Raw genomic sequence first — 144,179 nt, forward strand, 5'->3', positions numbered from 1 at the left:
AACATCCAACAGCACAAAGCCTCATGTTAAAAACAACCACAAGTTAAAACTGCAAGTGCATCAATCTACAAACTGAGCAGTGTGATGTCCTCTGGACTGAAAGCAAACTTCATTCTGTTTGTTTTACATACAGCTGATCTGAAACAGCAGCTAACACTATGGACAGATGACAGATCCCATGTCCTGTCCTTGTGCTCAGACCTGCTGTTTGGTACGTTTGATGTATTTATTGATATTTCATGAAATGGGGTTGTATCTTTTTACTAACTTGTAACTGCATGTTTAACATTTTATTATGATTATTGTGTTTTATTTATGTCTCACTGCTGCTCTGCATGTGTCACAGAGCAGATCAGCTGTGTTTTGTTGCTTGGACAGTGGTAATTGTTACTCTGTCTGTATAAACATGTTAAAATTGTTGACAGTGAAGTTTCTCCTGGAGGGGACAATGAAAATATTTTGATATTAGTAATAATCAGTGTTATTGATTTCCAGTCTGTGAGTTCAGTTGATTAATCTGTGATTCTGAGCTGTGGAGATAAAACTGACACAACTTCATCCTCATCGTCATCTTTGTCTTCTCCGGATGCTAATAAACAACACATTAGCCGGTTGCCATGGTAACACATTAACAGCAGGCAGCCGTCACTAAGGAGCTGCTGGTATGAACACACACACACACACACTCAAGGGCGTGATGGGAAAGTGATGACATCACTTTCCCCCCTGTGATGAGTACAGTTTTTCTTTGCACACTGAGTCACTGAGTGAAGTCACAACATGAAAATGACTGGAAAATGAAATTAAATGTAATTAACAATCACGATCAAAGACAAATGACACCCTGACTGATGAGGTTCATTAACTTTAGAGTTTAGTTTACCTGTGAAGAGAAGATGGATCTTTAACTTTCATTTCACAAGTAAAAATATTATGATTGTATTGTGGTTTCTCCCATTGAGGAACATTAACTACAAACATTATTCTATATATACTCTTTTAGTGTTTTATTTACTAATGTGTATATATAGCCCAAGGGGATAAATAAAGTATCTATCTATCTATCTATCTATCTATCTATCTATCTATCTATCTATCTATACATTAGTATATAAAACACATATATGTATGTGTTTGTGTGTGTGTGTGGGTGTGTCTGTATACACACACACATATATATATATATACACATATATCAGTGGCTGCTGCTGGTCTTATAATGAGGGGAAGCTCATTTTCGGCCTACATCATAAAATGTGTCCGTTTATTTAAATGTAAATTCGCAGAGTGACAGAAGAGAGTCGCCAAACACAAAGCTAGTCGTTTTTAACAAAGACAAAGTCGCTGAGGATCAGTAACGTCTCCAGATCAACTCCAAACAACGGAATGAAAAACTTGAAAATGATGAGATGTCAATCAAAAAGGGACTCAGCCTCAGACAGATCATCCAATCATCATGCAGAAGCCGAGCGTCCGGGCCAGCCAACTGTCCCATAGACCCCCAGAGACGCTGAGCGTCCGATGGGCGGGACAAAGCCCAGCATTTATCCAATGACCGTCTAGTTTCGCTGCAGTGGAACAACCCACTCTCTGCTTCCCCATTGAAGTCAGGAGACGCTCGGCGTCTACACTGTGTAAAGCTCTGTGGCGCTGCGGGATGAATGAGGAGGAAGTCGTGTCGGTTACCTGTGATAAGTAGCTGATTCTGAACAAAAGATGAACGTGTTCTAGCGCATATTTAGTCAATGAAATGTTCACACAACAGAACATATTTGACCACTTATTTTGTTGACATTTTAGGGGAAGCTGAGCTTCCCTTGCAGTCTTAGAGCAATCGCCACTGATACATACATCCCAAGGGGATAAATAAAGCGTATATCTATCTATCTATCTATCTATCTATCTATCTATCTATCTATCTATCTATCTGTCAATCCAAAATGTTAATAAACTTCAAATCTGAATATTTAAGACAGTAAAAGCGAGTTTTTGGCTTTCTTTGGGGAATATCCATTTGTGCACAATTATTGGGCAGCTATTAGTCTGCAGAATTATTATGCAACTAAATGAAAAACAAAAATTTTCCCATCTCACTTGTTTATTTTCATCTGTTAAAGTGAGAATAACAAACAAACAACTCCAAATTTACAAATAAACATTTCTGACATTTCCAAAAAAGAATTCAGTGAGCAATATAGCCACCCTTCTTTTCAATAACAGTCATAAGCCTTCCCTCCATGGAGTCTGTCAGTTTCTTGATCTGTTGACGATCAATTTTTTGTGCAGCAGCAGCCACAGCCTCCAGACGCTGTTCAGAGAAGTGTTTTGTCTTTCCTCACTGTAAATCTCCCGTTTAAGAAGGGCCCACAAGTTCTCAATAGGGTTTAGGTCAGGGGAGGAAGGGAGCCTTGTCATTATGCTTTCATCTTTAAGGCCTTTGCTGGGTGGCCACGCAGTGGAGTATTTGGATGCATGCGATGGAGCATTGTCCTGCATATAAATCATGGCCAAGACGCAGACCTTTTCCTGTACCACTGCTTGCAGAAAGTGTCTTCTAAAAACTGGCAGTAGGTTTGGGAGTTGATTTTAGGTCCATCTTCAACCCGAAAAGGTCCAACTAGCTCATCCTTAATAATACCAGCCCGTACCAGTACCAGACCTCCACCTTGCTGGCGTCTGATTGGAAGTGGAGCTCTGTGCTGTTACTGATCCAGCCACGGGCCCCGTCCATCTGGTCCCTCAAGAGTCGCTCTCATCTCATCAGTCCATAAAACCTTTGAAAAATCTGTCTTCAGATATTCCTTGGCCCAGTCTTGACGTTTCAACTTATGTGTCTTGCTTAATGGTGGTCGGATTTCAGCCGTCCTTATCTTGGCCATGTCTCTGAGCACTGAACACCTTGTACTTTGGGACACTCCAGGTAGGTTGCAGTCCTGGAATATGACAGCATTGGAGGATAATGGGTTCCTGGCGGCTTCACGATTGATTCTTCTCAGATCTTGAGCAGTTAATTTGCGTCTTTTTTTCTCAACACGTTTTTTGCGACCTGATTGACTATTTGCAACAAAACGTTTGATGGTTTGGTGATCACGCAAAATACTCACGAGTATAGCTGCCACTTCTGATGTTGACGCTCATGATGCTCGCACATCAGAAGATGTTGGCCTTGCTGTTTGCAAACCAGTAAAAAACATCAGAAAAAGAACTATGCAAAGTAGAATCACAACACATCTTTCAGTTAGCAACTGTAACGAAACCAGAGGTGGAGCTTGAACCATTGTTTAAATTGTAAAATATTTACTCAAATTGAAAGTCTGTCTGTAGAAAAAGGAGAAATCTGTGTGACCTGAACTTGAAGCTGACTGTGAAGTGTGAACCTGCACAACACTGATGCAAATTTTGTAACTGAAACACAGTTAGACGGAAGAAGATGGCAGTGGCTAATCCTGTTTAAAGTTCCTCTCATGTTTAAAACTAAAAATCTAATTAAAACTCCTCTCCTATGATTCATATTTAGTTGAACCTGGTTTTCACAAAAACTAGGTCTGAAGCTCTTACTCTTACTCCCTGATTGAGTAATGTGGCTCAGGCCCTGTGCCATGCCTACACCTGCTTGCTCCAGGTGGACAGGTGAAAGGGTCATTCTAAGTTGATTATACACTAATGAAAACATAATTATGAATGTAATAAATCCTCCACACTGGTCCTTTAATGAACTTTTTGAGGAGGACTCAACAGAAACCGATCTAACTTCTGTAAAACACATTTTATTAAACTCAACAAGAATCATTTTCACAAACAGATAAAGGTTATCATTACTATTTCAGAAAATGCAACAATAACAGCACAAGAGTATGTACATCTGAAAACAACAAGCGTCTAAACCTTTAATTTGATTTGAACATGTGATCAGACTCTGTAAACACTTCGTACATCTATAATCTCTATTAGATTATTGTTTGATAAAGAATCAATCAGCCAAAGGTCACTTTATGACAGAAGACAACAAGTCCAAGCATGCATTGCTATGAGAACCATCCAATCAGAGAGCTTCAGATTCTGTTGCTGTGCAGAAAAGAACAAAGTCTTAATCATGTATTTCTGGGTTTTTCTTATTCACTTAAAGTTTCCTTGGAGCTCCACCAAGTGGTCGTCGAGGAAGTGCAGCTGAGCAGGCTGCTGATTGGTTACAGTCTTCTTCTCTGTGTTCCACCTCTGTCCTCTCCTGGCAAAAGGAGGTACTGTAGCTCCAGTAATAGTAGTTGTACTAGTGGTACTAACAGTGGTGACAGTAGTTCAGAGCGGTAGTAGAGGCTGTAACTATTAGTAGATACTGGTCACGGTAGCAGTAGTATAAACAGAGGGAGCACTTACCAGTGTATTAATAGTAAAAGTACTTAAGTAGTAGTAGTAGCAGTAGTACTTAGTAGTACCAGTGCTTACAATAGTAGAAGCAGCAGAAGCAGAAGAAGTAGCAGTAGTACTACGAGGTTAGAACTATTAGTAGATAATGATAGCAGTTGTAGAAGTAGCACTTACTGTAGTATTAGCAATAACATTACTTACAGTATAATAGTGGCAGTAGTAGTAGTAGTACCAGTAGTAGTACTTGTACATTGTCAGATTTTGATTTATATAAAAACTCAGGGTATGTATAAAGTATTATACACAAAATACTACTGTACTGTAGCAATAGTAGTAGTAGTAGCAGTAGTAGCAGCAGCAGTAGTAGTAGTAGTGGTAGTACACATAGTACTACACTACACTCATTAGTAGGGGTGATCCCAGTCTTATTACTCCTGCAAGAGGAATGGTAGTAGAAGCAGGACAACTACTACTATTAATACTACTGCTACTGGTAGTGCTAATAGTATTACTACATTATGGTAGTAAGTAAGCTGTTATATTTACTCAGGTGCTGTAGTGAAGTATCTGTGCTTGTTACTACAGTACACTGATGTGTCAGCTGGAGTTATCATGTACTATGAAGTATAAAGATTTACATTCAGACATGTTCTGCAGTTCAATCTGACCTCCCAGTATCTAAACACTCATTTATTAACATTTCCATAGTTTTTGTGTGAAAGGAACAAATGTTCAGCATAAGTGCTTTTCCTTTGACAGTAAATTTTACTGCTGGTAGTTTGTTAGTTTTGTTGTTCTCAGTGCAAGAAATTTAAAGTAGAAGTAAAAGTGTGTTTGACATTAAGGCAGAGTCACTGACCGAAACAATCTTTGTCCATCAGTAACAGCAGTAGTGAGAGTTATACAAGTATTTGCAGTAGTAGTAATAGTAGTAATAGTAGCAGCTGTGTACTCACACCAGCAATGACTGAGTGCAACACACTCTGAGGTGTCTGGACACAAAACAACACTGGGTTAACTAATGAACTATTGATCACAGATTAAGAGTTAAACTGTTGATCAGAACTTTGCTTGAATCTGAAATGGATATTTTATCTTTGCTAATATATTAATTCTATTATTTTTTTCAGTTTTATTTCTGTTGTTTTGTTTCTTTGTTTTCATTTGTGATAAAAACAATTAAGTACACTCGGCTTTCCTGGACATTTCCAATGAGGAATCAGACATCATGACTTCAGGTCTCATATTCAGGTTGTGTTGGACATTAAACTCAGAACAAAAAGTCAGAAAATAGCTGCTTCTTTTATAAAAAGTCAAAGGTACAAGAAGCTCGTGGACATAAAAACTGAAAGAGAGAAGTCAAGTATGACTCCCAAGGTGCACTTAACCAACAAACATCCAACTACGGAGCTCATACCACGCTGATGTGATATCGTTTAAACTGTAGTTACGAGCAGCCGAGTGGTAAAAACTTGGCTGCAGCTTTCTGAGTTGGTGAATTTCTGTCTCCCACTTGGTGAAAATCAGTGCAAATTATACCCAAATAAAATCCAATGTTAACACTAATACGGTCCATTCATTTTACAGGAGCTGGTTTCATATGGTACCAAACTGCTACAAGTAGATAACACAACAAAAGAACCTGACTTAGGCTTGTTGTGTGCTGACGTTGCAATCTGATTGCATTAAACACGAAATTCATTCAGTTTCTGATTCTGGGTTGTTTTGTTGGCAAATTAAACAATGATGAACAAATATAAAACAGCAGAAGGCGAAGACATCTATTCTTTGATTGGTCCGTTCTTCAACACTTAAAGTTGTCCTGTGGCCAACACGTTGACTCCGTGCCGGTGTGAGTACACAGGGCAGAGTAGCACTGTTGTCAGTAGTATTAATGTCAGTAGTGTTAGCAGCAGTATTTACAGTGGTAGTATCAGTAGTATCAGTAGCAGCTCTGATGCTGTTCACAGCCTCTTCATGCAGACTTGACAGCGGCTGATCAGACTGCCTGGAAAATCTCCGTTGTCAGTCTGAGGCTTCGGTTTACTGTGGGACGAGAGACATACACACACGTTATTACAGGAGAGAGAGACACTGCACAAATTGAAGTGAAGTAAGAGTTTCATAAAACAAGACTCAGACATAAGGTGAATGAATCTAAATGTGTCTTTGGTTCTTGGTTCAGCTGCTGGTTGATCAGTGGACACTGCCCCCAGTAGGTGTCTTAGAGGACTGCAGTTGGTTTATGTCTTGCTCCACATCAGTCTCAGAACCTGAGGCTCACATTTTCTTTAATTTTGATCATTTTTCTTTTGTTTTTTGTATTACTTTACTCCCTGAAGAAAAACTTCATCTCTTTGGTTATACTTGTATTGACAAATAAACCTGAACTTGAACATGATTCTGGAAAAACCAAAGATAAAACAGGAACAAAACCACAGAAACTTCAACTACATTACAACCACAGATCTTCTCTCAGTTAAATACTGACCCAGTGTCTGCAGAGCTGAGTCATGGCTCTAACTCAAATGAAACAAATACGAACAAAAGTGCTTGTATCTGAAGATTTGCTGTTACAGGTATAATGTACCCGAAGACAGTGATAAAGATGTTTTGTGCCTGAAAGTGTAGATGGCACTGTTGTGTTCCTGAAGGTGTTACTTAGCTGAACAGTTTTAAAGGTTTTGCATAACGGAACATTATGATTAAGGTGCAGTGTGTAAATAATAGAGGCTTAAAGGTGTGTGTGTTCATACCTGAGCATGCTGATGACACAGTTATCTACCTGAACAAGTTCCACACTTAAACATGTAAATAAAATATTGCATACCTGTTAAAGGTGTATTGTACCTGAACGTGTCATTAAAGGTGTATTGTACCTGAACGTGTCATTAAAGGTGTATTGTACCTGAACATGTCACTGGGGTTGAGAGCAGCCAGCCAGTAGCTGTAGGAGTCGGTGTAGTAGTTGCAGGTTCCTCTGCCGTGACACTCAATGAAGGGAATCTTCCTGAAGTGTTCTAGACAGGATCCAGGTGAGGCCAGAGGCTGACCTGACCCCTCTGCCCCCACTCCTGTTTCCTAGACACCAAAAGCAACAACAGCAAGGGTCAAAGGACAAAGCAGAAACTCACACTACACTACCACAAACTCACAACAGATCTTGTATTTATACATGATCAATTGAATTGGAAAAGGATGGCGACCACTGTGTTAACCAAGTGATTAAACCAACCTCGTTGTGGGTTTAATGGACTACAAACACACATGTGATCAGGGTTAACACAGATGATGTCTCTTTAAAGGGTTTTTCTAAAAGTTAACAAGAGCTCTTTTGGTGTTGAAGCTTTAGTCTCTGGCAACAGTTTTGATTCACTGGACAAAGTCGTCTGGCAACACTGAACTCGCACTGTACATATCAGTTTGAAGGATGAGGGGGGCTTTAGAAATGACCCCCTGACTCAACCCGACCCAACAAGATAAGCTCACCATCACAAAGGAGTATCCAAACCAGAGACGATCCCACTGAGAAGGACAGTCAGGAATGGAACTGGTCTGACTGTGGATGGCGATCACATTGGCTCTGGCCTCACATACAGTACACCTGCAACACAGGAAACACACATACAGTACACCTGCAACACAGGAAACACACATACAGTACACCTGCAACACAGGAAACACACATACAGTACACCTGCAACACAGGAAACACGCATACAGTACAGTGTGTGTTTGTGTGTGTGTGTTTTAGGTACCGGCTGATGTAACTCTCCAGTGACTGCCCGGAGATGAATGGGACGCTGCCTGGCAGCGTTTCATTGGTGGACAGCCAATAGGAGTAGTCGTTGCGGGAGGCGTAGCGACAGGTGCTGTCAGTGTTGCAGAACAGGAAGGGCATGGTGGTAAAGAGAGGGAGACAGCTGCCTAATGTGCCTATGGACAGAGAGAGAGGACACACAGATGTTTGGTTTATAGTTAAATGACACAACATGAACGTTGCATTTCTATGATAAAGTAAATATAAATAAAAGTAGGTCTGAGCATGGTGAAGAGTGTGTTTATTAGTCCATCAGAGATGTATTTATTCCTGCTCTCCTTTGTAATGACCTGTCTGTATCTGTCTTTCTCTCAGTGTTGGTCTCATGGTGTAAGAAGTATCAGTAACGTCAGTAGCCTGTTATGTGACAGGTCCTGTATTTGCCAGCTAATTTGTTGTTTATAATTTCCTAAAAAGTTGCTGTAAAATTAAGCTGAAAGGCCGCAATTTGGTTGTAATTTTAAGGGAAATGGAGAAAGTGTTCATAGTTTCTTAGAAAGACTGTTAAAATTTTTTAATGTGAATTCGCTCTCTCCTCTCCCATCCCCTTTCTCCTCTCAAATCCAACTGAACGAGGCAGTTGGGTTCGATCAGTTGGGATCGAGCCTGTTTCTGTTAGATGGTTTTTCCACCCCCCTGTCCCCAAGTGCTGCTCTTTCTGGGAATTGATGGGTTTCTCTCCATAATAAGGTACTTACCTTACCCTGTAAAGTCTTTGATATTATGATTTGGTGATACACAAATAAAATTGAAATTGAAATACTTCATGACATTGAGCTTTTGTACATTATAGATCATAAATGTTAATTTAAATGACATTTACACTGTGTGTTGGTCGAACTGCATGTTGACCTGTAGTTTTCAGTTGTTTTCAGCAGTGGAAATGGAAGTTTTGTTTTTCAAACTGAAGATGATTAACAAATAAAACTCACTCTGTGTTGTAAAGCTTCACCCACTCAGAAGTTACACTTACAAACATATTTCTATCTCATTTCTGTCACACCATGGTGAGGTTGTCTTGTCCTGGTTTTGTTTTGTCCTGTCATTTCCTGTTTTATTTTGAAAAGTAACTCTCCTCTCGTTTCAGGTCACTTGCCCTTCCTCATGTGTCTCAGTCTGTTTGCCCTAAGTGTTTCCACCTGTGCCCTATTTCCCTCCATGTGTTTAAATAGTCTGTGTTCCCCTTGTCTTGTGCCAGAGTGTCTTCGTCATCGACCTGCACCCGAGACTTTGTCCATGCCCATAGCCCTTCTGTTATTCCAAGTAAGCCGATTGTTCCTCGTGAAGAGTGATTTTTTGTTTGTAATTTCTTGCCTTAGCTAATGTTCATAGCCCTTTGTTTTTCCTCATTATGAGTGATTTTTATTTCGTGTAATTTATTATTGATTATCCTAGATCCTCCGCTTGGTGGCGTGAGTTGATTATTTTGGTTTATTTTTATTATTAAGTCAGGTTTTTCCTCCTTATGGAGCGTTTTGTGTTTACCTTTTGTTTTTTTTGATTGGAGCTTTTTCCCCTCCTCCTGGAGTGATTTTTTTTTTTCTCAGACTTCAGAATTTAGTGACTAGTAGTGATGCGCGGGTCGCCTTTTTTTAAGACCCGCCCCAACCCGACCCGTCAGGAGATCCAAACCGCCCCGCCCGACCCGCAAAAATATGCGCTGATAATGACCAGAACCCGACCCGGCCCGAGGAAAAAAAACAAAAAACGCCAGTGAGCTTTGGCCCTGTCGCAAATTGTTTGTCTGTGAGGGAGGACGGAGTTTATGTCCACTGATCCTAAACGTGCACCGATATTTATAGGCCCTTGTGCCACACGAGTAAACCCCTTTCCAGAGACAACATCAAATGGACGTAGGTCCGAGCAGCAGAACGCTACAAAGTCATCCACAAGTTTAGATTTTGCTGCGAGTGGCACATTGCTTTTCATGAATACTGGCATTAAAGGTTGTTCTGAATGAGCTTGTGTGGAAGGCTTATTAGGTTGTGGAGCCGACCCACGGCATGAATGCCGAAGTAGGTTTGATGTACCTGTTTTATGCCCGTCGTATTTGTACAGCAGCTAACACTCAAGGCCCATAACGTATTCTGTAGGGGTGTCATCGGACAAGACGACTTGTCCAAATATTTCCAGCACCTTGCTTTTTTTGGCCCACTTTCTGCACAACCTTTTCATCACCCTTTTTTAACTTTTCTCTGATTAAGTTAGCCATGTTTTCATCGGAAGTCCCAGAGAGCTTGTGGGTGCAAGACAGCCCTGCATTTGTGACAGTGGTCATGTCAATAGCCTTTAATGGGTTGATTTAGGATTTAGAAGTGAGAAATGTGTTTTCTCTTTTTGACCCGCCCCGCCCGCACCCGCAATATTTTAAAAAGCTACTTCCCGAATCCGCCCGACCCGCGGGTAAACCCGCGGATATCCGCGGGTTACGGGTGGACCCGCGCATCACTAGTGACTAGTCTTTTCATAGCCATTTATTTTTCACTCTGTCTGAGGTCACCGGTGATTTCAATAAAGCCCATTATTATTCTCTGCGTCTGAGTCCTGCCTTGAGTCCCTGCCTGACAGTACACTGTGGCCAGTATGGACTCAGCAGAGACTGGCCAGCTGACGGTCGCACTGCGCGCACAGGAGGCCCGACTCTCCCGCCAGGAGGAGTTTCAGGTGGCGATGGTCCCGCAGTTGGGTCAACTTTCGTCCCAAGTACAGGATCTGCTCGGACACCTGCAGCAGACTCACAACCCACCCATTGTGCCGGAGCCTCCAGTCACAGCAGTTGCTCCTGTTCAGGCTGAACCCATCGCCGGAACAGGGATCAGGCTGGCACCCCCGGAGCGCTTCTCCGGGGAGCCAGGACTTTGTAAGGCTTTCTTCCTAGACTGTTCCATTCATTTTGAACATTCCCCCCATGCATTTATCACAGACCGGTCCAAGATTGCATTCATGGTGTCCTACCTGACCGGGAGAGAGAGAGCATGGGCCACAGCAGAGTGGGAGCGTGACTCCCCACTTTGCCGCTCACTTCCCGAATTTCAAGCTGCTCTCCAGAGGACTTCTTGATCCGGTGTCAACGGACAGGGAAAAGGTTAGAGAGTTGAGCGGGCTGATGCAGGGCAATGGCTCGGTATGTGACTACGCCATCCGCTTCCGCACCCTGGCGGCGGAGAGCGGATGGAACACCACAGCTCTTTATGATGTGTTCCTGAAAGGACTGTCTGCTCCCATACGGGAGGTACTGGTGCCCTTGGACCTTGACTCCCTCATCGCCCTAGCCATCCGGACAGATAAGCGGATTCATGAACTCCATCAGCATCGGGGAGGCCGACCATCGTCGGAGAGGTACCAGCATCCGCTGGCTCTGGACGGGCAGGAAGCCCAAGGCTCGACTCCCGATCGACCTCCTCTCTTACCCACGGCAGGAGAGACCGAACCCATGCAAGTCGGGAGGACACGGCTGACGCCGGGGGAGCGGCGGCGACGTCAGCAGGAGGGCTGATGCTTTTACTGCGGGGAGTCCAATCACCTTGTTGCCGCCTGTCCTGCCAAAAGACCCGATCTGGTGAGTCCGTACTCGGCTCCGCGCATCCTCACGTCCGTCAAGGTAACTCACCACACCACCACCAACCTTAGGGCACTTATAGACTCAGGGTTGATGAGAACCTGATGGACTGGGGCCTGGCTGCTGAATTAGGGCTCAATTCGGCAATTCGGAGCCACTGGCCAGGCCCATCAAAGCCCGAGCACTCAACGGAAAGGAACTGTTTACCATAACTCACACCACGAGACTCTGGAACTGCACACACACGGTCACAATGAACGTATGAACTTTCACCTTTTTCAATCACCATCACAGACACTGATTCTTGGCCTCCCCTGGCTGTGCAAACACAACCTTCACATTAACTGGAGGACTGGAAAGGTATCAGGATGGGGGGAAGACTGTGCTGAGCGTCTAGAGTGCGACCCAAACCAGGGAAATAACATATCCGCTATTAACCATGTTTCTCTCCATGTTGCCACAGACATAGAGACTGACATGAAGTCCCTGCCCTCCTGCTACCACCACCTCCGGGAGGTTTTTAGCAAATCCAAAGCCATGTCACTGCCACCACATAGACCATATAACTGTGCCATAGACCTGATACCTGGTTCCACCATCCCTAAGGGCCGCCTATGCTTGGTTTCCGGGCCGGAGAGAGCGGCCATGACTGAATACATTGAAACCTCACTGAAGGCGGGGCTTATTCGCCCCTCTTCATTGGCCGCTGGAGCCGGATTTTTCTTTGTCACTAAGAAGGATGGGTCTCTAAGACCATGCATTGACTACAGCCCCCTAAATGACATAACAATCAAGAACCGCTACCCTTTGCCCCTCATGTCATCTGTGTTTGATCAACTCCAACAGGCCAAGATATTTAAAAAAATAGATCTCCGTAATGCATACCATCTGGTCAGAATCAGGGAGGGGGACGAATTGAAAACGGGGTTCAACACCCCTAGCGGACATTATGAATATCTAGTTATGCCGTTCAGGCTCACTATTGCTCCTGCTGTCTTCCAGGCCATTATTAATGATGTGCTAAGGGACTTCCTTGACCACTTTGTGTATGTTTACCTTAACGACATTCTCATCTACTCACCTGACCTAGACACTCATAGAAAACGCGTAGCAGCAGTACTACAAAGACTATTGGACCATAGACTTTATGTCAAAGCCGAAAAGAGCGAGTTTCACGCCGATAGCATCTCCTTCCTGGGCTTCATCGTAGCCCCTGGAAGGGTGCAGATGGATCCGGCTAAAGTTAGCGCTGTGGTCAAATGGCCCACACCTGATAGCTGCAAGAAAGTTCGGCAAATCCTTGGTTTTGCTAACTTTTACAGGCGGTTCATCAGAGGCTTCAGCGCAATAGCAGCTTCACCACGGCGCCGATCCTCACCATGCCGGACCCCCGGCGGCAATTCGTGGTAGAGGTGGATGCGTCCAACGAGGGGATCGGGGCCGTCCTCTCGCAGCGGTCAGAGCAGGATGGGAAGATGCATCCCTGCGCCTTCCTGTCGCGGCAACTGTCCAGGGCGGAGCGGAACTATGATGTCGGCAACCGGGAGTTGTTGGCGGTTAAGGTGGCTCTGGAGGAGTGGAGACACTGGTTGGAGGGAGCTGAGCACCCGTTAATCATCTAAACGGATCACAAGAACCTGGAATACATACGCAAAGCCAAGAGACTCAATTCTCGCCAGGCCAGGTGGGCGCTGTTCTTTAACCGCTTCTCCTTTTCTGTTTCTTACAGGCCGGGGCCCCGGAACGTCAAGCCCGACGCCCTGTCACGTCTCTACGACCCTGAGCCTGTAGCCAAAGAACCAGAGACTATCCTCCCACTGAACTGTGTGGTTAGAGCGGTGACTTGGCAGATAGAAAATGAGGTTAAGCAAGCTATTGTTGAGGCTCCGCCACCTAGTGGGTGCCCCGAGAATCAATTGTTTGTCCCTGTCGATCTGCGCCCACAGGTGATTCATTGGGCCCACTCCTTGCTGCTTTCCTGTCATCCGGGAGTTCGGCGGACGATGTTCGCCATCTCTCGGAGGTTCTGGTGGCCGTCCATGGAATTGGAGGTGCGGGAGTACGTCGAGGCATGTTCGGTCTGTGCGAGGAACAAGATGTCCTCCGGGTCACGTATGGGGCTTCTGCAACCACTGCCCATCCCCTCCAGACCATGGGCTGACATATCCATGGACTTCGTCACAGGGCTCCCGGTCTCTCAAGGTAACACCACAGTCCTCACTGTGGTGGATAGATTCTCGAAAATGGTCAGATTTATTGCCCTGCCAAAACTGCCTTCAGCCAAGGAAACGGCTGAAATTATGATTGACCATGTGTTTAAGATTCACGGTTTTCCCAAGGACATCTTGGACCGGGGGCCCCAGTTCGTGTCACGCTTCTGGAGGGAGTTTTGCCGGCTCATCGGAGCTAAGGCCAGTCTGACCTCGGGCTACCACCCGGAGGCCAACGGCCAGACCGAACGCCTTAACCAGCAGCTGGAAACCGGTCTCCGTTGCCTAGTGTCCCAGAACCCCTCGACATGGAGCAAACACCTGGTCTGGGTCGAGTACGCCCACAACTCCCTGCCCACCTCTGCCACAGGTTTTTCGCCCTTCAAGTGTGTTTATGGTTATGAACCTCCTGTGTTTGCTGCCCAGGAGCCCGAAGTCACGGTCCCGTCCGCCCACGCCACGATCCACCATTGCCGACGCATCTGGGCTGCTGCACGGCAGGTGCTTATCTGCCAAGGGGACCGGACCAAGAAAGCGGTAGACTGCAAGAGGCGGCCTGCACCTGCCTACCAGCTGGGTCAAAGGGTGTGGCTCTCTGCCAAGAATCTTCACCTCCAAGTCCCCTCCAAGAAACTGGCTCCGCGGTTTGTGGGTCCCTTCCCCATTACCAAGGTCATCGGTCCTGCAGCTGTCCGTCTCCGCCTGCCTCGCTCCCTCCGTGTCCACCCCACCTTCCATGTCAGTCAGGTCAAGCCGGCCAAGGAGAGTCCCTTGGTTCCGCCCCTCTTCCTCCTGAGGTGATAGACGGGGGTCCTGTCTACAAGGTTAAACGGCTGCTGGCTGTTCGCAACAGGGGGCGGGGCAAACAGTACCTGGTGGACTGGCAGGGGTACGGCCCGGAGGAGAGACAGTGGATTCCGTCACGGTTCATCGTGGACCATAGCCTCATTGATGACTTTGCCCGTCACCCTGAACAGCCTGGACCGTCTGGTAGCTAATGTTCATAGCCCTTTGTTTTTCCTCGTTATGAGTGATTTTTCTTTCGTGTAATTTATTATTGATTATCCTACATCCTCCGCTTGGTGGCGTGAGTTGATTATTTTGGTTTATTTTTATTATTAAGTCAGGTTTTTCCTCCTTATTGAATGTTTTGTGTTTACTTTTTTTTTTTGATTAGAGCTTTTTCCCCTCCTCCTGGAGTGATTTTGTTTTCTCAGACTTCAGAATTTAGTGACTAGTCTTTTCATAGCCATTTATTTTTTCACTCTGTCTGAGGTCACAGGTGATTTCATAAAGCCCATTGTTTTCTTATTCTCTGCGTCTGAGTCCTGCCTTGAGTCCCTGCCTGACCATTTCCACAGACTGGACCTGGTAAGTGACTCATTGTAGAACAGTTTCTATCTGATAATCAATTGATAGTGTAGGAGAATTATAAGGCCCAAGGATGTATGACCTGATATCACTCGGTTGGACGCCAACAGGAGTACAAGAATCAGTGTAGGAGAATAACAAATATAACAATAGCAAAAGATATGGTTTGGTGGCCAACAAAGAGGGCCAAGACACTTTGATTGTGTGGGAAAACATCTGGAAAATAAGAGATTGGGAAACTAGGAATAAACATAACATCAAGGCATACTGCCAGTAAGAGCAGTGACCTGGGAGGGCACCACTGTGTTCCGCCAGGAGGAGCACAGTGACCTGGTTGTGCGCCAGGAAAACATAGTTGGGTAATAAGTTAGGCAAGAGTAGTATAACGAAGCCAAAATGATTGGAAAACAGGATGCACATACACACACATAGCCATCTGAGGTATAAAAGAACATGTCTTGTTCTGTGTTTGGTTGTTGTTGTCTCCGTCTATGGCTGCGAGTAGGCCGCTGTGAATAAAGAGACTCCCCGCTTTGACACCTGTGTCTTGACTGTCTGATTCCTTTTTCGATCCATCACTTCTCGCCACAACAATACTCTTCTAGGAAACTGTTTTACTGTGTTTCTAAAAAACTGGAATATAATATGATAAAAAATAGCAACACTTTCTCCATTTCTCTTATAATTAGCACCAAATTGCATGTCCCTTTTTTGGATCCCAGTAATTTACAGCTGAAAACGTTTGGGAGAAGTTTGGGAAATATTGAGGAAAATTTGCACGGAATTAGCTGGAAATTATGGGACTCATAATATAAAGCATTACCAGATATTCAGGCTGTATACTTAACACTCCATTGCAAGTAAAAGTATTGCATTCAGTACACAGGTATTACCTTGAAAATATAGGTAAATATCAGAAGTTCTCACTATGCAGAATATTACATCAGTATATGTATATATACAATATATATACAGTATATGTAACTGGATTATTATTGATATATTGTCTAAGTAGTAAAGTTGACACAGCTACAGAACCATGTGGAGTCCTACAAGGTTCTATTATTAGACCACTGCTCTTTTTCAATTTCATCAATAATTTTCCAAATGTCTCTGGCACAATACCATCAATACTTTTATCTTTTACTTTTTTTCATGGTCACAGTCTGTAATTCTGTCTCTAGGGGTCTCTCAATCAAAACAATGACAAAGACAGCATTGGGTAACGTCATTAAATAGTGTGGCATCATGGGAGTTGATGTCTTCACCACCATTACCGTAAGCTCCTCCTGGTTTGGATTCCTTCAGTGCCAGTGGTTCAGGAAATCAAACAGACCTGATGATTCTAACTGTTAAAAACACTGAATAAGGCAGTTTCACATTTAAAGTCAGAGTTTGACCGATACTGTACGGAGGACAGACACTCGAGGAAGATAAAAGTCAATGTTGAGCTTCTGTCAGACAAACACAACACTGACATACAGTATGATCATAGAGGGCATGATGTCATTGATAGGTGACCAATGAAATGTTACCATGTTTAAAATCAGAGGTGTCTCTGGTTTGAGAATTGATTGAATCATTACAGATACAGAACATAGGTCTTATTGTTTTTATACATTTTTAATGTTGAAAAGTTACAGATTATAACTTTATGTCTGGATAAATACACAGTATGGTTTAAAATAAAAAAAAGCTGAATAACTTAATATCAAATTTTATGCCCAAAGGTCATGTTGATTATTTTCAAATTCAATTATTTTTTGATTTGCATGTTTTTGATTGTTAATGAAAAAGACAATGAGATCTCTTATAATTATTAGAAATGTTCACACCTCACGAATCAGCCATGCCTTCCTGCACTGTCTGATAGTCCATCTTTAACATGATGATGATCAGCTTTCTCTTCCTCTTAATACTGAATCATCCACTCAATCCCTATCTTTGTCATGTCTTGTCCAAATCTAGGTTGCTTTCTGTTTTTGTCATATTTGTTTTTCACATCCTGTTTTATTTTGGTGTGTGTCTAGCCTCTCCTCTCGTTCCAGCTTTCTGCTTCCTACTATCGTGTTTCCTGCTCCTGTGATTGTCAACCCCGCCCAAACCCTGATTTGTTTGCCTTGTTTGACTGACCTCCTGTGTACTGACCCGGTTACCATTGAAGACCCTGCCTCTGATTGCTGCTCTAAGTCATGCATTTTTGTGCGCTCTTCTAGTGGTTGTGATAATCTTGTTATTTAAACACTAGAAAGTGTGTTTCTATATATGTTGGGTCTTTGTGTACATATCATATTTTTTGTAGTACCTGCATTTTTTTTTTTTTTTACTGTACAAACAAATACATAATAAATGAAGAAGCTGGTTGGGATGGACCAGTTGTTGACTGTTGGGCAGTTTAATGTTTGTTTGTCCCCTCTGTGTTATGGGTTTTATTTGTTCTTTTTATTGCTATTATTTTATTTATTATGTTTTTATCCTGTGTAATTTCATTTGCTACATTTTATTTACTTGTGGTATTAAATTGTTTTAATTTATGTAAAGGACTTTTTAACCTTATTTTGAATGAAGACAGAATTGAAAATTGAAGATACAAATAAGTTTTCATCATGTTTTATATGAATTATCATAATGAGTAAATAAGTCAGTAACTCCAAAGTAAAGAGTTCTATATGACCCTCTGAGTACTAGTGGAGTAGAAGTGTAAAAGTTATGCTTCATGTTACCCAGGTCTTGTCCATGAGCTCGGTTGTTTCCATTGATGAACAGCAGGGAGTATCCACTGTACACTTCATTGGATCCTGCAGGGCATTTTGGGACCAGGAGGTTCTGACTGTGTCTGGTGAACAGGAAGCCGTCCTTCTCTGGTGCATCCACACAGGGACCCGGTGGACCTGCAACTCCTTTAGCACCAGCTTGACCACGTAGACCTGCCAGACCTGTCAACATAGTGTCAGTGTGGACCAAATGGACCGTTTCAACACTGCTGTGTCTCCGTCAGAGTCACGTCAGTTTTGTTACTTGGACTACAACTAGTTAGAGGAGTCAATTTTCTGCACAAATAAACTGAGAAACTGAAAGCTCTTTACACCAGTGAACTTCCACATCAAAAGTGAAGAAACACTTCTTCACGTATTCAAAACTCAATATGGACTTGAGACTCTCAGATTTCCTGTCTATTTACCCATTCACTCAGTGAGACTCCAAGTTCAGGGGAGTCTATTCAGACAAGACTTGTGAGTTATCACAGAACTAATGACTTTGCTGTAAAATCAAATTTTATTTACATTGCCCAATATCACAAATCACACATTTGCCTCAATGGGCTTAACAACACCCAAGTATTTAGGACCAGTAGGGAACTATCAGGACCTTCTATCAGCATTTTAAATGTTATATTTAATCTCTTTCATCTCTTATTTTTTCTCTTCTATTTCTAAGTTTAGCCTCATTTTCAATCAATTTTGCTTCAGAAATGAAAGGTTACTGTCCTAAAACCATGAAAACAGATTTATCCAATCGGATTTTCTTTTTTTGTTTCTACGCAGAAAAATGGTTAGCTGGCGCACTCATTGGTTAGGACTTCAGAACCAGGACAGAAGCCTGAAGCCCCCACAGATGCATGTGTTTGTTTAGAATGTGAATGAACCAATCACAATTTGATTTCTAATTTAATATTTATAATCACTGCTCTGGGCTTTCATGAAGGCTTGAGGTCATAGCTGTCTCATGGGGGACATCATCACAGCTCCTGGTTCAAGTTAAAGATCCTGGTCTGGTTTAAAACAGTTCACAACCTGTTTATTTACATTAAACCTGAACCACCATCTGCCACTGACCTGAACCAAAGAGCTGCTGTTGTCTGAACCACAGTTGGGACTCTGAACCTGGTCTCTGGTGTCACAGTTGTGTGGTTCTTTTTAGAAGCTGACAGAGCATCGGATTTCGTACCTTGTGGTCCAGGGAATCCTCGGTCTCCCTGTTCCCCCTTCAATCCAGGACGACCTCCTGGTCCTTTTTTACCAGCCTGCCCTCCTCTGCCCTTAACACCTGAAGCCACAAAACAAAGCACTGCCTCTAAAAATCCATTTACATGGTTCATGTCTAAAACTGTTCACACCTGAAGCGTGAGACTAAAACATTATTCCAGACTCACCTGGACGTCCAGGTCTCCCACGGAGCCCTGGGGTTCCCCTTTGTCCTGGGGTTCCCTGATCTCCAGGAAAGCCTTTGTCTCCTGGAATCAGCCTCACCTCCCTGGATACATCCTTCCCCTTCAGTCCTGCAGGGGGCAGTATAGGGTTACTTATAGTACTGTATTACTCTATAGTAATAATTACTCTATAGTACTGTGACAGTGCAGAACTCAGGTGTCTGGCTGCAGTCATCTCTGTTACCTCTCCTCCCAGGTGGTCCTGGAGGTCCTTGTGAGCCGGGGTAACCTTGAGATCCCTCATCTCCCTTCAAACCTGAAACACACACAGAGGAAATTCTGTTGTACAATAAAGTATCAAAACCATGAAGCTTCTCTTCACCTTTAGACTCACACCCTGAGACCAGCTTCTGTCCTCCTGTAGAGGCTGCTGGTCTCTGCTGGTCTCTGCTGGTCTCTGCTGGTCTATGAAGTGACTTACGAAGGTACATGTGGCTGGCAGAGACAAATGTTTGTGTACTGTTTACCTGACTGGAGTTCTTACCAACAGGTCCTGTGACACCAGTTTCTCCTGTCAGGCCTTTGTATCCAGTTAGGCCCCGGGGTCCGTCATCACCCTGTCAACAACAACAACTGTATTAAATACACACAAGAGTAATGATCTAATATCCAACGGAAACTTGATTCAGCTCGGCACAAACTAACACTGTCACTGTGTGACCAGACAGTCACAGTCTGGGATCTTGGACCTAATACAAACTGGACTTTGACTTGAATTTCTCAGTGTAACTAAGGGATGTACTGACCGGCTTTCCTTGTGGACCAGGCTCACCAGAGCAGCCCGGTGGTCCTGCGGTACCTGTTGCTCCTTTAGAGCCCTTCTCTCCTTTATTACCAGGACCTGGAGGACCAGGAGGACCCTTACTGCCCGGCGGACCTAAAGAGACAGCGAGAGAGACATAAATGTTAATTTAACATCTGTGTTGTTCTTTGAACCTTGGGGTCACATGTGATATCTGTCTGTGTATGCAGATGAGATTGATTAATGATTATCTGATTTTCCTGGGTCTGTCCTATCCTGACTAACCTGCAGGTCTGAAGGACACCTCAGAGTCTACAGCCATGTTAGCAGCTCTGTGAGGCTTTAAACTACTGACGTCAAAGTTCAGCTGAGGCTGATGGGAAATAGTTTTGCAGGTATTTGTTCATGAACCAGGTTCTGAGATACCTCAAGCAGTGCACCGAGACACAAGATCAGTGATGTAAACTGGGGTCATCAAGTCTTTGACTCAGCATGGGCTGATCAAACCCTGGCACTACCAAACAGACCCCTCCTTCTGATCCAGAAATCTGTGTGCTCCTGTGATATGGTCCTGACTCTCCCATGATGCCGAGCAGCATGAACGCCATGCAGTAAAGATTCATGTTCATTTTTGGGGGACAAGTTTTCTCAGAAGAGTCCATGTCGCTGCATTGCTGCATCAAGACCTCCCTCACACAGTGGAGCCTGTTCCACCAAATCAAACTGTAGAACCATTTGCTATAAATGTTCACCTCCCTAATGTAGGATATGAACTGATGTAAACTTTCACACTCTCATCAATGTGAACATCAAGATTAAAGGCTCCAGAACTAGTGAAGTAATGAGCTCAATGTGCCTCTTTACCTTTTGGTCCATGTCCTCCAGGGTGTCCATTTGCTCCTTTGTCTCCTTCAGTGCAGATTCCCTCCCGGCCAATACAACCAGGAGGACCAGGGGGTCCAGGTGGTCCAGAACAACCTGGGTTTCCGCCAGGACCAGTGGGACCAGGAGGGCCACAGGGACCAGGAGGACCCTTCTCTCCAGCACACCCTGAGAAGACGAGAGGATGGGGATGGTTCATTTCTTATTCTTCAGTTCTGATTGAAACTAAACTCAGAACTGAGGACTCACCTGGTTGACCTTTCTCCCCCTCTGAGCCCCGGGGTCCAATTCCTGGAGCTGGGGAAAGAAAACCAGTCAGCTGGATCTGAAACCTAAACTATTCATGAGGGTGGTGGCTGGTCACTGTCTCATCCAGTCTGGTCTCTTACCTCCCATGGCTCCTTTCTCTCCAGGGGGTCCAGGTATCCCATCTTGTCCCTGATTTCCTCTGGGACCAGCTGGACCAGGATCTCCAGGTGCCCCCTTGTTACCTAAAAAAGGCATTAGTTACCCACTGAGAGGACAGATATCAGCATGTTCTTATCATCTCATGTTTACATTAAAGTTCCACCAAATGATGACATTAATAACTGTAACACTGGTTCATGTACCTGGGAGACCGGTGGGTCCTAGAGGGCCATTTTGTCCTGGAGGACCATCACTACCCTTTTCACCAGGAGATCCAGGAGTACCTGAGACAAACAGAGAGGAGGGGTTTTGATTCATCCTGGAGAGGACATAATCTGTATTAAATCACAAATTTAACTCAAACTTTGACTAAATTTGCAGAAAATAAAGAAAATTTGACTGTATTCTGACACCCACTACTGCTTCTTACTGACTGTCCAGTCGCTGCCATTAAACCCCTGAAGAGGAAGATAAACTCATTAAAAGATCCAGTCAAAGCTCCGATGATGAAAACACCTGATGTTTCCCTCTCTTCATGCTTCATGTGCATCAGCATTTATTTATGAAGTCTGTTTACTCTGTTACCCACACAGCTACTGTTACACCACACACAACAGGTTTAGCCTTTTCTTCACTTCCTGTTGATTCTACTCAGGTCTATGATTCACAAACTGAAAATATGAATAGCAGGTGGATGAAAATACATCATGATGTCTGTCTGTCTGATTCTCTCTCTGTCCATCTGTCTGTCTATCTGTCTGTCTCTCTCTCTCTCTCTCTCTCTTTAATGGTAAAATCTATATATCTATTGTCACAGCACCCTGTGGTTGATCTGCTTCACCCCAGACCACAAGGTCTGCTTCTTACAGACTGTTTCTTTAAATATCCCCTCTGCTTGTTTTTAAACAATAGAAACATAACACACTATTCTGATTCAAAACAACCTGAAACATGTAAAAATAAACTTTGGATAAACTCTGGATGTAACACCTATAACACAGGACTGACTACAGACTGTTTAAGATGCAGATATATGAAGTGTAAACAGTAAAGTATCACACCTCTGCATCCTGGAGGCCCAGAGTGTCCTTTGGGGCCACAGGGGCCACAGTCTCCTGGAGGACCAAAGTTCCCAAGGTCTCCTGGTTTCCCCTTTGTACCTAAAGGTCCTGGACATCCTGGATTCCCCTGACAGGACAGAGCAGGGGAGAACAATCAATGTTGATTCAAAGCAGACTCATCTTTCAGGACCATTTAAATACAAAAGATATCCAGGTCAGAAATATATAATTATCAATAATGTGTACAATGTGTATGCTGGGCTTAAGTAAAGAAAGGGAAACATGGAAGTGTAAAAGACAAACATGAAACAAAACATGTGTTTTATTAAAGAGAACCATGGCTGTGTGGAAGAGATACCAGATGGAAAACCAACTGAGTAGATGCATTCTACGTCCAGAGAGAACTGATAAAGGCCGAGGGGCTGTGGCATTATAAAGCAGACAGTCATCGGCAAACAAGTGGAGCAGGTAAGTTGTAAAAATACCTTAAAATTAAATTATTATACAAATTCCCATAAATATAAACACTGGAACCAATCAAATGCAGCTAATTAGCTCAACTCAACCTGTTCACTTCATGATGCTTTGTTTTGTTCGAGCTTTTAATTGGACATCTTGGTTGAGATTTTGCCTTGTGGTTGGTTGGATGGTCACAGTCTCTCCTTCCTGAGTTACAGTGTTGGATAATGGTCAGAAGAGTTTTTACAGAACATTATAATGTCACAGTGAAGTTGACCTTTGACCTTTTGGATATAAAATGTCATCACTTAATTTTATCCTTATAGACATTTGAGTTAAATTGTGTCATAATTAGTGTATGAATTTTTATGTTATAGAGAAAAACATGTTTTGTAGGTCACAGTGAAGATTTGATGTGTCACTGTCAAAATCTAATCAGTTGATCCTTGAGTCCAAATTAACGTTGGTGCCAAATTTGAAGTGATTCACTTGAGGAGTTCCTGAGATATTCCGGCCTTGACTGTCGCCGGCACAGTGGTATGAAAATAAAATTCTGTTGGTAGATAGTGGCGTGTATGTGTGTGATACCTTCTCTCCTGTACATCCTGTAGATCCTGGTCCAGGTGGACTCGGTTCTCCTTTAACACCTTTAAGTCCTCCTGATCCTGGTTTTCCATCTGAACCAGGTATCCCACAAGGGCCTGCACAACCTTTCTCACCTTTAACACCTGGACAGAAAACAATGAGAGATGTTGTCAAAATTGCAGTCAAAATGAAGGTTTGTCTTAAAATCCAGTTCACACTGATGTTGTAGAAGTACACCGTCTGTCTCAGACAGCTTTAGTGAGTCCCTCCAGGATTTCGCTGTCTTTTTTTGCGATTGTTGATGGATTTTGCAGCAGTTTTTCTTTAAAGTTGCAATGGGAGCACTAGTGAGCAAGATTTCTCAGGGCTCCTGCAAAATTTACAATACTTTTCCATGAAAACAGTTATAGTTCAGGGACGACAATATAAGGACACAAACAGTATTAGCGGCGATTTATATGGCAAAAAAGCTCCAAAAATATAAATATGGCAGCAATGCTAGCACTTCACAGTGCTATTTAGACCAACCCTCACCCACCTGGATTGAAAGCTCAGGTATGGCCACTGAAGAAATTAAAGCAGACATCTTATCTTCCTTGAGGGGAGAGATTTCTAAGGGACAAACTTAAAAGTGCACTGGTAGAGGATTTTAATGCACCTAAATCAGAACTACAAGGGGTGCAGTCAGAAATCGCAAACAATACAGTAGAAATTCCAACAGAAGTTGGCCACATGAAGGCGGACATGCAGGACATGATGGTCGGATTATCGACATGGTCCGATGAAGTGGCATCGCTGCAAGCCACAGTAACCAGGCTTCAAAACCAGGTGGTAACTCTTAAAGATAAATGCAAAGACATGGAGGGGAGAATGAGACAGAGCAACATCCACATTGCCGGTGTTACACCGAAATCAGTGACCCATTAGATTTTGTGACAACAGAGGTGCTGTTGCACATTTTCAGCATTTGGTTCGTCGACAGTGAGGCAGAAGAAGGTGGACGAGGTAATCTGTCTGGAGAATGAGCTAATGATCGCGAGAAGCAACCGCCTTAAGTTATGTTAATGTTAGCGGATTGTAAGAGTTCAGTCTTTCTGCTACATGGACAGGGATGCTAATGGTTCTCTTATATTTGTTTCACAGTAGAATTGCTTCTGCTTCTACTGGTGATTGGACTGCCACTCTTTGCCCAGTACATGTGACCCATGGATGTGTAGAGTAATCCCTGAATATTACTGCTTTCTATGAAGAAAGAAATTATTAACATTGGTGGATCATGCTCATCACTCCAGGCATGGTATATGTCAAAGTAAAGAAAATGAAATATGTTAAGTTAAATGTTTTGGAAAAACTTATTTTTATTATTACTGCATTTTATGGAATCATCTTTGGACTGTTTCTATGAGCGGTATTTGCATGACCTGGCGCTGTGAAACTGAAATTATTATTAATGGATGCTTGTACTGAGCAAAGCAGAGGCGCAGCGCAGTGCGCCATCTGGCGAGCTGTGGCGATCATGCCATGCAGCCAATTGAAACACAGCAATTGAAATGTGGCACTAAACGAAAATGGAGAAGAAACTGATCCTTTCTGTCTCTGAATACCTCAAAATATAAGCCCTGTCTTGGCGACAGATTTCTACCCAAGTAGGCATGTCAGGTGTTTTTTAAGATATACAACTCATGTTAATGTATGTTGTTGGTTGTAGGTAGGCACGATGTGTAAATGTAGTGCTAACGCTTTCTTCTGAGCACAGGAAAGGCGCATTGTGTGATTATTTGAGGGCTCTGACTGACTTGGTGGCAGTGAATTCCTGCTACACCTCTTCGTAACCCAATATTTATTATAATATACTTATGCTGGGTTTTGCAGGAGCCTGAATGCTAATCCTTGATCCTTTTATTTTGTTTTCTTCTTTCCTTGTCTTAGCACACTCAAAGCACAGTCAAACTCAATCTAGACTGTGCACTTTTGCTGCTTGCCTCTAGTGGCTAGGGACTAGGTCCCTTGAACTGTTGATAATGTTTGTTAACTATAGTTTCAACAGATTGTTGTTGTTGTGTTTTTCTTGTTCTGAAGCCTCTGTTCCCCAGGGATCCTGTGTTGAACTTGAAAACAACAAGATTATCATTTCCTTTCCTTAATCACATTCCTGTTGCTCTTGATGAAGTTAGAAAACTTTGGTACAACTGTAGTAATTGTTTGTGTTTATTTCACTCACTCTCACTATCTAGCCCCACTCCTTAAAATCGACATAGCAAGACATGGATCCACATAACAAGACATGGTCTATGTGAAAGATGTTTTTTCCGCTTCCCATCTCTCTCCCCTTGCTTGGAGTACCAGGGAATCAAAGTACAAACTACAGATTTTGAGTAATGGATACACTAAAAATTATAAGATATAATGTGAAAGGTCTTCATAATCCTATTAAGAGAAATAAACTACTATGTCAGCTGAGACAAGTAAGTTGCCAGACAGCATTTTTATAGGAAACCCACCTATTTGATGCAGAACATGAGAACTTAAAAAAGTAATGGGCGGACAAAGTATATAACTCTTCCCACTGCTCAGGGAGAAAGAAGGGAGTTTTCATACTTATAGACAGGCAAATTAATTTCAGACAAACATTGATACATAAAGACACATGCGGGAGATATATATTGGTTAATGGATTAATTGACGGTATAGAAGTGTCCCTTATAAATGTGTATGCACTTAATGAGAAGACACTGTTTAATATGGTATGAAAGTATAGCACTGATCTGCTGCTGATGGGAGGGGATTTTGATTGTGTAATGTCGCAGGTAATGGATCGACAACCGGCCTCTAAAGCCCCCCCCCCAGTTAAGTTTCCAAGAAGCAGGGCCTTCGCTTTCTATTCAGGCAGACATACATCCTACTAGGATTGATTATTTCTTCACCCCAAAAGGTACAGCTACATAGGATCGTGGACACTGAGAAATTGCCTATCACTATTTCTGATCATGCACCTGTTTCACTAAAATGGGATATAGATCATAGATCAACAACCAAACAATGGAGACTTAATACATCCCTTCTTAATGAAAAATAATTTACCTCCTTCATTACGGAAGAGTTCAAGAACTATATCTATTAACCAATACCTCATCAGAAAAAACACTGATATTGTTGGATTGTGCCAAAGCATATATTAGGGGCTGCATTATTTCATTCATGTCTGCTAGGAAGAGAGAGGGATGTCAGACAGTGGGAATAAGAAGATAAAATAAAAGAATTGGAACATAAACAATCTGCATCAATTAGTGTCATCAATGATTTAAACACAATTCGTAGACGACTTAATAGTCTGTTATCAGATAAGGTTGATTGAAGCTTGAGATTCACTAGCCAAAAATACTAAGAATATGGAAACAGGGCGAGTATACTATTAGCATTTAGACTGGGAAAACAACAATCTTCTAATATAGTACAGAGAATAAAATCACAAGAAACCGTTGTCACAAAATCAGATAACATAGCAGAGTCCTTTGCAGAGTTTTACAAATCATTATATAAGAATATGGACACTTGCTCTGAAGACGCAGAACCTAAAGTTCCTAAACCACATAAAACAAACTGAATTGACAGATTCAACAGCTAAGGAGTTAGATAAGCCAATTGAGGAATGGGGGATCAAGCAGGTGATCTCATCACTTAAGAACAACGAAAGTCCAGGACCAGACGGATATGTCAATGAATTTTATAAAACCTTTGAAGACCTGCTGGCCCTCCTGTTATTAAAAAGGATACAATCATGCCTTAGAATCTAAAACTATGGCATCATCTTGGACGAAGGTAACTTATAGTGGTAATTCATAAACAGCGTAAAGACAATGCTGAATGCCATAAACCACTATCACTGCGGAACGGAGATCTGCGCATACTAACAGCAATTCTGGGTAAACAAGTTAATCAAATAATTACCCAAATTATACACCCTGGACACCTATTAAACATAATATCCAATCAAAAAGATAAGAAATCACAGTCAATGATCATATCCCTAAATGCTCCAAAGGCATTTGAGTATCATGGCAATATTTACTCCAAACATTAAAATTTCAGATTTGGCACTAACTTTATAATTTGGATACAAACACTTTATTCATCCCCACAGGCGGCTATCAAAGCTAATGGATATAGATCAGGAAGATTTACACTCGCACGAGGATGCAGACAAGGTTGCTCTCTGTCGCCCCTGCTGTTTGCTATTAGCATCAAACTGCTGGCCCAGCTTATTAGAAATGACAATAATACAAAAGGAATCGTAATAAACATACAGGAACACCATAAATCACTGTATGCTGATGATGTATTATTGTATTTGACAGAACCTACATCAATAATACCGCATTTAATGGGGCTCATCTCTCAGTATGGATATTACTCAGAATACAAGGTAAATGTGGATAAAACAGAGGCTATGGATGTGAATGGTACTATTTCAAAAAGAGCTAAACTACAGCAGTGGATTCAAATGGCCAAAAAGGTATTAAATATCTGGGCATTTATATCCCTGCATCTCTACATAATCTATACAATGCAAATTACAGTAAAATAATCGGGCACATCAGCAGTGATTTGACACGATGGTCCACGCTCCCTCTCTCTACTGGATCGTATTGAAAGTATCCGTAAGAATACTCTGGCCAGACTACTTTACTACCTGTGGAAATTCCAAAATCAACTGTTGATAATCTGGACAAAATTATTTCTAAATTAATAAACCTAAAACTTCCAAACTTAAAATATTATTTCTGGGCTGCACAAATTAAGCCTTTCATAGTGTGGTTTCAGAATGGTATATATACTCACTGGCTTAATATTGTGAAAAATATGTGCCCAGAGCGTCTGCAAATCTTACCCTTTCTAGATACCCCTATAAAAGAACTAGCAGTCTGGACAGAAACCACTTTTAAAATATTGAATAAAATACAGTCAGCTTTTGGGCTACCAAAGCTAATTTAATCACTAACAAGCATTGGATTTATGAAGACCTTTACACCTAACAACTTAGATATTGGTTTTAGAAAATGGTCAGATCATAGAGTGGCTTATCTGCACCAGTTAGTCAAGGATGACAATGTTGAGACATTTGAACAATTGAAAAATGAGTTTGATCTCCCAAGGACAGATTTCTTTAGATATTTACAGCTAAGAACTTTTCTGACAACACACAAGGAGTGGGAAAAACTTGTAAGACATACCCCCATAGAAAGGTTCCGAATAGAAATACAAAAGGGGAATGGAGATATGAAAATAATTAGTCAATTATATCATATATTCTCATCTATGAATATGCATAATTCCCTACAGGTAAAGCAGAGATGGGAGGTGGAGATGAAACAAGGTTAAATTTATTGATACCTGGAAGGAGATGTGCACTGAAGCACACTTAGTCACAAATTCAAACACATGGAGGGAATTCAAATGGAAAATAATCACCAGATTTTTCAGAACACCAGAAATAACAGCCAAGGTGGGCCCAACAGATCCCTGTTCATGTTGGAGGAACTGCGGAACACACATTGCCAATCACACTCATGTATAATGGCTGTGCTCTAGACTTAGTCTATTCTGGAGAGAGCAAGCAAGATATTCCACAAAGCCCCACAGTGGCATTATTGGTGAAACAGGGTGTGATAGTACCCACGTGCAGCACAACCAAACAGATGGATAGTTGGAAATGACCTTTATTGAAATACCAGCTGAGAGAACACACACAGGTGGGTATGAGGAGTCGAGGATGGGGTCCGGGGCTGGAGAGCCGGGAGTCTGGTGAGTGGAGCGAAGTGACTGTGCTCACACACACAGGGGAAAGTTCTGGTCCAGTCCATCTCCTCAACCGAGTGGGTGGAGGGGGTATGGTGGAGGGACTCCCCGCTGTCTGATGACGGCCCCTCTCTGGTGACGGAAGGCTCCTCCTCATTGGGGGTAATGGGTGGAAGAGCCGGGAGGACTCTCCGGCGAAGGTTCCTAGGGGGAGCTGAGGTCCTACTGGGCTGGTCGGGTTGACAATGGTGGAAATCAGCGATGATGCGAGGATCAAGGATGTGACGAGCCGGTATCCAGGACCTTTCTTCGGGACCATAACCCTCCCAGTCGACCAGATACTGGACCCCACGGCCAGGGCGACGAGAGCGCACCAAGCATTGGACGGAGAAGGCTGGACCACCATCGATGAACCGAGGGGGAGGCGACGGCAGAATAGTGGGCACCAACGGACTCTCTCTGACCGGCCTCACTCTGGACACATGGAAGGTGTGATGGACGCGCATGGTGTGCGGGAGCCTCAGTCTCACTGCGGTCGGACTGATGACCCTCTGGATGGGGAATGGGCCGATGAACCTGGGAGCCAGCTTCTTGGATTCCACCCGGAGGGGTAGGTCCCGGGTGGAGAGCCACACCTGCTGGCCAACCTGGTAGGCCGGAGCAAGAGAGCGTCGCCGGTTGGCCGAGGCAGTGTAGCAACTTACGGAGCGCTTGAGGGCAGTGCGTGCCTGGACCCAGGTTCGGCGACAGTGGCGGACGAAGGCTTTCACCAATGGACAGGAAACCTCCTTCTCTAAGGCTGGGAAGAGCGGTGGCTGGTAGCCATAGGCACCTTGGAAGGGCGAGAGGCCCGTGGCAGAGCTGGTGAGGGAGTTATGGGCGTACTCCACCCACAGGAGCTGCTGCAACCAGGAGGACGGATTCCGGGAGACCATGCAGCGAGGGGCCGGCTCCATCTCCTGGTTCTTCCGCTCAGTCTGCCCGTTAGACTGGGGATGGAACCTTGAGGAGAGACTGGCAGTGGCTCCCATCAGACTGCAAAACTCCCTCCAAAAAACCAAGGAGAACTGGGGCCCCCAGTTGGACACCACATCGACAGGGAGACCATGCAGGCAGAAGACGTGGAGCAGGACCAGTTTCCTTGGCTGATGGCAGTTTGGCCAGGAGCACAAAGTGGGCCATCTTGCTGAACCTGTCCACCACCATGAGGATAACTGTGTTGCCATCTGACGGGGGCATACCAGTGACGAAGTCCAGAGAGATGTGAGACCATGGGCGATGAGGCACTGGCAGGGACCAGATGGAGCCTGATGCGAGGGCTTGTGCTGATTGCAGACACGGCAAGCATTCACAAATTCCCTTGTCTCCTCCTCCAGGGTGGCCCACCAGAACCGTTGGCGGAGGACATCTCGCGTTCTCCGGATCACAGGATGACAGGTGAGCTTGGAGGTATGGACCCAGTGAAGCACCTCGGACCTCAGGGCTAGAGGAACAAACGGGGTTCGGGGGGCAAGCGCTGGGTCCAGGCTGACCCTCGGTGGCGGACCTCACCCTCTCCTCGATTTCCCAGGTAAGGGTGGTGACAACACAGGGAGTAGGGAGGATCAGGTCGGGCCCCGAGGAAGAGTCTGTTTCTCCCTGGAACTGGCGTGACAAGGCGTCAGGCTTGACATTGTGAGACGCAGGACGATAGGAGAGGGAGAAGTTGAAGCGGGTGAAGAAAAGGGATCACCGGGCCAGACGGGACGTCTCTTGGCTGTACGGATGTACTCAAGGTTCTTATGGTCAGTCCATACCAGAAAAGGTTGCTTGGTCCCCTCAAGCCAGTGCCGCCACTCGTCTAATGCTAGCTTGACAGCCAGGAGCTCCCGGTTGCCGATGTCATAATTTCTCTCGGCAGGGGACAGATGCCGAGAGAAAAAGGCGCAGGGGTGAATTTTCTGGTCCGAGGTTGCACGCTGGGATAGGACAGGCCCCCACTCCCACGTCGGAGGCGTCCACCTCCACAACAAACTGTCGCTCGGGATCTGGTACTTGAAGGATGGGGGCCGATGTGAACCGGGCCTTGAGGGTGAGGAAAGCCTCCTCGGCGGAAGGGTTCCACCTGAAGGGCATCATGGAGGAGGTAAGGGCAGTGAGGGGGCGGCGATGCTGCTGTATTGTCGGATGAAGCAGCTGTAAAAATTGGCAAATCCCAGGAAACGTTGCAGTTGCTTACGGGAGTCAGGGACGGACCAGGAGGTGACCGCTGATACCTTCGCCGGATCCATCCGTATGCTGTCTTCAGCCACAATGTACCCCAGGAAGGAAACGGTGGAGGCGTGGAACTCACACTTCCTGGCCTTAACAAAGAGTGAGTTTTTGAGGAGCCGTTGCAGGACTGTCTGTACATGGTGGATGTACTCTTTGCGGGACTTTGAGAAGATGAGGATGTCATCTAGGTAGACGAAAACGTAGCGGTTCAACACGTCCCTCAGCACGTCGTTCACCAAGGCTTGGAATACGGCCGGGGCGTTGGCTAAACCAAAGGGCATGACGCGATACTCGTAATGACCAGTGGGTGCGTTGAAGGCCGTCTTCCATTCATCGCCTTCTCAGATCCGGACCAGATGATAAGCATTGCGGAGGTAGCGGTTCTTAACAGTGATGTCATTCAACCCCCGATAGTCTATACAGGGTCTCGTCCTTCTTCTCCACAAAGAAGAATCCTGCCCCCGCAGGGGAAGAAGAGGGACGGATGATGCCGGCTGCCAGGGATTCATTAAATGTATGTCTCCATGGCCTTTCTTTCAGGGGCTGACAGGGAGTACAGACGTCCCTTGGGAGGGGACATGCCGGGCAGGAGGTCAATGGCACAGTTGTAGGGCCGGTGAGGAGGCAGAGACGTGGCTTTGGCCTTGTTGAAGACCTCTCAGAAGTCGTGATACCCCGAGGGAACCCCAGTCACGTCTGGAACGGTGCTGGGTGGTGGCGAGAATGGAGGTGAGGCTGCTTGTTTCAGGCAAAACAGAAGACAAGATGAGCTCCACCCCCGTATGGCCCCAGTAGTCCAGTCTATGTGGGGATTGTGCCGACGAAGCCATGGGTAACCCAGAATCAGGGGAATGTGTGGAGAGTTGAGGATATGGAACTGAACTGTCTCATGGTGGTTTCCGGAGATGAGAACGTGAACCTGAGTGGTCTGGTGGGTGACGGTTCCCAGGAGGTGTCTGTCAAGGGTGCTGGCAGGAACTGGGTGAGGCAGAGGAACACGGCCGAGCCTCGTCGATGATACTGGCATCAGCTCCGGAGTCGATGAAGGTGGAGAAGGTCTGGGGCCCGTCAGGGTTGCATGGGCTCAGGACCTCCGGAAAGCGACCCTGCCGAGGCGCTGGAGCTGATGGAGGAGAAGGAGACCCGAGGAGTAGCAGATGGGGAATGAGTCGGACCACTCAGCCTCGTTTCTTGTTTCCATGCCTGGATCCGAAGGTCCAATCTCGTCGCCAGCGCGATCAACCCATCCAGCGTAGACGGGAGGTCGTGAGGCACCTGTTCATCTTTAATATATTCAGCTAATCCGTGAAGAAAAGCTTTGCACAGCGCTGCAGAATTCCAATCACTCTGGCGAGCCTTGGTGCGAAAGTCTATGGAAAAGTCAGCCACTTTCCGGTTGCCCTGACGCATGCTTATCAGACCCCCATGCCGAAAACCTTGCAGAGCTCCCTGGAGAAGAGCTGAAAGGAGGTGCAGGCTGTAGTCTGTCTCTCCCACTCAGCGGTTCCCCAGAGACAAGCCCTTCCGGTCAGGTGGTTGATAGTGCAGGCTACCTTAGCCTCCTCATAATCAAATGTGCGGGGTTGCAGAGAGAACAAAAGGGAACAGTTTGTCAGGAATGGACCACAAGTCTCAAGGTCCCCCGCATATCTTTCTGGGGTTCCCACCCGGGGCTCCGGGAAGTCACTGGATAGTGAGGGTGCAGGAGTCGGTGGAGCTGGGGAAGGATCCGGAACAGGAGCCCGGTTCAAGGCGGTCGTTAGCTGCTGCATCTGGGCGGCTAAGGCTGTTAGCGCCTGCTCATGGACTGCTGCTGAACGTCTTGCTTCAGCTTGTGAGGTGACAATCATGGCTTCATGCTGCTGGAGGGCGCTCTCAATCCTCTCGAAGCGATTCGGTGCTGAGGAGGTGTGTGCTGGGTCCATGACTGGCCAGATCTTACTGTAACGGGGTGTGATAGGACCCACGTGCAGCATAACCAAACAGATGGATAGTTGGAAATGACCTTTATTGAAATACCAGCAGAGAGAACACACACAGGTGGGTATGAGGAGTCGATGATGGGGCTGGAAAATGCCAAACAGCCACAGGGACGAGCAGACGGGAACCAGGAATCGCACAGGCAGAACTCGTGGTCGGGGACAGAAGGCTAAGGTCCCGGGGCAGAGACGAGGCAGGATGGTCAGGGGCAAGCAGAGTCAAAAACAGGAAGTCAGTCCGGGGATAATCGCTGGAAAGGCAAGCATGACGCTGAGAACAATCTGGCAAGGAGCGAGTGAACCGGGGATGTATATATATTGGTCTGATTGGGGATCGACTGCAGCTGGGGGCAACAGGTGAAGACAGTGAAGCTGATTAGGAGGTGTGGCAGAGTGGAGAGTGAGAAATCGGCATAGCAGGCTGTGACAATTGGGAATAATACATAAGTGTCTGGACAGGAAGGCAGAGAAATACCTTTTAAATATATTGCTGACAGCAGCATTGAAATGTATAACCATTAGATCGTTGAAACTCGATCCACCCATACAGTATATAATATATGGATCCAAAAAGTATGGGATCTTCAGATGGAGCAAATAACATATTCATTAAGGCACCAAAATTCCACTATTACTAAACGATGGAGTCCTGTCATGACTTTATTAATTTAATGAGGTTCATTATACTATGTTGCCTAGCTCTCCTGCTTAAATTTTACCTAATTACACTTTCTGTGCATGCACCGCATGGCATGCGCACATCACATTCTGTCTCTCTCTCAAGACTAAATATTCCACCTGTATTTTATCTAAGCTATTATATCTGGTGTGTATATCGTGTGTGAGTGGATAATTTTCTTTTTCTTTGTCTCATTGATGGGTATGTTTTATATATGTGAGTGAAGTGTGTATGCATGGATATATGTATGTATATATATATCTATATATATGGAAATGTATGCCTTTTTTATTATTTTTGCTTAATACTTACTTAATACTTACTACTACTATAATATGTTTAAAGGCTATGCACAGCTGTAAAGGGAAAAAGAAAGTAATTGTGTGAAAATATGTATATCGTACCGTTAATAAAAATTCCGTCAAAAAAAAAAATTGCGATGCATTTTGTGATGATTTTAGATGGTTTTTTTTCAATGAAACTGTGGGAGAAAACAAAAATTGCAAAAATTGTCGCTACCTTTTTTTGTATAATTCATTAAAAATCAAAGGCAACTTGTACCAGTGAGTAATGACTTCATGAATTTATGAATTTATAACGGAGAGCCCCCTTACCTACCCCATGATTTCTGCATATGAAACAGTTTCATCACAAGTGAATGATGAATGAAAGGATGTTTTCTGTCTTTTCATCTTTACTAATTAACAATTTAATTCACTGAGCAGCTCAGAGGCTACCAACAGCTTTTAAGGTGGAATGTTTTCTTGAGTGTTACTTGATGTGTGATTGATGTTTGGAAATCAATCAATACACCTTAAATGTCAACATGACTTTGACGATTTAATTTGTTTTTATTAGCTCTCTTCATGATAGACACTTAAGTGTTAATTGTCAAGTAATTAAAATATATATAAATATCAACCGGATTAGGTGAACTGTAGATTTTTTTTTCATCTAGAGAAAAAAAATTGGGGATGTGGGGGTTACCTGGCTGCCCCATATCTCCTGGGTTACCAGGGAGACCAGAGGGACCAGGTGGACCTTTCTGCCCATCTCTGCCAGGGTCTCCAGGAAGTCCTGAGACACAAACACATTTATCAGTCAGATTAGAATCTGATGGTCATGCAAAACATAAAAACACAATGCAACACAAATAGGCGATGTGTCCTCTTATGGCTTCTGTAGCTCCTACTGAGCTCATAATCATCCAAATAAACAGTGTTTTCAGGTAGCTGTGTTCACCTGGTGGACCAGCGTTTCCAGGTATGCCATTGGTGCCGTCAGAACCCTGAGGTCCTGGGAGGCCCTTCTCTCCTTTAGTACCAGTGAAACCTATGGGCCCTAAGGGTGAGACAGGAAGCAGGCAGACAGGTTCAGAGACAGGTAGACCAACACACCTGTAGAATTTTTATGATCATCTGACGTATTGATTGTTTCATTTTATATCTGATGCAACCCCACACTGTCTGATGAGTGTCAGTACCTCTTCACGTGTTCACATGAATGGTTTGTATCCGAATGTCTGAATTATATTTATAGTGATTCTTGAATCGTTGCTGTTTAGGCTTGTTCTTGTCAGGTTATGGTATTTATGTGTCGGATAGTTCTTCTTGCCTATGTGCCAGACTCCAGGAAGTTACTGCTTAGAAAACATCTGACATACAACCCCTGTAAAACCACAATGTATTTTTTTATTGGTTAAAGAAACTACATATAACATGTTAAACAGTAAGCTAGTTTCCTCCTGTTTCCAGTCTTTATGCTTAGCTAAGCTAACCAGCTGCCGGGTGTAGTTTAATATGAAACAGACAAAGTTCAAGTATAGAGTGTATAGTGTATACTGACTGTAAAATGGGGCCCAGAATAAAAACCCTGAGGAACTATGAAGAGAACTTAATGGAAAATAATAGAATCAGGTACCAGTGTCTCCAGGGTCTCCAGGATCTCCGTACACCTCAACAAAAGTTTGGATTCCTTTTGGTCCAGGCTCCCCTCTGTCCCCTTGAGGCCCAGGAGGCCCCTGAGAACCACTGACACCGTCTACTCCCATCTGACCTGAGAGTAGGACAGAGACGGTTACAATGAGACACAGTTGACTAACTGATTAATTGACTGACTGATTGATTGATTGATTGATTGATTGATTGATTGATTGATTGATTAAACCTTTTGGTCCTGGTTGTCCTGTCTCTCCTGGTTTTCCATCATCTCCTGGACGCCCAAGAGGTCCTGGAGGACCCATGTCCCCTCTGGTACCTAAAGCACACACATGTTGATGTTACCATCCTTGTAAGGACACTGCAGTGATTTACAATCACAACTTGTCCTGAGAAGCTGAGCGTACACAAATGTTAATTTGGCTCCTAATTTAGTTGTAGTCTTTGAAGGAAAAACTCGTCCACAGCACCTGATTGTGTTACATTAGCTTAGCCTTTCAGAGGTATCTGCTGTTGCTGCTTCTTGTCTAATCCTCAGTGGACTGTAGATGAATTCAGTTCATAAATCTGTTTCAAATTCAATTCCAAGACCTGGAAACATTAGCTAACTTTAACACTCACTAAGGGCAGTGCAACAAGTCAAACAGATAAATCAACTTGAAGAAGAGGAAGCAATGTTATTTGCTGGTGGAGGAACCTGTTTTACCAGTCAGAAGCTACAGTGAGAGACTCTATAGACCAATGCATCTGAAAAAATTTTTAGGAGGCATTAAGATGGAAATTACTTCATTCGCCATCCATCTTTTATATTATAGTTTGAATTTGTTGATGAAAAATGTAGTACATTTCGTCATTGTTGTTAATTTCACAGTCCATCCAGTTTTCCTTTCCTTTTAGTTCTGAAAAAACTTTCATCAAAGAATATTTTTCAGCAGTTTTCACTGACAAACAACCGGACTAAAATAAATGTGACTTCTGTGTATCAAAACTAAGCAGAAATATTAATGTCGTGCCTCCTTACCTGGGCTTCCTGGCTCCCCATTGGTCCCTTTCAGGCCCTTCAGTCCTCCTACTCCTACTGGCCCTGGAGGTCCATTAAACCCTGGTGCCCCGTATGGTCCTTGACGTCCAATAGCTCCCAAGCCCAGCAACCCAGGATCACCCTGCACCCCCTTTGAGCCGCGGGCTCCTGCGAAACAGGAGAGCTGAGTGATAGGTGGGTTCTCTCATGTGGATTTAGTTTATTGTACCCAGTCCTACAGACAGATCTCAGAGGATGGTTCATGCATTTAAAGGAATACTCTCCCTCTGAGGATCCTGCACAGTTGGTACCTGTGAATCCAATAACGCCCATCCGTCCTTGCTCTCCGTCAGGTCCAGGAGCTCCCGCTAAACAGAGTCCCACAATACCAACAGGGCCGGGTACACCATCCAGACCACTATGACCTGAGAGACACTCCAGTTTAGTTCACTTCAGTTCAGTTAGCATGTTTTAAAACCTGTGTTTGTCAGTCCTTTTGAATCAGACTCAGTTTTGGGTTTGGGAATATTTAAACTGAACTCGACCTTTAGATGAAGGGGTCTGCTCATTAAGTCTGGAGTAGTTAGTTTACAGTTTGAGCTAATCAGGTTGCTGTAGCTATTATTACTATTGTTTCTCCACCACTTAAGACTGCTATGGTGAAAGTCCTCCTTAATAAAACAATTGACTCATGGTTTTCAGCAATTTTAGACCAATTTCTCATCCTCCATTTTTAGGCAAAATTTTTAGAGAAAGTTGACTACATAAATGTGAGGGCTCCTCTAATACTGTTCTGAAGGGGTGTTTTATTACCTCAGATATAGAGAATGTTTTGTTTCCCTCAATAAACACTCCTTTCAGAAACATAACATCAGCTGTCCTGTACCACAAGGCTCAATCATAGGCCCAGTCTTTTTCAGCCTTTATAAGCGGTAGCATCATTAGAAGACATGACACCAGTTTTACAGGGATGATACTCAACTATTTTAAGTTTCAATAGCTACATCCTTAGAGTACAGTTGTTTCTGTCCTAGGCCACCATTGATCAACTTTTGCACGTGTTTATCACTGGTAGGCTCGAATATTGTAATCCTCTTCTCTGTCTTCTACCAAACAAAGCAACAAACCAGATGACACGGACCAGAAGAAGAGCACATATATGGTTTGAAATCAGTTAGTTCTAGGATTGATTTTAAGATTTTAATATTGGTTTCAGATCTTTGAATGAGCTACCATTGGGTCCTGGTGGTCCATCTTGTCCTGGACGTCCTGGAACTCCATCTACTCCTTGGGTCCCGGGGATTCCTTGGGGCCCCACAGAACCGTCTTCTCCCTGAGGGCCTGACTGACCCTGCTGGCCCGGGAAACCCATTCCCTTGTCCCCCTGTGACCACAGAGACCAGCAGAACAGAAAAACAGTAGAACAGATGACGACATTCACACTGCTTAACGTGACTTCAACAAGATCACAGGAAGCAGGAAGTGTGATGTTCTTATGAAGCATTCATGTCATATGGGTGTACGGTGTCCTTGAGTGCCAAGAAAGGCGCCTTTAAATAAAATGTATTATTATTATTATTATTATTACAATAATGAAAAAAAGCTCTGATATCTCTGACTTGGAACTAATGAATACAGCAGAATCTGAAAACCAAACATACTTGGACACAGCACACCCCTATTGTAGCATGTTTTCAATTGGTCTTAGGTGTAATCATTCTATTTACTACCTCACTATATTGATTATTGATTGCAGTGACTGATATGGAATTGATGGAATTGATATCACTGCTGTCATTGATGGGTACATAATATAAAAACCAGAGGTGTAGCGCTATTTGTTCAAGTACCAGAGTGCAGATATGCATGCGTGCATGCACATCATGACAAGTTTACATACATCAGTCAACCTGATCACATGATCAGATGTTAGACTGACTTAACAAACTGTTTGATCATGCTGAAAATATGCCGCAGCATCAGACAAACATCCAGCTCAGTGATATTAGACCATACCATGGATGTTGAACGTTGTAATTAGCGTAGCATTAAGCAGGAGGTAAATGAACTCAAGTAGTTTGTGTTTTGAATGATTTCATTTACTGACTTGTGTCAGTAAATGAAGCCACATTGGAAACACATTGGAAGCTGCAGTGTAGGCAGAGGTAAAGCTAAGCTAACAGGCTCGAATATGAAAGCGTAGCTTAGCTAACAGACTAGACTATGAAAATGTAGCTAAGCTAGCTTTCATCTCCAGCAGCACAAGTTGTCCAACTGGAACAGACTGACTCTGTCATGTTTCTGTGTAAAAGCATTACAGATAAAGAAAGTGTCAGAAGAGTGAACGATGTATGAAAGGATGTTTTCTGTCTCTTCATCTTTACTAACTAACCATTTAATTCACCGAGCAGCTCAGAGGCTACCGTACCATGACTCAATGCATGCACGTCAATTAATCAATATACCTTGTACATGTCAATATGAAGACTTTGATCATTTAATTTGATTTTATTAGCCCTCTACATGACATATGCTTTAGTGATGATTGGATCCTCAAGCTCTTAAAAATGTATATTTCAACCGGATTATATGAACTGTCGTTCTGGTGCACTCCGGCAGCACTACACCTATGATTGTAAGTGATTGGCTCAACCTGGGATTCACATGTAGGTTGACTCAGGTGAAGTGCTGAAGATGATATAATCTACTTAATAAAACCTCTTTTTGTGTTAAACTGGTTTCCTAAAACCAACCAAACAAGCTTTAGTCACTTAAACTGACTCAGATTAGGGGCAGCAGGTCAGATTAGTGTGATTAAGTGAAATCACCTTTTCTCTTTTGTTTTGTTCATAGTTTTGTTTGTGTATTTAAGGACCTCAGCTCATGTATGTGATGAAAATCCCTGCAGGATGATGAAACTCTGCATTCTGGTTGGTTACTGAGATCAAACTGGGCTTCCTGTTTGTATGAGTCCACACTACCTTTGGACCCGGCATCCCTGGGGGGCCCGATGGCCCTGCTCGTCCCTTGATACCAAAACTTGATAAACCGGGTGCTCCTGGAAAGCCTTTGAGTCCTAAAGATGAACACAAATAGTTTTTTTTGTTGTTGTTGTTATTTATCATTTTCCATTGATGTGAACTGTTGTCTTCACCACGGTTCCTAAACTGACCTTTCACCCCTGGGAAGCCTGGGGGGCCCTGCACAGAGAATCCTTTATCTCCTTTTTCTCCAATTGGACCAACAGATCCTGGAGCACCTGGAGGTCCTGTCCCACCTGAGAGCAGCAGAACACACAGGTGAGTCAGCAGGTAAATGTGCAAAGATAGAACTGAGAGAGAACCTGCAGATAAAACCGATACAACAGGTTCATCAGTGGATATTTCTACAGATCAACCCTCAGATTAATTTAGGGAAAAAATCAGTTTAGTAATCTGTCAGTCAGTGTTTCCTGGTCTCTGAGTGCTGAGTTCAACTTTCATTGGTGCATCTACAAGAGAAGAGTTGTCATACTTTTTGTTCTAGTTCCCGGTGCCTCAGACTGATAGTCACCAGGTGAGATTAGAATTATAAATCAAAATCATAAATAAACAATCATAAACAAGTTATAACACAGTTTTCATACACTGATTCAGGCTTACTATTTGGCAAGATCAAGTTAATATGTACTACTCATTAATCTTACTAATGAGTTACTACCATTTATAACTGGTAAAAGAAGCCTTATAGTAACTCATTAATAAATGATTATGTGTTTTACACTTTACAATAAGGTTCCTTTTACCAGTTCTAAATGTTAGTAACGTTATTAATGTTAGTTGAAGTACAATGTTTGCTCTTCAGTCACAAATATTTCCAAAAAAACATTCAGCACACTGTGAGGATGGAGCCTCTGAGGGGCCCTTGCAGTACTGGGGCTCTTCTGAGGTGTTATCCTAGTTTGCCTGTATGGTAATCTTGTATGGCCCTTGGCTTTTATGACTTGATTTTCTCAGATTTTGAATTTAAAATAAAATTCACCTGTTTCTAAAATGAACACTCCAGGAGAAAAACCTGTCTTACCTTCAGGTCCTGGGTTTCCAGATAAACCTTTCTCTCCTTTCTGTCCTGGTTCTCCTGGGTTTGTTTCAGTTTTACCTGGAGCACCCTTTTCACCTGAAACAACATGCAGACAGACCGGCTGTTAGCTCAGGTCCCCACCCCTCTCCAGTCCCGTCTACACCTGGACACTCTCACCTGGTTTTCCAGGACTTCCTCGCTGTCCCAGGACTCCCACATTGCCTTGAGGTCCCGGAGGTCCTGGAGCGCCAATACCTGAAGGTCCTGGAGGTCCCCTCTGTCCTATCAGTCCTCTAGGACCAGTGTCCCCGATTGGGCCCCTGTCACCTTTCAGTCCTGGAGGCCCCTGGAGAGACACAACAAGAAGAACCATGAAGTCAAAGTTCAGTCTGTGATCCAGCGACAGACTGACCCCCTCTCAGACCTGGTCTGGACTGGACAGAGGATGAATACTACACTCACAGGGTTTCCTTTCTGTCCCGGAACACCTTTCAGTCCTGGTACTCCTTGAAGTCCGTCTGCCCCCTCAAGACCTGGTGGTCCTGGCTCCCCCAGGAGTCCTTCTTCACCCTTCTGCCCCACTCTCTCCATGACCCCCGGGTCACCAACAGGTCCTGGTTGCCCCGGGATACCAGGGAAACCAAAGGGGCCCTCAAGACAGCAGACACATGTTTGTTGTTTATTTGTTATCAGTGTAAGAATAACAAACCTTATTAATCTGTTGTTTACTTGTTTATTGCCTCAAACATGCTTATTTCATAGACTGAGGATGGAGGATCACAGCAGCTCTGTGGTTTTGGGTTTTGTAATATGTTCCGTCATTTTGCCTTTGGGATTAGCTCTCTCACTAGACACCTGGTCATTGCTCAGATTCATTGAGAGCAGAGCATTTACTAACTGTATGTAACTGTAGAACAGTTTGTGATAAAGTGACTGAAATGTAAAATATTTCACAGGCTCCGAGAAGCTGACAAACACACAGACCATCTCTGAACATGTAACATGTGTGACCGTCAGAGAGTTTCAGCAGGTGAGCTCACCTGTTGACCAGGTGGTCCTCTGATACCTCTGACCCCTGTGTAACCTTTGGGTCCTTGAAAACCATCTGAACCTGGAAACAGAATGACATCACATAGACCGACAGGTTTACACTGAATCTGAATCTAGATCCTGCTCTCTGCTGGTTGTGGTCAGTTACATTATTCTCACACTGTGTTCATTAAATAACAATTGAAATTCAAAAACTAACAACATTTACTTTAGTATATAACAGAGCTTTATTATAGAACATAGGGCTGCTGACTAACTGTTAATCATAGGATAGTTACAATCATTACATCAGGCAAGTTCTTACCTAGCAGCCCGTTTTCACCTGGTTCTCCTGGTTTACCTGGAGGTCCAGGTGCGGCAGAAACAACAGGACAGACCGAGCACATTTCACCCTTCTCACCTGTCAATTAATCAAACACCAATCAGTCAATCAACCAACCAACCAACCAACCAACCAACCATCCAATCAATCAATCAATCAATCAATCAATCAATCAATCAATTATCCAAGACATACCAATATCAAAGTGTATCACACTAAACTGTACTTTATCTTATGATAGTGTTGTAAATACGCATGTGTATGTAAAAAACAAACAAACTACAGTGTAACATGATAATATTTACACTTTTATAAGACCAATTTCATTCTTTGTCATTTATTTGGGATCCATTTGTCATTTGTATTTTGTTTACTTTAAAATAAGAAATCGTGCTTTGATTTTGAAGGCTCTAAGTTGCGCAGGAAATTCCGTTGGACTGCTCTCTCATAAATAAGACTTTTTGACTACATTGGAAGTAAGGAAGACCAGACATGAAGCTTATTCCCTTTAACCTAGCATGCAGCCAATGTGGTATTTGATTGTTTTGCCTTATATTATTGTCATTAAGTGTTGTTGACCTAATATGCTTTTACTGTGTTTAGTTTTCATGGTGGATTTTAATACATCAAATACATCAGTAGCAAGAAAACCACTTGTGTCTGCCTGTGCTTGGAGGGAATACATGCATACTACTGTTAAAATGTGATTAATGTCTCTGCCCTGATGTTTCTATTGTAATGTTCATCTATATCATTTGTTCCTGGTGTATCCTGGCCCACGTCTGGACCATTTGTGGTTCAACTCCTTCTTCAAAAATATACTGTATATGAATTAATAAATTAACTTTGAAATGAACATCTCTGATGTTCTCCTTCAGATTCATTAACAATTATTAGATACTTTATTATATTATATATTATACAGTATATGTATTACATACTTATGGTATGGTACTGGTTAAACATGATGCCACCACAGTATTTAGGTTGAGACATTTTATAGTTGTGATTTCTGAAATATTCATATCTAGTATCTGAATACACAGGGTCACAATTTAAAGAGCATAAAAAATTTCTGAGTCTGTTGAGGCCTTACCTATCAAAATAAAGCATGCAATAAATAGTGGTAATACAGATGGAATTCCTGAACAGTGGAACCAGAACGGTGCTTTTATTTTGGAGATAAAAACACTTTTATCAGCCTGAAATTTTTTGAAAGTTTAAAAAAAAAATTATTTTGGTTTTATTCTGTAGTGTCACTCTCTCACCACAATGGGTCTTATTTTGAGTTTAAGTTTTAAACCCCAGGGAGACTTTTTTAGATTATTTTTAAACATGTTGCTCCCTCTGCTACTGCTACGTAGCAGGCTACTTAGCTACTTAGCTTGAAGTTAGCATAAGACTACCCTTTGTATATCTTGAAGAATGTTTTTATAGGATATTTGGAAATATGACGGTGCTTGCCTTACTACTATACAGTTTTATATGAGTGAAAGAAGAGCTGTTTTACAGTTTGGTGTCCAGTCCTTTGGAGCTTTCCCGCACTTTCCCGCACTTCTTTGGTCAGATTAGCTGTCACATTAGCCAAGTTAGCTTCTCAGTGACTATGCATTTCTTCCAAATGTATTTATTCCAAAAACTCTTACTGTTGTCCTATTTTTAAGTTTAGATTATTAGGGCCTAAGCTCCAAAGGGTGCGAGGACCCTGTAACTGTGGTGTTTATTATTATTCTTACTAATGAACAGACTTTTTGAGGCCTTTCCCAGACTCTTGTAGCTTTGCACACTCGTCAGGCCTGGTGTAAATTTACGTATTTCATAGATCCCGCCCATGGGTGTGGCAAAATGGCTCGATAGCACCACCTATTGTTGCATAAATCGCACAGAGTTTCACCGACATGCACAAAACTTGGTAGGCACATGTACCATGTCAAAACCTACAAAAAAATAAAATAAGTACAACCCATACCCTAAACCCAACAGAAAGTGAGATATTTTGCTGTTAATTTGTCGTTACAATGTGCGACCACTTCAGATGGCGCACTACGAGCCCCCCCAAGGTGCACAGGAGTGGGAAGGCTCGTTCATCGCTGCTTGCAGCTTTAATTCCAAAATGTATTAGGTTTATCTCAGTTCAAAAAACATTTAAATTGTCATTTCTGTGAGAGCTTTAGTGAAGCATGTCTCTCTCTCTCTCTCCCTCTCTGATTAACTATGTTCTGTTGTTAAAATTAAACGTGTTGATTGTTACAGATTGTGTTGTATTAACAGTTGTGTGTATATCAGAAGTTTTGTGTCTTAATTAAAAATCCCATTCAAAACTTCCATTTAAAATTGGCGTTTTAATACCGACTGGACATATGACTACAGAAACACCATCACCAGACCAGTTCATCAAATACTGTCAACATGTCATGTGATCATCATAACTCCCCTCTCATCTCACCCACTCACCTGTCTGTCCATTCTGCCCTCTGGTCCCAGGAAGTCCCAACAGGCCTGGTGGACCTTTAGGTCCTGGAAGACCAACATCTCCTAGCACGAAGTCTGACAGACAGAAAACAACATGTCTGTCTGTGTTACATATGCATGTTTTATATATTTTGTTTTTTTTTTCTAAATTTTTGTTTTTCTAAATATATAATGTTTATATTACCTGGGATTCCTGGTTCTCCTGGTTCTCCTTCAGCTCCCTGACCTCCTGGGACTCCAGTCTGTCCTTGGGGCCCGATGATGATAGGCCCTGGCTCTCCTAGTTCTCCTTTGGGTCCAGTCAAACCAGGTTGCCCCTGGGGTCCTGGTGGCCCAATAGGAGCCACACCTTGAGAGAAGAAGAAGAGACTATTTTATTTTACTGTCACCAAAGAAGAAACAAAACACCTCATTAAATATGTTCTTCTCCTTATCATATATTGATACTTTTACATTTCCTAAATATTTCCTAAATATTTCTAAACACTGTGCAACCTGATCATTATCATCATTATTGATTTTTATTTTCAATAACAATAAGTGAGAGAGAGAGAGAGAACAGGTGGAGTGTACCTGGCTCGCCCTGCAGTCCAGGAAAACCAATGAGTCCTAAAAGAAGCAGAGAAGAACATTTCTGAGTTACCACACCTCTGGCTTTGAAAGGACTGTGGTTCAGTACAGATGTTCAGAGAAGTGATCTATAATCCATAATTCTTCAATTATCAGCGTTTGAACAGATGTGAAGTTTATCTGATTAGCTTATTATCATTATTATGGTCATCTTAATTATTATTTTGTAGAGTCCAAAGACATGCACATTAGGTTAATTAACTACAAATTGCCTGTAGGTGTGAATGGTGGTTTGTCTCTGTGTATCAGCCCTGTGATGAATCGGCAACCTGTCCAGGGTGTACCCCACCCTTGCCCAATGTGGGGGATAACCCCCGCAAGCAAACACCTTTATTTTCATGTCCCATTGCACTTTTTAGTTATTTTATAAAACATAGAATGTGTTATTTTTATTGTCTTCAGCTGATTTTTCCTTCATACAGCTGTTACAACAGTTATTGAACGTGAGGCACCAGTTTACAGTATTTCCTGTTTTATTTTTCCCACTTGTTTCAGATCCTCATACTGCCCTGGTGTGTTTCTCGTCTCTGTGATTGTGTGCCCCGCCCTCATGTGTTGCACCTGTGTCTCATTGTCTCCACTCTCCTGTCTGATGGCTCACCTGAGTACCAAACCTTCAGCTAAACCTGATTGAGTTCCTGTGTTGTGAGTCCAACTTTGCAAACAGATTGAACAGACACTGGTAAACATTTAAAATGATGTGAACCTCCACTGTGTTTTTAACTCTTCAGATTGGACTCTTTGATACCTCGTTTTCCAGGGGCTCCTGGGGGTCCATGGGGCCCAGGGTCACCAAGGGTGCCCTTCAGGAATCTGTGATTCCAGACCATCTGATACAAACACAAGAACACATATTGAACATGGAGACTGACTTCTGCTGCTGGGTCTGTTGGTCGGTGACGCTGCAACTCATTAGCTTCATGAGTGACACATTAACTGACTGCAAACAGCTTCAAGTCAACAACAATAACAAACAAACAGCATTCAATCATTCAGCTTTATTCAGCGGAGAAAGAAACGTCACTCACCTCTCCTGGTTGACCTGGAGGACCTAGTTCACCTTTCTCCCCCTGAAAACACCACAGAGCACAGTTTGTGTAAACAGAGCAGGTTTGGATCTGAAACAGCACGTAGTGTGGTACTGCAGTACTATACAGTACTCACCCTGGCTCCATCAATACCTGGAGGACCAAGGTACCCACGATCCCCTGGGTCACCCTGCAGACACACAGAGGTTCAGTCAGTCAGGATGTTTCTGTCAGTGGTTTATGAACTCGACAGTAGAGACTGTCTGAAGATGTTTCGGTTCGTCTCCTTTTAAACATTTGTAGCTAAAGTTTAGGAGATCTACGACTCAGAGTGACTGTAGCAGCTGTGTGTGAAGGGAAACATTTTATTACAGAACAGAGTTTCATGTTAGGGTGTGTCAACAAGCTGGTGGAGAACATTAGAACTAGTTAGTTACCAGTAACAGAGTGCTTATCTAGTCTCAGCCCAGCAGGTGAGTTACCTGAGATCCCAGCTCTCCGATGAGTCCGTCCTTCCCCTGTTTACCCTGAAACACACACAGCAGCACGTAAGACCACCATGAACAGGTTCAGGTTTCTGCTGAACTTCAGGTCACAACAGTCTTTCTCACCAGTGAGCCGGGGTCACCTCGTTCTCCCTTCTGTCCTTTCACCCCCAGTCTCCCCCGCACACCCTGGAGGAGAAACAAAATGCACACATCAGTCAATCCAAACAATAATCAACATGTTTTCTCTCTTCTGATGTGAATGAGACTGAGTCAGTGAGACAGGTTTGACTTACAGGAGGTCCAAGACAACCTTTATCTCCAGAGTCACCTGGTTCTCCCTGAAATATACAGAAAGACAGACATCAGTGAAGACAGACAGACAGAGAGAGACAGAGAGAGAGACAGAGACACAGACAGAGACAAACAGAGACGTAGACAGAGAGAGAGAGAGAGAGAGAGAGACAGAGAGAAAGACAGACAGACAGACAGAGAAACAGATAGAGAAGGAGACAGACAGACAGACAGACAGACAGACAGACAGACAGACAGACAGACAGACAGACAGACAGACAGACAAACAGACAGACGGAAAGACAGACAGACAGACAGACCTTCAGCTCTTTGGGTCCCTCAGCATACAGTTTGATTCCTTTCTGTCCTGGAATCCCTGGAGGTCCACGATCACCCTGAAAACCAAGCACAGCTGATGATGATGATGATGAAGGTGAGGATGATGATGATGATGATGAAGGTTACAAAGGTGTTTCACAGGTTACAGATGTTTGTATTACCATGTTCTATCTCCTGTCTTTGCTGACATGACATTCAACCCTGTTTCTATCATTAACACATGAGTTCAGTTCTGGACCCAGCTCACCTTCAGTCCTCGAGGACCCGGGATCACTGGACTGGGTCCCTCCTGACCCTGAAACAGAAGCACAGCCTCATCAGGACCGGATGATGATCCCAGACTGAAGTTACATGATCCAACAGCACATTGGTCATTCAACCAACAATCACATGTGATTATTGATTATTGATATGATAGGTAAATAAAAATTAAGAGGCTCAAAACCCAAACAGGATACCAACTTTTCAAACAAGATATTTCCTGGTGTAGGTAAGATAATAACTTATATTATTAAATATTAATTGTCAACAAGTTACTAAGTTGTATGAACATGGTAACAACCATATTTTCCTCTTCTCCTGTGTTCTATCCGAAGTGTTGATCCATAAGAAGATACATTTGTGGTTTTAAAGAACCAAAAACCATCTCAGTGTAGTTTTACATCTCCTCTCTCAGGCTTCTCTCTGGAACTCTAGTAACAACAGGTCGTTGAGCCAATCAGAAAAGAGGAGGCTCTGAGCCTCTCTTCTGATTGGCTGACTGTTTCTGATTGATCTAATAAAAATATATCAGTTTTCAGGAAAATACTCAGAGAAACGAAATCCTGCACAGCTGGATGGTGGGTCCAGGTGGGTGGGTTTTGGGGCATGGCTGAGGGCAATTTCTAAATACAAGCTGTGCGCATTTCCCTGTGGACTGAGGCTTTGATACTTTCACAGTATTAATATAGAACCTAGACCTGCTTTATAATCAAACAACACATCGACATTTGCCAGCTGCTGAGGGCAGAGTTTGATTGTTATTTTTGACCTGGGATTATCACATTGGTTATGAATAGACTTGTTCCGATTCCGAAACACTGATGCTGCCTAAAATACTGGATCGGGTATTGGTGAATACAGGATCTGATTCCACGTTATTTAATCATACCTTTCATAATTACTTACTTACTTACTTCTCAGATATCAATTCTTCTTCTCTGCCCTAAAACAGTAGCCTACACAGGAAGTTGCTCTGTGCAGCCTCTGGTAGCTACTGTTTTAGAGTAGCGAATAAGTGATGTCCTGTAGTGTAGTGTTAGCCATTAGCAAAACATTAGCAATTGGGCAAAATGTTCCACTCGAGAGTCCCACCAGTAAAAAGTCAACATGTTCAGTATGTAAGGCTCTAGTGTAGGAAGTGTTATTTATGCCTAGATTTATTTCAATTATATCACATCCATATATGGCCAGTAGTTTACATCTGTTGGTACCCGATCAGAACTTCGGATCAGCTGATACACAAGTTCAGGTATCAGGAAGGAAAAATATAGTGTCAGAGTATCTCTAGTGATGAAGCTTATTGATGAGTGAAACTAAAATGATGATGATGGTGAAATCTACAAACACAACTAGAAGCTGCTCTCAGATCAGTTCAGTCTCTCAGCACACTTACCTTCTCTCCCTGTAATCCCGGCAACCCCAACCTTCCCTAAAGAAAAAAACAAATAACAGATGACGTCAGTTCATGGAAGTGCTGTTCATTATAGATGTTTAAATAAAGTTTGTCTCGGATTTGAACCATACAGGAATTCCAGAGGGTCCTGCTGGTCCTGTTAGTCCTAGTTGACCTGGATCTCCCCTTAGCCCCTGAAACAGAAACAGCCAATCATAATATGTGTAAATGTTTTTCAGCCTTTAACATCAGAAAAAGAGCAGCTGGGTGCATTCTATGGATGGATTTAAATAAAAAAACATTATTTGCAATAATAATTGATCAGTTTTTGTCATGTGAGCAGTACTGACGCCCATCAGTCTGTACAGTCTGCTATGTTTGCAGAAGAGTTTTGTCATTTTGTCTTTTCTAAAATGTCTGGCACTGACTTTTTCTCCATCTGGTCCTTGTGGTCCTGTTGCTCCTTTAATTTCCTGAGTGATGGGGTAGACCAGTGACTCTCCCTAAAACCAAACCAAAACAGGAACAGTCAACAGAGAAGGAGCTTGTTCTCACAGAGTTTTGAAAGACAAAGATGAGGGGGTGACCATTTCCCCAGTCTGAGTCCAGTTGAGGTTCCCTGTAGCATGTCACCCTTCATCTCCCCAAATTTCCTGTCCCCTTTGTGTTGTGTAATACTCCTTTATACTGTCCTCTACCAGTCCTCGTTTATTTATACATATTTATATATACAGATGTCACTATGTCAACATTTTAACATTCTATCTGACTATATATCTTTCTATGTTTCTTTTCTCGATTATTTATCTTATTTTGTCTTCTAGTATATTTTCTTGTTACTATTATTTATTTCATTTTATAACTGTTGGTTTCTGAGGCACCAAACATAATTCTGTTGTGTGACTATATTGACAAATAAAATGTCTGAAAATACTTATGAAAGAATTAAAAACATATGGAATAAATGCTGAAAACCATATGTGCAGACCTGGAGATACAGGGTTTTATTATCACAGTATGTGAATGTGTTCAGATGTGCTCTCTTACCTTTGTACCTCGCAGTCCAGGTCGACCCTGAAACACATCAACGCAGTTAGCTTTAGCTTTAGGACAGCTAATTATCCTAGCTTAGCTTCAGCCTGCAGTGATAAATCTAAATGGCTGACAGGTGAAACAGGAAGTCTTCACAGCAGCCAATCTTTGCTGTGTTCAGGTAAGACTTACTCGAAGGCCAGCAGCCCCTGGAACCCCAGGGAATCCTGGGTATCCAACATCTCCCTGGAAGAGATCAATCAATACATCAATCAATCAATCAGTCAGTGCATCAATCAGTGTCAGTGTAGTATGTCTCAGGTAGGTCCCCTTTGCAGATTCATCCATGCATCTTTATGCAGATGATACACAAGTGTATCTTCCTGTCCATCATCATTGTAGTGATCTGCACAGCCAGATAACATCATTACTGTGGATTAAGAAGACTAACTGGGCCTGGGCGAATAATTGATTTTTGAATTTCACAGGCTTTTCTTGTGATTGTTGCGGGCTAGAAATACCTGATCTCGTGGCATATTTTTCTTAAAAATTGCGATGTGGGAGAAAATAAATATTAATTCATGACAAATGAATGATGAATGGAAGGATGCTTTCTGTCTTTTCATCTTTACTGATCAACAATTTAATTCACTGAGCAGCTCAGAGGCTACCGACAGCTATCAGACACTTTTAAGGTGGAAAGTTTTCCTAAGTGTTAATAGATGCGTGATTGATGGTTGGAAATCAATCAATATTGTCAAATGTCAATATGACAACTCTGACCATTTCATTTGTTTTTATCAATTTGCTTCATGACACACTTTCAGTGATGATTGGATCTTCACCCGTTCAAAACCTATATAAACATCAACTGGATTATCTGAACTATTGGTATTTTATTTCATCAGGAGAAAAAAAGTACCATATTGTCGCCCTCCGGCTCCGGCAGCTCTACACCTATGACTCCACCACAATGCTGCACGTGGTACAAACAATTTAACCCTGCTTTCATATAAAACATCTGGGAATTGCTTTACACAGTCATTTACAGTAATTTTTGTTGGTAAATTTGAGATGTTCATGTCACACATGTCTGCAGCTTCACAACATGCTTCAAAACCAGAAACAAGGAAATTATTTTGGTGACATACATCAAGGTTTTGCACAGGGACTGGTATGATTGGTTCAACTCACGGGAAACTATGATGATTTTTTATCAAATTTGCGGAAAAGTTGCGGTGATTGGACAAAAATGCAGATTGCAAATGCAAATGAGATTGGTTGAATTTGTATTAATTATTGCGATTGCAAAATTGCAACATTCTGGAGGGACTGTTTTTATCTTAAAATATGATCTGGTCCTAGATCTGCTATGGTCATTTGATTAAACACAGAAAACACAAAACTTAAACTTTCTACAGGAAGAAAAGCAGAAACCACCTGAACGTATCTGTTGTTATTGACTTTAATTGATCAATTGATCATTTATAAAGAAATATTTTGAATTTTAACTAAATTAGCACATACTGTTTGACTCCAGCCCAAAACTTTCCTTGCCTGAAGTTAAAGAAGATTGTGTCTCTGTGTTCTCTGCTTTCCATACTTCTACCACAAACCTGTCAGTCAGGATTCAAACTGAAATGCGATGATCTCTACCTTTGTCCCATTGCATCCTGGGAATCCAGATTGTCCAATTGGTCCTTCGTGCCCGGGAAGTCCCTGAGAAACAATAATAATTCATAAAATGTTCAATGCATCACACTGAAAAATATCTTCTTCTTCTAATCTAAACTTTTGTCTGTGAGTTGTACAAATCTTTGTTAAAGCGTTGAGACTAAATCTGAATATTTGATCTTGTTTCTGATGCTCTTTAAAGGACCAGTGTGATTTAGGCGATCTATTGACAAAAATACAAAAATGGAATTTAAAATAATTATGCTTTCCTTGGTGTATAATCATCTGAAACATAGTAAAAACAATAGTTTTCACTCACCTATAGATCAAACTTTTTTACAGTTCAAATACACGGAAATGATTTGACAAGATGTAACACTTTCTGATCACCACTGATATGATGTGTGTTGTATTGTAGCATAATATATAAAGGGCCTCTGGTTTAAATTCTCTTTATTGTCTGTTCACGGTTACTATGTGAATGTTCTTACCGGCAGTCCTGGAGGTCCTGGGAAACCTGGTTTCCCTGGAAGACCCTGGAGAACACAGAGAGATAGATGGTTACTGACTGATGATGTTTTCTGGTTCCTTCTTTCACCTCTGAGCCTGTTTTCAGTCAAGTTTTTAAAGGTACCAGATTTGTCAGGATGAATTCTGGCTAAATGTGTCCAACATGATGCTCAAGTCTTAGAAAATGCAGACTTGAAGAGTTAAAGAGGTTGAAAAAGAGTCAGAGACAGAATCATAGCTGGAATAAACTTTAGATTTCAAATGAGAATTGAGCATAAAAGCACCAGACTTTAACCACTGTTTCGCTGGGATATTTGATAAAGGAAGAAAATCTTAATAATTCATCATTGTCGTAATTATCAGTCGTACCCGAGAGCCTTTCAGTCCTGGACTTCCTGCTGGTCCTTGTTCACCCTGAGGACAACAAAAGAGAAAAAAATCATCATACTGAAGAATTCTGACTAAAATTCATGTGGTTTTACAAACAGCTTAAAAATGTCAGTGTAGTTGTGTTCATACAGAAGTTGAGAGCAGTCACACATCATTTTAAGACAAAAAAATGATCTTTATCCATCTTACCCCCAGACTAACGCAGGTCTAAGACCAATGTTACCATGTTAACAATCAATGACACCTGCGCTGACCAGTAGCACCCAACCGCAAAGAACAGGAAAACATGGCTCATAATTTCTGGTTTGCTTACATTGTTATGAGAGAGCAAAGAGAAGAAAAAGAGTAAAAAAGCCGTTGGATGACGTTCCTCCTTTTTTTGATATTGAAAAAAGTCTTAATTTACCAGAATTCATTGTACCACAGTCCGGCTTAAGATTTAAGACACAGTCAAAGTCTCTCTTTGTGAAAATAGTTTCTTGTAAAGTTGTGTTTTTATCAAACTACATCAATTTTTTTCTGTGTGATTTAACTAACACCCAGAAAACCTCTGTACGGTCATATATTCAAAGGTGACTGGGCCTTTGCTACCTGCAGACCTCAGGTGGGCTAACTCTGTATCTTCTTTTAAATCTCTACTTAAGACTCTCTTTTATCGCATGGCCTTTTATTGACTGTTGTTTTTATTGTATATTTTAGTTTGGATTTTATATACATTTGGATTTTATAGTTTATTTTATTTTGGATTTATTATTTGCATTTCTGTTTTTTTATTATTTCTGCACTTTTTAACTTTGTTTTGAAAGGTGCTATATAAATAGTTATTATTATTATTATTATTATTATTATCATTGTTGTTACTATTATTCCATCACAGGACATTATCAATATATCTGGCACTTATCTTCTGAAATCATCCATCAAAACATTAAGCTCAAGTTAACATTGACATTTCTCGTTTTGTCTGGCCAACAGTCAAAAACTGTTGGGGGCCAGTAGGGGTCCAACAACAAATTTTTGGGCCCTGTAGAAGGTTAATCTGGTCTCTGACCTCTGATATGTAATCAATAAAATCTGTAAATCAAATCTAAATCCATTGTGTTTGAGCTGCAGACAAAATCAGATGTATAGTCATTCATCTGGAAATAATAATATAATAATAATAATATGTAGTAGTAATAATAATAATAATAATAAGAAGAAGAATCAGGCATTACCTTCTCTCCTAGTGGCCCCTGGTGACCCTCATTTCCAGGGTATCCAACCATTCCAGGAAGTCCATCTTCTCCACGGTAACCAGGTTCACCCTGAAAGGGACAAAAACAGATTCATCAGATCCTGGGTCAGTCCACCAGATAAACTCAGGTGAATTCAGTCAGGTGATGTCAGGTGTAGGACTGATCCTAAGTCAGTGGACCTGCTGTCCACACAGAGGCAGTAAACTCAGGTAAACTCAGGTAAGTTCAGGTGTATCAGAGATCCTGGCTGTGGTCCAGGTGCACTCAGGTGTCTGAGTGAGCAGACGACATTTCATGTTCAGCAGAGAGGAACCAGCCTTTCCTCTGATGCTGAACACACCTGAGATCACAGAGTTCACACCTGGGTGGTCTCAGAAACCACACTTGAGTCACATCAGACTGTAGCAGAGACACAAAGACTTCAGACTCCAGTGCAGCTGAATGCAGATCTGAAGACGCTCAACGTTTTACAGCAGTGCAAAGATTACGATAAAAGAAATGCTGATATAAAGATTGTGTCTGTCCAATAAAATATATTTTCTATGTTGACCACTGACTCCACTGACTGTGAACAGCAGAGACAGAAGAAACAAGCTCACATCAGCTCACCTCAGCTCACTAACATCAGGATCCTTTTTAAAAAACATAATAAATTCAGTGTCACTGAATATTAACTTACTTTAAAACTCTAAAAAGCTTCATTGTTATATGTTTAAGTTGTAATGATTAAACATGTTCACACCAGATACCAACAAAAACACTCGACCAACATTAAATGTATGAAACTGCATTAGACCCACATAACACCCCCAAATCCAGGTGGATCCACCTCAGACCCATATTAGACCCCAGTAGACCTACATTTGACCCCACTTCTCTCAGTAAGTCCTCCTTTGACCTGACTAGACCCACATTAAAAGCTGGTAGACCCACATCAGCAGATTCAGTAAACTCCAGGTTCATAATCTGAACCTGGAGTTGTAACCAACCGTTAACATCCAATAACAGATTAATATACAGTATATAAATATATACATACATACATATACAAAAAATAGTTAAAAAAAATCTTTACTGATGTACATCGTATGAACAAAATTACATAACAACGGTCAATGGAAACCAAAATGATCAACAGGGTACCGTTGGCTATGACATGGAGGTCTGTGAGACCCTCCAAGGATCTGCCTCCCTAGACCATCACTGACCCACCACCAAACCGGCCATGCTGGATGATGTTACAGGCAGCATAATGTTCAGCACGGTGTCTCCAAACTCTTTCACGCCTGTCACATGTGCTCAGTGTGAACCTGCTGTCATCTGTGAAGAGAACAGGTTGCCAGTGGTGGACCTGCCAATTCTGGTGTTTTCTGGTGAATGCCAGTCGAGCTGCACAGTGCTGGGTTGTTAGCACAAGTCCCACTAGAGGCCATGGGGCCCTCATGCCACCCTCATGGAGTCTGTTTCTGACAGTTTGGTCAGAAACATGCACACCAGTAGCCTGCTGGAAATCATGTTGCAGGGCTCTGGCAGTGTTCCTCCTGTTCCTCCTCGCACAACAGAGCAGGTACTGGTCCTGCTGCTGGGTTGATGCCCTTCTACAGCCCTGTCCAGATCTCCTCATGTAACGGCCGGTCTCCTGGTATCTCCTCCATGCTCTTGAGACTGTGCTGGGAGACACAGCAAACCTTCTTGCGACTGCACGTATGGATGTGCCATCCTGGAGGAGCTGGACTACCTGTGCAACCTGACTGGGCTGCAGGTACCGCCTCATGCTACCAGTAGTGACAAGGACACCGGCAAAACACAAAACTACAGCAATTGTCTGTGGCCACCACATGCAAAACCATTCTCTTTTTGGGGGCTGTCTCTCTCCATTGCACTTGTGCACTTGTGCTTCCTAAATGGACAGATTGATATCCCTGAGGTTTAAGTGACTTGATGTTATACTCTGATGATTATACTTGTGATGTGTTGCCTTAGAGAGTTACCATGCATATGAAACCATACTCATTCACATACACAACTGAAAAGCTCACACACATACAAGTAAAAAGGCTTTACATACACTACTGAAAAACTTTCACTCAAACAACTAAAAAAGTATGCACTCACATACAAATCTGAAAACTCAAATAAATAATAACTGTGAACTGTGAAACCTTTACATACACTACTGAAAAGCTTTCACACATACTACTACAATGTTCTCAATCACAGCTGAAATGCTCCCTCATAATATCGTGATCAAGCAAGAGGATTTCAGTTAAAACCAAGTGGCAACCCATCATGATGTCATTCATTGGTTTGTGAGCTGCAATTTGGCTGTCAGCATCTTGGTTTTTAGGAGCCAGCAGTAACCATATTTGGAGGAGAGGGGGGAGATAGGGAAGTGCGAGGGGTGGATCTGAGCTGAGAGCCAAGGACACTATGCAAGGCCACCTACACCAGCAACCTGACTGCATGAAGCTCTTGGCTCCACCATGCTAAGTCGCTAACAAAGTTAGCTTACATAATTCAAATGAAACCAACATGTTTGATTAAATGTGGTTGAACATCAGACCATCAGAGGAGTGAAGATGGTGGAGACAGGAAACATTTACACTGCATCCGAAAAGTGCACTTTACAATGTATAATTGATCATTGATTGGTTATCAGTGTATGATTAAGAATGAGTTAGTCCTGGATGACTGTTTACAGCTGTTGGTTGTTAACAGGAAGTGAGATCAACAACACTACAGCTTCACTACTTTTATCTACAATCACGTTTTCATTCTATTTTATTTGTCGTCTGTTCTTCCTCCAGCTGCAGCGCAGTTTCTTCCCTGTTTCCTTTTTCCTTTTATTTCACAGATTACTATCATTTCTATCCACTGTTCATCATCAATATACTGTTTCACTGACTGAACTGGAAATCACACAGTAAAATCACATATTTATTTTGTATTTGTGAATAACAAATCACTTATCATTGATGAGACTGAGCAGTGGGGCAGATGCAGGGTAAATGCTTGTCTCTGATTGGCTGCTCCTCTCAGATCATATGTGTCATGGACCTGTGCAGTGACAGCTGGTCTCCACTGGAAGGCAGCAGACTGTAACCAGACTGATCCAGGGTCAGGGAGCTCTGACACATGTTCTCCTTGGTCCAAGTTTTGCCTCTCAGGGTTCACATCCTGCTAAGATCTGATTGGCGGAGGTTGTAACTGCAGACATGACTCAGTAAAGGACAGATACCTCATACCTTCATGTCTCATGTCTCTGTTAAAACTAAAAGTGACCAGAGTGTTAGCGTCATAATGATATTTATCACACTTATTAACATGCTTGCAGTGTGCATATTTTTGTCATCAAACTACCCTTAATTTGAGAAGCACAGTGACTCATTTCAAAATAATGTGCCAGATGAATATAAATATATGAATGCATGAAATATCATTCATATATTCTCACATGACTGTAGCTGCTCCAGGGAACATTGATTTGATGTTTATTGGTTTCTGACTGAAAATCTGAAAGACATGTTATGACACTGAGACAGTCTGACAGTCCTGGATCAGGACTTATCATTTGTTAAACTGATTATAACTGATTATAAACTGATGTTAAACTGATTATAGCACCTGATCAGCTCTCAGGTAGTAAACATTCATCTAATTTGATACCAACACAAATAGCTGTTTGTTCTGACTGAACTCACCTGAGGCTTAAAGCAGGTGAACATCAATTTATATCATCCACTTGCTGCACAGTTTGGTTTCTACCTGTTGCCCTTTATAACAACTTGATTGTGAATAAATAAACACAGCAGAAAACATCTTGGACTTCATTATATTGTCCCTGAGAATTTTGTGTTTGCTTTTAATTTAATGTATAAAGTTTAATTGTTTTTATAAAGTAAAAAAAAACTAAAACACAGCCCTGGAAAACAGCAGCTGAATGAATCGGACTGAAGCACTTCAGCTCTGACATCATCATAACACCTGTCCCACCTGATCCTCTCACTCACCTTTTGACCTTTGACTCCATCACAGTGACACAACGACTTCCCGTTGCAGTGACACGCCTGGAGAGACAAGAAGAAGAAGAAGTGTAAGAGGGCTCCATCATTCTGACTGCACACACACACACACACACACACACACACACACACACACACACACACATACATATCTCAATACAACACACATAATAATAATAATATAATACAATGAATTGTTAAAATGCAGAAAACTATAGAGTGACAAAGTCAAATCAGGACCAGTGTCAGTCCAGGTCCTGAACTGATCCAACTCTATAGAAGTGACTAAAGCAGCTGTTGACTGAGTCTGAGCAATAAGACACGTCTATTTGTGACTTCCTCCTGAACAGCCAACTCTCAACTCATCACATGACTGATCAGAGAATCAATAACCAATCAGAGATATAGATATAACCTTTACCTGGTACATGCTTAACAAATCATTATCAGTCTATGTTGTGGTTTATTCTTCTTCTTCTTTGAGAAAAAAAGTCTCTGTGCTGCATCATGGAAGATCTTCTCTGACATTTCACTGACTTTTGAAGACAAAACTTGTTTTTATTGTGAACTTCCTGAATCAAAGTGAAGGATTTTTACTTTTATCAGTTTGACAAACTTTGGTCCAGGTCCTGATTCTCTCCTGTCTCTTCAGGTCTGCTAGGATCCTGTTCTACTACTGGTCTCTGGTGTGTCAATATGTCTGATACCTGAACTCTGAACATCATCATCATCATCATCATGTCTGTCAATCCCATCAGTAAGACAGAACCTGAGCTTAAACCCAGACCCATGTTGGATCCTGTAACGGCGGTCGAGACTGAACTTAAACTCAGGTTTAGACTGTGTTGTTGTTCAACATGTTTCCTCATGATGTCTTTATCTGTCAGACATATTTCTGAAGAGTTTAACCCAAACATCTCCATGTATCCTGCAGGTGTAACAGTGCTCTTCCTGAGATAAAGTGAACCAGCAGACAGTCAGACAGACAGGCTGATGAAGGTCTGATGTCGTCTTATCTTCATTCCTGTCTCACATCCCACAGGACACCGGGAGCAGGAGATGCCTCGACATGTCCTGCAGCATGACATCGTTTTAAATGTTCCACATTCAGTCTGAGGGTTCAGAAGGTTCAGAGAGAGAGGAGCTGACTTACAGAATCTAAGACCACAGATGTGATCCCCAAAGCTGTCCATACAGACATCAAACATTTATTCCTCTGTTTGTTCTTTTATCAGGAGAATTCAGGTCAGACTGAAACTCTACATGACTTCTGTCTCTGCAACGTTCAAACGATCCAGACCCAGGAAACAGACAAACTCACACATATGAAAGACAGGAATCACACCAATATGTTCCGATCTGTGGAAGTCTGATTTAAAATAAGTGCAGTCTATAGCTACTTGGCTATACTTACCTATGAAATCATGTCGTACCCGCTTAATTAATCATGTAATTATGACAAATTGATCGCAAGAACTTTGTCACAAGCAAGTGCTATGTAAATAAAATGTCTTATTATTATCATCATCATTAATTTATAACCTGACTCACTTTTTTCTTATATTAACCATTGCTGCCTAAACACAAATAGTACTTATTATTTACTGCCGCCGGTTCTTATCAGTTTATCACACGTTAGCCTCTTTACTAGTAGCAGTAGCAACGTTTTAACCCCAACCTAACCCTGAACAACGCAGCATTGGTTTTGAAGTGACGCTAACAAAGATGTGAACAAAGTAAAAAAGTGCATTTAGCGAGTATTTAGCCAGTGTTTGACGTACATACATTTGGGCTCCCATTCATTGTATTGACCCCGGCTTCACATTTATTATTATCCAACTATCAGCAATGATCCAACACACATTTTACACCTTCGCTCTGCCAGAGCTGAATTACAAACCTTAAACCTTTAGCTATAGGCAAAACAAGCTAGCTAGCAACTGAAGGAAACATGCTAACCTATTATTCAACAGTTTAAAACACGTTAATCTATGAACCTAATGAAAACTACCACAGTTAGCAGCCAACAGTGACTTGCGTACATTTAAAGGATAATGTAACTTACATTCTTCAGAGTTTAAATCATTCAACCTGCAGCATGTGATGTGAAAACCAATAGCAGCTCAAAACACTGTCGTCCACAAACTAGCCTACCATTTGAACGTCAACATGATCTGTAAGAGTCTGAACAGAACCGTGAAACAGTCACATTTACATTTCATACAAAACATATCTTCTGTTACAATTTAGTTTTATAGAAACGTAAGATTTAGGCCTTTCACATGCACATGATATGTGTAAACTGTAACTGGGCTCTTTGCTGGTCCATGTTAAATCATGAAATACACAACACAACATAACAAAACAAAACAGAACAAATACTTTCGTAAATAGAAGCTAAACTTGTGTTTTTCCTCTTCGCTGTTAATATGTTGAACTCTGTGTCTCAGGAGGCAGATTCAGTGAATCAGCTGTGTTTTCCTTCAACACTTGGTTTCTGCAGATCCATCGAGTTAAATGAAATTTAAGACTTTTTAAAACCACATAGAATAAGATTTTCCACCTGTTTCACTATCACTGTGGCCCTTACCCTGCAGTACATAACAACAATTCCTAATGAAATAATGAATTTAATTAATGAATCATGGACCCAGATAAGTGCCAGGAAATGAATGGATGGGTTCATCAATTAAGAATGATTCATTCATTTAAGTTTGTCCTGCCACTGTGAGCTGATGGTCTTTGTCCTGTAGCAGCAGCAGCAGAGACAGAGTTGGACTGAAAATAGCAGTACAGTCAGTGTTATAGTGACTATATTGACTCAACAGTGATGACTGTAGCTGCTAATATTGTTAGCACACAGCTTACGCTATAAGCTTTCACTATGTTAGTCTAAACAAGCTAACATAGCCTCTGTGAACATTGTGTGTGGAGTGTTGCTACAATAGATGTCAGCTGTCATAGTTCACATGTCACATGACCATGTTGACGACATGTTGTTGATATAGAGTGAACAACTGAAACTCACTCAGCCTGAACTCTGTGTACAGATCTGATGTCTGTCTCTCAGCTGTTTCCTGCTCTGACACAATTTACATACTGACTTCTAGTCATCTAGAACTTCTTCCTGATGATCCGCATCAAATACAAAATATCTCCATAAACCAGTCTTGGTGAAGTAGGCTATGTGTGTCTTTATTTCCGTCAAGTCATGGTGGACCTGTTGCTGCACCTGCACTTGCTGGTGCTTTACCACATGTTGGTGTTGTTTACTGTGTCTGCCTCCTTCTTCTCTTCCAGTTTGTTCTCAGACTAGTAGGGTTATTATTCTGCAATTGTCAGCCCCAGAAGAATTACATCTCAATTGCCTACAACATTTACGGAACCTTCAGTACCTACAGTTCTGTACAAAAACAAGTTCCGTCACATTTTTAGAATGTTGGCGTCAACTTGTTCCTGAAGTATCAGTTCTGGTAACGTCCCTAATATCAACATTACTGCCGACAGTAGCAACGCACAATACACTTTGCTTCATCACGTTCTACATGTTTGGGGTGTGGCTGAGGGTGGTGACTGCTTTGTTGTGACATCACAAAGTTCCAGAAGTCCTGACGGCTGGTTTTAAGGTGCAGTTTCTGAATACAGGCTGTGTGCATTTCTTTGAGGTCTGAGCGCTTTGATACTTTCACAATATTAATGAAGAACCTAGACCTGATCTATAATCAAACAGCACATGGACATCTACCTTTATACTATATGGACCTCTAACAGCTCCAACGACTTTTACAAGGGAGTGTGATGTTTTTTAAGACTTAAGAACTGCAGATCCCCTAATAAAACAGAAACTCATCATCTATCTGCTCCATAAATCAGAGCAAAGAGTGTCAGACCCCTGAGACAGAAGGAGAAGATATAATGCGAAGAGGAAATCACTGATCATCTGTGCTTCAGAGATTATGAATGTTTGAGATGTGTCAGTAAAAGTCTGTGACCTTCTGTGAATCAAACCAGTAAACTTCATGTGTTCTGTCAGTCAGAGAGACGTTCATCTGATCTGAGTTCAGTTTGTCTATCACCGCTGTGTGTGTGTGTGTGTGTGTGTGTGTGTATTTGGGTCAGTAATAACAGCAGCTCAGGACAAAAGGCTGAAACAGAAAACAGACGAACTAAGACAACAGACAGAGAGCAGACTGTCTGACTGCAGCAGTGGAGGAAGTTTCACTGTGAAATGTCCAAGTTCAAGTTCTGTAAATCAGATCTCAGTAAAACTACAAGAGTATTATCAATGAAATGTATGTAAAATATCACAAGTAAAAGTATTCATTATATCCATATTATGTACAATGTTAAAGGAGTCTAATAACTGAATATGTGAGGCTACATCAATACAACAATACAATGTAAATTGTTTCCAGTAAGGAACATGCTATGAGGTGAAATGCAATAAAAGTATAAAGTAAATAGTCCAGTAGGTCCAAACTGTACTTGAGTAAATGTACGTAGTTATTTCCCAGCACTGATCCACAGGAGACACAGGTTTTATTTCCTGTCTCACATTCTTTCTACATTTTCTTATTTCCGCAGTAAAGAGCAGAAGATGTTTGGATCAACATGTACTGAGCATACTCAGTAGTCTACAGAGAGGAGGGAGGGTGGGGAGGAAAGGTGAGGTCGGACTGAGACACACCGTCTTCACACTATTTTCAGAGTGAGGACAGAGTGAGGACAGAATGAGGATAAAATGGAAAGATAGTGTGAAGATAGGGTGTGTCTCAATCTGACCTCACCTTTCCTCCCACCCTTATTTTAAGGCAACGAAACCTCAATTTAAACATAAACATCAGGTTCAGTCAATTCAGCCAGGCAATGTGTTTCCAGGTGTTTCCAGGTGTTGCATATGTGAAAGCAGTAGTATAAAGCCTTTAGTGGAGCTGTATGAAGGCTGATAAATGTCCTCAGGTGATGTCACCTGAGTCAGCAATGGTCGCGTCTGAAGTCACAAGTTTGAAAAGTTACCTCTGTCTGCAACTGAGCTCAGCTCATAAACACGACAATCTGTTTCCATCCATCACACATGAGTCCACAACTCACCTGGTCACAAAACACACTTCACCTGCTCACAACATTACCCATGATTCACAGCAACATGGACACACTGACATCACAGAAAAGAACATCTACGACAAGTAGTAACAATAACACTAATAATAATAATAATAAGCTTCAGCAGATGTAGCCAATGTGTATATGAACTGATGATGATGATGATGATGATGATGATGATGACACTGTCAGGCCTTTCAGAGGCACAGTCACAGTTTCTAAATTTGCTGTTAAAAACCCAATAAAACAGATCAAACACTGAATTCACACATTCTGTTACCATGACAACACACACACACACACACACACACACACACACACATGTAGAACACCAATCACATAAAACACCAATCACACTTCACTTCTGCAATAATGAATCGATATTGATGGAGGATCTCAGCAGCTCTGCTCTTCACACTTCACAAACCTCTTTACTGATTCATGTGGAGTCCTCAAACATTTTGACAATAAGAGTCCGTCTCAGCTGAAGTCTCTTCACATCTTCAATAAAAACTGGATTTCCTCCAGGTGAAGAGTCAGATCTGTGCAGTGCAGTCTCTCATTATTCTATTAAACCTCTGTTAACCCTTTTGTGTTTGTGTGTAGGCCTGTGTGTGTGTGTGTGTGTGTGTGTGTGTGTGTGTGTGTGTGTGTGTGTGTGTGTGTGTGTGTGTGTGTGTGTGGCGGCTCGGGGTGTGCTCACTCACCCTCTCGGCATGTCCCGGAGCGGCGGAACAGCAGAGCAGCAGAACCAGCAGCGGGATAATCCTCCGTCTCGGGCCGCTCGAAGCCTCCATACATACGGACACACTGCCGCGGACTCCCCGCTAATCAAACTGACTCCAGGATGAACTCAGAACGGCTCGGCTCCGCTCGGCTCGGATCGGGGTGGACTCCACTCCTCGGTTCGGCACAGTTCGGCTCGGTTCGGTTCAGTCCACAGGGGGTCGGGGCAGCGGATCCTGTCCGTACACAGCAACCTGCTGAAGGATGGAGAGACAGTCTGCTGACAGAGTCAAACCCGCGACATCCAGGACAGGGACTTCTGGCCTTGCCCTACAAAATAAAAGCCTGCAAACACAGATCTGATAAGACTGTTTTCTTTATTGACCTAGATACCACAATACAAACAGGCCTATAGAAACAGTACTGAAGTAACTGAGTACACTTAGTACTTAGTACTGGACTCTACTTCAGTTTAAGTTTGAGGTAGGCTACTTGAGTATTTCCAGTTTCTACTTCTTCACACTTGTGCTCCACCACAACTCACTGTACTTTACTGCTCTACATTTACCTGACCCTTACTTTGATTTCATACATACAACATATGGTCTTCTAAAACAAATCATTACAGGTGAAAGATTGTGCACGTGCACAGGTGTTTACAGTGTTGGGCTAATTATATCTGCTCAGTGTGGAGCCAGAAACAGAGCTGGGGTTCACATGAGATCAGCATCTACTGATTAAATATTAAGAGCACTAAGAATAAAAGAACATACTGATGTTTATCTTGTTGCAGAAGAAAAATAAGAAAACTATCTTCCTGGACCGTAGAGACGCCACAGTTTAAGACTATACAATGAGAACTTTCACTTTTGACATTTTGCTGATAATAAAACCTGAATTTCTTTCAGGCAGATATGAAACATCCCATCAGAGATGATGAACACTATTTCAGTCAAACCATCATCAACCTGACAACAACCATCAGCTGTTGGGAACAACCTGAACACAGATGAACCTGAGGAGCTTCAGTGGTTATTAAGACACAGACTTCAGAAACAGTTTTTTTTTGCTGCTATTTTAATAAAATGATTAAGAAAACACAAAACAGAACAAAAACATGCAAAGAAACCAGTGAACAGACAAACAGTGATGAATTTAAGTGACAAAACAACACATCTCTGAATATTTGTTGCTCTGAAGAGAGGTGAAAGATGAGTGCAGATCATTATGGAAATACTCCATTACAAGTCAAACTCATGAGTTCAAACAACAGCTGTAGTGCAGAAGAAGGGTCGTGTCTGTGTGTGTTCTTGAGCATCATTCTCCTTTTTTAGTCTTATAGTCTAATAGAAATGATATTAGCTGCAGTTTCCTCTGCTTGTGTGTGTTCATATATTTGACATCAGTAGTAAACTTTAGTGAGTCAGATAATACTCACCTCCATGCAATTTAATGCTGATGTTCTGTCTGTGATGTGGAGACTAAACCGTTGTCATGGAGACCTGTGGTGTTAAAAAAAAAACTCTGAACCTTAGAGTAAAAAAAAACATCAGCTGATGAAAACGGACTAAACCTTCCATCACCGTTTTCTTGTCTCGCTGCAGCTTTTATTTTGGAGGGTGGGGGCTGGGGACCGGAAGTGTTGGTGTGTGTCCCTGCAGGTGTTTGCTGCGGTTTGGAAGGTGTCGGGTTGTGTGTGCAGCGCTGCTGCGGCTTCAGTTTAGCGGATAAAGTTGAGACTTTTCTGTCTGTGCGTCTGTGACATGAGAAGTGAGTGAGGCTCCACACCGAGAGAGACCTTCAGGTAAGACTCACCTGCGTGTGCGGCTCACCTGAGCTCTTTGTCTGCTGTGTGTGTGCTGTGTGAATCAGCTGCTGTAACTCTCATGATCGATCCCGATCAGCTGTTTAACCGTTAATTCACTGGTAACTGTGGTCTAACTAGCTGGTGACGTCATTAACGAGTTAATTAATTCGTCAGTTAATGAGCCACTGATGAAGCTGAAGAGGAGGAGAGAAGTAACGAAGTACTTTTACTCCACTACTGTTCTCCAGCCTGGTTCACTGTTGTTCTGCAGAGTATCACTGTGGTCTGCGGCAGTGAGGAGCTTTATTGATTTATTGATTTACTGAGTTACTGATTGACTGTGATCAGTTTTAGTCTGCATCTGTGATTCATCACAAAGAAGAAAAGTTCATTTAATTTTGTGCTTTTTTGTTGAAGTTAAATTAGCTGAAGAGCTGAGGTCTGACTTCAGTGAAACACCTTCATCATCATCTCACTTCAGTTAGTGACAGTGAAATGGATTAAAATAAAAGCAGCAGACTGTGTTGCATTGTCTTATTGGGTAATTAATCTTGATGCATTCATGTGTGAACTGCAGTTTACTGTTGTAGCTGCTGCTGCTGGAGACAGAGTGTAACTAGCTGTTTGATCACATTTTACAAACTGATCAAAGCTCTGTTCAAAAATCTTCATCCTCAATGTCACTGCAGCTGCTGGACAGATGTTGAGCAGTAAGAAGCACATACTCAGGTGAAGTACATGTTCAGTCCTGGAGTAACTGTGTCTGACTCATTAACAATAATCAGTCTGTCAGTTTAATCAGAAACAGTGTTTTACTTCTCCGTACAGAGTGATGTCTGTGTTTTCTCTCAGCTCATCTCAAATCTCACTGTAAACCCTGGATGTACCTGCAGGATTTATGACATCATCACGAGTTTGGATGCAGTGTATAACGTTGACAGTGTGACAGTGGGAAACTTGAAAGTGGGTCAGGACTCACTGACTAAAATCTAAACTCAAGTACAGCTGCCAGAATCCAGATGAGACAGATGTTGATGAAGTTGCTGATAAGTTTATTTAGTTAACTTTCTTGTACTACCAGGTACTGTCGACATCCAGACAGCTGCTCTGCCCTCAGTAAAACTAGTACCACAGAAAAACTACAAGACCAGGCACAGGTGAGAAGGTTCAGGAACCAAATCAGGAACAGGAACTTGACAAACTGGGCAGGAACTGGTTTAATAGTGGGAGAGCCGGTGAGAAAACTGGGAACAGGTGTGTGAGTGGGTGGGGAGGGTCAGGTGACCAGGAATGGAGGTCTGGGGTTGTCTGGTAGCTGGATGGATAATGGTGGTTCTGGTGTTTCAGAGACCACCAGGGGCCTAAGGGAGTGAGGATGAGGGTGAAGACAGACACAGGACCATGGCAGGAATAATGACACTAACCCCCCCTCCTCTGAGGATGACGTGGGAAGGAGAGCAGGATGTTGAGGTTCAGGGCAAGATGCAGATCAGGCTGAGGAGTGGAAACCAGAGCACCCAGGGGCCCTCGAGTAGAAGACCAACAGGAGCCGGGCTGGTGGACAGCAGCTTCACATCTGGGGGCAGGACACGCAGTGTGAGGAGACGGGTGGTCACCTGACCTGAGCCTAACCATCTAGGGGGCATGCCATTGTTTTGCCAACTGGGAAGCAGGCAGAAGGCTGACAGACTCTGGAACAGCCTGGTCCTTAGCAGGTCTGGTCCAAGCTGCAGGAAATAGGCTGGAGGCTTACAGGCCTGATGCTAGCATCTGGTTCCTGGATGCTTGGGCCGAAGGCTTCACAGCAGAGCTGCTGGGCTGCCCCCAGGTGTCTCTGGGAGGATACAGGGAAGCCTGGAAACTCATCCTGGGGGCTGCAGTATCAGTCACCAATTCCACAATGCCAGGAATCTTCATTAGACATGATCTGGATCTGGAAGATCATTTCTTATCCATCAGGGTCCAGGCATCGATTCTCTTCTCAGACACTGTGGTGTTGTTGGCATTAAGTTACAGATGTTCCATGATGGGGATGAATGAGACAAGAGGAAGAAGGATTTGAAAAAATATAAAAAATGAGCCAAAGCAGGATGCAAGACTCAAATCCTCAGTTAACACAAAGAACCTGACAAACTGGGCAGGAGCTGGTGAAACAGGCTGGTTTAAATAGTGGTAGAGCTGATGAGAAAACTGGGAACAGGTGTGTGAGTGGGCGGGGAGGGTCAGGTGACCGGGAATGGAGGGAAAGTCTGGGGACATCTGGGTACATGGAAATTTCCAGAGACCACCAGGGGGGGTGAAGACAGAGACAGGACCGTGGCAGGAATCATGATTATTAATACGTTATTATTTATAATCAATCTTCTCCTGAATATTCAGCCAGACAAATGGCGGGGAAAGAAGAGAAGCAAGTACAGTGTGTATCTATCATAAAGTATCAGGTCTCTGTCGATCAGAATTTGTTGAAGAGCCTCGAACTTGAGTCCGCTGAGTGTTCACTGAACCTGTCTAATTCCTGTCACAGATAACCTGTTCAGTTCAGCTCAAACGAGCTCTGGTGTGTTTTCCTGGTTAGTTTGTTAAACGGTCTAAACCCTGGTGCTGACCAAACAACTAGGCCTGAAACAAGGGTCTCAGTCTGGTTCCAAGTGGTTTCTTTGTGGTCTGAAAGTAAACATACCGACCACAGCATTTAATGATGGCGGATAAGTGATGTTTGCATTAATTGAAAGGCTAATTAAATCCATTTGTTGATGGTGAACTGCTCAGGACGTGACCGTGTTATATTAATGTAACTGACGTACTTTGCTCTCCGATCAGTGAGACAGTCAAAGGATCCAAGAACAACAGACTGTCTGTTCTGACAGTTCAAGTCCATTAAAAAGTGACTCAGTGCTCCACAGTGACACTCTGCTGTACAAGACATCTGTGGTTCAGGAGGGAGAGCAGGTCGTCTGTTAATCAGAAGGTCGTGGGTCTCTTCTTGGATCCTCCAGTCTGCGTTTCAGTGTCCTTGGGCAAGGCACTGAACCCAAATCACTCCTGACATGTCATCGGTATGTGAATGGAAGAAAAGTGCTATATGTGTGTATACTGGTGAATGTGGCGTCCATTATAAGGCGTGGTTGATAAGACTCTGTATAAGTGCACTTCATATACCGTCCTGTTTGTCTATAACATGCAATGGATCCACAGTCTGATTACACTGGTGAAGCTCAGAGTCAATCTTTCTATGTGGGAACATAAACAAACACATGAGAAGCATTAAAGTGCAGACTGAGCTGCTGTCAGTCATTTCTCCACCTGGCATCACAGAAACTTGTCCAATCAGTGAATTTCCTGTCAGTCACGTGACTGGATGTTTACGCCTTTGGTTCATTTGTGAACACAAACCAGGCCAGGTTTCACACAGACAGACTTTGACTGTGTCCTAGATAGAACAAATGGTCGCTTCAGATTCAGACTTCAGATAGACGTCTGTATTCATCTGTTGCACAAAGCATTTTAGTTCCTGACTATCTTAAGCCAGACTGTGGTACAACGAAATCTGGGTAAATTAAGACTAAAAAAAAAAATGGCCGACTGACGAACCGTATCCAGCTGCTGAGCTCCATTTACCCTCAGCAGAAAATGTTTCTCTTTAGAAGAATTCAGCAGTTACAAGGACATTTTACTCGAAGAGTGTCTGTCTATAAACTAATTTTGTTTGTCTTAAAATGAGTCAGTCTTTATTTTTGGGAAACAGTCTGACATCAGACTGATCTATGAGCAGCGTGAAGACTGGACCGACACTACAGACCAGTCTGACATGTCTTTGTGGAACTGGCCCCTGGACTACAGTGTAACAGTGGATCACTTTCTCTCTTGGTCCAGACTAAAGAACTGAAGCAGGTTTTTTGTAGAAACGTTGTATAGAGTCAGGCTGTCATATTTCACTTCATCACAGATTGATCTCAGCTGATTGATCCCAGCATGATAATCCTCTCAGTATTGACACTGGTTTCTCTGATCCAAATGAAAACAAACATAATGAAGTCAGAAACCACTTCACCCACAGCAGTGACATCATCATCAGCACTGGTCCTGGTCAAAATAAGTCTGTGAACTGGATTATCTGTAGTCATCTGGACACATGAAGGATCCAGCATTTTAAATCACAGCTGTTCTCAGACCAGGACCATGATCAGTGTCTCTAAGCTGCTGCTTTGTCTATGCCTCTTGTTCGTTTGTGTAGTCCATCGTCCGCCTAGTTATCTCTTCATGGTCTGTGTCTTTTGTGCCAGATGTTTGTCTGATGGCTGTTGTTTAGATAATGTGTGCTGTTTGTCATGACTCACGTGAGCAGCTCTGTGCGCTCTCACAGGCCAAGACAAATCCTGAACCTGAGCCTTTCTAGACGCAGTCCTTCTCCTCAAAGGATGAACCCTTCAGATCTGAGGCATCGTTCAGGTTGTGGACTCTGCTGTGTCCTCGGTCTCAGTTTGTCTTTGTGTCTCTGCAGGACGACCACCAGCGTCACAGCATCGGAGCGTCCTCATTGGCTGAGATCCAGCTGGAGGCGGAGTCAGAGTGACGGCTGTGTCGTGGCCAGGACTTCCTCTGAACGGGGGACAAGATGCTGCTGACTTCCTGCTCCGCCCCCTGCAGCTACACCTGGCTCTGGTAAATGAAGCACAAGTAGATGTTTGATACAGTAGTTTTCAGCAGCTGGAGCAGAAACAGATTTAGATATTAAAGTGACCAGAGAAAACATAAGAGGTCAGTCAGAGACAGACTGGCACTGCTTGGTTACACATGGTACTGTGCTGATACAGCTGAAATCAGGTTAACATCTGACATGCCCCAGCATAGTCAGAGTCCTCAGATCCTACAAATGTAAGCAACATACAATGATAGAAAGGATGAAATAATAGTGACGTGAAGAGATTTAAAAAGGTAAGGTACTACGTCTCTACTAATTCATAAAACAAAAACCAGAGCCTCCATGAACCTGCTCTTTATCTGTGAAGAAACTGTAAAGCTACAGACACATGTATTTTCATCATTGGCAAGAAGAGAAGAGTGGTTGTGGAGAAAGGCACCAACAGTCTTGTTTGACACAACACAATAATAATAATAATAATAATCATAATAATAACAATGATAATGATAATGATAATAATATAATAAACTTCATTTGTATATCACTAGAGCAATCGAAATATAATTGAAATCGCAATATTACCAAGTGATATATCCAATTCACAGGAGCTGCATTTTTTTGATGAAGATAAAATGTGGCACATTGCTGTGCATTGTTAGCACCATAAGTGTTGTGGTGCTACAGAGACACCCCGGCCTACAAATGATATTCTCCAGATGTAAAGGAACATGTCTGTTTGGTACAGACCAACAAAAATTGAAAAAAAATTTTCACTGAAAATGAAATGAAAAAAATGACTGAAATAACAATATCTGCAAATGATTTTTTTTTTTTTTATCGTGCAGCCCTACAGTAGCACCTCCATTACAAGATACATAGCACAAAGCTTTCAAACAAAGAAATGACACTCACCAAGTGCTTCACATGAAAAGATATCAAATGAACAGAAAAACATGTTAAAAACATTGATGTAAAATAAAGAACATTAAATGTAATAATGAATAATGTAATAATGTAAAATGAGATGTAACAATGATGAAAATAACATAGAAATAATAAATGAAATAATAAATAATAATTTAAAAAAACAGAACACAACACATGAACAGTACAATAAACGCAGTCTCTTGGTCAAGATCAAATGTTGTAACCATGGGAACATTTCCATCCCACCGGATGTGACTGCAGAACCGTCTCAGCTGATTGCTATCACTGATTGATTACTGATTATTGATGAGTCAGAGCTGCAGTCTGTTGGTCCAGGTAATAAACTCACCTGCTTCTTCTTCTTGACTCACCTGTGTGTTTGCTCCTGCAGGTGCCTCCTGATGATGCTGACAGCTCCTCCAGCAGCGCTCGGGGTGAGTTCAGCTCTCAGCTATTTTTTTTATTGTGAAGGTGTTTTATGTGCTTCTGATGGAGGGTTGATGTTATTGTTGTTGTTGAGCACTGTGAGCTCTGCAGGCTGAAGACAGTTCGGTGGACTCTGGACCGCGTAGTTACCGATCTCCTTCATGTCTCTGATGTGAGCTTACAGTGATACGTGGATGTTTCCGGCAGGGTTGTGCTGATGGTCATCAGAGTGATTACTGATAGCGTCTGCCTTTGCCAGTGTCAACACGATATTTGACTTGTTTTTCCATTAAGGTATTCATTTATTATTATTTGTAGAATTAAATTATATTAAATTGAATTTGCCTTTCATTTTTATAACCGATGCTTGCAACATCGACATGTGTGCGCGCGCACACGAATGCACGCAGACACACACACACACACACACACACACACTATGCGACCAACTGATTGTCACTGGAGCGCAGCTTGTTGTGTGGGGGTGCTATGCTCAGGAGATTGTTATCGGCTATTGGCAATTTCACAGGGTGACGACAGGATGATCGGACTATGGTTAAGATTGTGCAACCCTATTTCCAGCTGATGCTGATGATGCACAGCTCTGCTTTCTTTGTAATGTTGATCAGAGTGTTATTGATTGATCAGTGTCATCCAGATGTTTGGCTGACCTCAGGTCTTCTGAGGGGAACATGAAAGTTAATGTCCCGCCCACAACAGCTGATGTTACGTCAGTTTAACTCTTTATTAATGTGCTGCTGCATGTTTTCATGGTTTGTCTCAGCTGCTATTTTGTTGCTAATTCTCATGGACAGGCAGGTCACTGATTAAGACTTCACAATAAAAAAATAAGGAATTTGTCTTTCACATTATTGTTTAGTTCTTTATTTGTTGATGAAAGATGTCAAATGTCCCTTTCATTTTAGTTTAAATCTTGTTTTCATCATGAAAGACAGGTTGTCACACTGACACTGTGTTCATCAGCAAGTAAACACCTGTAGCCATGGTAACTGCGCACAGCAAAGATGGCAAGAAAATGCCAGAGATATAAACATTTAGTGTGGAAGACAAAATATGAGTCTGGTTTGGGGAATTTGTCTGTTTGTCAGAGGGGCTTTGGTGTACTGGGTTCAGGTGATTGACAGGTACAGGTGTAAGGTGGGTTCAGGTGATTGACAGGTACAAGTGTAAGGTGGATTCAGGTGTGACCAAGCTGCAGGTGGAGGTAAGGTATTACCTATGTCTGTTCCCCTGGTGTCCCACAGGGATCAGACCTGGGTCCTCAGGTCTTTATTGATTTACACCAGAGACTGATGGAGGAGAGATGGAGGGATGATGGTGAACTGATCCAGGATGAACACATGATGTAGAGATGTCCCTGTGGAGGTGTAGAAAGTTTGACTTCTTGTCTAAACTTTTCCGTCCCGTTGAGGTCGTCAGGTTCAGTCTGTCTGTGAACAGTGGCATTGCCGGCCAATCAGCTACTCCGCTGTCCATTCAGCCAATCGGCGGCAGTGTGGTGTCTCAGATCGAGGGATGATGGAGGGATGGCAGGAGGATGGAGGATTAATGGATGATAGTGTGAGCAGATGAAGTGAAGATGGAGGATGGATGAAGGACAGTGTGAGTGCAGATGGGTCCAGACCCAGGTCCTGACAGCAGAGAGAGCGGTGATGGAGGATAAATGGAGGACTGATGGAGGGAGGATGGTGTGAGCGCAGACTTTCAGAACAAAGTCGTGACAGCAGATAGAGCGATAGCCACATTCCTGCTGCTGATAGCCACGCCTGACTGATAACCTCGTTTACACAACGCTGCAGGAATGTGGCTGCTACACAAACACTGCTGCATGCTGGGAAACTCACTGTCTGGGGCCCACAGAAAAAAAAAAAACAAAAAAAAAAAAACACTCAGTATATCAACAGGGACCCGCAGTGTGGGACGTATGAGGGGGGACAGTGTCAGGTCCTTTTTAACAGGGGTCCAGTACCTGTGTTCCCCACAGCACTGTCAGACAGAAGTGGAGGAACTGCTCACATCCTGTAATGAAAGGTCAACCAATAAATCTGTGTTTTGTTGTACGGTATAAATTATGACTTCACAATTAATTGAAATATAATTGTAATTGTGGCCAAGTGTAATGTCCAAATTGCAGGAGCTGCAATTTTTTTTTGGTGAAATGTGTCACATTGTTGTGCATTGTTTGTTGTTACCATACGTTTAAATGATATTCTCCTGAAATACAAGAACATGTAAACATGTTTGTTTGGTACAGATCAGACAACAAAAATCACATCATCATCATTTTTATGTTTTTTTCAGTGAAAATGACAAAACGACCAATCCAACTAAAATCGCAATATCTGCCAAAATTATCACAATATGATTTTTCCTGCATATCATGCAGCCCTAGTATAAATTAACACACAGTATGTGGCATGCATTAACATATGTGTCTATTATTATACAGCCTACATTAACTAGTGTGTGTTTTATTATTGGGTTGGTGTTAATGAGCACACGTGTGTGTCATTACACGATGCACATGAACAAACACATGCGTGTTTTGGCCCCAGCTGCAGCACTGATTCATATCTGATGAACAGAGGCTGCTTCTCATGTCCTCACTCAAATGGTTCAAAGAGTGTGTGGGTCAGAAAAAAATGAAGCATGATTGTCACTGACGTTATCTGATAAACACACACACACACACACACACATACACACACACACACACACACCGTCAGCTGTCTGCTTCCTGAGAATCTCAGAGATGCTTGTCTTTCCCTGCAGCGTGTTTACATTCCTCACTGTCTGAAAACACAAAATACACCACAAACACACAATCGCACCCTGCTGCAGTCTGAACATTCATACATATGCTCTCAGACGCTGACCTGGTCTGCTCCCACAGTGCCCCCCACAACACACCCCAGGGGGCACAGTCATAAACCTGCTCCATAGTCCACAAAGCACATGTAGACGGGATGGACAATCTCCTATCAGCCCTCCACTGTCTCTGCAGGAGCAAACAGCGGGTCTACTGTACCAGGATCAGGACAGAATCCACATCACTAAACTGAGTCTGAGGTGCATTACCACTATTATAAACTGCTGAACGCTTGACTACCTCAGAGACCTGTGCCAGAAATGGAAAAGTCTTAGAGTTCCTTCCACCGTCCGACAGTATTCTCAGTTCAAGTCCTGTCTGACCACAGAAGCTGGTCTCCCTCTGACCTCCTGATTCCTCTCTGCTGCTTCAGAAGTCCAGCTCAAACAACCTGAGATGACTCTGCCTTGATCTTGCCGGCCTCTTCCACAGTTGTAGTATCCAAGTATCCAGGACATATAACTGCAGATGGGATGAAACGACTACAAACCTGATCGCTGAGCCCCATGGGTGTTGTTGGGAACGTCTGGGGGTCACAGGTGCTCACCAACAGGTTACCCATCCGGGCCTGGTTCCAGGAAAGGGCCCTGATCTCTAATCTGGGCGAGGTAGCTTCCATCTGCAGTCACAACTCCACTAAGTTTACCTTGGATGACCCTAAAAGGGGCTACTGAACAACACCACTGCCTGGTCAAGGGGGCACGCCAACCCCCCCCCCCCACCAGGTAAAGGTGGTGAGGACAAATACACCTGACAACACAAAACTGTCTGTGAAATGTCAGACTGAAACGACATCATGTGACCTCACCATGATGTCATAATGAGGTGTTGTTGATGCAGTGATGTCATGAGAATGTGATGCTGATGATGATATGATATCACACTGATATTATGATGATCTTTGTGTTCTTTCTTGGTTTCCAGGGTGATCACACAGAACCGTGCGCTGGGCGGGACTGCTCCACCTGCCAGTGTTTTCCAGCCAAAGGAGCAAGGGTGAGACTCTGCCCACTAACACACAGCAGCCAATCAGAGCCCAACTGCAGCATGTCATCATCACAGCTGCAGACAGTTCCCTCAGTTAACAGACCTGTGACACCTTTACTGTTGGCTCGTAAACCTCAGAACCTGAAGACACACGCAAAAACACACAGAAACATAGTGTGTAATAAGGAGCTGCTGGATGGAGGAGTGTTAGTGAGGAATGTGTTGGAGTCAAATTAGCGACTGTTTACCTTAAACTGAGTCAGCAGATTATACACACACACACACACACACACACACACACACACACACACACACACACACACACACACACACATGTTCCTATCCTTCCCTAAACCCTAAACTTCTGTTTCCAGAAACATGTTTTAGATCCTGTTAACAGATGAAACAAAAGACCCAGTGACAGCCTACAAGGCACAACAAATGGTCACAGTCACACTGTGGTCCAGATGTTTGTGTCCATGGTGTGGGCCAGATGATTCTAGGCATAGTCACAGTGTGGTCCAGATGTATCAGTCCACAGTCACATTGTGGTCCAGATTTTTGTGTCCACAGTGTGTTCCACATGTTTCTATTCACAGCTACAGTGTGGGCCAGATGTTTGTGTAGACAGTGTAGTCCAGATATTTACAGTATGGTCCCAATGGTTCCTCTGCTCATAGTCACAGTATGGTCCAGATGTTTGGGTGCATGGTGTGGTCCAGACAATTCTGCCAACAGTCACAGTGTGAGCCAGATGTTTCTGCCACAGTCACAGTGTGGTTGAGATGTTTGTGTACATGATGTGGTACAGATGTTTTTGTACATGATATAGTCCAGATGTTGCTTAAAGTTTAGCGTCATTTAATTTAGGAGCCAGTCCAACAGCTCATTAAAGATCACATGACAGTCTGTTGTCACTCTGAGCAGTTGATGTAGTAAACAACAACAACAATTATCAGACTGATTGTTGCCTAGGCCACAAACAGAAACCTATGTGTGCGTTTCTGTTAGTGTGTGCGTGTGTTTCAATGTGTATCTGTGTTAGTGTGTGTGTGTTTGTACAGCTGGGGGCAGCAGACAGGCAGAGAGGATTGTGGGAAGGCGTCTGTCTCAGTGATTTCATAGTTCAGTGGTTTCAGAGAAAGAAGGACAGAGAGAGGACTAACAGAGATCACAGCTGTCACATCTCATCACACACACACTCACTACACATTACACACACACTGACACACTCTCACACCAACACACACACATTAATACCCTCACACTTCACATCACTGATTCACACAACTAACACACACACACACCACAGCTCGACTGAACAATCAGCAGGTTGATATTGATCAACAGTGATTCTGTCTCACCACAGATTCATCAGTAACAGTCAGTATCAGTGTCTGTCACCTGATACGCTGTATTGATTAACTAAAATCATTACCTACATATTTATTTTATCACACTGTCATGTAGTTGTGAGCAGATATGAAGATATTTTAACTGTTTATTAAAAACGCCATTGATTACAGGTTTGATCAGGAATTAGTGAGATCCTGAATGTGATTGAAACCAGGAGAGAACAGTTTGTGCAGCAGAGAGCTCTGACAGGTAAAATGGATCATCAAGGTTTTTTAGGGAACACGTGGATCCTCATCAAACATGGCTGTTTATGAACTATTAAAGTTCTCACAGATCAAGAATAAGTCAGGTTCCAGAGAGAATTCAGTTGTTTTCTGAATTTATTCCACGACTTCTACAGACTATAATATGAATGTGATGTATAAAAGTCAGTGGGCCTCAGACCAGAACCCAGACCAGATACTAAAACCACATGTTTCATCAGGTATGAACAAGCCCCGTGTTTGAATTGTTATCATAACACCGTAATATGGCCTATATTAAAGAAATCAATTAAAATGAAAATAAAATAATCATCATTGTAATCAACAACAACAGAGATTCAACAACGTTTTTTTAAATTTCTGATTTTGTTTGTTCATTTGTACATCTTGCTCCTTCCAGTACAGTTAGGTAGGTAAACTCTCTAAAGTACAGGTGGTTAGTTAAACTCCTTGTACAGGTGGTTAGTTAATTTCTCAAATGTACAAGTGGTTAGTTAAACCCTCTCATGTAAAGGTCGTCAGTTAAACCCTCTCATGTACAGGTGGTAAGTTAAACCCTCTAATGTACAGGTGGTTGTAAACCACATCATGTAAAGGTGGTTAGTTAAACCCTCGAACGTACAGGTGGTTAGTTAAACCCCTCATGTAGAGGTGGTTAGTTACACCCTCTAATGTACAGGTTATTAGTTAAACCCTCTCATGTACAGGTGGTTATTTAAACCTTCTAATGTACAGGTGGTCAGTTAAACCCTCTCATGTACAGGTGGTTAGTTAAACCCTCTCATGTACAGGTGGTAAGTTAAACCCTCTAATGTACAGGTGGTTGATTAAACCCCATAATGTACAGGTGGTTAGTTAAACCCTCTCATGTACAGGTGGTAAGTTAAACCCTCTAATGTACAGGTGGTTGTAAACCACATCATGTAAAAGTGGTTAGTTAAACCCTCGAACGTACAGGTGGTTAGTTAAACCCCTCATGTAGAGGTGGTTAGTTACACCCTCTAATGTACAGGTTATTAGTTAAACCCTCTCATGTACAGGTGGTTATTTAAACCTTCTAATGTACAGGTGGTTATTTAAACCTTCTAATGTACAGGTGGTCAGTTAAACCCTCTCGTGTATGGGTGGTAATGTCAACCCCCTCATGTAGAGGTATTTAGTTAAACCCTCTAATGTACAGGTGGTTGATTAAACCCTGTCATGTACTGGTGGTTAGTTAAATCCTCAAATGTACAGGTGTTTAGTTAAACCCTCTAATGTATAGTTGGTTGGTCTAACTTTCTCGTGTACAGGTGGTTAGTTAAACCCTCTCATATACAGGTGGTTAGTTAAACCCCTCATGTACAGGTGGTTAGTTAAACCCTCTCATGTACAGGTGGTCAGTTAAACCCTCTCATGTACAGGTGGTCAGTTAAACCCTCTCATGTACAGGTGGTCAGTTAAACCTTCTCATGTAAAGGTGGTTAGTTCAACCTTCTAATGTACAGGTGGTAAGTTAAACCCCTCATGTACAGGTGGTTACTTAAACCCTTGAACGTACAGGTGGTTAGTTAAACTCTTCATGTACTGGTGATGAGTTAAAAACCTCAAATGTACAGGTGTTTAGTTAAACCCTTTAATGTATGGTTGGTTGCTCTAACCTTCTCATGTACAGGTGGTTAGTTTAATCCCTCATGTCCAAGTGGTTAGTTAAACCCTTTAATGTACAGGTGGTTACTTAAACCCTCTAAAGTACATTTGGTTGGTTAAACCCTGTAATGTACAGGTGGTTATTTAAACCTTCTCATGTACAGTTGGGTAGTTAAAACCTCTAATGTACAGGTGGTTATTGAAACCCTCTCATTTACAGGTGGTTAGTTAAACCCTCTCATTTACAGGTGGTTAGTTAAACCCCTCATGTACAGGTGGTTAGTTAAACCCATCATGTACAGGTGGTTAGTTAAACCCCTCATGTACAGGTGGTTAATTAAACCCCTCATGTACAGGTGGTTAGTTAAACCCCTCATGTACAGGTGGTTAATTAAACCCATCATGTACAGGTGGTTAGTTAAACCCATCATGTACAGGTGGTTAGGTAAACCCACTGAACCTTAAAGGCACAGACAGGAGGAGGAGAAGAATATAAAAATTGTTTCCATGAGGCCCAGTGATTGTGTGTGTGTATGTGTGTGTGTGTGTGTGTGTGTGTGTGTGTTCGTGCGTTCGTGTGTCTGTTGTGTATGTGTGTGTGTGTGTGTGTGTGTGTGTGTGTGTGCGCGTGTGTGTGCGTGTGTATAAATGTGTGTATTTCACTCTAATCTTATGTCTGCTGATTTAAAGGAACATTCCATCTGATTTAACATCCTGACTGTCTGACTGCTGTTCAAACACACAACCTCTGTGTGTGTGTGGGTGTGTGTGTGTGTGTGTGTGTGGTTGTGTCACACTGCCCTCCTTTGGTCACGGAGCAACACTACACGTTAGTGCCTCTTAAGAGTGGTTTCCCACTCCATATGGAGTGAAGCAAGGAGATGTTCTCTCTCATTACTTGCCCATTATGTAAATGATTTGGCATTTAGAACTTATGCAAGCCAACCTAGGTATACTAACTGACATTATTAATTTAACTGTTCTGCTGTATGCAGATGATATTGTGTTGATTGCAGAGACAGAGATACATTTACAAAAAATGTTAAATATCTTGAATGTATGGACTAGTAAATGGAGACACAAATAATACACTTTAGAAAGCAGTGTGAACAACAAAGCAAGCACATTTTTCAATTTGGCTCAACACTTCTAAAGTACACCAGTTCCTATAAATACTTTGGTTTGGTCTCCAATGAACATATGAGTTTTAAAGTCTTGGCAGATTCAGCTGGGAGGGCTAAGATCGGTGATGAACAAAATAAAGCTTTTACCAGGCCTTAGTTTCTCAATCTTTTCAAAACTTTATAATTCAATGGTAGGCACAACTTTATTATATGCGGCAGTAGTATGGGGTTTTCAGGATTCCCCTGACAGTAATGCAATCCAGAACCGAGCCATTAGATGTTTTCTTGGGGGACACAAATTCACCGCTAAGCGAGCCATTGAAGGTGATACGAGATGGGAGCCGTGTCTTGTAAGACACAGAGAGGTGAACTCGTGAGGTTGTGGAATCAGCTGGTTCAGAAAAAAAGGTTTTTAACTGGGACCGAACACACAGTCATCCCTGGACACGAGAGGTCGAAACTGTTTTGTCCATTGCTGATATAAATTTAATATTTAGGAATAATTTGTAATGTAATATAAAAACAGCTAAACAAAAAATGTTTAATGCTTATAAAGAAGAATGGGAACAAGAAATTTGTAGTAAGCAAAAGCTTAGAAATTACATCCAAATGAAAGATGATTCTTATACAGAACCATATATAAAATTAGATCTGCTGAGAATGCAAAGGTCTTTGTATGCTCAGTTAAGAACTGGTACTTTACCACTGGCAGTTGAGGTAAGCAGATACAAAGGCACTGCTGAAGAGCAATGTTTGTGTGTTTTATGTGATCCTGGGGTTGTTGAGGATGAATTACAGTTTTTATTCCATTGCCCTCTGTACTCTGATTTAAGGAAATATTTGTTTAACGAGATTCAGTTGAAGAATCCTGTTCATTCCGTTTTGGTTGTGTGATGCTGTTATATGGCTTTTTAATGTAGAGACTTTTGTTTTGGCAAGATTCATAGGAGGATCCTGGCTATTGAGACAGAGGATGTTGTATCCAACATAATTGAAGGATTTGAACCTCATATTAATTTTGCAAGTGTATATGATGATTTGTTATTCATTTATGAAGTGTATGTGATGATTGATTATTTTGCCATCAAGTTTATGGTTAAGTGTCTTGTAAGCCCATACGGGCTGGGCACTGGATAGACACCAGAGGAAACTCTAATAAACAATATTCATTCATTCATCCATTCATCCATCCATTAAGTCATTCAATCATTCATTCATTCATACATCCATATTTAATATATAAACAGTATAAACATATTGTTGTTGTTTTGTTCCACAGGGAGCTCCATCACTGTGTTTGCATAACAGTGAATGTGTTCAGTCTTGTGATATTGGTGTGTGAATGGTTAAGTTCATGTGAGACTTTAAGTCATAAAATTAAACCTTCTGAGAAAATGAATCATGTTTTCTCTCAGCAAACAGCTTTAAATGCATGATAAGTTTTTATTAAACTGAGTTCTGTTAATTATGGTATATGAAAATTAACATGTGATAAATAAACCAACAGATTAAATTGATCTGTTCTCCTATAAAACCAGGATTATATCAACACTTTCATTATAATTCTAAGAAAACCACTTGTATCTGGAACTGGGTTCACCTGAAAACCTCTGGGTCCTGGTCCACCCACTTCACTTTGGCAGGTTTGGGTTTACAGACTGGTTTCTCTGACAACAGATTCAGATTCATTTTAAACAGTCCAGCAGTCTGATCTGGATCATGTAGTTATCCACATACAAGGTTCAGGTTCCATCAGGTAGAACCAGGTTCTAACATGTTCTGCTGATTCTTAACTGGTTCTAATATGTTGTACCAGTTTTTAGCAGGTCAGATTCTCTCAGATTCCAACAGGTTCTATCAGGTACTAATTTGTTGTAAAAGTTTTTTATTAGGTTGTATCAGGTTCTGACATGTTCTATGGTGTTGTAACTGTTTCTATCACATTTTAACAGGCCTAACTGGTTCTAACATGTTCTACCAGATTCCAACATGTTTTTGCAAGGTTCTAATATGTTCTACCAGTTTTTATCAGTTTCTAATAGGTTCTAACATGTTGCACTGCGTTCTACCAGGTTCCAGTGTATTATGCTAAGTTATAACAGGTTCTACCTATTTTTGTTAGGCTTTAACATCGTTCTTCAGCGGTGTAACTGTTTCTATCACATTCTAACAGTTTCTAACAGGTCTAACAGGTTCTAACGTGGTCTACCAGATCCCAACATGTTTAGCCAGGTTCTCACATGTTTTACCACTTTTTATCAGGTTCTGTATGATTCTATCTGGTTCTAACAGCTTTTCTTAAGTACTAACTGTGATGCATGTGTTCTGCAGGGTCCTCCAGGTGGTCTGGGGCAGCAGGGCCATCAGGGGCCCCCAGGATTCCCAGGTCCTCAGGGGCCTCCAGGAGAAAAGGGCCAAAGAGGAGATGAGGGGCCAACAGGAGCTGCAGGACTGAAAGGAGACCTGGTGAATAAACTTGGTTCTGTTGGTTCTCATCTGAACTGATGATGTCTGTTTTTATGCTTTACAGCCTGTTCGTTTGTCTGACCAATCACAGCTCTTGCTGTTCTCACTGGTTCTGTGCAGAACCCTGTGACTCTGATTGTTTGTTGTTTCAGGGCAGTGTCGGTGTTCTTGGTTTTCCGGGTTTAGAGGGAGTCCCGGTAAGAAACTCCGCCCTCCGTAGCCTGTCGGCTCCACTGATTGGTTCAGCTGGAGTTGTGTCAGACTATGAGTGTGTGTTTGTATTTGTGTTTGTGTTTGCGTGTTCAGGGACACCCGGGTCCTGCTGGAGGTCCAGGTTTTCCAGGTCTGGATGGATGTAATGGGACCAGAGGGCAGAGAGGAGATCCTGGACTTCCCGGAGAACAAGGACGTGATGGAGAACCGGTCAGTGACACTGATCAGTCAATAACAAACACTGATGAGAACTGTTTCTGTCTTAAAATGATCTTAAAGCTAAATTATGTGTCAATTTAGAGTCTAAAGTTTGTACATGCCTCATTTCATCAGAGCATCAAGTTTATAGATTCAGGTTTTTATCAACTAGTAAATAAGTGATCAATTTTCCACCAGACTCTGAATATGTATTGATTTTTAGTAGAGTTCATCACTACTGTGTTCTGATGATACAAAGTAATCATTGTTCTGTAGTACTAATAAAGTTTAGTGGTGTATTTTGTAATCACCATGGTAACTGTGTTTTGCTCTGCAGGGTTTTCCAGGACTGAAAGGATTTCCAGGAGATCCAGCAGTGTACTTCATTCAGTACCCTGGAGTACCTGTAAGTTCATCTTCTTTACGTTACATAACACCTGGAGTCTTGTCTCCTCTAGCACATGAGGTCTGTGTGACTTTAAAGTGGCAGCAGGTAGAGACACACTTGTTCCTGTGGTGCTGCAGTTATACTGGACCTGCAGAGAACCATCGTTCTCATAATCGATTCATCTATTGATTATTGTCTTCACTGATTAATATGAAGAATCAGTGAAAACTGCCACTCTCAGTTTCTCATGGTCCAATATAACAATATGATCAACAGTCCTGACCTGAAGAGATTCAGTGACTGTGGTAGAAAACAGAGAAACTCACATAGAGAGACGGGAGCTCTGGAATAGTTCACCTTTTTTTACTTAAAATTGTCTGATTCCTGATGAATCTGTTATTAAATACCTGTCGATCAACTAATCAACTATCTTTGTGCAGGTGGTTTCTATGGAGACGACAGATTATGGGATGATTTGTCTCAGAGTAGACAACACAGATTATTGATACTATCAGTGTGTGTGTGTGTCTTTGTGTCTCACAGGGAGATGTGGGGCCCCCTGGTCTTCCTGGACTGCAGGTGAGAGCAAACACACAACAAACAACAATAGCATGTGACACATGAACAGCACTGACAGGTGTGTTTCTGTCTGCAGGGTGAGCAGGGTCTCCCTGGTTCAGAAGGAGGTGTGGGTTCAGACGGACTGGATGGGACCAACGTGAGTCACAACAAAACCAGAAACAACAACAACAATAATAATAGTAATAATAATAATAATAACAACAATGATTATTATTATTATTATTATTATTATTATTATTAGTTCCCCTGGGACTAAATCACATATTTAACTCTGAGTTAAGTTACAGAGTTACATGCAGATAAAGTACAGGCAACTGTTATAGGCTATTGTTGTTGTTGTTTTTGTTGTTGTTGTTGTTGTTGTTATTCTTACATCTAGTGGTATTATGTGCCTGTGTCTGTACAGGGTCTCCCTGGTCTTCCTGGTTCCAGGGGTCCACCTGTAAGTATCATATTACTGTGTTTTATTAATGTGTCCAGTTTTACCTTGAACTTCATTTAGAACCAGACTTTAGTTTGAAACATTATAGAGTATATGTTTTCTGATGTGTTCCTGTTTGAACTTGACTCTTCCTCCATGTTCACCGTCGTCCTGATGAGTTCAGTGTCACACTCAGCTCTCTGCTCAGTCTGGACTGTGGTGGGTCTCAGAGCGCAGGCTCAATGAGAACTTGATATGACTTTAACTCAGTAACTGTGGGAACCTTAACTCTTTCTTCAGTGGATTCAGTTTATGTTGAGACTGTTGGATATTATTTTTTTCATGTGATCTTTACTAATGTTACCTCTTTGATCACGACAGAGACAGTGATCTCTTACAGTCATTAAAATCTGTACACTGACACTGAGAATCTGTGGACATGAAGTCAGTTTATCACGAGACACTGATCTCTGAACAATCTCCTCTCGTGTTGTGATTGCAATTGTGAATTGCAGTGAGTTTGTCAACACAGGTTATTAAGTTTGAATAGATTTTTAAATATACTGTAAAACATCTGAACATTTACACTCAGTTTTAACCTCAATGTGATGTGTTTGTGTTTCAGGGAGAAAAAGGTCGATCTCTCCCTGGACAGAAAGGAGACGAGGTACAAACACTGTTTTTTTCTGACCACGCCCCCTACATGACATCACTGCAGGTGCTTGCATTCTGATAACTGCTGAAAAACACCTGCTGTGACATCAGCGAGGGGGCAGGGCTACAAGAGCAAGAGTCAGTTTACTTTTTACTGTTACTTGAATTAACTGGTCAACTAGTGACAGGTGTTAACTGTGTAATCCACAGGGGGATCAGGGCCTCCAGGGGCCCCCGGGGCCGTTTGAGTACGTCGACCCTCCAGAAGACCTGTACATCAAAGGAGAAAAGGTGGGTGGGACTTCGGCTCATACAGCCTGTCAGATTACAGTTGTTCTACTGTGGTCCTCATGTAGTTCTGCTACAGTTGGGTTCTAATGGCGGGTTGTGTTGGTTCCTCAGGGCCATCGAGGGATTAAAGGAGTCTGTGGAGCTGAGGGACTGCGGGTAAGTTCTGATCAAACATCTGGAGCATCTGTCTGAAGGAACACTGGGTTCTGATGCTGACTTGCTCTACAGTTGGACAGTATTCACTGGTGTGTGTGTGTGTTTCAGGGCATGGACTCTCTCCCAGGAATCAAAGGAGAGAAAGGGGTTCCTGGGTTCCCTGGGCCCAGAGTGAGTACTTATCCATCTTCACGTTATTATCATTATTATCATTTTTGCATTATTGATCAGTCCCAGTCAAATAAATTCTATATTCCAGGGTCGTCACACATCCTGGTAAACCTGGAAAACTTGAAACCTTTCAGACCTTCCGGTCGTATTGAGAAAACATCCTCAAGCCGACTGTCAGAGTTAGTGGAAACTACGTTAAGACTCCATAGCAGTGTTTCCTCTGTGGCGGCCCGCCACTGCTAAATCATAGCCGCCACGCCTTCAAATTTCTTTTCTTTTTTTTTTTTTTTCTTTTTTTAAATGTCGCAAATGCACCACCGCCACATCTCTCCACCTTCACAGCACAGCCTGTGTGATGATGAGTGCAACAGCGGCGGGAGGGGAGGGAGGGAGGGAGGGAGTGGGGTGGTTGGGGGATCCTATTGGAGTTAATTACTCGCGAGAGCGCGGCCTTGAAAGTGACGTCACGTCAGGCACCAGGTGAGAGTCAGAGAAGTGTAGTCGTGAGGAATAAGGCAGCGAATTACCGGAGAAAAGGTAGACTTATTAGCCAACTCAGTGACGCTAACTTGGGTAAACTAATTGATAGCATTAAGCTAATATCTACACGTCATTATGTTTTAACTGCTGACTGCATTTTCAGATGAACTTGTTCAGATACTTCTCTAAGAAGAGAAAGACAACAGATGAAGAAGACGCTAGTCAGGTAGCATCATAAGCCTTTTACTGACTCGGTAAAAAATAGTATTTTAATGTTCACACTTGTAATCAGATGTGATGTGAGTGTAAATTATATAAGGCTGTTAGCGTTACGTTACTCACACTTTTAATGTAATCTTATTAGACAAGTAACATTAGACAGGGAGGAGTTGTTAAACAAAGTGGAGGAGAGCATGCCCCCCCACTGCTGAAAAAAATCCTAGAGGAAACACTGCATAGTTCTTGGTCCAAGAGTAATTCACTAAGGGTTTCAGTGCTGAACGTTCCTCACTCAGAGAAGTCACAGGTCCAGAGGAGTCCTGGGTACAGAACAGGGTATAGTCTTCAGGTTCTTGTCAGGTAGTTTGATCCAGCTTCTTGGAGAACCTGCCTTAGTTCTTCAGTCTCTTCATATGATCCAGACGGACTCCATGACGCTGAAATCAAGACTCTGTGGGGCCAGACCATCTGCTGCAGGACTCCTGGATCTTCTGGTCTCTGAAGATAGTTCTTTATGACTCTGGGTGTCTGGACTCACTGTCCTGCTGCAGGATGAATCTGGACCAATCAGACACTCCCTGATGATGATGATGGAGAAGAGTCTGAACCTTCACTCAGTCTTGTATGTTTTAAAGGAGACGTCCATATAGAGGAACTTGTCAGTAGAGAGTGTGATCCCTGACATCCCTTCCTCCTGCCTCTGAAAATGTCTTGGAAAATCATTTCTTGAGAAGACCGGAGACTCTGAGATCACCTTTGTCTCAGCTGACTCTGGCTGCAGTTTCAGTGTTTGTCTTCAATCTTAAAACCAACCTGTTCGCATCAGCACAAAGAAGTGACTGTGATGACACCTGTTGTGGTATAAAGAAAGTACAAACCAATCAGTCAGACAAGATGGACGATCTGTGATAGATTGATTAACAGTTAATCTGATCATTATATTCAGGTTACTGATGAAACATCAGTGTCCATGTAAACGTGATGTGTTTGTGTGTTTCAGGGATTTTCTGGCATCCCCGGTCTGCTCGGAGAGAGAGGATTCAAGGTGAGTCAACACAGCACACTAAAAAATAACAATAATATGAAACTAGTGTCAAAGTGACTTTGAGCTGATTTGTCTTTAGAGAACTTGTTTTGTGCTTCAAACCTAAAAGGACTAGTTGTCAAATCATCAGCAAATCTTTTCTGAAAAATCATCATGTTGTAACGAGTTTGGCAATGTCATGAAGTAGTGTGGGATCATGGGAGTTGTTGTCTTCACCACCATTGTCGTCAGCTTCTCCTGGTTTGGATTCCTTCAGTGTCAGTGGTTCAGGAGGTTTTTACCAGCAGCTGAATTAACAAACACACCAGGGGAATATAACCAATAGAAACACTGAATTAAGAAGTTTCACATTAAAAATCTGTGTTTCCCTGACACTGTTTGGTGGACACAGGAGGTCTCAGAAGGGCTGTGAGCTGAGCTGAAGTTAATGTGACTCATGGGATGTAAGCTGTGGGTATAAACCTGCCATTGGGTGGCTATTTCAGGCAGCCTTTCTGCTTCCCCTGCCTGTTACTGTTTCCAAAATCCCCCTCACTATGGGAAACAACAACAACCTCAGAGCTGCAGCCTTACAAGCTGGAAAAGTTTTGATGAAGATTCGGCTCATGTGCAATCACAGAGAGACATACGTCATAACTTTTTTGTGGTCTTCTTTTTGTGGGGAATTAGTTGTCATAAGGACACTGCTCACAATGTTCCACCTAAATAAGTGAAACATGTTGCTCTTCCTGGGGGATCCCGAGGTGTTCCCAGGCCAGATGAGATATATAATCTCTCCAGTGTGTTCTGGGTCTACCCCGAAGCCTCCTATCAGTGGGACGTGCCTGGAAAACCTCCAGTGGAAGGTGCTCATCCTAACCCGCTCAATTGGATCCTTTCGACACGAAGTAGCAGCGACATACTCTGAGCTCCCTCTGGATGTCAGCCTGAGCCCAGACACCCTGCGGAGGAAACTCATTTCAGTTGCTTGTATCCATGATCTCATTCTGTCAGTTGCTACCCAGAGCTGATGACCAGAGGTGAGGGTTGGAACAAAGACTGACTGGTAAATTGAGAGCTTTGCCTTCTGGCTCTCCTGGCTCTTCACCACAACTGTCCGGTACAATGCCCACTTTACTGCTGACGCTGCACCGATCCGCCTTTGAATCTCCATCCTACCCACAATCATGAACACCCAAGATGCTTAAACATCTTCACTTTGGGCAGAAACTCCATCCCAACCCAAAGAGAGCAATCCAGCAGAGACCCATGGCCTCAGACTTGGAGGTGCTGGCCCTCATCCCCACCACTTCACACACAACTGCAAACTGCCCCAGTGCATGCTCAAGGACCTGGTCTGACGAGGTAAACAGGACCACATCACCTGCAAATGGCAAGGAGGGAATTCTGAGGCTCCCAAACTGGACACACTCCTCCACCCAGACTGTGCCTTGAAATCCTGTCCATGAAAATCACAAACAGGATTGGTGACAATGGACAACCCTGGCAGAGTTCAATACCCACAGGGAACATGTTTGACTTTCTGCTGAGAATACTTGTTTACACTTTTGTAATACAAGGACCGGATAGCTTGTAGCAACGGCCCCGGGACCCCGTACCCCCCACAAGTCCACAAAGCACATGTAGACTGGATGGGCAAACTCAATGACCCCTTGAGTAACCTTGCCAGGGGAAGGAGTTGGTCCTCTGTTCTACAGCCAGGACAGAATCCGCATTGCTCATCCTGAATCTGAGGTTCGACAATCAGTGGGAGTCTCCTCTCCAGCACCCTGGCATCGGCTCTCTTGGGGATGCTGAGATCCATCCAATGATGGAAATCCTTCTTCTGGTTAAAATATATAGTTAAACATAACCAAGATCTAACAAGAGTATCATGAAAATGCAGCTTAAAGAGGACTTATTATGACCATTTCTAGTGTTCATTTCATTCTTGGTGTCGACTAAAATAGATTTACATGCTTTAATGTTCTGAAAAGACATTTTTCTTCTTCTGCTGTACATTTTATACTGTACTCTTCACCCTCTGTCTGAAACGCTCTGTTAGAGCTCAGGGCTCTCTAAGGCCCCCCTCCTCCCACTGAAGCACACTGGGCTCTGATTGGTCAGCTTCAGCTTGGCGGCAACAACCATGGCAATGACCTGTTGCTCATGTCTTGTGTAAACAAATGGTTGTGACGGCTTCAGTTCTGCCTTATCATTTTGAGCAAAAGTCCTGAACCTAGGGCTGGGCAATATGGCCAAAATTGTTATCACGATAAAAATGTACATATCAATCAATATCGATATTTATCACAATAAATGGCACATCTTTATTTCTTTCAGTCAATTGTGGTTTCAAACTGTTCTATTTAGTCAGAACATGACAAAAACAGATCCTTTTCAGTCCTTTTTACTCAACAAAGTAAATAGAAAAAATTAAGTTCTGCGGTGTGATACAGCACACATGTAACATGATCAGACTGGATAATAAATGAATAGACAAAGAAGACTTGCACTGGGTACTGGCCCGGCGCTCATTTTGGCCTTTAATTTCTTACTTTCTGGTGTGTTCTAACGGGTGATATTGTTTCAAATGATGAAACAGGTTTGTGGAGTTGCCTGTCTTTGATGGAACCGGTCTCCGGCACAGTTTGCAGTGTGCATTGCTCTTTTTTTTTGCCGGACTGTAAATAGCCAAAACTTTTCCAAACTACTGAAGTTGAGAGTGTCACGTCTTGGGAGTAAGGCTGGACCCAAATGCAACCACACAAGGGATTAGTGCAAAAAATGTTTTAATAACAAAACAAAAAAAAGTGACTACTTACAAAACACTGGTGAACCAATCGAACAGAAGCCGAAACACGGGGATACACAGGGGTCAAAAACAGCAGGCCAAAACACAAGGAACCACAGGGGATAACAACAGGTAACACACAGGACAATTACAGACAAACTGACACAGACACTGGGGAGCACAGAGAATAAATAGACACAAGAGAGGCAAGGGTGATTGAAGACAGGTGAAACACATTAGGGCGGGGCAGACAATCAACAAGGAGGGAAACAGGACAAAGACAGGAAGTAAAAACATTGAGACACACAAGGAAACAAACTACAAAATAAAACAATCCAAACATAATCTCAAACATAAAATGTCCACCAATGGCCTCTCTTGTTGACGATATTTTCATCCTCTTAGCTGTGTTCTGCTTTTTCTGCGGTGTCACTCATTTCACCTTATTTGCTTCTAGCCCATCAGCCACTGCGTGCATCTGTAAATAATGTCACGTGCTGTCCTGTATTTATACCTCTCACCATGCATCCTAACTTGCACAATGCAGACCTCTATTCCTGCGACATGATTGGCCGTTTGTGATTCATTTGTGGGCGTGCTATAAGCATGGAAATGAATTATATTGAACATTTATCCAACATTTTTAATGTTTCTATCCAGGAAAATAATTTCGCATGATCATTGCTAACGTTTTATTTCCCAGCCCTAAATGGAAGTAATGTCGGGACCCCAACAGGGCGTTTCATACAAAGGAAAACCAAACAAACCAACCCTGTAAGAGTTACTCCCTGTGGTGTAAACTTTGATCCTTGAGACTGTGTAGACCATTTACATGCACAAAAACCTATATTACATGGTATAGATGAGCAAAGGGGATATGATGTCATTGACAGGCAACCAAATGACATGTGTTTATTTGATTAAAATCACAGATTTCTCTGGTTTGAGAATTTCTAGAAGAGCATTATGTGATAATTTGAAGTTGTGTCCTGGGTTTCCTCCTATGATGTACACCCGCCAGCCAATCAGAAACCAGGATTTCCTTGTTCTAAAAGTGTGTGTGTCTATGTGTTTTCAGGGGATTCAAGGAAGTCCAGGCCTCCCAGGTCTGATTGGACGAGAAGGTCCTAAGGTCAGTCATTTTTTTCTGTCTGTAATGTTTCTGTCCTGACCAATCAGAGACAGGTAAATCCAGACACCTAAGGTGTTTGACTGCCCCTCCTCTAACACCTGCTGTATCTTCTATAATGAAACTGACGTATGATCCTTGTTGGAGGACATCTGAGCACCTGCCTGTGATTATATCGTCTGTCATGAATCTGTCTGTTCCCAGGGCATGATGGGAGATCCAGGTCCTAAAGGCCTCCCTCAGGAGGTAGATGTTACACACACAGGTATGGATCAATACAAACTGATTGATCAGCTCATTGGTGATCAATCAACAGATTCTGTCCTTGTCTGCTTGGTATGATGTCATCACTTTGGTGTGATGTCATCAGTTTGGTATGATGTCAACTAACTGCCACCTGTTTTCAAGGTGATGTTGGAGGCAGCGGGCCCCCCGGACTGAGCGGCCCCGAAGGAGACATGGGGCTGATGGGAATGCATGGTCCTCCTGGAGCCCCCGGCCTCTCCATACCTGGTCAGCCTATGAGCAAGGCAGCATCATGTGTTCTGACAGTGACAGTGAAGGTGAAATGTGTTTAGGTGGCATAAGATGAATAAAGTTCTCTGATGGTTCCTCCTCAGGTCCAGCAGGTATTGTAGGTCCGAGCGGAGTTCCAGGATCCAAAGGGGAGAGAGGAGATCCAGGTCCGGTCTATAAAGATGGACCCACACCTGGAGAACCTGGAAAACCAGGATATCCCGGATTTAGAGGATTGAAAGGAGAACCAGGAAGTCCAGGTACCAGAGAACTCTTGTTCACCTGTTCTTTAACTTCAGACATGCCTATAACATATCAATCATTGTAATCAGCAGAGATCACTGAATGCTGACATACTTACCACTTGTTTCTCTCCTCAGGTCGTTACTGTCTTCCCGGGGCCCCAGGAGAATCAGGAGACCTGGGTCAACAGGGAATACCAGGGGATCAGGGATTCCCAGGGTTTAAAGGTCATTGTCTAGACTGATTGATTCTTAATTGATTGCTATTTTCTAGACCAATGAAATGTTGAGTGGGAAGTTTCGTATCACTGGTTCTCATGTGTCTGTGATGTCATCACATCAGACTGACACCACCTGGATCACTGGAAGAATCCTCCTATTGTGCAAGACTTTCCTCGGGTCTTTATAAACATTACAAAGCACATTGTCCTTTACTGTTGAGCCTAGAGTTGGGAACAACCAACAAACCCCAATGAGACCTCAGAGGCCTGCTGGAGACAAAGGGCTGCAATAGATCTCTAATGTCGGTATGACCATGCAGAACCCTGCAAATAATGACAAGAACTCTGACTTGACTTTTGAATTTGGGTGAGGACAGTTACTGTAGTCATGATAGGTGAAAATACGATATTGGTCGGAATGTACAGCACTGTGCAAAGGTTTTAGACAATAAAAGTAAAGTGAGGAAGTTTTCAAAATAAATCCACGAATAGTTTTGATTTCTCAGTGAATTTCATCCAAAGTCCAGTAAAAATTAAATCCCTAAATCAGATCAGTATTTGCTGTGACTCCCCTTTGCCTTTAAAATGACACCAGTTTTACTTGGGACATCTGCACATAGTTTTTCAAGGTAGTTTCTCAAGTGCTTAAAAGTATTGCACAGTACTAGTCACATAACAGACTGGATGGAAACATGCATTAATTTATATTTTATTTGTACATTTTCTGAAAATGAGGTTAAAATTAGATTTGGATGGAAACCTAAGTACAGACACATTTCTGACTGAGGATTTAAAGCTCCATATATAAAGGTCTCTGTCCATGTGTTGTTTGATTATAAAGCAGGTCTAGGTTTTATTTTAATACTGTGAAAGTATTAAAGCCTCAGTCCACAGAGAAATGCACACAGCCTGTATTCAGAAAATCAGCCTTAAAACCAGCCGTCAGGACTTCTGTAACTTTGTGATGTCACAACAAAACAGTCACCACCCTCAGCCACGCCCAAAGCCCCAGATTGGCTCACCAACCTTGTTACTAGCGCTGTGGAGAGAAACTTGAGAGGAGATGTAAAACTACACTGAGATGGTTCTTGGTTCTTAAAACCGCAAACATATCTTCTTATGGATCAACACTTCAGATAAAACACAGAAGAAGAGGAAAAGATGGAGCTTTAACAGATGAAACAATGGAATAAAGACCTTCCTCTCACTCTCTCATCCTCTCTTATCCCTTTTGGATAGGACTAGCTCAGATTATACGAGACCCTCGTTCCTGAAGTCCAGCAACCAATTAATAGACAGATAGCAATCCAGCTTCAGTTTTGTGTTGGCAGTGCTTCCCTCCAGCATGTTGTTATCCCTGATGTGAGGTTAAGTGGAAAGATTTTCCCTGAGGACCTCCACAACCTGACTTTCTATTTTTAAATCTACCTACGTGTTATAGGCTCTAATGGTGCCTGCAATTGTGGCCCTCCTTTAATACTAAGGGGCCCCCCCGGCCCTGTGGGTGACTCGGGAAATCAGGGGTTTCCAGGAGTCCCAGGGGCCCCAGGGCAGAGAGGAGAGAAAGGTTTACCTGGAGATACTGGAGATACTGGAGAACAGGTGAGTTACCAAACACCAGGGTCAGAGGTCGTATCAGTAACCCAAAGTTCATTGATTCTTTTTGCGTGTTTGTTCTTTTTGTGTTGTGGTTTTGTTTTATTTATTATTTTTTTTGTGTCTGTAGGGTCTGGGTGGATTTCCAGGCGTCAAAGGGGTAAAGGGTCAGAAAGGAGATTTCATTGTGGTGGATAGAATAGGTGAGTTTGTCACCTGTCTGCACACCTGTCTCACCTCTCCTGAACTCTACACACCAGTACACCACTTATGTCAAACAATGTCTCTTTCTTCAATTTTAAAGATTTATTTTTTTGCAGTCCCACTTCCTGTTTTATGTCCCTATTTGTTTATTTTGTGTGTTGTTTCTAAAAATCAAACAAAATCATCTGATCATCTGCATACATAAACTTTTAACATGTACATGTACCATTTAAAAAGTTTATATTTGCACAAAGCAAAATGGTGTATACCCACAATCTAAGACCAATAATAATCGTAATCTGATTTATTATGCTTGTTTTTTTCTTCATTAATCCCGTTCAGCCATAAACGTTCCAAGACCCCTTAGAAATACTGATACATGGGGCGTTGAGTGGCGCAGTAGGTTGAGCCCCATGTGTAGAGGCTACAGTCCTCGCTGCAGCAGGCCCCGGTTCAAATCCCGCATCGGACGGCCCTTTACTGCGTGTCATTCCCCCTCTCCCTGTCTCTCTCCTGTCTCTGTCCAATAAAAGCCCAAAAAATATATAATAAAAAAAAGAAATACTGATACAGATGTTGGTAATGTGAGGTGTTTGTGATCAGGCAGAAATCAGGAAGATGAATTAATGTGACTTTAGCTGTGATTTTGTGTCATTGTATCAGTGGCTCTGATTGGATGTTTGTCTCCAGGTGAGAAAGGAAACATTGGCCAGTACGGCCCCCCAGGCAGACAAGGATTCTCTGGGAGAAGAGGACGTGATGGACTCCCTGGCGCCCCTGGTAACCCTGGTCCCCAGGTGAGTCAAATGCTCCAGGTGAACTCACAGCACAGGTTAGTGTAGTACAAGTATAGAAAGGGTTAAAAAGAGTTTCTCAGAAACAGAATGGTTAGTGATGAGGATGGAGGAGTCCAGAGACAGAGAGCTGAACATCAGATTGACATGAAGTTAGTGGTGATTTCACAGCTCTTGAGTTCTGTACTAATGTACAGAACATAACTAAACTACATCCTCATCTAATGAATGTTCTTGATCTCATTCCTCCTCACAGAAAATTAACCCTTTACATTTTAATGACTCCCTGACTTTTCTCTATAGCTGTGGTTCCCAACCTTTTCCAACTCATGACCCACTTGAAAATCTCAAAAATCTTGACAGTCCACATCCGACCCTGTAAGAATAATGTCTCAGAGCACTTTTTATTTTAATGATAACAATCAAACAACAGGACTGAACTGAGAACAGGGGAGGCTCAGTTTTTTTGTGACAGAGGAGAGATATGACAGATTCACCATCTTTCCTTTTAACTGTTCCTGCTGCTAACCAGCTTTTCATGTTGATACTCCAGTTTTTGGCATGGATGTGATCTTTTAACGTACAATCAGACTGAAATAGCAAACAAATACTTCTTAACATTTTTAATATTTTAAAGATCATGTCATTAAAAAAAAATTATTATTATTTTGATGCTTAGAAGTCATAGACAAGAGCCACTCCGTCTAACTGACCACCTGACCCACAACCATCAGGTTTTCTTCGGTATCACAGGAAGTCAATGATAGATCCATGTACATCTGTGGGGAGCATTTACTCATCATTACTCAGTTTCAGCTCCACCACTGGTAAAACAGTAACTGTAAAACCAGGAAGCTTTTTCACATTGTTGCTGTGATGAAAGCTGCAGCACCTCTGGCTGGATGATGCTCCTGGTCCAGCTGTTCTGACTCCTGTTTCTGTTCAGGGTGACAGTTTCACCAGCTCTCCTGGAGACAGAGGCTTCCCAGGGTTTTTAGGGCCAAAGGGACCATCAGGACCTCCAGGCTCTCCAGGAGCAGATGTAGGTGGAGCAATAGGACAGCGTGGGCCCCCTGGGGAGCCGGGAGCTCCAGGAATCCTGGGTCCCCCAGGGCCAAAAGGGGCTACTGGTAAGAATCAATCTGAAGTCAACATTAAAGTACTGTGAAAACCTGCTCCAGCAATGTTTCATTAGCTCTCCCAGAACTCCTCATTTAAACTCTCAATGAATCCTCCCACTACCTGTTTGACTGGTCCTCTTCCTGCAGGTGACACTCTGCCCTGTGTACCCAGAAACCCCGGCCCCCCAGGAGAGAAGGGAGACACTGGGAACGCAGGTAAACACCACCCATAACATCTGTCTGTCTGTTCACCTGTCTAACCACCTGTGTGTCTGACTTCCTGTTCACCTGCCTGACCACCTGTCTGTGTCTCCAGGTTACACAGGACTCCCAGGTCCTTCAGGTTTTCGTGGCATCACTGGGCCTGATGGAATTAAAGGAGAAAAAGGACAGTCTGGACTTCCTGGACTACCTGGACGACAAGGTACCAGAGCACACCTGTCACACCTCCTGATGTCTGTAGATTGTCTATAACAGTATCTTTACATATTTCGCCTCCGGCTCCTACAGGGCCTCCAGGACTTGTTGGAGATACTGGAGAAGAAGGATCTGAAGGCTTCAGTTACGGAGGAGATCCAGGTACAGTCACTGTCAGTGGTTACTTTACACCTGAGTCTTACCTCGGTAGTTTTATAGATCAAAGATCCAAATGACACCAAAACCATCTGTTCTGACCCATCTGGACCCATTTTTCTGAATCAGTGACTCAGCCATGAAAGCATGTCTGGTTGAATCAGAGTCTGGTGGTTTCTCGCCCTTGGTTGGATTCATTTGACCAGAACACAGCAGTCGTATTGTGACCAAACCAACTGCATAGGCCCTTCAGTGAAAGTGGCCTGTATCCAGTCTCAAATTAATTCTGGAGCAAATTGTTTGTGGTGATCTCAAGGTTTGGCATTACTTGTTTTGTGTCCCATAAAACAAAAGTGTCAGAGGAACCAAAGATGACAATGAAACACGTCTAGACCCTTGTCTGAGATGAAGTAACAAAGTGAATTAATCACAAAAACATTCACTCTGTTGAAAACTACAAAGATTCTGAGGCATACATCTGAAAAATAACACACCATATAAAATAAATCGCATCCCACTTCACATGCTAACAAACACACGCTCAGTCTTTCCCTGCCTGTCTGTTGTCCAGCAGCTGCTGGTTAATAAGTTTAACTCACGAATGAATGTTTGCAACCTCCTTCAGCGGTCATTAGCACGAACAGAGTTCAACACATGAGAAGGGTGAGATAACTTAACGCTCTTTTGTCATTTATTCTGTGAACAATTAGGTCTATATTAGATATATTATGTCTCCACGCTGGCGACAGTCAGAGTCAGAGGCTTATTGCTTTCAGTTTGTCCGTCTGTCTCATTCTCGTGAAATACGATATCTTAATAAGGCCTTGAAGGAACTTCTTCAAATTTGGCACAAACATTCACTTGGACTCAACGATGAACTGATTAGATCTTGGTAGTCAAAGGTCAAAGGTCAAGGTCAGTGTGACCTCACTAAATGTGGTTTAGGCCATGTGAAAACAATATCTCCCTAACACCTTGAGGGAATTTCTTCAAATTTGGTAAAAGCTTTCACCAGGCCTCAAGGTTTTGGGTTTGTGAATGCAATATCTCCAGAACTCCTTAAGGGAATCCCTTAACATTTTGCACAAATATCCACTGGGACTCGAGAATGAACTGACTAGATTTTGGTGGTCAAAGGTCAAAGGTCAAGGTCACTGTGACCGCACAAAACAGTTTCTAGCCATAACTCAAGACTTCACAGCAATTATGACAAATAAATGAGTCTCAGAGGGAAAAGGAAGTGAAAAACAGTCTAAACTAACCAAAACACATCAGTAAAAGTCAGGTGAGAGTGTTCTCGGCTCTCATTATGAGATGTGTCTGAGGTGGGAGAGAGAAAGTAAACAGGAAGAAAGTCCTGAAGCTAACCCTGGTCAGAGCTCCAACTGTTGACCTTCATCTGATACGATCTGCAGGTGTGAGCTACACAGGCTCAGTCAGTGAACTCAACATCCACAGTCAACTTCCTGTTTCACCTGTTCACAATGTCCACTAACAACACACCGGTTATGCTGCTTTAGTTTCTTGCATGTAAACACATGGATGAAGAACAGGTGTAACAGAAGTTGTGTCCCTGCGCAGAGGACCAGGCTGATGAAAAAGGTTTTCCCTCTGAGAACTTGTTCAGGTATGAACATGAGAACCCAGAATAGAAACTGACTCATCAGATGTTTAACTGTGTGTGTACAGGCTCTCCAGGGATTCCAGGCTATCCTGGGCTCAGGGGCCCAGCAGGAGACTCTGATGTCGGACCCTCAGGACCCATTGGCTTCCCAGGACCACTGGGCTCTCAGGGACCTAAAGGAGTTCCTGGTCCCCCCGGCATAGACGGAGTACAAGGTGAATGACTAGACCTGAGATGAAAGCCATATTTTAGAATTTACTCTCGTTGAAATGGGGCACCAGTCCTCTGGGAGGACAACAATGAATTACTTCATTGCCAAATTTATCAATCTCATATCGGAAGCCATGACTTCTCGATTCAATGGATCTCCAGTCTCTAAGTCAAAAGAATAGAACAGGACAACAACTGGGTGTAAATAAAGGAGTTTATATAACTACTATTTACAGAGTAAATGCAAGGTGTAATAATCATAAAGATGAAAATAATAATGAAATGAGCAGTGTGATGAGTTGGCAATGGTGGGAGAGAATATGTTATGGAAACTAAGGGTGTTACACCCTCACACACCTGTACAGTGGTCCAGGTACAACCTGTTCATCATCCTGAAAATGTGTCAGAATATTAATGAAAGATCGCGGGAAAAACCCAAGTAAGAGGAAGAAGTAAAGAGTCGACTGTGAGAGGAAGTCAAGTATGGTGATTTGATCTGATTTGATCTGATCTGAAACTATCTGAACTGAACTGATCTGATCTCAACTGAACTGAACTGATCTGATTTCAACTGAACTGAACTGAACTGATCTGATTTCAACTGAACTGAACTGAACTGAACTGAATTTATCTAATCTCAACTGAACTGAACTGAATTGATCTGATCTGATCTGATCTGTTCTGATCTGATCTGTTCTGATCTGATCTGATCTGTTCTGTTCTGATCTGATCTGTTCTGTTCTGATCTGATCTGATCTGATCTGATCTGATCTGATCTGATCCACACTCATTCCTGCTACGTCTCCTCTGTTCTGCTGTGATAAGACCTCACTTGTTTTCTGTGTTTGTCCAGGAGTCCAGGGTCTGGCCGGGGGCCCTGGAGCGAATGGCCAGAGAGGGCAGGATGGAGCCCCAGGTATCACTGGTCCCCCAGGTCCTTCACCTGGCCTCTGTGACATAGGGAAACCCGGTTCCAGGGGCCCCTTTGGCCCTCAGGGACCCACTGGACCCCCAGGTAAACTCTTTACTTTACTTCATGTTACATTACATATTTAAGAGAAGCTCGTTGTTAAAATAAAACTTAATCAGTATGACTTCTTTCTTCTCTGTAGAAAAATATTAAAGTTTCAGTGCTGTCTGTTAATCTGTGGTGACATCATGTTTAATTTTCAGGTTTTCAGGGAGAGAAAGGTGAGACTGGGGAGGTGGGTCCTCCAGGCTTTGGCCTTCAAGGCCCTTTAGGGAAACCAGGTTCTCCAGGTGTCCCAGGATACCCGGGGCCCCAGGGCCCCTCTGGCCCCATTGGAGACTCTGGACTGCCAGGGCCCGACGGTCAGAAAGGTGAGCTCCTCCCACCAACACACCTGTGTTTAAATGTTTCCTGATGACACAATTTCTCTGAAAGACACTCTATTTCAGGTCTGTTGGGACCCCAAGGCACGTATGGAGTGCAAGGGGCTTCAGGACAGACTGGGGCCACTGGAGCGCCAGGATGGACAGGAGAGAGAGGGTTCAATGGACGAGATGGAGCTCAAGGATGTGATGGGCCAAAAGGAGAGAAGGGTAAATGCTAAGTGATACTACTACAGATACTATTACTGTACTGCAATCCCTGCTGCAGCACTGCAATCCCTGCTACAGTACTATAATCCCTGCTACAGTACTATAATCCCTGCTGCAGTACTATAATCCCTGCTACAGTACTATAATCCCTGCTGCAGTACTATAATCCCTGCTGCAGTACTATAATCCCTGCTGCAGTACTATAATCCCTGCTGCAGCACTGCAATCCCTGCTACAGTACTATAATCCCTGCTACAGTACTATAATCCCTGCTGCAGTACTATAATCCCTGCTGCAGTACTATAATCCCTGCTACAGTACTATAATCCCTGCTGCAGTACTATAATCCCTGCTGCAGTACTATAATCCTGCTACAGTACTATAATCCTGCTACAGTACTATAATCCCTGCTGCAGTACTATAATCCCTGCTACAGTACTATAATCCCTGCAGTACTATAATCCCTGCCGCAGTACTATAATCCCTGCTACAGTACTATAATCCCTGCTGCAGTACTATAATCCCTGCTGCAGTACTATAATCCCTGCTGCAGTACTATAATCCCTGCTACAGTACTATAATCCCTGCAGTACTATAATCCCTGCCGCAGTACTGTACTCCTTGTATTAACTGCATGAATTCAGTACAGTAGTGTTAATAAACAATGAAACATGTTGCTGACACAGATCTCACCTCAGCTGTGTTGAAAACCCTCCTGTGTGTCCCCTCAGGATGTAAAGGGCCCCCAGGGCCTCCAGGAGATACCATGTGTGTCCCAATCAAAGGAGAGACAGGAAAACCAGGACCCGCCGGAATCAAGGGTTTCCCTGGACCCCGAGGTCAGAGCCAAATAATTATCATTGACTGTTACCGTAGAGACCAGTGTTGCAGGGTTTAATGTCATACACAATTCCCATCCCGCACCAACACCCTCCCCCAACCTACTCTTACTCTGTTATGTGTCTGTGTGAAGGCTCTGCCTCATTCCCCCCTGAATTGGGAGTTGGTTATTGAGTCTTCAACAGAGGCTGCAGTAGTGTAGGTTTACAGACCAGAGTCCCAGAGGGCGGTCCCACTTTGAGTCCATGATGGATAAAAGGCCACAAACCAACAAATGAGAGCTCTGTGCAGTTATTTCCAAAGGATGAGTCATAAATTGTTACTGGAATGTTAGATTTCTCTTCATTATTAATTAATTAATCAATTACTTTTTGACAGAAAATGTCAGTACAATGTCTCTGTCTCCACATGCAGCTGCTAAAATGTTAAAAAAAAAAAAAGTGTCATATTCAGATCCAGACTAGACATAGAAAAGAACAGGTCTTTTATCTGTCTGTGTTTGTTGAGAGATGTGCACAGAATACGTGAAAAATGGACGAGAGGCTGAATCTGTAGATCACGCCACCGAACTGCGTCGTAAGAGATGCAATGTACACTTCATGTAGAATATTTTCAGCGCTTCATTTTCTCATGAAAGCAACACTTTCCTTTGGCACTAGTGTATTGTGAATACCACAATTTAGAGTTTGCTGTCATTGAAAGGGGCACCAGTCCTTAGGGAGGACAACAATGAATTACTTAATTGATTAATGTGATTACTCTCATATCAGAAGCCATGACTTCTCGATTCAATGGATCTCCAGTCTCTACGTCAAAAGAACACAACAGTACAACAACTGGGAATAAATGCAAGGTGCAATAATCATAAAGATGAAAATAATAATGAAATGAGCAGTGTGAAGAGTTGGCAATGGTGGGAGAGAATATGTTATGGCTATACACTATGGCTATACAGCTAATGATGCTACATCTACAAATTAGGTTTGATGATTAAATATTGCTATATTTCGACATCAACCCAGTCATGAGCAGAGTGTTAAGACCGGCCTACTGTGAGTTGCGCTGTAGCTGAAGACCCTTGGATGGAACCCAGGTGGCTGTGGTTGCCGTGGTAACCCTGGAGACGTGGGATCTAGGTGGGTTCTCCTGGAGGCCGTGTCCCGTTATCAGGATGACGGATTCTGCCGGTGTCTCAGCGGTTCAGCTCTGGTGGAGTTTGCCAGGAGACTTTCTGTCTCAGGAACTCTTGATTTCTGCTCGGCTTCTCTGCAGGAGGTCGTGCAGATGTTATCAGCTGGCGTCGCTTGTGGGTTGATATGAATTAAACTCTAATGCTCTTCACTTTGGCTGGATAACTTTAGAGGAGACTGTCAAAAATCTTCAAAAAGGAAAACTTGATAATAATTAAAAGTTACAAAATTACTCTGAGCTACTTCTGTTGTTTTGGTTCAGATGGTCTTGAATTGGCTTATAAAAATAAAACATTGCCTGTGTTACTTGGAGCATGTGGCAAAAAAAGAATAAAGGATGCGGACAAATCGTTTAAGTGCAAAAATGGCTAAGAGCCATGAGTTTGTGGCTAGCGGCTTAGAGCTCAGAGTTTACATAGCTACAGAACCGGGCTGTTGGTAAGAGCCTGGACCACAGAGCTATTGAGCTATGTGTGAACTGATCACGACTGTTTTATCCACTGGGGGCTGGCACACCCTTCTTCTCCTGTGTTTCAACTTGGAGAAGTGAGTAATTTTCCACAGAACTTTTGAATAGTTTAATTCTAGAGTTTACCTATAAACTTGCACATCAGTCTTCCACCATGACCACAAAACATTAAATGAAATAACATATAAACTACTTGCACTAATAACGGCAGAGAGGAGTAATAGGAGTGTTGATTTCATATTACATCCTTCAAACCTGGAATTAATCATGATACAAGTGGTTAACTGATCAATCAACAATATAAACATTTCCTAAAGCGAATAGTCTATAAATGTGGATTACACATTAGTTCTTTTACCGTAATAATAATAATATGGACATTCTGGATGTTTAGAGAGGGACAGAGGAAGGGAGGTTGGTGTGTGTGTTTGTGTGTGTGTATGTGTATGTGTGTGTGTGTATGTGTGTGTGTGTGTGTGTGTGTGTGTGTGTGTGTGTATTCATGCATGGCACAGAGAGGCCAGGATTCACACCTTAGTGTTAATCAGTCCTTTTGGACTTGTCCTATATAAGAAACGATCAAATATCATTAGACAGAGTCTTATTGTTACAAACTGGAGATTTTGCCTATATTCTCCAGTTTGCCTGGTTTGCATTCGTGGATCCTCTGGAGCTGACCCTTTGACCCATGACCTGATTGTGCATCCTTCTGACATGAGAACAGCATGGTCTGTTTGTGAGAGAAGGGTCCTTTGTCTCTGTTTCCTATCAATGTGATAGTTTGATGGTGGGAAGAGTCACAAAGTGTCAATTGTGGGTCTATAACGCTGCATGTCCTTACAGTGAACTTTTTTAATGGCTTGTGACTAATGCCAGGCCAGGTATGTACGCTACACTACATTCCTACGCACAAGCGCTGCTGTGGAGCGCACTGTATTACGCTGTACTACACAGTTTACTGCTGCCTCTCCTAATTGGCAGCGTGCTGATCTATATCTACTGCAGGTAACACACTGACTATGCATGATGCACTATGCTCACACAACCCCACGTCAAACCTAAGCTATCTCTTTAACGAAGAGACCCTCCACAGCCACGAGTGTGACTCCACACAGAGTTAGGGTGTAGGAGCCTGATTGGAATTGAGTCATTGAGTGGCAGAGTCAGGTTCAGTGCTGCATTCAGGTACTCTGGTAAAATAGAAAATACACTGAAAACCTTACCACTCATCTCACAGTTTAAGACTAATTATAACAGACGACTTTGAAATGTAATTTTCATTATTGTAAACCATGAGCTGGTAACAATTTAACAACCACAACAAGTCTGAAAACACATTGCTAGCTATCCAGTATGAGTTCACGTCTCTACAGTTAATCAACAGAGATCTGCCATGTTTGTTCATATGTTTCATGGCAGCAGCAGAAATAAGAAATGGCCTGAACACATTAAAACTAATTAAATCAAAATGTAAAATAACACAGGCACTAAACGTATAAATATCAGATCAAGGTGTGTTGAGTCAAGTCATGTAATGTGTCAAGTCATGTTGTGTTGAGTCAGGTCAAGTCCAGTCCAGTCAGATTGTATTGAGTTGAGGGAGGATGGTTTGAGTGCATGGGTTTGTCATACATAGCTACTGTAAACCCAGAGGGACAAACATCTCAGTCAGTCACCACTTCTGCTTAAACTTAAGCTCAGTAGTGTTCTGGGTTTTATTCCTTTCATTTTTATTTCTGGCAGTTTGTTCAGTTACTTCCACATGAGTCAGTTAGACCTAAAGAAACATTTTCAAGAACGTCAAGCAAGTCCAATTCCCTTTGGGGAGTGAAAAGATGATTTCTTGTGACCGAGAGATGGAAAAGTGTACAAATCAGACCAACAAGTTAATGCTTCAGTTTGGCTGGTTTATTTGTGCACAAAGGACAGATCTGGTGCTGGGTAAACCAAGTCTCTCACTGAATGACAGAACTTGAGCTGCTTATATCCTAACTTGATCAGGGCCTGATAATTATCATCTGTTTAACCTCAAAACCTTTCTCTTAGTGTTTCACTTTTATTGCTTACATCCTCGTGGAAGTACCTGCATCACTAAATCTCTGCCAGGATGTAGATAATCTTCTAAACACCAATATAACCATAAAACCCTTGACGTGTAACAGACTCCGTGATCTCCTGCTCCCCCAAAGGTCAGCAGCCTACCTAAAGTTCACATTCAGGACATCCTTAAACCAAAGTTACCAACATGCAACACAAATATAACCTTACAGAGAGCAAGTAGACAAAGCATGATCTGGATGACTGAGAATCTCCTGAGACATGTAAAAGTTGAGTTGGCAAGAGAAGGTGTGAGCTTTTGTGACTGATGGACTCAGGATTAAAGGCTGTGGCTATTTCCTGGAGAGGGTATGCACCAGTGGTACAACAGATGTTGTTGGTGAAGTTTTTGCAAACCCTACAACTGGTCCACAGGAACAAGAGATAAGAGCAGAAATGAGGGTCTGTGACACAGCAACATCAGACTGATCCTTTATTATCAAACACATCTCTACAGGAAGTAAAGGTGTGCAAGGCGCTACTGGTAAGCCAGGGTGTCCAGGCAGCAATGGCCCCCCAGGTATTGTTGGACGCCCAGGACTGCCAGGTTCCTGCGGTATGTCAGGATCCCCTGGACCACCTGGACGTCAAGGACCTCCAGGACTCATTGGCTTCCCTGGACCAACTGGAGATCAGGTAAGAAAAAGAGGTTCAAAAAAAGAGTTCATTGGTCAGATATAATGATGTCGAGATATCTGAGAGTGTGACTACAGAAACCTAACCTGAGAGTGAAACAGGAAGTACAGCTGCTCGTCACACCTGTACAGGCTGGACTGTCTCAGGTCTTTGTGACTGCACATGGTAACTTTAAGATTTCAACTTGAAGATTCAAAGGTGGGACTAACAAAAGACCTGTTCAGAAATATTGATTGTGGTTATCGTTATCATTTGTGGTTTCAGGGTGACCCAGGATGTCCAGGGAAATCTGGAGAGCCTGGTCACCAAGGATGTACGGGACAGAAAGGTACAAAGTCAACCGACCACCATGACTCAGCAGATGGATTTGATGCTTTTCATGCATGAAATAAAAGAGACAGAAGATTTGACTCCTGCAGCTTGTTGTATAAAGTTTGTGTTTGTGTTTCAGGTGATAAAGGAGATTCTGTTGGTTCTCCTGGCCTACCTGGAAACAGGGGGCCTCCTGGAGACTTTGGCCCCACAGGTGAGGCTTGCTCAGAGCAACGTGTTTTGTAATGAAAACGATTATAAAACACGTCATCATTGTTTAAACCATCAGGTGAGTTTCTGTATGAATGTTTCTCTAACTCAGGACCTCCTGGACCTCGAGGAGATCCCGGAAGACCTGGTTTCCTCGGGCCTCCGGGACAGAAAGGATGCAAAGGAGATCCAGGCCACCATGGAGACCCAGGTTCACCAGGTAAACAGGTTCTCCTGGACCTCATCATTATTTTACCTTTACTCTGTAACATGAGCTGAGTTGTGTGACCTGATACCAACCAAAACCAGTAAAAACCAGCATCAGATCAATCTGTCTGGGAGCAGAATGGGAGGAAGACCGGATTTACATCCGGAGTTATAGCCATACAAGCTACTGACCCTAAACCTGTCTGTCTGTCTGTCTGGTTTATTTCAGGTGTGACCGGTCCTTCAGGTCCCGGAGGTCGTCCAGGTTGTCCAGGTCTTCCTGGCAAAGCGGGTGCTGATGGTCCTCCAGGAGCGCAGGGCTGCTCGGGACTCCAAGGTCAGAACTCAAACCCAGACCTGCTGTCATGTGTCCATGTTAGATTTTTTAAAAAGGTTTTTAGAGAAGCTTTCCTTCAGTGGAAGAGGGTGGAGGTGACCTTCTGTCTCCAGGTGGATATTTGATCTGGATCAAGAAAAAATTCAAAAGGATTCGGATTCATTAAGCGGATTTGGAACTGTATTCAGATTCAATAAAATACTAGCGCAGTTAGCAGTTTTAGTCTAATTACAGCCGTATCTTTCTGTCACATGACCCCACACCTGCACGTCATAGTGGTCCCTCAAGAGTATCCCACATCACGTCCCTTCGCTTAAAATTATCTTGTTGATACCAGGTGTAAATGTAAAGGTGATCAGATGTCATTGTCTAGACTCACCTGACAGGTAGATACCAGGTGGAGATGATGCCACAATGTAAATAACCAACATTAGTGTAGCTGCTAACCAAACCTTTATGGACCTGACAGATTACAGTGTACATGTTTGTTTAAATTTTTCTTCTGGATGGTTTTTTTGCATCAGGTCCTCCTGGACCACTGGGACTTCATGGACTGGATGGACTGAAAGGAGTGAAAGGGGACATGGGGACCAGAGGTAAAACCCATTGTCATCTTTTTTATCTCCACACATACACAACCACCTGATATCATGCAACCAAAGTAGAGTTCAGCAACCTGACCGTAACCTGATTGGTTCCAGCAACAGACTCTGTGTCGGGTCAAGCTCAGGTTTAGGTTCAGGTTCAGATTTAGGTCATTGTTATTTATTTGTCTCCAAAACAAACATATACCTTTGTCTTTGAAGAAAGTGCGTTGGGTCTGATAGGGACTCTACACCAGAACTCTTCGACCAAAGCTCCATACTTGATGTGATGACAGCTGTGCTAGGCATGAACCTGACCTGTTGGTGATTTTGTGGTTGGACAAGTTTCTACATGTGAGAAATGAGGATATGATGAAAACCTGGATGAAGGGGCAATAAGTGGTGACTGCAAACTGTGTTCAACATGTGGTCCAGAGTCACACAAATCTGGTTTTACAGCAGATCTTCAAGAGAATAATGGTGGAAGGATCTTGTTGAACCTCTTCTTGTCAGAGTTCAGTTAGAGACATATTTAGTTTTAAAATAATGTTAAAAAAAACTGATTCCTCTAAATGTCCATCGTCTTTTTAGGTCTGGGTGTGCAGGGTCCTCCGGGTCTCCAGGGTCTTCCAGGGGATAAGGGTCCTCCAGGTCCTTCAGGTCCCTCTGGTCCATCCCAGCCTGGACAACCAGGACCCAACGGCCCCCCAGGACCCAAAGGTCTGTAACAGTGTGATACATTGAGTCAGTGCAGCAGGGATGTTAACGTCACTGATCCATCTGAAGACCAGACCTTCACTCTGACTCTCTGTCCATAATGTGTCTTCATGTGTTGTTGCAGGACCTCCAGGTAGTTTTGGACCTCCAGGTAAACGTGGACCCAACTGTCAAAATCCAGTCTCAGGCCCATGTGGAGATCCTGGTTGTTCTGGACCAGATGGAGAGCCAGGTCAGACTTTAACATTCAGGTTTAATAAATTTCAGCAGATCACACTGGATGACCTCTGACCTGGGTTGGTGTTTCAGGTTGTGCTGGGGACATGGGGGATCCAGGTCCTAACCCTCCAGTACTTGGGGATGAAGGGGACAATGGGGACTCAGGATGCCGGGGTCAAATTGGCTCAAAGGGATCTCTGGGACCCAAAGGACTGCCAGGCAACCCTGGAGACTGTGGAGTGAAAGGTCAGACTCTCTCCATGTATCAGAGGCAGACCCTCACTTAGAGCAGGTTATACCTCAACAACACTGGAATGGTGAGTGTTTGAGTGACTCCACTGACTGCTTCCACATCTAATTTTGTGTGTGTGTGTGTGTGTGTGTGTGTGTGTGTGTGTGTGTGTGTGTGTGTGTGTGTGTGTGTGTGTGTGTGTGTGTGTGTGAGATCAGGTATGAAGGGGTCACAAGGTCTGATGGGACTACCTGGTAATCAGGGCCCTAAAGGTTGTACTGGTCAGAGAGGGCCTCCAGGACCAAAAGGACTTGATGGACCAGTTGGTCCAAAGGGAGAAAGAGGCGGAGTCTCCCCGTGTCCCACTTACCCTCCCCCACAGCCTGGCCCCCCGGGCCCCCCTGGCCCCCCTGGTAGACTTGGAGAGGCTGGCCTCCAGGGAGAAAATGGCCTGAAGGGATTCAAAGGTGAGCAACAGGAAGTGGACCAGGTCACATTCAGACTGTTTTCTGTTGGAACAAATGTGATTCTAGGAAAATCAAATCCAGAACCAGCTCAGCTGATTCACAGCAGATGGAAAATAAAGCCTTCCCAAGTTAAACTCCTAGCATCAGCTGATTATTGAAATGGATGGTGTGTTTCAGGTATGAGGGGGAATCCTGGATCTTTGGGACCAATAGGCTTTGTGGGGCCCCCAGGTCGAGACGGAAACCAAGGAGAGCCAGGCCTGCAGGGGGAGCAAGGAGTAGATGGAGCCAAAGGTGACACCCCCACCTGTCTATGTTAATCTGATTGTCTAACGCTTATTATTAGTTTTATGTTGTTTTACGTAGTTGGTTCACTTAAGGTCAGATTTTCATAATTGCACTTATTTTTTATAATTACTTATTATTTTTTACTAGGTAAGTGGTAAATTACTAAAGGCCTCGTCAAGGTAAGACTGTTCTCCCTGAGACCACGGTAGTCACCTTGGGACCCGGGCTGTGAGCTCCCGAGGGGACGCCAGTCTCATGTCTCTGTGATATTGATATTTTTTGTGAACCCTGAACTGAATGAATCAGTTTACAAATAATGAACATGAATGTGCTGCTCACGTTTTATGACAGTTTTACAGCACGCCGCATGAAGCATGACGTCTCCATAGACACAGCCCGGCTTGGCTGGTGCTAGCGGTACAGACGGTGCAGACGCATCTACCACTGCTGAAGCCAGTTTGTTTGGGCATTTGAAGCAGATTTATGAACAAACAAGTGAAGAACCAGACAGATTATCTCACTCATGTCTGTGATTCTTCAGTAATGAACAATAATTCATTTAGTTTGGGAGTGGCAATGATTAGAGGCTGGTGAAAAAAATAAATAAACGGAACAAATGAACATGAACTAATTCATTTTTTGGAACTGTGAACTGTCAAAATTTTAATAAATGAACTATTAATGTGAAGTAGTTCATTTTCATCTGTATGAACTGAACTTTGAACTAGTTCTTTTAAAGTGTGAACTGGCACAACACTGGATACTTGGCAACCCCAAGTCCACACAGTCAGCTCCCAAAGTGTCCCTGATAAAATGTGAAAAACCCTTGTCGTTATTTGACTTGGACGTGGTTCAGTGTGGACTTTGAATGTGAACAGGACTTGATCTGTGACTGATGATGCATCACAAGAACACAAGTACAGACCAGAATCTGAGTCGACTCGTCCTCTGTAGAATCACTTTTTTTTTGCTGTCATTGACACAGAGCAGAAACAACAACATGGCAGGTCGTCAGCTTTACAAACTGACAAACTTGTGTCATAATAAAAAAACAGCTCTGATGAAAGTTCAAACTGGTGGTAGACTCAGGGATCAGCAACACAGAGACTCTCAGCTCTGGTCGCGACTGTCAGTGAAGTTGGCTCAGCTCCTTTTGAACCAGATGCTGATACATCCCTGGTGATGTCAGCAGCCAATCAGGTTTTATAACTGAACTATGAACAAGCCTTGATTTACCAACCTGGCAAAGCAAGAAACTGTCCAGGGCCCCCCCAGGATTTAGGTCAGGGGAAGGTAAGGGCCAGTCAATGGCATCAATGCCTTTGTCATCGAGGAACTGCCTACACACTCTGGCCTCATGAGGCCGGGCGTTGTCCTGCACCAGGAGGAACAGCTCTGTGTGTCCTTAGGGGCAAAGAAGTAATGACACAAACCACAACCTATTTTATGTTACATTATGAGAAGTGTGAATAAACTTTGCTTTTGTGTTGATTGTCAAAGCACTTTGTAAACTCTGTAGGGTAAGGTGCTATATAAATAAAGTTATTATTATTATCATCATTATTTTTATTGTTATGAAGGTGATTAATGTGAAATACTGTGGCTCACTCGCTTGTGCATAAGCTCATTGTGTGCCTGCCTGTGTAGGCTTATATCATTCTCTTGATAATGCACCCTTCAGACCAGGTTTCTGTTGGTCAATCACTTTCAGGAGCCTCAAGATAAGAATGCACCAACAATGCTCCTGACTACACCTCAGTTTAACACCAACATGCCCATGGGCGCTCAGATGGGAGCAAGTGTATTTGCTATTTCAACGTTGGAGCCGGAAGGGAAAAAGTGTGTGTCTGAAACTAGCAAAGCCAGTTCATTTTGGTGTAAGAGAGGGCTCTTTATGTTAAAATATCAGAAAATAGTTAGTAGTTAACACATTCTAATGGCTTCATTTTATCAGGCCAACAGTCAAAAACAAAAAAATTTTAAGTTTGCAAATATTCATATATGTGAATAATGAGTAACAGAGTAACTCAGTGACTCAATCAATGAGCAAACTTATTAGTGTTTTAACTTATTAGTGTTTTAACTTTCTATCAGTGGACTAATGGATTAATTGCTTCAGTTCTAGAGCTCTGTTTGATTTCTTGTTGTCCAGGAAAATTTTTAAACTACCATTTATACTGGGAGTTAGCAGGGATCCAACAATACCCAGGACCCCTCAGGAGATGAATCCAGTCATGACTGAGTTTTACTTTTTCTGTTAGTGGATCTCATGTTTTCACTTCATGATGAATAAAAAGCCTGACAGTGAACTGAGCATCAGCTATCTGAAGGTAACATACATCCAGGTCGAGAAACAAATGAGCCTCTGAGACCACATTATAAAAAGGCCTCAGCCTGCAGGCCAGCGAGCACAGTGCAGTATTTACTCAACAGTTTGTGTTAGACTTGTTTGTACGGTGGTTGTGTGTCATCTGTGTGGATTTGTGTTGTTGATTTAACTTCCTGTCGTGGTCTTTGTCTCAGGTGATGCTGGTCCAGTCGGTGACCGCGGTTCTCCTGGAATATCCAGAAACTTGAACTCGGGCTTCCTGTTGGTTAGGCACAGCCAATCAAAGAACATTCCCACCTGTCCATTAAACATGAGGCCCCTGTGGAACGGATACAGTCTGCTCTACTTGGAGGGCCAGGAGAAGGCTCACACTCAGGACCTGGGTATCTATTACACACATAAACTTATAAAGACACATACTAAGGTTCTCATGCTGTTGAACTAAAAATTATCATATAGTCTCACAGATAATTCAATGCCAACATTCTCAACACCTTAGTCTTACTCCAGACGTACCCCATCCCAGGACTTGTGCCCAGATGTTGATGATTTGTTAATTCTTGTTCCTGAAAACAAGGGCCCTTGGGCTTAATATATGATGTAAAACATCCATCCATCCATCCATCCATCCATCCATCCATCCAGGCTAAGAAGGATAGCCCAACATCCCCCAGCCACATCCTCCAGCTTCTCCTGGAAGAGCTTGAGGTGTTCCCAGGTCTTAAGGGATGTAAAATCAACCAGTCTGTTCTGGGTCTGCTCTGGGATCTCTTGGCCAAAAAACCTCCACAGGGAGGAACCCAGGTGTTGAACCACAACAACTGACTTCTTTCAATATACAGGAGGAGTGGTTCTCCTCTGAGCTCCTTACCCTGTCTCTGAGGCTGACTCCAGACACCCTGCCAAGGACCACAGCTGAGTACTGGAACAGGGGACTGAAACAGAGCCTCTGAAGCACCATAGTCTGAGACAGAGTCCAGGTGACTTCTGACTCTGCTGATAATACTTGAACTCCTTCAATTGGGGCAGTAACTCCCTCTCAGCCTAAAGGGAACAATCAACTGGTTTCCACCAGACCACAACCTCAGACTGGTAGGTACTGGCTGTCATCCAGGTGAAGCCGACAGAACCAGATCATCAACTGCACCTTCAGGTTCTGTTAATGACAAACAGAATCTGCAACAGGTTAGGGACAATTCCTGTGGTCTGGTAGACCACAGGAATTGTCCCTAAACCTCCACAAGATGCTTAAGAATCAACCAACACAGCACCACAGTGTCCAGGGCTGAGGATGAATCTAATCCACAAATGGTGACACTGCAGAGCTTTGTGACCTCTTCTAAAGAGGATGTGTCAGTCGAGTTCAGGAGTTCCTCAAGGTGTTCCTGCAGTTCTTCTTGGAGAACCACTGACATACCTCCATAAACAATAACATGTTCCTTCATTAGAACTGATTCAAAGATCGTTGTTATTGTAAATTGAGCTGTTGAAAATATTTGATAACTTAGATTAGATTTATATTTGATTAATATTTGTACTGATGATATCTCTAGGTCAAGCGGGGTCGTGTATGCAAGTCTTTTCCACCATGCCGTTCTCCTCCTGTAACATGGGAGCCTGCTCTTACGCCAGTCGTAATGATAAATCCTATTGGTTGTCGACAACGGCAGCGGTACCCAGCATACCTGTGGGCGGACCCTCCATTGAAGATCACATCAGCCGCTGTGTAGTGTGTGAAGCCCCCTCCGCACCTGTCGCACTGCACAGCCAGACCGCCGACCAGCCAGACTGCCCCCCCAAGTGGACGAGCTTGTGGACCGGATACTCCTTCCTCATGGTGGGTACTGCAGTAGTGAGAGTACAGCTAATTGCAGTACTACTACTGCTGCTAATAATACTAATAACTCTCCTGCTAATGCGGCTACTGCAGAACTAAAAGTACTGCTACTACTGGAATACAACTACATTTACATTTACATTTACCTTTAATCATTTATCACAAGCTTTTCTCCAAGGAGACTTACAGTGAGGGACACCACTAAAGCTTCAGAGCAGTAGAGACCTTGGTGTAAGGACTAAGTACTACATGTATTTAATATAGATAGATAATATATATAAAAGTGCCGGTAAAGTTCACAGTAAGAGCTAGTTAGACATGTTATGGTGTTAGAGGTGTTAGGAGAGGAGACCAGTCTTCAACAGAGTCTTCAAGATAGAGAGGGACGCTCCTGCTCTAATAGACTTTGGTAGCTTGTTCCACCATCAGGGATCCATAGACCAGAACAGTCTGTACTGAGACTTTCTTGTGTGCAGGATGGTGATGACAGACCACATTCAGTTGGTGGAGGTCAATGAGTAGCAAAGTGACATGTGACCTTTTAGGCTGATCAAAGACCAGACAGGCTGCTGCATTCTGGATCATCTGTAAGGGTTTCACAGTGTGAGGGGAGGTCCACTAGAAGAGCATGCAGCAGTCCAGGTGAGAGATGACCATGGTCTGGACTAAGAGCTCGGTGGAGTACTGGTAAGACCAGATTTTTCTGATGTTGTATAGAGCAAAGAGACATGACCAGGAGATGATGCAACATGGTCAGAAAAGGAGAGCTGGTCATCAAACATGACACCAGGTTTCTCTAGACCTTGGTTGGGGTGAGAGGTGAAGAGGTGACTGGGCAGGATGACTGAGTTCAGTCTTAGAAAGGGTTTAGTTGAAGGTGACATTCCTTCATCCATGCAGATATGTTAGAGAGAAAGGCTGGGATCTGCTCAGAGACAGTGTGGTCATCTGGTTGGAACAACAAGTATAGTTGTGTGTCGTTTGCATAACAGTGACATGAGAAGGAGGAGGTGGTGTATATTACCACTGCTAATACTGTCATCGCAATACTAATACTGCTGTTAATACTACTAATAACACAGCTGCTGATACTACAGCTAATATTGTTACTGCACTCTTTAAAGTGCTTCTACTACTACTACTAGTACTACTACTACTACTACTACTACCACTACCACTACAGTATTACTGCTAATATTGCTGCTGCTAATGCTACTGCTAATACTGTGATTGCAGTACCACTGAAATTACTACAACCTATCGTACCACTTAATACCTGCTACTGCTAACACTTACAAGACTATGGTACTACTACTACTAATACTGCATATACAAATATTATATATGCAAATGTCACTACTACTGCTACTCCAACAATACCAACAATAATTATTAAAATAATGTTACTGTCATTAGTACTCTTAAAACTAAACTTAAACTTAACTAAAGTTAAACTATACTGAAAAATACTGTTACTGGTGCTGTAACTAATACTGTTGTCTGTTGTGAGGAAGTCTGCCTCTCACCTGATAATGATGTAATTTCCTGTGTGTGTTGCAGCATACAGGTGCCGGTGATGAGGGCGGCGGCCAGTCTCTGACATCATCAGGTAGCTGTCTGACAGACTTCAGGGCCCAGCCCTTCGTGGAGTGTCAGGGGCCTCGAGGAACCTGCCACTACTTTGCCAACATCTACAGCTTCTGGTTAACCAGAGTGGACACGAGCACCTCCACTTCCAACAAGCCCTCCACCACGCTGACCGAGGCCTGGCAGCAGAGGGGGAACATCGGGAGGTGCAACGTCTGCATGAGGAAGTGAGTAGGGGGAACATCACCTCCTCCCGCAGGAGGGAGTGAGGAGATGCTTCACCACCTCCTCCTGCAGGAGGGAGGAGCTCCTCTTCCACCGAGGGGACACACAAGACGAGACTCGTTTATTTGTCTCTGTGAGGAGAGACTGTCATGTTAAAGATAACGCTGCCAATCAATCAATCAGTCGATTAATCAGTCAATCAATCAATCCTGTTCAGATCAACAGGAGTGAGTCAGAGCAGTACAAATGATCAAACTGATTAACATCTTGTTACCAAACGTCATGGATGTTTGAACTGAGGTTGTGTGATGTCACTGTTTCATTTTAGGTTGCATGATGTTTGATCTCAAAGACTCATCAATAAATAGGTCATCTGATCAAAACCAGGACTTTGATCTTAACAGTTTTTCCAGGTTTCCTCTAGACAAAACCATTTTCTTAGAATAAACAGAGGTCCTAATCCATTTCAACACATAGAACCAGGTCCTGCGAGATCTTCAGTATAACATACCTGTATTTCCCACAAGCAGGTTGAAAATCCAGCAGTAGGACAACTGACCTGACAACATGATCAGACAGTTTATTTTACCTGCTTGTGTCCAGCTAAGAATGAACTTGTTAATATTTTTGTCTGGTGAAGTCTATGTGCTGGTTTCCTCAGTGTTGTCTTTTACCACTAGGAGGCGCTAAAGTCAGAAATATTTCAATCTTACACAAGTAAAAACAGTGAGTTGTTTGTCAGTATTTGTGGTTGAACCAGTCAAAGGAAACCTTATGATGGATAATCAATAATTATAAATAACCTTTGTGCCAACCTGTTGAATGCACACATGCTGTTCTCTGCATAAAATGTTATTATTTATTTATAATTTTGTCCAAACGTAAAAGTTGAAAAGTTCTTTTGGCCCCGTCCTGTTTATAACTTCAGCTACATGTAAGGTCAGAGAGAGTTTGAGACCTTCAGCCAACAGCAGCACAGAACCAGCACTCACATAATAAACTTATAACAATAATAAACTTTATTTATACGACACTTTTCTCGACAATGTACTTTACAAAGTGAAATCTCTCATCTCAGTAGTAACTCATTAATAACTTTGACTCGTATCGTTCAACCCCAGTTTGAACCCTGACGTGATGTTGTGATGAATTTAACAGAATAACTTTTCATTTGTTCCAAGTCATATTTATTACTGTCACTGTTGTCAGGTGAAAACTTCGTATCACAAAAATGTCGTTGCTCTGGAAACCAGACTGGTTTTACATACTTAAGTGGATTTTAAAACCTGGTAGATCATGTCGTCATTGGCTTATTGACAAGTTACAAGGTTTTGACATTGCAAAGTCACATCCTGTGATGTCACATCCAGTGACAGCTGATTGGTTGTTGCGTTGGAGTGACGCTCTCTCGTTATCAGAGGAACACCTGAGTGAAATTTATCCCCGCCTCCAGACCCGCCCACAGCCCAACCAGAAGTGCAGTGAAAATGCATTCTGATTGGCCAGCTGAGAGGCAGCGACTTTGTGTGATTGGTCAGTCAGTATTTTGTGAATAAGTAGGGACAGACTCGTGTGAGAAGCTGTGAATATATTTGACCTTAAACCTTGAAATGTGTTTTTGTTCCAGTTTTCTTCAGATCAGACGTTCGAGCTCCTCCCTCAGCTTCTTTTACATGTTTCAGTTTCAGTGTAAAAACCAAGAAATGTCTGCAGTTTAACACAGAAATGATTGGACTCAAGGCTCATTTAACTCTAAACAAACGAGTAGTGACAATCTGAACAACATGAGCTGCAGCACTGAACCAGAACCAGAACCAGGACAGGTTCAGAACCAGAAGCGGATGAGAGCTGAGTTTTTATCTTCCACATTCATCCTGTAAAGTCTTTTTCGTTCTTTACTTTGTTGATTTGAATATTTCTTTGTGTTATAAAGTTCACTTGAATATTTGTCTGATAGTTTCATATAAAAACATGACATAACAATAAAAAAATGAACTTATGAAAACATATTTAAAAACTTCACTTTAAGTGACTTCCTGCTTTCAGTTCAGCTTCTATATATGATCCTGTTTCAGTTTCTGGTCCTAGTCCTGGTCTGGTCCTAGTCCTGGTTCTGTTACTGTATTATCTCTCTGTGATTTGTAAATATGTTTGAACTCAACCGTTTTATATTTTTACTGTAAATGTCATCAGAGTATTTATTTAGCCTGAAATTAATGTTGGTGCTATTTGATGTTTCATTTGTTCGTTTTTATTTTATTTTGGAAAATGAAGACGCAGTGAAGCCCCGCCCCTCTCCATCCTCCGCCAAAATAAAATGACAAACATGAACATGTGTTAACAATGGCAGACTGATTTATCAGGATGAAAATTTAATGAAAAAAACTATCAGAAAAAAAAGTATTGTGTCATTAACAGTGACATCATAGACAATTTCTTTCATCAAACTTTATTAAAAGACAATGCTTGTTTCGGTGATAAAGATAAAGATAGGAGAGGTCTGTTTTTATATTAAAGACCAAACACTGGTTTTGGTTTGTTAAAGTGTAGAAATCCTTGTCAATCTGAGACTCTAACAGAGAATACCAGGTACAGAAAATCAAGTGGGTGGGACTTCTATATTACCTGAGGAGGGGGAGGTATCACTGTGTCTTCATTCTGTTTTTATTGTATTTAAATCTGTCGGTGATATTTTAATCTCTGTAGGAGGAAACTTCCCACTAACACTTGTGAAACATTTTACTCTGTGGATGGACGACTTCAATAAATTGCATCAAACTTTCGCTTCGAGTCGTTTTGCTGCAAATCTGATGATTCAGGAGCAAGAATCCACATTCTTCAGCAGCAGAGAAAACTTACAAAAAGCCCCTTTAATTGATTATATTTTATATTCTATTAAAACTTGATTGTGTTGCTTTCATCAGACAGCAGATGGTGTTTGACCTGCAACTAATGTCTCAGGCTGGAATCAAACCAGGGACATTGAGATTACATCAAATACATCTTAACCACCAAATCAGATGTTTTCAAACTGTGATGCTCCTCCTGAAATATCAGAGAAAGATCATTACAATATCCAATTATTAGTAAATATCAACAAAAAAAAGAAAATAAAAAACTAAAATAAAAAATGCCACTAACTATGCATTTTCACTGCACTTCTTTACATGATCTCCTTCACTTGGTGTCGAGTGGCGCAGTGGGTTGAGCAGGCGCCCCATATGTAGAAGCTACAGTCCTCGCTGCAGTCGGCCCCGGTTTGAATCCTGCATCGGACGACCCATTTCCTGTCTCTCTCTACTGTGCTATCATAAAGGCATAAAAAGCCCAAAAAATATACTTAAAAAAAAAAGATGTAGTACTTATTACTTACAAGGTCTCTTACTGCTCTTAAGCTTTAGTGATGTCACTTACTGTCAGTCACTTTGGATTAAAACATCTAACAAATGAGTAAATGTAAATGTAGTAAAATAGAAAATTATTTGTAAAATATAAAAAAATACATCTGTAAAACATCCCAAAAAATGAAATGAGTGAAACATCTGAAAATAACAGTAATATATAGGAAATATATTAGTAAAATTATATTGAAATATAAAAAAATAAACATTGATAGAACATCTGAAAACGCATATGCAAAATGTTAGAAAATTATTATTACAACACTGGGAAAATAGTAAAATATCAGATAATTATTAGTAATATATCCAGTAAAATAAAAATGAAGAAATTAATAAATCATATACTGGTTTATAATCATGTGCACATACTGCTCTCCTGTGGTCACAGTGTGTAATTACATCTAGTTAAAGTTTAGTTGGACACTATGACCACTCATGATTATACATTCATTAATGTATATATTATTATTTTCAATAATAAATAAAAACTAATGAAAATAATAGATAAATCAAAATAAATGAATAAAATCCAACGTGAAGACAAGTGTGTGGTGCCCTCCAGTGGTCCAGCGTGAACCTACATGTAAGTTACACACTGACTACTGGAAGGCAGCCTGCACACACGATCATAACACTAATGCTGCTTTCAGACTGCGCCGTGCCACAGCGGTTTGTCGTGGCACCAAGCTAAGCGTAGGTGCAGTGCGCCCTCCGGCAAGCTAGCGCAAGCAACACAGTGCACTGTGACGACCATCCGCATATCCTCTCTATCACCAAGAGAGGGCTTATATTCTGGGGTATTCAGACACACAAAGGATCAGTTTCTCCTCCATTTTTGTTGTGTGCCATATTTCAATTACTGTGTTTCAATTGGCTGCCTGGATGCAGCGCTCGCGAATGTTGCCATGTTCCGTCTGAAAGCAGCATAAAATAGATAGTTGTAGTTACACAGACTGGCCACAGTAGGGGGATGAACGCATATGAATACAAACTCGATTTAAATTATAGCCAACAGTTAAGTAACAACGACTGTTGATTATTTTGACAGTGATCTTCTCATTCGTAAAGATATGATTAATTTTATTATGATAACAATTCTACAATCATAAGGTTTCTTCTAATTATTTCTCGAAGCCTCAAACTCACATGTAACTAGGGTTGTCACCATACTAGAATTTCAAACTCGATACTGATACCCAGGAAAATACTCAATACTCGATACCATATTTGATACGACAGGGAGAAAAAATGACATAAAATTAGGATGCATAAAAATGTTTTAAATAAAGATTCGAACAATACAAACAATAACATCAATGACAACACTACTTTTACGTTGTCTGAGGTAGTGCAAAAAAAAAAACAGTAACCTTTCTGTAAGGTGTGTATATACATATATGACATGCAAATATATTCAGCTACAGCCCTCTTTAGTTCCTGTGCTTCTGGTCACTTGGCACCATATTTTCGTTGCTCAAATCAAATAGAGTTGTCGGGTAGGCTGCCGCTGTTTCTGTCTAGTTGCTGGTCGACTTTTCTCAGCTTCAATCTGGGACTTTAAGAGAAATACAACACTTTTCAGACACAAGTCATTGTGTTATCCTGTTAAATTAACACCGCTTAGCTCCCACATTAACGTTGGTCGTTTTATTATCAGCCATAGCCACTAGCTTAATGAAAACTTAACAGACGTTTAATGTGGCTATTGGCTAACTGTTAATAGTTAAATGGCTCATGTTAACGTTCGCTGCCAGCCAGGTAAAATAATAATCCAAAATAATTCCAAACGCCACTTTTGCTTTATTCATTTTCAATTAAAACAGGTTGCGATGGTCCTTCAGCAGCAGCACCTTCCATGTTAATGTAGTTTTATGCTGGCGATGCCAGCACAGCGTTGTGAACATCAACTAGCGTTCATGTGCTCAGCTGCTAGTGAGGGGAGGGGCTGTGTGCATGGCTGTCTGCAGTGCTGCTGTATGAAGTTGTGTCAAATGGAGGAGGCGAAGACGGCACTGTTGGTATTGATACTGTTGCAAATGAGTATCTAATCCGATACTAATTTTTAGTATCGATTACTATCTGTGTATCGATTTTTTTGACAACCCTACATGTAACATCACTACATATGATCCTACTCTCATTTATCAAACCATTACATCAACCAGTGTCAAGGCAGAAATAATAACTCTACCAGTGAAGACTTTTAAAATAAAACTTTGAGGAGAAGACAAAATAATAGAGAATAGTGATGTGTTCAAACCAGTTGACTAGAAACAGCATCATGAAGCTTGTACCAAGACGTTACAATGTCTCACATGCAAAAACATCATCTGATCACCACAAACGACCCCTCAGTTTCCCCATGAGATCTTGAATGTAACAGTCTGTAGTGGTCCAGTGGAGGTCACTGTTTTACTGTTTAACAACACAATGGATCATTGAATGCTCCAGTAATGTTGAGTGTATTTTCATTCTGCTGAGACTTTAACAGTTGCGTTGCCTTCAGAATAAGAGCTGACTGGGGTTAATGCAGAGAGATGTAGTCGAGGCTGGATTAACCTCCCGAGGGGCCCCAGAGGAAAAATTGTGTTATTGGGGCCCTACCGACCACCATTATACATGGGACTTTCATTATTTCCCCTTGCACCCAGAAACCAACCACCACTCTGACACCAGCTTCAATGATTAGTTGATTGATTAATTAGTTGCATGAGCCAAAACTGATTGGCAACAATATTGATATTTGATCATTAATTTTCTGTGACAGTTAACCCAACATCTTTTGGTTTTGGACCAGCGGCAGATCTAGAAAATTCTACATGGGGTGGCAAAGGGGTGGCAAGAGGTCTTGGCAACGTGGCATGGGAGGATGGTGTGTGGGAAACCCCATATATATGTAAATGGATCAACAAAAGAGCCACAAAAATACTTTCCAATTATTTATCGTTATATCATGCCCTGTATCAACACACTACACAAGGGATTTTAGTTTCTACATCGAAATTCAGTTTGGCATTCTCTTAAAAGCAGCAGGCACAAGATTAAAAATACAGACTGACACAAGACAAAAACTAGATAAAACAACATGTGGTCCAGCTGGAACTGCAGCAGGAGGACCCTCTGTCTCCCTGTCATCATCATCATCTGCCTCCTCATCACTCCATGCCTCTGTCCCTCTCTCTGAATCTGAACCCTCATCTTCAGCCCTCACATTCTTTTCTTCTTTTTCCTCTTCTCCTTCACTTATTTCTTCATCTCTTCCTTCTGTAGCCTCCTCCTCTTCCTGCTCACTCCAGCATACTGTCTTCTCCTCCTTTTTCATTTCTCTCCTTCTCTTCGTCCTGTTCAGTCCTCAGCATTTTCATTTTTTACATTTCCTTTTCATTTTTAATCACTCCAGCTACTCTGGCCTGCAAGAGTCAAGATGTGAAAAGGTCTGGTTAAAATCCTTGTATGACATTACACTGTAGGGCCATGTAGCAAATAAGTATAAGAAATATAAATCACAGGCACACAAGCAGTTATGTTTAGATTACTTATTCCCATTGTATTTGCTATTTTCCCAGTTTGACAGTGAAGGATGTAGCCTGGTTTAATTTGTGCAGCCTCATTGCTGTGATATGTGAGAGTAAGTGGATTCTATAGTTCTGCTTAGCTAATCAAAATAAAAATGATCAATCTCCTAGCACTGACCCTGTCAGTTGTAACTTAACGCCCAAAATCACGATCGAGCGATTTCACTTTTAGCTAATGATTAATGGACATGCTCTTATTGTTGAATTGCCTTTAGCATATATTACATTCATTACAAATTTAACTTTAAGTTAAACTGGTGTGTTTAAACTTCACCTGGGGAAACCCACCTTCAGAAGCTCGGAGCAGCTCAGTTGCTCTCTTTGCCGGGCTGCAGGCAGACTCGCTGTGTGTCAACGCCGCTCTGCGCATTTAATGCTGGGCCATGGCTAAATATTTGAGCCTAAGATTACATTTACAATTATTCACTCTTGGTCAATTTATTGTTTGATTCAATGCTTTGGGAAGCTTGTGGACATAGTGGCGATTTCTTTTTACAAAATCAATTTTAAAAACACAAAAGTTAGGGGGGCTCTACAAGGCTCCTTGCCCCCCTGTAGATCCAGCCCTGTTTTGGACCATTAGTCATAGAATAAAGGCAATCTAAATATGAATTGTGATCTATGATACAATCAATGGATCATTGAAGACAACAGGAGACCACAGTGGGCCCTTTGCTGCATGTCATCCCCTCAAAATCAGGATGGAGGATCCATTGTAGATGTTGTACTTCAGTGGTGTGAATTTATGACGTATTAGTGATTAATAAAATTAATAAATTAATATATAAATTATACTGTGTAAATCTGAGGCCTTTGCCTGGTTGGTAATCCAGCTTGCTGTAATGTTATTTAATGACACCTCAAGAAAATCAAGCGTTTAACGTCCATATGATGTTTTTATATAATACAATCAAAATAATAAACACCAGTGTTTAAAACAAAAACAAAAAACTACAACTAAAGTTAAACTGAAATTATGTTAGAAAATAAAACTACCTAAAATTAAAAACGACAGCAGTAAATTCAATTCTACATGAGATATGTGGGAAAAGTCAAAGCACAGCCGTGATCTGATGTGTTTTATTGTGATTTAAAGCTGATCCCTGTACAGAAGGAATTCATTCATACATCCTACAGACATGAAGAACAGACAGACGTGTCTCTGATCTGAACTGCAGCTCAGCTAAAAAAGGTTTTTGGTTAATGAGCTTCACACGTCAAAGCATCCTTTCAAAGCATCCACCAGTGTGATATTTTAAAACAAAAAAGAGCCGATTTTTATAGAACATGATGCTTGGAAGGAAGATGAAGAATAAAAAACTGATGGATGGTTTGTAAAATGAACAGCAGGAAATTAATCTTGTTTTATGAGCTAAAACATGCAAAAACATTAAAAGTGGAAATGCGAGGAAATGCAGAATAAATCATTAAAATATGAGAAGATGTTTAAGCCCAGTTAGTCCTCAGTCTGTCTCTGAAGAGTATGTAGTTCTGTCCTTCTAATGTCGACAGAGTGAGCCCTCTCTCCCCTTTTATCTAAACTTTGAATCAACACCAGATACTATAGTAAAAGTCTATAATTCTACATAGAAAGAATAGAAATATAGAAATAATAAATCTCTGTTTATATCTAAATCTCACATTTAATAAACCTCATCACACCTAAGAGCTTGAGCTATAATCACGGCTTTAAATACACAATCAGCTGATAGAGACTCGGATCTTTGTGTAGTACCTTTGAATAAAACGTGTCAACATGTGTGCAACAATAAAACTACAACTGTCCAGTTTTGTCACAAAGCATCTCCAGGTCCTGGGATTAGAAACTCATCTCTGAAACCCTGAACTGTCAAGATCCCCAAAACAAATCCTGAAATTCATCTTAAATCCAGCTGCTGGTTCTCAGTCCTCTTGTTCTGGTCTTTTTCCCAGAATGCACTTCAGTCTAGAGTCCACCTCAGCACAGAGAACTGCTTTCCTTTTACTGATCCTCAATAAAGTGCCTTCGAGCTCAAAGTCCAGAAATCCTGCAGTTTGTTCTGAGGTCAAACAGCAATGCAGCTGAACAGGTCCCTTATGTTAAAAAAAATCAAATCTGGAGCATGTGATTTAGTACGAACATGAAATGTAATCCTGTTAAATGTCAGAAAATCAACTAAAAAAAAACTTAAACCCACATGTAATGTCTCAAAAATGTGAAATCACATTACAGTGACTTTACATCATTGAAGCCTAGTCACAGCAGTTTCTATAGCAACACAAGTTTCAGAGCTAAGTCAGTTAAATTAAATTAAATTTATTAAACCAAATTTGAGAACTAAAAACGTTAGAAGAAACATTACACAGACTACTTTTAAGTTGTGTCAATGTCATATTTTATCATCATTTATCCCAAAAAAAATCGCTTGATACTCTTTCTTGTAGTGTGGTAGCTATGAAAAAATACTCTGCTAAATGACTTAAAAAATACAACCTGGTTAATGTTCCATTAAGTACAGGTAATGTTAGCCTGTTGGAGAAGCTAACTCTTTTAAGCAACAGTTAGCGTTCAAGCTATTTGTTTGTTGTATTAATGCATTTGAGTGAGCAACTTTAATACACAAAACTGAACCAAATAACGTTAGCCCCACTCACTGTTAAAATGTTAGAGCCAGTGACTATGTCGCCAAATAACATTAGCCCTAATTACTATGATGTCAATTAATGTTAGCCCCAATCACTATGTCAAAAAATAATTTTAGCTCCAGTCGCTAAGGTGCCAAATATCATTAGCCTTAATCACTATGTCACCATATAACGTTAGCTCCAGTTGTTACATCACCACATAACGTTAGCTCCAGTTGCTTCATAACCACATAATGTTAGCCTTAATTAATACATCACCACATAATGGTTGCCCCAGTCATTAAATAACATTACCTCCAGTCACTAAGTCACCAAATAACATTAGCCCAAGTAACTTTATCACCAAGTTCTTAGTCCCAGTCTTTAAGTTGCCACATGATGTTAGCTCCAGTTGGTAAGTCACCAAATAATGTTAGCAGAAGTCACCAAGTCACCAAATAACATTAGCCCTAATCACTGTCACCACATGACATTAGCTCCAGTCACTACATCACTGCATAACGTTAGCTCCAGTCACTACATCACCGCATAACGTTAACTCCAGTTGGTATGTTGCAAAATAACATTAGTTCCTGTCTCTGGCCAAGCTTTCAGCATCACCTGTGAAGGCAATAAAGACACACTAATGAATTTTGCTGTGACAGTTTTCTGATGTGACCAGGCCTCAACCCTGTTTTCTCCACAGGTAAAAATCACATGTGAAGTTTAAATCCCAATAAATGATTTTCCGTCCTTTATAATTTCAACAGAAGAAACCCCAGATTTATGGATTAATTTTTCTATCTACCAGAATTTTCTGATTTCAAATCAGTTTTTCATTAAAGAGAAATTGTTCGAGAGCTGATTCTTTTCTTGACAGGAGCTGATTTTTCAGTCCAGTTTTGTCCTCAGTTCTCTCTGTTATGTTCTTTAATCAGCCTCATTGTCATCATCATCATCATAATCAGTTTCACACCATTCCTTCTGTTTTCTCTATAGCATGACAATAGACAAAAAAACAAAGGTGTTTTTGGTGGATTCTGTTAAAGCGGCAGCCTAATGGAAGAATCCAGTCAGTGCTAGTTTAGTGGATAATAATCAGGACTGGAGTTGAATTAAAAATAGAAACCGCCATCATGCTATTGCAACTCAGTCAGGGGCTTTTTGAAAAATCTAAAACCTTGGAAATCGGCTCTTCAGAGAACATCGTCAGAGTTTTCCTGGACAGGTGTTCGGGTTTTGCGGCGGCGCGGTCGCAGCGTGGTGAAGCAGGACGAGGCGGTGAGCGCGATGCGGCTCAGGCCCACGTTCAGGCAGTGGACCTCGGAGGTGACCGGCACCTCGGAGAAGAGGGCGCGGTCCCGGGACAGCCGGGCCGAGCCGCTGCCATCACTGCTCTCGATGTCTTTGACGATGTTGAGGATCTCCTGACGCTCCGCCTGCCGAGTCAGTCCCCGAATGTTCAATATGGCTGACACGTGCTTCTTCCTGTACAAACAGAGAGAGAGGATGAGGAATGAACAGGAGGTGTCACTCCATGTGTTTTCACAGAACCATAACGGAGTAAACAACCTTATTTTGGAAGCTAAAGTCAATCACAGGCATTTTGAAATGTCATGAATGAAAGAATGATCTCTATCAAAGAGAAGAAGCAAGGAAGAAATCCAGGAAGAGGAAGTGTTTTTAAGTGGGGGGTGTGGCCTGTGTGAGCCTCTTTGAGACCATGTGGTTAGTCCAGGTGAGGTGGCCTGTATTGTTTGCTTGTATTGAATTGGTTTGTAGTGTGTCTTTGGCTGTGAGTTTGTTTGTTTTAGGTGAGTTGCATGGTGTGGTGTTGGAGAGTAGGGGGGGGGGGGTAGAGCACAGACTAATCCGGCGGGGGAGAGCTAGCCCAAAAAGGCACCTCTCCCTGACTCTACCTCCCTCATTGTCTTGAAGAGTGGGGGAGTAGGGGGGGGTAGAGCACAGCCTAATCCGGCGGGGGGAGAGTTTAGCTCAAAAAGGCACCTCTCCTTGACTCTACCTCCCTCATTCAAAATGGCCGCCACTTTCTCCAACTGTTTAGGGGAGTTTGTTTGCTGAATCTGCTAGTGTGTTTTGTCAGAGTTGATGATGGTGTTGTTTGTGGTAGCATAGGCAAGATAAAGAAAAAAGTCGTGGTGTGAGGAGCAGTGATGGCTGGCATTAGGGGAGTGACTCTGGGACGCCAGTGATCACTGTCTGGCAAGTTTCTTGTGTTTACCTTAAATTAAAAGACAACAACATTTTTTACTCAATAGTTGATGACAATGGTGGCATCCTATCTTGATACAGCAGCATTTGCACTGTTGCATTTCAATAATTAAATATGAATTGTTGATTGTTGGTGTTATGTGCAATGTGACAAGGTAACACCAGGGACGGTGGTTGTGTACGATTGTGCTGCTCACACACTCACACCACCTGCTCATGATAGCAGCCTGAGTTTTTTTTTTTTGGGGGGGGGGCTTTTTGTGCCTTTAATGGACAGGACAGTAGATAGACAGGAAATGGGGAGGCAGAGAGAGGGGGAATGACACGCAAGAAAGGGCCGTCCGAAGCGGGAGTCAAACCAGGGGCCAGCTGCAGCGAGGACTGTAGCCTCTATATATGGGGCGCCTGAGTAACCCACTGTGCTACACCTGAGTATTTTTATGCTTCAGGTCTATTTTCCTCTGCTTCATGAGCAAAACTACAGTGACTGTGTATCATTATGTATAATTCAATATTGTACCTGAACACCTGTGTTATATTTATCTATGAGATCAGACATTTCTACTTTAACCACATTAAATAATTTCTGATGCTAATTTAAACAAATGTACCGACTGGAGCGTTTTAAATAAGTCAATGTAAATAACTTTCCCATCATCTTAAATAGACATTTCAAACTAAATTTATTCTAACCTGGATTTCCTCCCATCATATACAGAACACCCTTTTATTCAAACATATGTAATAAGGCCCCAATACATCAACAGCTTTCTCATTTCTAGTCTCCTCTCATAATATAATCAAACTCCTGTTTAGAAAGTAAATATTCTGACTTGTATTTTCTCACTGTGTGGGATGAATGAGGAGTATTCATCCAGTAGAAAACAATGACATGCAGAAAATCGATCAGAGCGGATGGTTTCTAACTCACAGTACAAACCACATCCACCTCCAGTTAATATGAATACCGATGTTTTAGTGACATGAACAGAAACAGATTTTACCAGCAGAGCTCCCAGTCAATCAATCAGTCAGTCAGTCAGTCAGTCAGTAAGTCAGATATCTGCTGAGCTGAACAGTTCACACACAGGCTCTCAGTGTGTGTACCTGAACATACTGTAAAGCTAGAGGAAGAAAAGAAGAAAAAAAAAAGACGTAGAGGAATAGTGTATTTTATTTTGTTTTTTGTGTGTTATTACCTGACATCTGGAAACTCTCTGACCAGAACTCCCACCTCCATCTGGATGGAGGGGACGTCCTCCAGCTGGATCATCTCTGAGATGTGAGACAGAGCGCTGTCCAACCAGCTGGACGGGGACTCCTGAGAGACAGACAGACGGATTATACTTCTATAATTAATGAACTACAGCAGCTGATAAATCTCTCAGAGTTGTAACTAAAGCCTCATTCAGACTGATTTGGTAAATGTCATCATGACCTTTGACCCTTAACACTGACCAGGTCTTTGAAGAGGACTTTGATCTGTTTGCCTTCGTCTCTGAGCCGACCAGCCATCCTCTTCCTCATCTTCATCGAGGTGCAGATGATTCTGCCTCGCATGACCGAGCGAAGGTACTCCATCACCACCCGCCGGTGGACCTCCGCTACCAGCAGCTGAGGGCGAGAGACATAGAGACAGACAGACAGCGAGAGAGAGACAGAGATGATTAAACTAATAAACTGTATCTGTTCTCAGTTTGATGGAACCAAGATGCACTCATGTTCACTCAGTGTCCAGCTGTGCCGTGTGTGTGTGTGTGTGTGTGTGTGTGTGTGTGTGTGTACCTGGTATGGAGGACTGTCCATCCTGTGATACTTCTTGAAGTGATCTTTGATCAGAGCTTCAATCTGCTCGTACGGCTCTGTGTTGCTGAGCCACTTCCTCTTCACCAGCCGCTCAAAGAACGGCTGAAACACACACACACACACACACACACACACACACACACACACACACACACACAGATTATTATTATGACTGTTTGATTGTCATAGCTCAAATCAAACAAGATGAGTGATGCAGCTTTATGGACTTTTTTTGTCCTGGATTTTCCAGGCTACATACATAAAATGTTTTGCTCACTACTGCACATCTTTTGTGTTAAAATATCTGTATTTCAATAATATTTTCCCAAAAGAACTGAACATTAGACCAGATTAGACAAAAGACTATTGAGTATAATAATCATAATATCTAAGGTATAGACTATAAAGTCAAGTATCAATACACAGCATGTCTAGATTTTCTTATATCATATATTACATTAATATTGGAAACAGGTTAACTACCTGTAGTGTAATTTGTTATTTCCTTGATTGATTTAAATGTCTCATTTGTTGTTTTTTTCATTGTGAAACTGAAGTTGCACAGAAAACAGTGTGAGGACATGAACACACACAGGTTTGTGTTCAGATGTCACACAGCGAGGTAAGGAATGAGGCAGTGTTCAAGATACAGAACAGATGTTTGTTAAAGTAACCAAGATCTTAATTGAACTATAAACTGAATATATGAATAACCGAAACTCCACTAATCAAAACTAATATTAACTGACCTGATGGAACATAAACAATAGATGAACAGTGTCTCTCTGTGTCATGGATTCTGAGTGTTTCAGTAAACACACTCATTATAGATAAAGGGTAAAAATTCAATTGAATTCAAAGCTTTATTGGTAAAGACAACAGAGGTGTGGCCTGAACGCAACACAGAGAGAGAGAGGATGAAGGGACTGAAGGACAAACACTGACTGCACTGTTCACAGGCTTGTATGTCAATGTGTGTGTGCGTGTGTGTGTGCGTGTGTGTGTGTTTGTTTATGTACCCTAATGTGCAGGTACAGCCGTTCAGACAGGACTCTGACTCCCTGCTGTACGATGTGATCCAGAGCTCTGTTGGCTCGACGTAAAGAGTCCTCAGTGACTGATGGGTCACACTGAGCACAGCGCTGCACGAAGCCTCTGCGCGCACACACACACACACACACACACACACGCACACACACACACACACACACATTATTATCAGGAACATCAATGTTACAGGTCAAAGACATCTGATGAAGGAACAACAGTGAATCTGATTCTGTAGACTCAGGTTCGTAAAATGAATTTAAGGTATATGAAGGACAGAGTTTAGACAGGGAAGAGGAAAATCAGCTGATGCTCAATGATCAAACATGTCAGTCAAATGTAGCAGGAGAGATGTGTGTGTTTTAAGTCTAAAATATTTAAATTGCATCTTTTCATTTGCTGAACAGAAACTACTGAACAGTTATGGTGGGATTTTTTTCCGGAACTACTATTTTTGTCATTACTCCCGAGCCGTGTGGTCCAGTCCAGTTCTAATACAATGTCAGTTTAACACTCTGCAGATATGACAGAGAGCACTGATGGGAGAGCTCCACCTGTTGTCCGACCAGCTGTAGCGATGCACACTGTGCCTGAGCAGACACAGTTGAGGGTGCACCGACTCACAATGTGATCATAACCAGCAGAGGTCTACTACACAACAAATAAAACATAAATCAGTTTCAGATAATGCAAAACAATTTGATAAATAAAGTTCCCTCTGTGAACCTTGTTCCTGATATTTTTATTTTCATAAGGAAGAACTTTCTCCTTTTTTTCCACTGAGGTACCAGCTGATGAGAATGCATTGAAATGAGCCTCTCTGTGAAGCTCATCACTGACAGTTATCTGAGGAGGTCCCTGGTGCAGCAGCAGGTCTCTGTGTGTCTCTACCTGAAGGGGGGGCAGCAGTTGACCAGGGCGATTGTCTTGGACACGTATCCGTCCTCGCTGTCTCCAAACAGGCCATTCTGCACCTTCTCATGGAACATCTCCACTTTACGCTGGAAACTGAGAGAACACAAGACTCATGATCACTCTGTGTGTGTGTGTGTGTGTGTGTGTGTGTGTGTGTGTGTGTGTGTGTGTGTGTGTGTGTGTGTGTACCTGTAGAGGAAGTCAGCCAGGCCGTTGAGGCTGCACTGAGCCACTCTGGAGCCCAGACTCATGTTGATGGAGGCAGACCGCTCCAGATCCACCTGCAGCCTCTGAAACAACACACACATATTCAGTGACTTCTTTCATATGACAACAACTTTTAGCAAATTAAAGGTAAATTTATTTGTACACAACTTTTCTTAGCACACTCATAGAGCTGTGCAACATTAATCAGACCAACACTTGATCCACATGTCAGGAACAAATCTGCTACCAGATCAGTGGTGGCCACTAGAGGACAGCAGCTGGTTCCACTTGAAATCAGTGTGTGTGTGTGTGTGTGTGTGTTTGTGTGTGTGTATATGTGACCAGGAAGTCCTCACTGTTGACTTTGGCTGCAGTTGAAGGACACACTCAATGAACAATCAGTGTACAGATGCAGTGGAATCCATTTTTGCGTAACACCACTTCACTCTGATTCAATAACCTTTATTTAACCAGACAGGAAACTCTGATCAGAGCTGCTGGGTGGAGTTGGACTGGGGGGGGGGGGGGGGGGGGGGGGGGGGGTGTACCTGTATGACGGTTTTGGCCAGAGTGATCTGATACTCCTCGATGTGCAGAGTCTCCATCCACCTCTTCTCCTCCTCATCCAGGACCTGACTCAGCTCTGTGGTCACTTTAGCCTGCAGAGGGAGGAGCCGGGCATCAAAACAAACACACCTTAAATTGAACCACAACCTACACAAGCTTCTCAGACTCAAATCATACTTTTAGATGATAATTTTTTGTTTGGTTCTAATAATTCATGAGAGAAAAAGATCACTTATCAGGCTTTTATTTTGAAAACTAAAACAGGAAACGAAATCTCATTATTTATTTACACATCAGAGAACTTGTATTTTCATTTTCTGTGTTTTTATATTTCTACTCCTTCTGGTTTCTTTTCAGATTTTTCAGATTATTTTTTCATACAAAACATTTGCTTTTATTGTTCAGTGAGAAACATCAGCGTCTTATATTAAGAAAAATATAGATGGGGTATTTAACTTAACTACATGATCTGCACAGTCACTGACAAACGCTACCGGTTATTACCTCCAAGGAGGTTATGTTTTCACCCGTGTCTGTGTTTGTTTGTTTGTCAGCAGAATTACCCACAAAAAGATTTTGGGGCAGATCCAGATGATTTACTATGAATTTCACTTTTTTCCTCTGAAGTCTGGTGGATGTTTCTATTTGTTTCTTCAAATAATAACTAACAGAACTAACTAGAATAATAGTAATGCTAATACATTATTATTCATCACAACAGTTGAGGGAGGAAATGACAAACCTTCAGAAAACATCACTCTGTGTGTGTGTGTGTGTGTGTGTGTGTGTGTGTGTGTGTGTGTGTGTGTGTCTCACCCTGACAGAGTTGAGACAGTCCAGCTCCAGTCTGTCCACAGTCTCTGATGGCAGCAGAGGACTAAGCTGAGAGCGGCTGAACGGGCTTGTGATACACACAGTCCCCAGAACATCTCTGAAACAACAAACACACACACACACACACACACACATGATGTCTGAACATACACACATCTACACAGAACCTTTCTCTGTCACGGGTTTGAGGGGTAAGTAGGACCCAAATGCAGCCAACACTTTGGGGAACAGTGCAGACAGGTTTATTAACCAAAATACAGACATGAACAGACGACGTGAACAAACCCTGAACTAAACAGACCAACCGACACAGACAAAGGGGAGCACAAGGACTATATAGACAAGGAGGCAAGGTGATTGCACACAGGTGAAACACATCAAGGCGGGGCAGAAACAAGACCACGACAAGAAGCAAAAACACTGAGACACACAAGGAACCAAATTACAAAATAAAACAAGCTAACTAACAAAAAGTGTCTGCCATTGAAAAACATGACATTCTCAGAGAACCAGGAACCACTGAAGGAACGAAATCTGTGCTGTTCAGTCCTACAGAAATAACAGACGCTCCACTGGTGACACTTAAATGTGTATACCTGTCGTAGATGTTGTGCAGCCAGTCCAGGAGAGAGTAGATGTCAGTGATCTCCAGCTGGTTGTCAGTGATGGCTTCCAGTTGCCTGGCAACCGCCTGGTGGTAACTCTGCACGTACACCTGACAGGTCAAATATTAAAGGTTAAAGTTAGATGAAGTCAGAGAGTCACCTGATTCATCCTCTGAGGCTCATGAATGTTTTATATGAATCTATCCAACAGTTTATCAGACACCAGGTGTTTCTGTGTCCAGGTGTGTCTCACCTGAAAGGCCTGGAACTCTTCGGGGTAAATGGAGACCACATTTCTGTTGGCGGCCCCCAAGTCCTCCACCACACGGGCTCGGAGCCGCCCCAGGTATCCATCCAGCTCCCCAGCTGTGAACTCTGCTCTCTCAGGCAGCGAGCCCTCAGCTGCCTCCTCCACCGCCTCCCTCCACCTCTGTATCAGCTGACGAGGCCTCGGGCCCCCTGGGGCTGCTCCCTTGTGGACGGCCCAGTCTTTATCAGCCTGCTCCTCCTGTTGCAGCACCTGCACACACACAGACAGACTCAGGTGAGGTCAGCCCTGACACATGTGACCACCACTATAACCACGGCAGCAGCAGCCCTCACCTGAACCACCAGGCCCAGGTTCGGCCCAGCTGTGGGGGACCTCAGAGACTCCCGGACCACGGCCCACAGCTCCTTCTGCAGCTCCTCGTACAGCAGCTCCACGTCCTTCGCCTTCCTCCGCCCGCCGTCTTTGACACTCGGGCTGGTGCTGTCCTCCGGCTGTGTTGTGCCGCCCCGCTCAGCAGCGGCAGACTCATTACACTCCTGCTCCAGCTCCAGGATGTGAGAGTCAGCCAGGAACAGGTCCCGCTTCCTCACCAGCTGCAGGATCTCCAGGACTGAAGGACACAGACACAGAGAGAGAGAAGGACTGGTTCAGACTTTATCAGTGGCTCCTCTAACTGTCACTCAGACCAGACTGTCAGCTGATACTCAGAGACTGTTTCTGATCAGGTCAAAGCGACATGCAGCAGATGTTCTGTCTGTTTGCTTCAGGTGCAGGAAGAACCAGAGCTGCTGATGTTTGTCTGGAGCAGATGATACAGTTTTCATCGTCATTACAGCTGTGGTTGTAATTAACAGCCACAACAGTCTCTATTTGTGTGTGAATGACTCTGTATTTGACTTCTGACACTTATTCAAGTAAATCATTTGAGAATGAACTGTCACATCCAGTAGATAAAGTATATATGAAACATGAGACGGAGGCACTGGTGGTGATTTTGGAGAAATGTTTCTCATTTTAACTAATACTCCTCGTGGTTGTTTCCCCTTGTTTCCCAAGTTACAGGAAACATGGTCAGTCTCTCCTTTCAGCGTTACAGCAGTGAATAATGACCAGAGGTGTTTTTACAGAACATTATGGTGTCACAGTGAAGTTGACCTTTGACCTTTTGGATATGAAATTTCATCACTTAACTTTATGCTGTTAGACATTTGAGTTGTGTCATAATTAGTGTATAAATTTGTGAGTTATGGCCAAAAACATGTTTTGTGAGGTCACAGTGACCTTTGACCTTCGCAAAAATCAAAGTCCAAGTGAATTTTGATGAAGTTTCCTCAGAATGTTACTGAGATATCATGTTCATGAGAATAGGATGGGCAACCTTAAAACACAACGCTTCCATAAGAATCAAATGAAGACCTCAAACTGCTGCTATTACATACAAACTGGTATTTATGAATGTATGTTTGGACATTAGGTTTGTTAAGTTTCTCATTTCTCTCTCTCTCTCACTCATACACTACATTTATGACTGACAGTGAACATGTTTTATATATTTATATATAAAGGTAAAAGCTTCTCTCTGCACATACTACTTTTATTGATGTCTGTTTTGTGATTCTCTGACTGTTTAAAATGAATTGAAGTCTCTGAACTGTACACATTAATCATTATTAAAATACTGCAAATCATCATGTGTAAAGCTTCTTCCAGTTGCGTCCTCACACATGTTTCTATGTGACACGTCCTCAGCAGCAGCAGAGTGAGATCTGCAGGTCACTGTTGTGAATGAAACTCTTCATTCTGATTTATTAGCATTAACAGCTGCTCATCACACACACACACACACACAACCCACACACACACACACACACACACACACACACACACATACATGTGTCCCCTCTGACTTGACTGAGCTCTGGAGGAGGATTCGTTTGATTTGAACATCAAAGCGGCCTCAGGAGGACGGAGCTGGAGGTTCCCACAGAATCACTGATCAGGTTTTCAGCTTCAGCTCATGAGTGTGTGCAGGGACACACGTCTTAGCTGATCTCAGACCGGTCATCAGGTCTCAGTGCAGACCACACCAGGTTCAGGTCTGTCTCTATGTGTGTATGTTCATGTACATATATGACATGCATGTAGGAATATGCAGCACAGAGAGAGTGAAGTAGTGAAGCCATGGATCTACATAAAAAAACAGCACCAGATGATGTTTTATTTCAGTGAGAAATGATCTAATCACCATGAACCAGCGGACAGGCAGTGAACCTGGGGCCTTTAGGGCCCTCTGGGGCCTGGGGCCATTTGATTTTGGTTGTATGATATATGTGTATTAATGTTTACTGCAGTGTGTTGAGAAGAGAACATGTGAAGCTTCACTGAACCTTCAGACTAATCTGAGACCAAACTTTAACTTCCGTTGGTTTTTCCACCTTCTGTCTGAGCTGTTGAGATACGTAACACAGGTTGATGACCATGGACACTGACTGAAAGCTTCTCATGTAGCCAAAAAGATCTGAGCTCATTTTTAAGCAGAAGAAATGGTCCCAAACAGATTTCTCTCAGTGAGTTCACAGTCTGATCCTCCAGAGTCCACAGAGCTGGTCTGAGGTCAGTGTTTACTGTCTGTCAGTGTGAGGTTGTTCAGGGAGGATCCTCTCTGACTGTCAAAACCGTGATGATGTCACAGCAGAACTGTGATGACATCGTCTGAGCTCATTCGTGCCAAGCTGACACACAAGGAGGAGCATTTCTGTTACGCTTGGCTGCTCTAACGTCAGCGCTCTGCTGCTAATCATCGTTATTCACCCACACCCCAGTCATAATTACAGCCCCAGTGACTTCCTGTTGTTCTGGTGACTTCAATATAAACCACTGCTGACTGGTGGCAGAACAAGCTGTCACTGGAAGAAAACCCGAGGACTGTGAATGAAGTTGTGCAGCCTGGAGGTTTATTCTGGTGGGACATCAGATATAATGTCCTCAAGTCACACTGAATCACATCAACATGTCCATGAGTTCAGACCATTCGTGACTCTAAGTCACATCACACAGTATTTTTGCCCCCCACCCCCAGTACACCCCCTTCAGCTTTTATCTTTCTATTTTGTCTTAGTCTTGCTCAACATTCAGACCAGACCAGGTCCTATCACCATGAGTGAATTACTGAGTCCCTCAATAGGAACAAAATAAGAGTCAAACCACAAACAGACGTGATGCTGATAATCAAAGAGGAAATATGACTCAGTTTTTCAACACATCATAATACTGCAGCCGCCGGATAATACACAGTCAGGAAGTACACACAGAGAGAGAGGGAGACAGGAAATGATGTCTTCTCCGACATAGACTGCTGCATCAGAGAAGAGCTTTGCCAGGGCTACTCTTTCAAAATAAAGGCTTTGCGTGTGTGTATGTGTGTGTTGGTGAGAGACAGCAAGGATGTGAGACTTCCAGATGTTGTTGTCTCCTTCATCCTCCTCAGTGTCGACACAGGAACACACACACGCACACACGCACACGCGCACACACACACACACACACGCACACGCACACGCACACACACACACACACACACACACACACACACATACAGGTTCAGTTCAGGTCCAGGTCTACGTGAGTGGATTGTTAAAGCTGCTCACTGTCAGTCCTGGTGGGATTTTCTGTAGCAGTCTGATTCAGCTCAGACTGTTTCCTCTCATGCAGAGTCCACGTCCTGCCATGTGTTCCTGAAAACTGCTCTGAGGATTTTCTCTGAGAAAAGATGAAACATGTTCGTAGACTTCTTTTAAACAATGGAAACAGCAGCTAATAAAACTATTTTCAAACTGCATTGTGAAAGCTGGAGCTGCTGAGTCAGACTTTAACTGCTCAGATCCACCTGCAGAGGGAGAGATACTTTTGACAGTGCCTATTTAAATGTGTTTAATGTGCATACTCAGTGTGTGTGGTGTGTGTGTGTGTGTGTGAGAGTGAACAGTAGCTGTATTGTGTGAGTGTGTGCAGCTCGTAACCTGAGCTGTGTGTTCACATTTTCCTTGTCTCCTGTTGTAGGAGTCTTCAGAGGAGGAGAGCTGCTTCTCCTCTGAAGACTCACGACTCAGCAGCTTCTCACCTGAACTGTGACGCCTCCATAGACCAGCGTCTGTGTCAGTGTCTTTGTAGTGGAGGACGTGAGAAGATGAACCCTCAGGACTGTTCTCACATGTCTAACTGGGATCACTCAAACTGATTTGGGATAAACTCTAACCCTTATTTTGTTTTAACACAGAATGTGGGAGGTGGAGGAAGATACTGTCGACTGGCACCGGCAGGTTTCTGACACGTCATTCAGTCACCATTCAGTGACCTGAGGCTCTAACTATCATTATTTTCATGAATTAAAACCAGTTAACACTAAATCCAGTTACCAGTTTGATGTCTGTAAACCATTGTAAGAAAATGATCATTGTTTGTTGAAATTGTTGTTATGTTATTGTATATTTTTTTCAGGCATTGAATAAACTGATTAGTAAAGTAACACATGCAGTGAATGGTGGTTGATGATGTGACAACAACTGTCTAAAACAATTTTAATAAAAACATTATAATCTTCATGAAGGAGGATTTACTGCAGGACTGTTGTATTAGACTACATCAGTTTTAGTTGGATGTTTCTAATAAATTGCCTAATGTCAATGACGTGTGGTCACATGATTGACCGTCCAGCCGATGCTTTTATTGTGAAGTAGCTTAATAAACCTCCTGTGACTTGGCGAAATCTCTTGTTATTTCTTCTCAGAGCTGCAGCTCTTCTTCTCTGCTTCTCTTCTTCTTCTCTCTCAGTGCATTCGAGGCGTCAGTGTTAGGACAGTCCAGCTGCTTCCCTGCAGGCACAGCTGGATCAAACATGTTTCCTCTGATATTTCAATATATTCCTGTTAAACCCTTCATATGTTCTTCATCTGCAGACACACTCCTTTACAAATATACAATAAAGTGAATGAAACTACAGAATCGGATCTGCGCTGGGTGGAGGTGTTGATAGACCTGCAGACTAGAGCTGCTCCAACTGTAATTTTCTTGGCTGATGGGTGATTATTATTATTGATGACCAAGACACATCAGCAATGCTGGCAGTGTGGACACATGCATGTGAGATGCAGCAGCAGTTTGGCAGGTAGCTGTAATGCACAGGTGAGGTCAGAGGTGTGGTTCTAGTTTTAGCCTCTTTGCCTTTAGCTTCTTGAAACTGGAAATTTTCAGCAGGCGATGGAGCTTAAGTGTCTGATTAGTTTGTTGTTCTGCATGTTTTTGTGTTTGTTCCTCCATTTCTTACTTTGGCTTCACATAACTGCAGCTTTGTGTCTCCTTCAGTCACAGTGAAGAACTTCCATGCTGACAACATGTGTAGCTGTGTGTTGTGTGTTGTGCAACATGACCCATCCTGTGATGTATGAGTGTAAATGTGACTGACAAAGACAATATACTTCTTATTATTATTCTTCTTCCGTAAGAAATTTCAGCAAATAACTATTCCCGCAGTTTTGACAAAACCCAGACAAATTATAAATCAAAACTCCATGGCGACATAAATACCAAACTAGAGAATGAATGGAGAGACGTCATGAAAATGACCAAATCCACCCCTTCTTGGAGCCCTACTACTTCGTCATGTTTTAATGTGGAAACATGGCTGAAACTTTAAACAGGTCATAAGACTTGATGCTTTTTTAGGTTGAATCAGTATTTTCATAACTATTACGGTTTTCACAAAATCGCAGTTTAAGTTTTGTGTCATTTTTAGACAATTTCAGATTTTCTGATGGGTGTGTATTACACTGAATGTTGAGAGACAGAGTGGATGACATCACGCGCACTCTAACTGACATCCCTGAAAAAATCAGACAAACTCCTTTATATCCCACAATTTCCAACCATTATAGTTAATTTATATATAAAAACAGAGACGTTTGTGCTCTATCACCCAGTGTTTGTCTCATCAGAAATCTTTCATGCTGTTCATTTTAAACTGAGCTCTGAAGTTCTTGCCAAAAACAGAGCTGAGGGGAGTTTTGACACTACGATAAAACCTCAACCTATCATTGTCTTTATTGAAGTCTTGGGAAGCTGCTAGTGAAGAAACTTTTCCGATACAACTTGTAGTTTTCACCTTAAAAGCTGCTGTCTTTACTCACACAGAGACATGAGGGGGGGGGGGGGGGGGGGGGGGGGGGGGGGGGCTTCTACAGGGGCTTCTACAGGGGCTTCTATCAGACACTGAAGGTGCTGCAGGTTCAGGTTTTCCTCTCTGGGTGTTCATGGAGCAGTTTCAGAGAAAGTCTGTTTGTGTGTGTGTGTGTGTGTGTGTGTGTGTGCTGACAGTCAAAACAGAAGCCGCTCTCCATGTGTCAGATAAGTGATTATCAGCAGACTGTGCAGGCGTCTCTGACAGGAAGTCATCAGCAGCAGACAGTTGGTCAGTAAGTGAAGGACGTGCTAATGACTGACAGGTCCTGAGTGTGTCCTCTTATCAACACAGTGAGTTACACAGCTGAGGAGCTGACAACAGTCCACGGTTTACACAACTTCAACCTGAGTGTGGTGAGTTCAGGGGCTGTAAGAGTCTTTAATGTGGACTTCCTGTTTCATGTTTCACCTTCTACCTGAGACCTGCAGCAGCTCGCCAACAAACCACCTGCAGAGCTGCTGCTGGTAATATGACCATGGATTAATGACTGTAGCGTACATACCTGGCCTGGTATCAGTCACAAGCCATTGAAGAAGCTCATTGTAAGGACATACAGAGTTATAGACCCACAATTGACACTTTGTGACTCTTCCCTCCATCAAACTATCAGATTGATAGGAAACAGAGACAAAGGACCCTTCTCTCACAAACAGACCATGCTGCTAGCAGGTCAGAAAGACACAGAACCAGAACAAGGGTCGAAGGGTCAGCTCCAGAGGGTCAACGAATGGACACCAGGCAAACTGGAGAATATAGGCAAAATCTCCATTTGTGATTAATTCCAGATTTGAAGGATGTAATATGAAATCAACACTTGTATTACTCCTATCTGTCATTATAAGTGCCATTAGGTTTATATGTTATTTCATTTAATGTTTTATGGTCATGGTGGAAGACTGATGTTTATAGGTAAGCTCTAGAATTAAACTATTCAAAAGTTCTGTGGAAAATTATTCTCTTCTCCAAGTGGAAACACAGGAGAAGAAGGGTGACACCCCTGAAACATGCGCCAGCCCCCAGGGGATAAAACAGTCGTGATCAATTCACACATTGCTCAAAGCTCAAAGCCCGGCTCTGTAGCCATGTAAACTTTTAGCTCTGAACTGCTCGCCACAAACTCATAGCTCTTAGCCATTTTTGCACTTATTGTTTTGTCCGCATCCTTTATTCTTTCTTTGCCAAATGCTCCAAGTAACATATTTTTTGTCTACATGCACGATCTTTTATTTTTATAAGCCAAGTCAAGACCAACTGAACCAAAACAACAGAAGTGCCTCAGAGTAATTTTGTAACTTTTAAATCATCATCAAGTTTCCCTTTTTAAAGATTTTTGACAGTTTAGATTCATCTGGTCAACGCCAGCCTCCTCTAAAGTTATCCAACCAAAGTGAAGAGCATTAGAGTTTATTTCGCATCAACCCACAAGAGACACCAGCTGATAACATCTGCACGACCGCCTGCAGAGAAGCCGAGCAGAAATCAAGAGAGCCCGAGACAGAAAGTCTCCTGGCAAACTCCACCAGAGCTGAACCGCTGAGACACCGGCAGAATCCGTCACCGTGATAACGGGACACGGCCTCCAGGAGAATCCACCTAGATCCCACGTCTCCAGGGTTATGACATACCAAATGACATTGATCACATTAATCAATGAAGTAATTCATTGTTGTCCTCCCTGAGGACTGGTGCCCCTTTCAACAAGAGAAAAATTGAAATTATGGTGTTAACGTTACATGACACACACACACACACACACACACACACACACAAAGAGAGAGTGAGAAGCAGGAGTTTGCAATGGGTAAATTCCACACAGTGTGTGTGTGTGTGTGTGTGTGTGTAAGGAACACTGAGCATGTCTATCATCACTCTCTCCTTCTCTTCACCTCAAACATAAACTCTACCTGCAGACTGAACGAAGGTCAAACTGAGTACAGCAACAAAAGCACCAACGAAGAAGTCCCCTGAGCTCTAGGTCTGAATTACACTCAGTCTCACCTGAGGTCTCACCTGGATCACTGACATCCAGGAGACTAAATCCATCTTTCCATTTATCATCTGTATTTTACATTGACGACTTGTGTGTGAGCTACCAGCATCATGTGACGCTTCAGGTGACACAGCGATGTGATGCTGCCTGTATGTGTTGCAGTGAACAAGGCTGGTGTTGGAAATTCATAGATCTGGTTCATTTGTTTTTGCAGATGATAAACTTCTGTGAGCTCCTTCTTAGGGTCGGGCAATTATACAAAGAGTTACCAAACTGACATCACGACTCTCCAACTGATTTGATATGTTTGATGAATTCATTCCTTCATACAGACAACAGAGAATCAAACTCCACAGGCTCATGTACACAACCAGTGAAGACATTCAGTGGGTCATAGAGATATTAGAGAGAAGGGGAATGATATGCAGCATATGGTCCGGCCGGCCAGGAGTCGAACCAGAGACTCGCTGCTCAGATGTAATAAATACTGTCACACACGTTACACGACAAACAAGCTAAATGTAAACACTGTTAGAAAACAGCAGTGTATCTCTGCACTCACTGCTCAGGAAATCAGCTACACACAAGCAGCATTCCTGAGTGTTGTTTACCAGCAGCTGAACAGTGATATGAATGTTAACCACACTGTGAGTCCCAGCCACAGGTTTTTCCTAACAGACCAGTCCGTGGACAAAAACACAAACACAACTGACTGGACTATAACAGAAGACATGCAAGTTTTAGACCTGTTCTCATCTATCTATAGTTCTTTAAACAGATGTTTAAAATATCATATAACACAGTTACAGTACAGTTGTTACTTCAGACTGGTACCAGTCTGTGTTTAACTGTCGGTCTGTCCACAGACACACACTCTGCAGCAGCATCACACCATCACTGATGGTGTGTAGTGTGTACTGGTAGAAAGACACACAAACAAGCAGGAGACAACAGCTTTTCCTCTAAACAGAAGCCCAGACAAATATTTGATTTCGTAACAACTCACTTCTCTACGTGGGCTGTCTGAACCTCAACACACCACAGCTGTTTCACTCGCTCGCACGCACACACGCAGCTCAGGTTAAAGTTAATTATGGTTTATTACAACATCAACATTATGGTTGGTTGTGTTTATTGACAACACTGAGATTCATTGACAACATTTCAGACTTTGTTGAGGAGACAGAGGCAAAGTCCTGGACTTAGTTCAGCTTTAAGTTCATCATGATGGAGAAGAGAAGTTCTATATAAGAATCTCTATAAGAATATTGGACACTATAATCTAAAAACAGGAAAATCATAAAAGTAGAAATTCAGAAAAAATAATATCATTATAAATATTTTTTTTCTAAAGTCTCTACACATGGGAACTTCATGTTGGTGAAAGATGGTTATACACAGAAAAAGAAAACATGATCTGCAGGTCTGTAATGGGACTCATACTTCTGATTGACACTCACTACCACTGTTTATCATTAGTTTGATTGCTTCCCTGTTAGCCTCTGTGATAGCTGTTGCTAACCCTCCTGGGGTTTACACAAGGCAGAGATTGGACTGGAGTTTGCGACATGGACTTGAGTCACTCACACACTGACTTAAGATGTCCTCAAAAGACTTATCTTTATTTTACTATCTCTACCAAGGAGGTTATGTGTTTCCTTGTCTGTTTGTCAGCAGGATTACACAAAACCCACTGAACCCACTTGGATCGGACTTGGCGGAGGGATGGGACATGGTCCAGGGGAGAACCCAGTAAATTCTGGGGCATGTAGAGATCTGCACTCTACTGAACGCCTTTTCAATTCTTTAAAATGTTTTTGGCATTTTTACATTAAAGCTCCATATAGTCTAAAGGTCTGTGTCCATGTGTAGTGTGATTATAGATCAGCTCTAGCTTCTATATTAATACTGTGAAAGTATCAAAGCCTCAGTCCACAGAGAAATGCACACATCCTGTATTCAGAAAATGAGCCTTAAAACCAGCTGTCAGGACTTCTGGAACTTTGTGATGTCACAACAAAGCAGTCACCGCTCTCAGCCATGCCCCAAGCCCCGCCCACCTGGACCCAACCTTGCAGGATTTGGTTTCTCTGAGTGTTTTTCTGAAATCAGCTATTTTCAGCTGATCTCTATTCAGGACTCTTAGTAGTTTATGTTCAGCCTTTGGTAGAGCACAGCCGGACCACTGTAGTCCAAATATCTATTGGGCTAATTTCAGTGCTGACTGACCATCACCATTTGCATTTATTTGCATTTAGAGCCTCCTCTCGTCTGATTGGCTCAGCAACCGGTTGTTACTAGAGCTCCAGAGAGAAGCCTGAGAGAGGAGATGTAAAACTACATTGAGATGGTTTTTGGTTCTTAAAACCACAAATATATCTTCTTATGGATCAACACTTCAGACAAAACACAGAAGAAGAGGAACATATTGAAAAGGAAATGTCTGAAAATCTGAATTTCATTCCCTACTTTACCATCAAGTATAAGTTATATAAAGGAGTGATGATGAAGCATGACATGGTTTGAATCATTAAGATATGTTAGTACAGTATACGCAGCAGACTGGATGCAGCTCGTTCATCACAACCATTACAGCTTGAGATTTGACTTGGACTTGTGAGCATCTGTGACACAATGTAAAAAATGTGGCCTGTGAAATCGTCCACTTTGGATGATCCAACCACTTTATTTGATATATTGAAAACAACTGACGGCATTTGAATCCTACATGGACTTCTTCAGGTAGAATAATGGTTTGTGTTTGTCTTTATTTAATGATTGTTCAGAGCTTGTTGATGTCTCCTGATAACCATCATATGTGCAGGAGGATGATGGGGCTCA

General features: G+C 42.5%; 3 protein-coding genes across 4 annotated transcripts in view; 1 reads left to right on the plus strand and 2 right to left on the minus strand.

Annotated features, from left to right (window-relative positions):
* Positions 1 to 3,747: 3,747 nt before the first annotated feature.
* col4a3 (collagen, type IV, alpha 3) lies at positions 3,748 to 64,688 on the minus strand. Its single transcript, XM_056374934.1, has 52 exons — positions 64,347 to 64,688; positions 58,525 to 58,581; positions 54,494 to 54,583; positions 53,256 to 53,300; positions 52,868 to 52,912; positions 52,359 to 52,421; positions 50,895 to 50,948; positions 50,718 to 50,744; positions 50,099 to 50,173; positions 49,802 to 49,864; positions 49,671 to 49,706; positions 48,264 to 48,311; positions 47,998 to 48,072; positions 47,680 to 47,724; positions 47,510 to 47,572; positions 47,381 to 47,425; positions 47,035 to 47,088; positions 46,899 to 46,940; positions 46,619 to 46,700; positions 45,814 to 45,849; positions 45,425 to 45,589; positions 45,223 to 45,315; positions 42,751 to 42,846; positions 42,437 to 42,507; positions 41,859 to 42,047; positions 41,574 to 41,742; positions 41,400 to 41,492; positions 40,510 to 40,614; positions 40,319 to 40,413; positions 38,571 to 38,721; positions 37,649 to 37,762; positions 37,338 to 37,505; positions 36,546 to 36,635; positions 36,300 to 36,434; positions 35,622 to 35,720; positions 35,367 to 35,456; positions 23,676 to 23,815; positions 22,629 to 22,755; positions 21,771 to 21,851; positions 21,549 to 21,650; positions 21,409 to 21,456; positions 21,142 to 21,327; positions 20,282 to 20,412; positions 20,020 to 20,092; positions 19,720 to 19,791; positions 19,479 to 19,604; positions 19,274 to 19,372; positions 18,049 to 18,261; positions 8,124 to 8,301; positions 7,855 to 7,969; positions 7,274 to 7,446; positions 3,748 to 6,411 (listed from the first exon to the last, which is right to left on the minus strand). The coding sequence occupies exons 1-52, from the start codon at positions 64,434 to 64,436 to the stop codon at positions 6,330 to 6,332; spliced, it is 5,004 nt and encodes a 1,667-aa protein (XP_056230909.1). The 5' UTR covers positions 64,437 to 64,688; the 3' UTR covers positions 3,748 to 6,329.
* A 1,355-nt stretch (positions 64,689 to 66,043) lies between these two features.
* col4a4 (collagen, type IV, alpha 4) lies at positions 66,044 to 117,832 on the plus strand. Its single transcript, XM_056375013.1, has 47 exons — positions 66,044 to 66,169; positions 70,674 to 70,834; positions 72,133 to 72,175; positions 75,982 to 76,053; positions 82,748 to 82,882; positions 83,035 to 83,079; positions 83,189 to 83,305; positions 83,631 to 83,699; positions 84,225 to 84,260; positions 84,337 to 84,399; positions 84,670 to 84,705; positions 85,310 to 85,351; positions 85,549 to 85,629; positions 85,741 to 85,785; positions 85,894 to 85,956; positions 87,656 to 87,700; positions 91,552 to 91,605; positions 91,807 to 91,867; positions 92,011 to 92,115; positions 92,223 to 92,378; positions 92,499 to 92,588; positions 94,023 to 94,183; positions 94,308 to 94,380; positions 95,072 to 95,178; positions 96,122 to 96,305; positions 96,444 to 96,512; positions 96,613 to 96,720; positions 96,807 to 96,875; positions 98,559 to 98,708; positions 99,557 to 99,718; positions 99,877 to 100,044; positions 100,123 to 100,266; positions 100,998 to 101,105; positions 105,320 to 105,498; positions 105,763 to 105,826; positions 105,950 to 106,024; positions 106,133 to 106,240; positions 106,457 to 106,564; positions 107,089 to 107,160; positions 107,740 to 107,868; positions 107,990 to 108,097; positions 108,175 to 108,330; positions 108,535 to 108,783; positions 108,961 to 109,077; positions 111,595 to 111,783; positions 112,954 to 113,237; positions 114,798 to 117,832. Exons 2-47 carry the CDS (start codon positions 70,788 to 70,790, stop codon positions 115,053 to 115,055), a joined length of 5,004 nt encoding a protein of 1,667 aa, XP_056230988.1. The 5' UTR covers positions 66,044 to 66,169; positions 70,674 to 70,787; the 3' UTR covers positions 115,056 to 117,832.
* Positions 117,833 to 123,089: 5,257 nt separating this feature from the next.
* The window catches only part of LOC130168160 (tumor necrosis factor alpha-induced protein 2-like), a 64,103-nt gene continuing 43,013 nt past the window's right edge, over positions 123,090 to 144,179 (minus strand). For both annotated transcript variants that reach the window (XM_056374797.1, XM_056374796.1), the window contains exons 4-15: positions 133,446 to 133,723; positions 133,096 to 133,362; positions 132,834 to 132,952; positions 132,220 to 132,334; positions 131,385 to 131,495; positions 130,819 to 130,919; positions 130,606 to 130,722; positions 129,687 to 129,822; positions 128,647 to 128,769; positions 128,320 to 128,475; positions 128,061 to 128,182; positions 123,090 to 126,117 (exon numbers count right to left, since the gene is read on the minus strand). In XM_056374797.1, the coding sequence (XP_056230772.1) occupies positions 125,826 to 126,117; positions 128,061 to 128,182; positions 128,320 to 128,475; positions 128,647 to 128,769; positions 129,687 to 129,822; positions 130,606 to 130,722; positions 130,819 to 130,919; positions 131,385 to 131,495; positions 132,220 to 132,334; positions 132,834 to 132,952; positions 133,096 to 133,362; positions 133,446 to 133,723 (1,937 nt within the window). In that variant the 3' untranslated portion in view covers positions 123,090 to 125,825. The remainder of the gene's footprint in view (positions 126,118 to 128,060; positions 128,183 to 128,319; positions 128,476 to 128,646; positions 128,770 to 129,686; positions 129,823 to 130,605; positions 130,723 to 130,818; positions 130,920 to 131,384; positions 131,496 to 132,219; positions 132,335 to 132,833; positions 132,953 to 133,095; positions 133,363 to 133,445; positions 133,724 to 144,179) is intronic.

The sequence above is a fragment of the Seriola aureovittata genome, chromosome 4 (genome assembly GCF_021018895.1).
Source record: "Seriola aureovittata isolate HTS-2021-v1 ecotype China chromosome 4, ASM2101889v1, whole genome shotgun sequence".
NCBI classification, from domain to species: domain Eukaryota; kingdom Metazoa; phylum Chordata; class Actinopteri; order Carangiformes; family Carangidae; genus Seriola; species Seriola aureovittata.

What these genes read in the sequence shown, in the direction of transcription:
- col4a4 (XM_056375013.1), top strand. Translation starts at nt 70,788, where the DNA reads ATGCTGCTGACTTCCTGCTCCGCCCCCTGCAGCTACACCTGGCTCTG. An exon ending in TTCAGTACCCTGGAGTACCT is followed by an intron (nt 83,700 to 84,224) that starts GTAAGTTCATCT and finishes TGTGTCTCACAG; the next exon opens with GGAGATGTGGGGCCCCCTGG. An exon ending in CGGCCCCCCAGGACCCAAAG is followed by an intron (nt 107,869 to 107,989) that starts GTCTGTAACAGT and finishes GTGTTGTTGCAG; the next exon opens with GACCTCCAGGTAGTTTTGGA.
- col4a3 (XM_056374934.1), bottom strand. Translation starts at nt 64,436, where the DNA reads ATGGAGGCTTCGAGCGGCCCGAGACGGAGGATTATCCCGCTGCTGGTT. An exon ending in CAGGGATGCCGGGTCCAAAG is followed by an intron (nt 38,722 to 40,318) that starts GTAGTGTGGACT and finishes CTGTGGTCACAG; the next exon opens with GGGGACAAGGGAATGGGTTT. An exon ending in TGGTGTCACAGGACCTGTTG is followed by an intron (nt 19,792 to 20,019) that starts GTAAGAACTCCA and finishes TGTGTGTTTCAG; the next exon opens with GTTTGAAGGGAGATGAGGGA.